The sequence below is a fragment of the Hyposmocoma kahamanoa genome, unplaced genomic scaffold, assembly GCF_003589595.1.
Source record: "Hyposmocoma kahamanoa isolate Upper Pololo Valley unplaced genomic scaffold, ASM358959v1 81, whole genome shotgun sequence".
Classification (NCBI taxonomy): Eukaryota; Metazoa; Arthropoda; class Insecta; order Lepidoptera; family Cosmopterigidae; genus Hyposmocoma; species Hyposmocoma kahamanoa.
Genome location: NW_020654080.1, coordinates 7,852,709 through 7,968,907, shown reverse-complemented (window position 1 = coordinate 7,968,907; position 116,199 = coordinate 7,852,709). Strand labels below are relative to the sequence as shown.

At 37.9% G+C, this 116,199-nt stretch overlaps 1 protein-coding gene across 1 annotated transcript; it reads left to right on the top strand.

Moving 5' to 3' along the window:
- The first annotated feature begins 13,961 nt into the window (after positions 1 to 13,961).
- Positions 13,962 to 79,426, top strand: LOC113234162 (GTP-binding protein Rhes). Its single transcript, XM_026469436.1, has 4 exons — positions 13,962 to 14,329; positions 44,047 to 44,240; positions 75,732 to 75,912; positions 78,618 to 79,426. The coding sequence occupies exons 1-4, from the start codon at positions 13,962 to 13,964 to the stop codon at positions 79,066 to 79,068; spliced, it is 1,194 nt and encodes a 397-aa protein (XP_026325221.1). The 3' UTR covers positions 79,069 to 79,426.
- Positions 79,427 to 116,199: the final 36,773 nt, after the last annotated feature.

The following is a 116,199-nucleotide window of genomic DNA, read 5'->3' as shown; positions in this document are numbered from 1 at the left end:
AACCTTTGCGATAGAAGTCTGGAGACCTGGACTCCACAGCTGTGTGAAGGGATTTTTGTACTGCTTCCTGGGAATTTTATTTCCATACAAAAAAAAATCAAATTGCGGGAAAAAATGGTAGTCGGTCGGGGCGAGGTCCGACGAATATGTAGGATGATGGATAATTTATATCTGCAGGGCTTGTAGTAGTAAAACTGTTTCTCAAGCAGTGTGAGGTGTTGCGTTATCATAGAGCAATAAAAGAAGAAGATGAAGATGAAGCTGTTTTGCTGCGAGTTCCGTCGTCATTATTCAAACGCCATATGTCATATTGTGGGTATGCTAACATTAAACCATGACGTTTCGTGGTAGTTTGATACGGATCGGCTTCCATCATTACCTTCAATTCAACGTTATTTACATTTGTGACTGGTCTTCCTCGTGGTTCTTTCTTCAAGTCGTAATTCGCCGTATTGCCGGCATTTGCCGTATTTGCGTATGCCGTATCCTCTCCAAATACAGCATTGACAGTTTCTGCAACGTTAACTCCATGTGGAAATTCGTATTCGAAAATTAGGTACTCAGATTTTCGCTGTATCTGTCTTCACGTTAAAAGCTGAATGTAAAAACAATTGAAAGTCGAACAATCAAATATCATGTTTTTTAAGTTAAGCATGTTTTACTTTTCGTGTGAGAAACGTTTCACTCTGAAATCGGACACCATACAGGTTTAATTTTAATTTAAAGTGGCCAGTAAAATAAATCGGCAATTTCATATTTAAACCCCTATTACATTACTTAATTTTACATAATTCTCATTTGCAATATTCACATTTTATAATAACATTTATAAAATGTGAATATTGCAATCTCTTTTTATATAACAATCATTTTATATATGGTCAATTCAGATTTTGGTGAAATTACCTGTGCCTTCATGGGACTGGTCAACTTATGTCTCAGGGTGATGGGCGCAGTGGCAGTGCCCCTCAGATCTTTGCGATTTAAAACTCGGAGTGGCACTGTAACTCTTACGGACAGGCGTCTCTTAATCAGGCGAATCTTAACATCAGGCGCAGGTCTTGTTCGTTCCGGCATTTAAATTTTAATAAAAAAAGCTGTTTTACGAGCTATTTACCTGCGAGCTATTTATTTCAGTTTAATAATCTATTTACTTATGTGAACTGAGGTTTATAACTTATCATTGTTCATCAAAACTAAAATTATAGAATCTAAATTTAAATTAAACGATCATTACATTACGTGCCGTTAAATTATTATTATTAAACGATCATTACAGTAAGTTATGGACTACAATCCTACAGTTTTCACCATTCAAAAGCTAACATTTGTAGGTGACAAAGCAAACACGGAATTGTTATTCCCACAGCTATCGAAAACCGATAATAATAACAGCAAGGTTTTCGTTTATAGATAGGTTACTGTCATTATGTCATCATGTTCGAAAATGGAAACTTAATTATGAGAAAACCTATGTATACACTTGATTACGAGAGGTATAGATTGGGGCACAACTTTTCTTTTAGAACTACACTTACTTTTTGTCTTCTAAAATTATCTTAATAAAAATACATTGAATCAAGAGACAAGGATGTTTAGTGGCATTTCTATACCTGAAAACATAAAAGTGAGTTGCGGTAGATGGATACCACTATTGGTTCTCACCTGCCTTTTTACCGAAGTACAGTCGATGCCCCAAATACCCGAATGTAATTAAAGTTCAAATTTACTTAAAAGTTTCGTAAAACGTCATTAAATAATGATGCACCGTAATTCATTTTGATATGACTTCCTTATTAGTCATATCATAATACATTTACGGCTCACAGGTTAAAGTTTCAGTTTGTTCTACATCTTTCTTCACACTGATCAACTCTGAACCAGTAGAGCTCGGTAGCAGTAGAGCTTCTTGTAAAGAGTTCGTCCAGGGAAGGGAAGTGCCACCTTACCTATTTTTGTCGCCAAGCAGTAATGTGAGCACTACTGCTTTCCAGTTTGGACGGGTAAGGGTGCTGGAGAAATTACAGGTATATGGGACTTGTCAACTTATATCTCAAGGTGACAGGCGCAGTGGTAGTGCCCCTAACATCTTTGTGATTTAAAGCTCTGAGTGGCACTGTAACTGTTATGGATAGGCGTGTCGCTTACCAACAGGCGCAGGATTTGTTCGACCCATAACTTGGTATTATAAAAAATATAAAATTAAAGTAAGAAAATAAATAAAAAAATAAAAACCAATTTGATTGTGTTAGGGGGACAGGTATTTTAGGGGCATCGACTGTACGAAATAAATGAAGAAGGAATTACGTAGGTACTAATGTATGTAATTATAAGGATATATTATGTTATTATTTAATTTTGTTTAAATTTTGTGACATTTTGCTACCGTTTTCTAATGCAGACACCTACTTATGTCTGTCATTGTATATGATTTTTTTTAACTAGTAGACTAAAGCCATGTCTGCAAGTATGCCGCTGTATTACAGCGTTGTATTAATTGCCCACTATAGGCTACAAGCTAACTGGCATGTGTAAAACTTTTAACTGAATCAACGATAAAGTACCTAGAACTACGAGGAGTCCCACTAGGCGAACGACAGTGCGACTATTTATAAAATGCTTTTACCAACTTATACGATCCGCTTGAGAAAGTTAGGTTTTCATGTCGGGACGCCCACTTTACAGTATAAAGTTTTTATATAAAGGCTTATAAATATATTAAGCGTTTTACTTTTGATTTTTAGCGAAATTATCATAAGTTTTTAGGTTTCTAAGCAAAAAAATGAACGAAATAAACATTCCTCATTTCACTTTCCAAAAATTACGTAACAACAGTAGCAATTTCCTCCAGCCAATCAGGTTACAGGTGATGAAATTACAGGCACATGAAACTTGTTAACTTATATCTCAAGGTGACGGGCGCAATGGCAGTGCTCCTCAGATCTTTGTGATTTAAAGGTCTGAGTGGCACTGCATCTGTTATGGACAGACGAGTCGCTTACCACAGAGTGCACGACTTGTTCGTCCCGTTACTTGCTACCGTAAAATAAAGAAAAAACCTTAGGGTACAAAATTAGAAGATGCAAAGCGGATACAACCAAGGAATATATATTTAACATCTACTTATACATATGCTTTTGGTGGAAAACTACAGGAACATAATAACACTATGAAATAAGGAAATAAATGAGTTATGCCATGTAGAGGGATGGTTTTTGCACTTTTATACGCCCTTGGGAGTATTGGAACTTGAAAGTATTTGAAATGACAAAAAATTAGATTTCAAACGCGTTACTTCGGTAACTTTAAAATAATCAAGTATAACATTGGAGTGGTTAATGGAACCCGTAGAAATCCGTTAGAGAACATCAACCTCACCTACGTTGCTCTGATCCCAAAGTAAGTAGCTAAAGCGCTTGTGATTTGGAAATCGGAAACAACGACGGTACCACAAACATCCAGACCCGAGACAATATAGAAAAGCTAGTTTTCTACTCTGACCCGGCCGGGGATCGAACCCAGGATCTCAGAGATGGCGACACTGTGAAAATCAGTGTGGAATCCACTCGACCACGGAGGCCGTCAAAATGCCAGCAATCTCTTGACAGGATTACAGGCATGTTTCATGATACCATAAAAGTACAATGGCCTGCGAAACATATCCCTTGGAGGAGAATATACTACTATGAGGTTTATCTATCTCTCTCTTGTCTTGTCGTGAAGTAATCGCCAATCATCTCTGTTCAGCGCTTTAACATTTGAGTTCCCGAAACGACACAGTATAAACTTTTTCCCTTACCTGATCTAAGTAAATAATCTTGTCTTTCTCTTCTTCTGCTCTCTTCTCTTCGGTCATAGAAGGGGTTCTATTTCAAAGGTCAAAAGGATTTTATGAAGGGATTCTATTCTACGTTCTAAGAAAACTATCATGACGTATCAGATGCCCAAACATCTTTCTCCTTTGGTTCTCTATTGTCTTTTATAAGCTTCTCTTTGCATTCATTATATTTAACACCTCCTCATTGGTTTTTCTTTCCGTCCAATTGATTTCCGCCATTCTTCTCCGGCACCACATCTCAAATGCTTCCATTCATTCTGTATCTCTCCGTGTCATTGTCCATATATCGATACCTTCAATGATCATCACGCCAACTTATTTTTTGGACCTGTTCTGTTTTTGTTTTTTTTTTCTACAAAATTCATCATATTGTTTTTTTTTTCGAATTTAATTTTTTGTTTCTTTATTTTCCATGACGAAATTCGTGGAGCAGAATATTAGTCAATAAATATGGCTTTTCACAAAAATAAAATAAAACGACCAAAAAATTAAGTTGGCTTAGTGTTCATTGGACGTATCGATATTGTATGGCATGACAATATGCCAAACAATGGTCAAAATTCTTCGCAGTTGACGTGGGGATCCAATTCGGGTTGGAGATTTTATAGTGGTATTAGTTGACCTAAATAAAGGGATCCGGGTCAGCAGCCTGTCAAGTACCTCCGACCAAAAGGGAACTAACTGGTAGACGATAGTTAGCTGTCTCTTTTAATAAGCGGTTAACCCATGCTATTAATACCATTTCGGTATCAGGTGGCGTAAATGCCGCCTTTATTACGCCTCTAATGGAAGTGGTATATATTTTTTTAATTCCGATTAATTAATTTCAGCTAGTTCAGACAAATTGATTTCAGCTTTGTGTTCTTTTCTTGAACATCAGCTGTAGGTTTTATCACGGTATGATGACGTGAATGTGGAGATGACGAAGTAACTGTCACTTTTCGGCTCGGTAAGTGTTTATAAATACTACTAACTTGTGAAGTGGCCACCTCAAATAAACAAAGTTAGAAATTTTCCCTAAACCAGTTTTCGTTATTTCACCGAAAAAGAGCAGAAATTTGATCAAATATTGTTCAGGAAAGTAGATTTTTTTTTTATTTTAACTTTCCTTTTTTTTATAAAAAAATTATTACGCGTTTGATCTCCATCTCAATTGATAGAAAGTGACGATGAGGTCGACCATGTGGTATACACACCTAATTATAATATCCACAACATAGGGGTGGAACTCTAAGCCTACGTCCAATTAAGTAAACCTTATTCAAATAAGAGAAACCTCTAAACCACCATTTTCACCATTTCACTAAATAAGAGCAGGAATTTCATCAAATAACTCAATAGTTTAGAGAAATACAAAATCTAGTTCTTTTAACATTTTCCGTGATCCATATTCGTATATGTTTCACTACTAGTCACGAGTTCCTTAGATCTTTGATAATTTCCTTGAAAAATTGTTTGTTTCGAATTTTTTTTATGATCACATGTGTGTGACCGGTGGTACGCGACACTCTATTCAGAGCTTTAAATCGCAAAGATCTGAGGAGTACTGCCATTGCTCCCGTCACCCTGAGACATAAGTTGACAGTGACAAGTACCTGCAATTCGACCACACTCTTGCCCTCCAAAACTGGAACGCAGTAATGCTGACATTCATGCTTGCCGGCAAAAATAGGCAGGGTGGCAATACTTCCTTAGATAAACTCTTTCACAAAGCTACGAAAACTTGAGTGAACGCACATAAGCCCGACTAATTAGTTTCAATGGAATGGAATAGAATAGAAAACGTTTATTTGCCAGAATACAGTAATTATACAGATTTAAAATAAAAATAAGTACAATGTATTCAACCTGCAAGCAGGTGTCCAAATATTAATTGATTTAAATATTTTTTCGTCCAAAATTGATTGCATTTCTAATTAATATAAATTAGTATTTGTAAATTCAAAATATTCTTTATCGCTATAGAAGCAATGTGTCATAAGCCATTTTGTCAATTGTGATTTAAGCGTAGGTCGGTCCAGTAATTTAAATTCATTTGGACTATTGAAGATCTTTATGCATATATTGAAGCTGTTATTCTTATAAATTAATTTATGGCAACGAGCGAACTTGTAAATGATTTTAGCTCTGATTTGCCTTTGTATCACTTCACCACATATTTTAAAATACTGAGGATGAGTGTTCACAAATACACAGATGTCACTTACATACATACACACGAAAGGCAAAGGCAGTATTTCAGTTTTTTGAACAACGGTTTGCAGCAATTATCGAATCGCGCACCACTGATGCACGAATACACTTCTTCTGAACCTTGAACACTTTCGTCTAAATCTACTGAGTTGCCCCATAGTATAAGATTGTAGCTGAGTACGAACGAAACGTAGCCGTGATAGGCCGTCAGCTCTGCTTCTCGACAGACAAACCTTATGTACACAGTGTGACGGTTATGGGTTAATACAGCTTGTTTATAGCGCATAAAACACATATACTATCATTTTATGGCACTATAAATTGTTATTGTCAGCACTGATCGACACTTTGGTCGCATCTAAGCTCACATGATTGCGTATCAAAAATTTGCGGTTTACTCTATAATAAACAGCTATTTTTTTAGTACAGCGAGAGTATACATATGTATATAACAACGCCGGCGGAGCAATGTAATGTGATAGTATAGTATATAAAGAAAGAAACATATTGTGTACCTGACACCAACAGTGTCCATCCAGAGATCGACTCATCTGAAGAACAGAGTCGGATGTGATTATACAGCAAGAAGAGGATAAAATATAATCTTGTTATTAAAAAGGCTTATCTAAAGGTGTTTCAGATTTTTTATGTATTTATTATTTCGTTTCGGAAATATAAATCGAACAACAGTCGATCTTGACTGTGGATATCCACAACAAACGAAATGTACAATGTCCGGAGAATAAGCAGCATCTTGCACATAGGTCTTTGTTCTACGGATGAGATGCAATAGATCTCTACCTCTGCTTTCCCAATTGCGGAAGTTCCGCACACTTCTTCACATCTATTTCGGTTTCGTTTCTGCAACTTTTGTAACGTAACTTTTTTTGACGCACGCATTCTTAGCCCTGCACTAGAGAAACCCTGTATCGCGGGTGCCATGGACACACATATAGACAGCCTAAAATGACATCCAAACTCACAAGAGAAACAAGACTCGCGAATCGAATCCAGGACCTCTGCGTAGCAGACCAGCATGGTAACCGTTCGGCCACCGAGGCAGTTAACTTTAATCGGACAATTGACAACGTTCGTAACTGGTGCGCGCGTGGATTGCTTGGTGCTGCGGCGTTCGATTTTTAACAGTTTTGTGTTGTGTTAAATGCAATTATGAAATCAATAACAAAAAACTGACCTCATAAGTTCGTGGAATTACGTTTATTTGCCAAGTTTTACTGACGTCGGTCACAGAAAGTACGCGAAACCGGATACATCCCCTAGTTTGCCACCTTAAGTGGTGGAATTCATCATTCAGCCATAAGAGGTGAAATATTTTCTTCAAATTTAAATGGGACCTATAAAATATACTGATGTTTCCTCTTTCCAACAAAAACAGAAACATCAAAATCGGTTTACAAATGCCGTAATGTAATCGCATACCATACACACAAAAAATAGATTCAAATTGAGAACCCTCTCTTTTTTTGAAGTCGACTACAAGGTGAACAAGTCGGAAAACAAGACCTATTTGGACCTATTTTGTTGAGATATTTATAGTATTTACACTTCCGCCTCCGCATCTGCTTCTGTTTCCGCTAAGATTTACTTTTGTATTTATATCAGTTTCCGTTATAACACTTCCATTGAATTACTAATACATAGGTAAAAGTACAATTTAACAGAATTATAACAGAGTTAATTCTAGCACTAAATGAATGTGTATTTCCCTGTCTATCTGTCTGAGTTGCCACCTTTATTACCTTGAATTGGCTTGAGCTGGTCAGAAAAGTCATCTGCCTGTCAGGTATAAAAAAAATAAAAAATAAAAAAGAACTTTATGTGCATGGACAAGTTTTTAATTTTTTTTAAGGGCGGAAAAGTCTCAAAATCTATGTCTTTCTTGCTCTTAGCATACACATGGACGTAACATTTTTTCTGACGGATTTAATGCTTTTCCGTGTCGAAGTGTGATTTTTTATTCCGTTTCTTCCTTCATGAGATTTCTCAACATTTTTATATGTACTGCTCATCCCTAACAAAACTTCGAATTGAAATATATTAATTAACACGGGTACCATTATGTCAATATTATTACAGCTGTAACTTACATTTCTGTTTTGTCATTGACGTATGGAAGCTAGTCGAGACATGTCATACAACTTTGCCTTAGACCGTAGCCAGTAGAATTCTTGTGGAATAGTTTGTCGAGGTAAGTACTGCCACCACACCTATGTTTGCCGCCAAGCAGTAATGTGAGCTTGACTGGGTTCCCGTTTTGAAGCGTAAACGTGGCGGTGAAATTACAGGGGATTTTGTGGCAGTGCCAAATTTTTGCGATTTAAAGCTCTGAGCGGCACTGCAACATTTCGTGTCGCTTACCACCAGCCGCACGACTTGTTCATCCTGTCACTTGTTATCATAATAAAATAAAAATTAAGGTATTCTCGTGCTATAAAACTGCCTTCGTGGCCGGACGGTTATCATTCTGGACTGCCACGCAGATGTTCCGGGTTTGATACCCGGGCCGGGAGAAATATTTGTATGGCCTACATTTATTTCTCTCGTGTGTCTTTGGGTGTAATTTGTAGTTGTCTTTGTGTGTGTGGCACCAGCGATACAGAGTTTCGTGTGCGGGGCTATGAGTCCGTGCGTTATCATTAATTAGTATATTGAAATTTATCCGTATGTAGTACTTACATATTGATATTTTTATGTATTTATCCTTTTTGATACCGAGCGATCGCTTTAATTCTATAATTAATGGCACATGTGACAACGCGCGCTATGCATGCGAGTGCATCGCGAGATTGTGCGAATGTGTGCGTCCGTACACGCCACGTGGTCGGCGTGCACATATGCAAGCCACGCTGCTCCGTTTGTATGAAGTTACCATACTTGTCTTATTATACTGGGATGACAGTCTAGGGAAGGCACTTATGTATATTCTACGTAATAAGGTTCGAGTTTGATTTGAGGCCAAGGTCACCGAGTTTTACAATTCTAGTGCACTTAAGATTAAGGAACATCTTTAGGAAAAACTGCATATTGGAGAAGGTTTACACAAATATCTTGGAATACCTAATTGTGACTCTAATCCGAAATAGGCAAGCGTGGAGATTATGGCTGAAACCATCTCGTTAGAGGACATCTATGCTGAGAAGTGGGTTGTCTAGGAACTCATATGTCGTACCCTATGTGATTATATGTCAAAAGTGCTTTTATCATATATGAAAGTCTGCTCTCCACAGTCTCCACACTCTGCACAGTCCACTACCTAGATTATACTCTACTTACAACCAAATTAACGTTCGAATAGACATTGACTTTTTCATTCTTACTGTAATGTTTAAAAAAAAACATTCTCGAATCGTTTCCCCAGTAATGCATAAGTTCTCCATAAATGCTGTGTACGTCTGTAGTAGGTAGACATATAAGTACAATCCTAATGTAAAGTTACACTGTCCTCTAAGAGTATATGTACTACTGTTGATGCACTTTGTCTATAAAATAAATAATAACAAATGAAACAAATTATGTTTATGTGAAATTTTATAACACTCCTGTCGCTCACGCGATACATGCAGCCGTAGACGCATACCACACCTAGAGGTGCCGGTGATGATTTTATACCGATTTATCGGATATCAAAGTTATAACAGGTAAAAGAATTAATATTAATTGCTATTTCGGTAACTACTCTAGCAAACCATAAAGTTTTTAATGCCTGGGTCTATCATTTAAAAAAATAAACAACTTACTTTACTTCAAAAATACGTCACGACTATCGTGTGTGTTATTGTTTGAGCTGGTGATTTCGGTGTTTATTTATTGAAAACATACCGTAAGTAGCGTTTTTTAAGTTTACCCTGAATATAAATGTTTATAAACTATACTTTAAGGAGTAATTTCATGGTAAACGTTAGAACCACTCAAACGGAATATTATCATATTTATCCAAGTACACCAACAATTTCATTAGTGCTTTTTAAGTGCAGGATTTGCGGTGTATTACTGCATTTTATTTGAGATGTTTTTGTTGGTAGTACGGAGGTATATATTTAGCAATGCAGTATAATAATTTTTATTTATAAAAACTTGTATTTAAACTGAATGCTTTTCTAATTTGCGAAACCAAATAGCCGCCATTTTGCGGTAGGAGGAGCGCATCGCGTGAGCGGCTAATAAGCATGAAAAAGTTGACTAATTTCGTCCGTAGAATCTTTAAGCCTCCTTCCTCAAAAGTTGTTGTCTTATTACACTAAGAGTGCGATGTTTGTTTGTTTTGTGACAGCTAGATAAGGTTTTTTGATATTCAGCCCCTGAGTTTTACATATATAATTTATCACTTTTAGCGCGGTAACGCTGCCAGTGTTATGAGGACGTTTGAACCAGCTAAGATTCAGAGCGGGCCTTTTTCATTCTCACATTTATCATTTGATCGCGCCATTATTTTGCTCATTTCTCTCCTTGCGCTACTTAGTATTTTTGTTTACATAACAATAGCTTATTATGATAATATGTTAATAACTCTTTTAATACTTAAAGAAATTGATTTAGAATTGTTTAGCTGCCAAAATGTAGATGATATAATCTCAGTACAGAGTATTAAAAAAACCGACCTCAAAAGTACGTGGAATTACGTCTATTTGCTAAGTTTTATTGAAATATTCCCTAGTTCGCCACTGTACAGGACTTGACACTGGAAATAATAATAATCGGTCCTCACTACTCAAAGTATATCGAGAGAAAAACGCTTTGAATTGGAGAAACAGCAAAATTAACCATTAAAATAATTGCTCCTAAATTAAAGTTAGCTATTTATAAAAATGAATTTCCATGCGTGAACAGCCACCCTTAAAGGTGAATGATTTTCTTCAAAATGAAATGGGACCACTATGGAAGTACCCCCTTTCCAACACAAATACCGGAGTTATCGCGTAACATACATACAAAAAAAAATTGAGAACCTCCTCCTTTTTTGAAGTTGGTTAAAAATATGAGGCGGTTGCACACTATGTCCGATTCGTATTAGTTCCGAATCGGAGAAATGACGATCCGAACTGCAATAGGGATAATTTTATCTCTAAGTGTACAAGCGATATTTGTATTTTCTCTATTTTCGAATATAAAACATATTATAAAAATTCGTAGTTTCGTATTTTCTTGGATCCGAATCGGACTTATAGTGCACAAACGATATCCGAAGTGGGTCCGAATTTTCTAGATTTGTAAAGTCTCGGAGCAAACGCGCTTATGTATTTTACCTTTTTATCCGACTTTAAAAAGGAAGGAGGTTATCAATTCGAGTGTTTTTTTGTTAATTCGATATTTGTAAACCGATTTCGATGATTCTTTTTTCACATTCAAATTATATATTTTGAAGAAAATATTTCATTTCTAAGGGCGGCAAATTAGGGGATGACTCCGGTTTATCGGATTTCACCCACTTTCCATTAACCGATTTCAATAAAACTTAGCAAATATATGTAATTCCAATAAAAATAAAATGTTATGGTTCTCTATAGCTGAGACAAATGACAAATGGAAATTGCGGACTCAAAGGAACAGCAGAAAGGCAGGAAATCCTCAACAATGTAGAGCAGTTACCTTGTTTTTGGGGTCAAATGATTAATTTTGACGAGGACTTCCATATGCGTTTCAATATAGTTAAAGAGACCGCGGTAACAAACACAGCGAAAGCGGATGTCGTGTTGCCGTGCACCCGACCCGACGCGGGCCCGACCCGCACCCGCTGTCAGTGTGTTTCACGCTGTAGCAAAATTTAGAGTTCGATTTTTTAAAGTATAATTAATCAAACCACATTTTAAGCAAATAAATATCATTAGTTCATTCATTCATTGCCTACTCACCATTGATTCTAAATCGGGTGACCCCAACGTGCCATAAACGTCAGAACTCCTGATTCTACAACCCAATTATTATAGGTATCAACCCGATACACGGGATGGATACCTAGCGGCAATGGGTTCCACGATGTTAATAATGTAAAGCAATCTAATAGCCTATAGGGATACATGGCCGTTTCGACATGATCGCCCGTGGACAGTGAATTCAGATAAGAGCCACTGGAGCGTGTCGTATCACAGGTGGCCAATTCAAAACCATTCGATAGCGGACGTTTATCATGTTTTTAATATTGTACAATCTTTGCTCTTGTATCCCATTTAGTAATTACAAATCATTCACCTCATCGACTTACCATGCATACCATAGAAGCATAGGCATTCGTTAGGATGCCACAGATGTGGGCATCCGCATCCGCATATTTTTTAATATCTGCATCCGACATTCCCATCTATCTATGTTTAAAAAGTATATTATAACAATTCTTTTTATAAGAAAAATTTGGAATTATTAAGTTCATTTATCACCGACGGCGACGTTTGAGTTAGCTCTTTGGGCCTTTCTTTCGAGGTTAGAATTTGAGTTTTTAATATTAACGAGAACCAGATTAAAGAAACCCTTAGGGCGTTAAGAACACCCAAACCAGAACCATATTAAAAAACTTTTGAGACTGCAATTTAATATTCGAAACCACTCATCACCTCTTTTCGAATTTAGCAGCTTTATCACACAATCCACTGAAAAAATTTGAACTGCTTTTTATTTGAAATTAATAACCATGTGGAATAAAAACGATGAAACGTATGTGAAACATTTGTACAAATTCAGCATAACTCAAAATGACGATATCCAGAAATCTCGTTTACTATCGACGTGCTATTGAAAACTGTCGCTCCAAGATTGAGTTTTGACGTGACAAGGGTCTAGACTCAGAAGACATGTGGTTAAGTGTGTAATAAAATGACGTGACGTCTTGTAATTTAAAGATTTGGGAACTCGCAGATGACGGAAGTGTAAGAATACGTTTACAGGTGTTGTTGCACGATGAGATACCTATTTGCTTGGTTTTTGACGATAGACACATTTATCAGACGAAATCGCATAAATGTTAAGCTGCAGACCATCGTCAACGTAATTTTTGTCTTTCGATAGTGTGGAATTTAAATCAGGCGTAGATTTGTTCGATTTTAACCTTGATATTTTTATCGATCGCGTTTAGGTAAACATATTCAATTACAAAAAAACAGTTAATGTGCAGTGGATACTACTGCATGGTGGTTGCCAATTACTAATAGACTTTGTTTATAGTTATGATGCTGTTGATACAACTGCACGCTCGCCGCACTACACTTAAACTGCTTTTCGACTGTATTCCAATGCTATTTTGCAGATGTGATGTCGTGCGAATGTAGCTCGAGTGCCAATGTAGTTGGGTCGAAATAATATTACAGCGTTGTACGGTTTTTGCACCGTACAATATTTTTGCTAACTTAACAACCTACTCATCGCACGTGTAAATGGTCATAAAAGACTGTTCATTACTCGCCTCCCTAGCGATCGACCACAGCAATTAAATTTACACCGTGCACGTTTACTTGATACATCTACTTGTTACGGAAATTGTGGTCATCTCCACGTCGTCGTCAACTCAACATCCTACTCTACTTAACTACTACTGCAAAGCTTAGACGTTCAAAGATCCAACCATTTGGTCCTTCGAGTCGGATGGTGGACCATACAAGCGTTATGTTCAAGTTGCTAGGATTAATAATAAAACTTTGTGACTAACACAATCAGGTGTTCTTTTATCTTTAACATATGATCGAAAGACAGGTGACGGTGAGTCAGTTGTTGTAAATGTGGTTACGATAATTGTGCAATTCAAGCATTAGGCTCTTGATACGACTTTTGAAGGCTCGTTTTTTCACATGTAATTTTACCAGCTTACACAATGAAACAAAATAAGCATTACAACACCTGAAAAGAACTCAAACTTATATAAAAAATAAATGAAAACAAAAAACGTACAAAGTATGAAAACTCATTGCGGTGGATTGGACCGAAAATGTTGAACGGGACAGCAGACCGTGTGTCGCTTCAGTCGTCGCCAGTTAAAGTGTCTACTTCCCCAATCAGGGCTTCACCTAGTCCCGTAAGGGCCTCACCAAGTCCTGTTCGAGCACCTACATCGCCTTTGAAATCTGCGCTATCGACTACGGGTCGTCAGCGTTCGCCGCGACGTTGCCAGTTCGCTGCCCCTACAGAAGATGCACGGGACAAGTGCGGAACTTCGTGGCTGTGTCGACGAGGAGCTGGTACTGAGGAACCGGAGTTGGAGCGGGCATCAACGCCGGGACCGAGCGCATCGCTGCCACAAGGATGTGAGGAGACCGCACCGCCGCCGAAGAACTGCTTTAGACTTGTTATGTTAGGGTGAGTATAAATTACTTAATGAACTCATCGATGATGTTTCAACAGAGAAATTTTAACATTAATCAGCAGTTATTAGTAGCAGTAGAGCTCCTTGTGAAAGAGTTCGTCCAGGGAAGTGCCACCTTACCTATTTCTGCCGCGAAGCAATAATGTGAACATTACTGTGTTCCGGTTTTGAAGATTAAGGGTGCTGGTAAAATTACAGGCACATTGGACTTGTCAACTTGTCTCAGACTGACGGGTGCAATGGCAGTACCCCTAAGATCTTTGCGATTTAAAGCTCTGGTGGCAATGCAACTGTTATGAACAGGCGTGTAGTTTACCATCAGGCGCATGACTTGTTCGCCCCGTCACTTGATATTATAAAAAAAAAGTTTTCCGGAAAATAAACTTAATAATTAGGTGATGAATCAGAAGTTATCCATTTAAGTAAAAGACGCCATGTTCAACAACAGGAGTTTATTTAGACAACGCGATCAAAGTAGTAAGATCACACCGGAACTTTTGGAATTAAGGACAAAACCATTGGTCAAACAACCGCCAATGAACGATTGTAATTTGCGGGTTGTCCACTCGCGTTAGCGTTTAACGCCGGGCTATAAATCAGGGAATCAAAGGGGCAAATTGTGACAATCTGCAACAGAGTCTAAATGCAAATTTTGCGCTTCTATGGCGTGGCGGAACCGGCGCCGAGGATTGACAGCATTAATAATATGTATACGTAATTTCCACACAATTAAAACTGCATTTTAGGAAAGGATTCTGAAAAACATTGATTTGCCTTCATATCGTGTCAATGCTTCTTCTATTTTAGGACTATACTGACTTTGAACAGTATGTTGCCACCTTGACTCCGCTATCCGCGGCCGCGTCGACATCTTCCCTCGTACATGTATTATTAGTACAGTAGAATAAGAACAAGTATGGCAACTCCGTAGGTACTAACGTCGCAGCGTGGCTAGCATGTTGCGCGTCCGCCGTGTACGTACGCACACATTTGCATATGTTAACGGTGGTGCTCTAACGTTGCACAACACTGGTCGTATCAATGCGCCTTTGCACGCGTGTGCGTCCGTACACTGCGCGCGACGGCTGCGCACACATACAAGCTGCGCTGTTAGTTTGCTTGGAGGCATCTAAAAGTAGGGCAACCTACTTCTTATATTCTAATATGTTGTTAGGGCACCAGGTGCACACGAGCAAGTGCTGCATAGACTGTGTTGGGGCACCGCAGTCACATTAGATTAGTGTAACACCCCTGGACCCCCATTCACACATCTTGTGACATGTCACACCTACGTGGGTTATTGTGGGGTATTTATTTTTAAACAAACCAACGTTTCGGGCTCATGAATGACTGATTTTAAATCTAAAAAAGTTTCATATCAAATGTGTAGCAATCGCAAAAATCTGAGAAATCTATTTTAATAGCAGCAGAGCTCCTCGAGAAAGAGTTCGCCCGTCACTCTGACACACATCATACATCCTTGCGATTTAAAGCTCTGCGTGGCACTGCAACTGCTATGGAGAGACGTCGCTTACTACCAAGCACACAATATGTTCGTCCCTTCACTTGGTATCATAAAAACATTAAAATTATGTTAGTTAATTAACATGAAAATCGAATTACAAATTGTCAACGTCTACACCGTGTTGATACATGTCGAAGTCACCCCGAATCGGAAAATAGATTAAGAAAAAAAATTATAGTTCTTTGTTAAATTATTTAATGTCCCAGCAACTATTGTACGCATTTACATGGGCACTGAGTTATTTGGATTTTGGTAATGTTGGCATTACTGTCTAAAGCGAAAAGATAAACAATGTTATGCTAAGAAGCATTTGCAGAGTTCAAGACACAAAACAAAAATTAGTACAACGTTAATCATTACAATTTTGAAATATCAATATTATCAATATAACTATACAAACCACGAGACTATAAATAAAATCTTTACAGTAGACATAGAAATGGACCATCAGTGACTGCTATAAATTATTAAAACATCTTTTCACTATAAATTCAAACAAAACAACACATTGACTTACAAATAAATGGACGACGGGTCTAATACAAAAACCACGAAAGAAATGTCCCAAGTCAACCTATTCGAAATTTAAATTGTAATGTCATCGCAATATCGCGCTGTCAGTCGAACAAATAAAGACTAAAGCGCAGTTTGGCGCTCTGTATACGATTTTAGCGCCTTACTAGTGCGGACACTTTTTAGCGCGGACCCGACGTCCATATAATTGTAAGTCAATGAAACAACATAATTTCCTATCTCGTCAAAGATGGTTTTTCGCAACGGCGGCCGCCCGTCAGCGTGCCGTTAACACCGTTTTTTTTATTTCTTATTTCGATAAAACATAATTCTTAATGAAACAAAGTGAACAAAATAAATATTTTATTAGACCACATCACTATGTTGCTTTGATCTCAAAGTAAGAGCCTAAAGCACTTGTGTTATGGAAAATGGAAACAACGACGATACCACAAACACCAAGATCCGAGAGAATAGAAAAGTAACTTTTTCAATATTGACGGGGATTGACGAGGATCGAACCCGGCACCTCAGAGAGGGCAACACCATGAAAACCGGTGTGCAACCCATTTTTTTTATTATATCAATATTAAATCGCAAAAATTTGAGGGGCATTTCTACTGCGCCCGTCACTCTGAGACATAAGTTGATAAGTCTCATTTGCCTGTACTTTCACCAGCACCCTTTTCCTTCAAAACCAGAGACAGTAATGCTGACATTACTGGACGAACTCTTAACTTGATCATGGAGGTCGTCGGATAAATAAAATATTTAAATTAATGTCGTGATTCGATAACAATATAGTGCATACGTTTCTACTTCCATACCTTCAATAAACATCATAAAAATGATAACACGCATTTTTATGTCATACTCTACTCAGTAGAATTATACGAAAAGTTTATTGAATGTAAGTTAAGCAAAAGAGATTTATCAGGATCGTGCAAAATGGGACGGATAGCCCCTGCGGGGTAAACAGATCCAAAGGCATGAGTATATGTAAGTAATTTACTGAAGGATAAACATTTAAACGCGCCTGGAACAAAACAAATTAGTTTTTCATAGTAAAGTATGCCTTAAATCCTTGAAACTCATCAAAGTTTTAAAACTCTGCTGTTAGTTTGAAACTGACATCCATAGTTTAGGCCGACGCTTCCCAAAGTGTTCATATTGGGTCCATTCCAACCTACAAAAATAAAAAAAGTAATTTTACACGGAGAGCCGGCAGCCTTTAAACTTTAACTTATTACTAGTTATTACCTAAATTAGATATAGCTGGTGTATACCCCGCACACTGGCTTAGTGCAGCAAGCTAGCTAACTATGGGTAAAGACTGAAAATCCGTGCTGATGTCGTTAAACTTTTTGTCCATATCGCTTAGTTGTATTTTCCCATCATTATCATATCAGCCGGAAGACGTCTACTGCTGAACAAAGACCTCCCTCGAAGATTTCCAGAGCAGCCGATCGGACGCGACATGCATCCATCGATTACCAGCCGCCCTTACCAGGACATCCATCCATCTAGTAGGCGGTGGTCTCACTGAACGCCTTTCGGTTCGTGGTCTCCATTCAAGAACCTCTCGTTCAGCAACTTCGAGCTTTTTTATGAGGCCCAACACTGCACACGGCTGGCAACACGCACTGCTCGAAGAATTTTGTCTTCAAGGACTGCGGTATTGTGGACGAGAAGACGTCCCGGAGCTTCCCGAAAGCTGCCCAATCGAACCCGGATTCGACGATTGACATCCTTCTCGAAATTGGCCCTGCCTAATTGGCTGGTTTGTCCGAGGTAGACATACTCGTCAACAACATCGAGAGTAGACTGTTATAGGGGTGGGTACGACATGGATATTCGACATAAGTTTCGTCTTGTCCATGTTCATTTTTAGACCTACCTGCTTGGAAACTGTATTGAGGTCACCGAGCATGGTGCCAAGCTCTTCCAACGATTCTGCCTTAACCACGATATAACGTCAGCAAATCGAATGCGAGTAATGTACTCGTCATTGATGTTGATGCCGAGTTCTTTCCAGTTCAGTAACTTGAAGACAGCTTCCAATGCAGTGGTGAATAATTTCTGAGAAATGACGTCTCCCTGTCGCACTTTTCTTTGCAATTGGATAGGCCTTGTGTATTGGTCCTGGAGTCGAACTGACATAGTGGCTTTTCTGTACAAACACTTCGATATATCGATAGTCAATGTGGCACCGTTGTAGAGACTGTAGTACTGCCCAAATCTCGATCGAATCAAAGGCTTTCTCATAGTCCACAAACGCTAAGCATAATGGCAGGTTGTATTTTCTATTACTTTTTAATTATTGTGATTACTATGTTATTATAATATTACTATGTATATATTTTAATTTACAAGGTGTCCATGTCAGCGAAAAAACAGGGGTGCAAGAGAGGTTAATGTGTTGTGATACATGAGAATCCCAATCAGGTAGGTGTTGACCAAAATTTTAGCTTTCCATAAATGGAATAACTCACACTATACAGGTAGTGCGTATGTACCTATATAATACTTTCTTATAATAGGCATATCAAACAAGTAAACATTTCACAACAAACACGTGGAGTGGAAATGTGGAGCTAGTTACACGGTCTTACCTACATAGAGACGGCTTGGTCAGCATTAAAACAGGTACGTTTAAAAGTCTATAGTAAGCATGTCCGTAGTTGATAACGTATTTAACTACAGGGTTATTGTATTGAAATAATACAATTAAAATTGAGTAATTTTCCCTCCGTTTTGACAAGCTATATTCGGTTAGAGAAATGTATTAAACCTAATATGTATTTTTTTAATAAAGCTTCTCGCTCTACAGATAAATTTATTAAGGCGAGTCATCGGAGTAGAAGCGGGAAAAACTGTTTTGCTATATCACAAAATGGTTTAGGTACTTACTATTATATAACGGTCTTGCAAAAAAATATTTGATACACGTAAGGATATTGTCTAAAGAATGTGATAATTTGTTACACGATACGATGGACTTTATCTGACTAAATAAAATCCTGAAAATTGGCTATAATAAAAGTCTAATACATATTATTTAAGACTAAAATATCTAACTTTGTACATAATTTCTATATGGAGATATTTGTCTTTTAGTACTATAGAGAACCTGCTAAATTTAAATTTTCAAGTTTTCAACTGAACATAGTTATTAAATCCAAATTTATCTCAAAATTACAAATTGCCTAGCGGTTTACCAACACGCCACGCCGGCCGTTGCCCCGTCAATCGCCATCGGGCGCTTGTCGACGTCGGATCTGTGTCAAATTTTCTCCGGTTGTTCTTATTTTATTCATATTAATTTACAGCGAGGAGCCACTCCCCACGGTTTACCTAAAATCTAGGCAACCTCGCCTTAAAGTGAATAGCACTATATTGGCTGTCAAAAACATGTTGGAAGTTGATGAATTTTAATAAAATCTATAATAAAAAGTTTGGACATCTCTGGTTAAGTCAAATCTTGAAGGGACTTAAAATATTTAGCTCCAGTGAGGGAAAACGGTAAGGCGTGAGAATCGAACTTCATGTTCAGACAAAGTCCCTGAAACTTTGTTTAATACTCGTAGGTTACCCCGTAGTATAAAAGGTAAGGAGAAAATATTAATATTGCCTTCTTAAGTTTGAGCCGGGCGGTTACTATGGATACCATTACAATTCGATTTTTAGGAAGATCGATTCAAGTTTATATGATCCAGCAATTTTTTGTATCGATTCATTTCAATGCGATTTTTAAGCAAATTGCAAATCATCAGACGAATCGAATCGATCGTGTTAATAATGTAATTTATTAATACGATTTGTAATAATTTTATATTGGCTTGCAAGAAAAGCAGTTTGGCAACATCCAAGTATAATAAGTCGACAATATTTGGCGATTATCGCTACTTCTAAACGTCGTCGTCTCTCTCTCACTGGCTAGTATCACTCTAAATGAAAGTCATAACCGACTGAAGCCAGTAAGGCTGTCAAAATAATTTTTTTAATCGAAATTATCTTGAAACAATTTTTATGAGATCGATTCAAGAGCATACGATCCGATCTGTGGAGCGATTCAGAGGCATATGATCCATTACGATTGAACGAAACAATCAATTCAAAGCAATAAATCGTGCATCCCCTAGCAGTTACCACTTGACTTACATGTCAAAACTCGTTGAAGTTTCTTGTTCTATTACCTGTTGATACCAGTAAATAGAAGATCATAGAAGTGTATAGTAATTTTAGTTTACTAATTGTGACTGCAAAACGACAGTGGCGCCGCAACTGCGCTTCTAAATATTGTTAATATAAATAAAGTTAATAGTGGCACCACTGCTGCGCTTTTTTAACCGACTTCAAAAAAGGAGGAGGTTCTCAATTCGACTGTATGTTCTTTTTTTTTTTCTTTTTTTTTTGTATGTATGTTACGCGATAACTCCGGTATTTGTGAACCGATTTTCATGATTCTTTTTTTTGTTGGACAGGGGGTATTTCCATAGTGGTCCCATTTCATTTTGAAGAAAATCATCCACCTCAAAGGATGGCTGTTCACGCATGAAGATGCATTATTATAAAGAGCGCCTAACTTTAATTTAGGAGCAATTACTTTTAGCAATTATTTAGTTGATTTTGCTATTTCTCCAATTCAAGGCGTTTTTCTCTCGATATACTTTGAGTAGTGTCGTAGTGAGAATCTATTTTTATTATCTCCTGTATAGTGGCGAACTAGGCGATATTTCAATGAAACTTAGCAAATAGACGTAATTCCACGTACTTTTGAGGTCGGTTTTTTTAGTACTCTGTACTGAGATTATATTATTAAGCGTCTAATTTGAACGTACCCTAAGCGACTTAAACAAATAGGACAGTAAGTAAGGAATCTTTTTTTATGATTCTAAGTGAGGGGACGAGCTAATCATGCGCTTAGTGGTAAGCGACATGCCTGTCCATAGCAAAAGATTTGAAGGGTATTGTCACTGCGCCCGTCACCCTGAGACATAAGTTAACAAGTCCCATGTGCCTGTAATTTCAGCAGAACCCCTCAAGCCGCACCCCCATATCTAAATATATGTATACTATAAAATATCTAATAGAATTTAATTCGATTGAATATTTTAAGAGTTCAAATTCCCTCAAGATATCTCGAAGAAGGTTTCTAGATAATTCAAAGTAAAAGTGGGCACAACTTTATTAGTAGATAGCACAAGAGAGCTTTGAGAAACTATCTGTAGGTAGGGTTAAGAGTGATTCTTATCTTTTTTCTCAAGTAACCCTTCTAGAATGCTACAAGACCATTTGTAGAATGTAGATAGTTTTTATTTAGTGATGGAGACAGTTTTAAGATAAGTTATAGTCTATGATAGTTTTCTTAGTAACGCTATTTTAAAACCAAAATACTAAAGCGTTACAAACGTAAGACGCAATTCTCTTAATACTAATAGATTTCAAGTTTAATGGCTTACAAAATATAAACTACCAAAATTGCAACATGGCGAAATTAGATACAATATTTCTGACTTTTTCCCGCAATGTTTAATCGGCTAGAAAGCGCGAATTGATGTGGTACTTTAAATACATTGTGAAAAGTGATGTAAAACCTGTCATAAAAGTAATGCGCTCGCTAAATTTTAAATATTTATGTATAAGATGTAAACTAGATAAGAATACAGTAAAAATACAATCGATTTTCGGTTTTAAATATTTATAGAAAGCCTAAATATACAAAATAACTCACAAAACAAACCATTTCCAAAAAGTTCTAGGCTTCTTCAAGCTAATTTCAACTTAGATTTACTTTTTTAAAAAAAGAAAAGAAAATTTTCTCGGCTTCTTCATAGTCATTCTTTAAAAATAAAATGGCGATAAGAATTTAAAGCTTTTTTCAAAACACTGTTGCATTTTGTCTATAGCTTTATCTATAGAAACACTTTAGAATACGAAAAGATTATTTTTACTTGCTTTATGTAGTTGATCTTGAAGAAGAATATTCACTCTTAAGAAGCTTTTGTGATTGTCTACAAAACGCGATGTTTCTAAGCGATTTTTTCTTTTGACAGTATTATAAAACCTTTATAAATGTTATAGAGAATAGTGAGCGTATTATGTAATAAAAATTTTTTCAAAACACTAGGTCAAAAAGAAAACAATCGAAAAAATCCAATTTGTCGCAAAAAAACCTTATTATGTATAATTATATGGAATGTGTTATACATGACTAGAAAGGTGGATAAATTCTCATGTCATTTAAATATAAGGAATATTTTAATGACATACCTAAATTATGTTGGAAGAAATAAAATTTTCATTACAAAATTGAGGTTATTTCTTCACGCCAACCACATTTCACACAACGATTTCACTGTATTCTATTGACGAACGGCACAATACACATACATAACATTGAAGTACAGTAGCTTACGCGCTCATTTCAATTGTTTTTATCACTTATTTGTCAACAAACAAATGCCGGCCATGACCGGCCTGAGCGCAAATTACGACTATTGTATCCAGTGTTGCCAATTTGTGGGGAATTCCCCAAATTGTGGGGAGTTTCAACTAGATTGGGGATTTTGTGAGGATATGTGAGGAAAATGTGGGGATTCTAACATTTTATCATTTTGTTTAATCTATCAATTACTAATCGCTAGTTTGCTAATCGTTACTGTTAGAAACACTGTGATGGACTATATCGACTTGTTTTTCAACATCGCACATCCCTCGTATTATTAACAAATAAAAAACAAATTGTGGGAGCTCGTATATCGGTCAGACTAAACGAACAATTGTCGATCGTATGAAGGAACACATCCGAGCAGTAAAAAACAATGATGCACAGAAGTCGGCTATAGCACAACATCTCACACAGACTGACACTGACCACTGGATCGAGTTGCATAGCCCCCAGGTACTCTCCGGTTATACCACGGTTGGTACGAGAAGCCATCGAGATCACGAAGTACAAAACATTTAACCGTGATGATGGTTTTAAACTGTCCAGTGCATGGAATCCGGTTCTTAGTGCGTGCAGTAATAAAAACAAAAACACCTCGAGTTCTGTTTCGCGTGTGGATACAGTGAGTGTGGTTTGTGTGAAAAAAGTGAGTGACAATGGTAACGCCACAACAAATCGCGATGAAGGTAGTCGTCGACAGCGCAAGAGGGTAGACAGATATGTCTGCTCATAAAGCTGTCATCTGCCGCCGTCCAGTCAACCCGTGACCATGGAGCGTGCAACCGTTCCGAAATATCGGGAAAATAAAAAGAAGTCATACCGTGGTAAGAAACCTGATACTAGTGATAATCATTTACAATAAACTTTAAAAGGTTTAACACAAAAGAACACATACCTGTTCAGACAAAAGATGTTTTTTATATTTACGTATCTTGTGCTTGCTGGACAAATTGTACCGTTATGTTACTGAATTCAGTAACGTGCGTCATGTTTTAAGTAAATAAATAAAATTCAGTGTTGATTGTAATGAACATTATGATGTTTTACTATCTTGAAATTCTGATTATGATTCCTTTTTTCGTGAAATGATTTCACTAGTTTGTTGTAATACAAAAGTCCAACACAAAGAAAAAGTCGCCCTGGTATGGCACAGACGCATCATCGACAGATCGATGGAATTTTTCTTTAAGTTCGATCTTTGTATTAATAATTAAAATAAAAATCTTTAGTATTCCATTATTTTTTAAACCATTCCATTATATTTTTTATTCCATTTGGTTGACGTGGAGAAAAGTTGTAGAAGTAGAGTTGCCGTACGTCCGGACTTTTCCGGACATGTCCGGTAATATAGGTCTTTGTCTGGAATGCGGAGGGAATCCTAAACTGTTCGCAATTTCTACAATCTAAGAGAATAAAATAAAAAACTAAATAAACCAAATATTTTTATTACTAATTAAAGTAACAATCAACTTCTGATATTTAATGCTCCCAGAAATATTGTACAATAATTCCGAATCTTTAATGATAGTTTTGTAGAACATTTAGCAAGTCATATTTTTTAAATTATACTGAGAATAGTCCCTACAACTTTTATAACATTTTAGGATGTCATTCAAGAACTCTTCGTTCATCTCTTCGTTACAATTGTTACAAATTAACTCTCTTACTTTAAGTGGAACGAATTTCCACAAGAAATATATTGTACTCGTTCTAAGTTAGAAGGAGTACAATGTATTGAAAAAAGAACCACATTGTACTCCTTCTAACTTAGAACGAGTACAACGTGGTTCTTTTTTCAATACCTTATTCTTTATAACATTTAGCAGCATTATACCCGTTTTATAAAAGCTCCCATCAGATACTATCCTTTGTCCCCTGTGTTGCCGGTCTTGTTTGAAACATTAGGGCTGGACCACACTTCTCAGCAAGCTTCAGCACTGTGTTCATACTAAGCGTGTTTTATATGGGTTACCATCAGCACGTTTCAGTTCTAAACGTGCTGATGTTTTTTTTATGTCTTAAGCGACACACCTGTCCGTAACCGCTGCAGGGCCCACGCTCAGCTTAGATCAGCAAAGATCTGAGGAACACTTCCAGTGCGCCTTACACTCTGAGACACGTTGACAAGTCTCATGTGCCTAAAATTTCACCGGCACCATTACCCTTCAAAACTGAAATGCAGTAATGCATACATTACTACTTGGTGGCAGAAATAGATAAGGTGGTTGTTCCCTGGACGAACTCACATGCTGAAGCAACTCGACTTATTTCGTTTGTCACCGGAGGCACTGATTTGTCCGTCTAAATACCAGAAAGGAAAAAAAAGTATGAATAGACTTGGTTGCCGGTAATAAAATATTCCAGTCCCAAGGCAACAGATTAAAACTTCGTTAACTTTGTCTCGTAAATTCTTCGATTAACTTTGGGTGTGAATAAAATTATTAATTTGTTAACGTTCCTCCCTGGTAATGAGTTTTGTGAACCGGAGACAGTACAAGGGTAGGCAGCGCACATCAGTACCACTTTCTTACCGGTGACATTTTTAGTAGCAGTAGGGCTCCCTTTTAAAAAGAGTTCGTCCAGGGAAGTACTGCCACCTTACCTATTTCTGTCGCCAAGCAGTAATTATATTATAGTACTACTGCGTTCCGGTTTTGACGGGTAAAGGTGCTGGTGAAATTAAAGACTCATGCGACTTGTCAACTTATGTCCCAGGGTGACAGGCGTAGTAGCAATGTCTCTCAAATCTTTGAGATTTAAAGCTCTAAGTGGCACTGCAACGGTTATGGAAAGGCGCTCACCACCAAGCTTGTTCGTCCCGTCACATATATCATAAAAAAGGAGTATATCCTAAAGTAATGTGAAGAAAGTGTATATAAATGGCGTAAAATAAATTATTACGAGGAAATTTTATCATATTTCTTGTTCATTCATGATACAGATTTCGAATGCCGTAGGCAATCACAGTGTAGTTTCCCCCTATATACACAACGGATGATGAAATATCGACTTGCACCAATTAGTGAGATAACGATCCAATAGGTTACTCGCATGGCTCTAGCTTCAATATTGAGTTCAATTTACCTATCTAGCGCTTAGTCGTTTATTTAATAAATTTACATGAGTGGTACAATCGTTTATTAGTACCGCCAATAAAATGGATTGCCCCGTTTTATGCTGAAAGCACTCGGTAAAATTATTTTAACTAAAAAGAAGCAATATATTTTTAGCTGCAGTAGAGCTCCTTGTGAAAGAGCTCGTCTAGGTAAGTACCCACCTTACCCGTTTCTTCCGCCAAGCAGTAGTGCGCTGGTGAAATGACAGCCACATAAGACTTATCAACTTATGTCAGAGACGGCCAGCCCCTCAGATCATCGTACTGTGTTTTAAAGCTCTTTGTGACACTGCAACTGTTACAGGCATGTTTAGAGGCGTTATAAATTATGACTAATAATAAAATATTATTTAAAAAAACATCTGAGAATTCAAACATTGAATGTAGCGTATCATCGATATAGAGTACTACCGATGCAGCGTACTTTCGACGTAGCGTACACGTCGATGTATAGACCTCGATATAGTGTCCTGTTGATGTGAAGTACCGTCAATTAAAAAAACTTTCACTGTAATAATAAATTGAGGTAACGTTTTCGATAGAAAAACCATCGATGTTGCGATATTTGATATTGTAAATCAGATCCACTGCGTAATGTAGACTGAAAATGACTGTATTTTAGGAGAAAATTAAAAATTCTCTATATGCAGCACAATAAAACGCAACAATGCAATCGTCAAATTCCGTAAAACTGCGAAGTTTGAATTTTATACAATAATAGCACACCAATGGGTGCGAAAAGGAGTTTTAATCCTATATATGATTTACAAAAATCTTTGTTTCGGTTTAATACTGTGCTAGGTTCATGAACTTTTCTATTAATATCTTTATACAAATATTATAATACAAATTGTCGTATAACAAGAATTGCATCGCATGTAGAACTTATACCTACTACTCGTATATTCATAGTGTCTGACATCATGAAACTGAGCGAATCGCTACCGCTCATGCAACTGGGGCTACGTATCAACATCGTAATAAGATCATCGTCACGTGCCTCCCGTGCATCGTCATGTGAGCGCCACGTCAGCAAATCCGCTGTCGTGCGCCTCACCCCTCTTGGATCCAGAGCTTCGCGTCTGCCCCTACACGAGACAGTCTAGTTCGAGAGATTCACTTTATAGTTCTTTAATTATGGGGTGATTCCTGAAATAAAATGTAACTGCTTGTTAAAAAAACAAATAGTAGTATTATAATATTATATATTAATTAATTATAATTATGCTATTATTTGTATTGTAAATTCAATTTAATTTAATTCAAAATTATTTAGTTCATAAGCAATAATAACTTTCCGTTAATAAAATTCAATTTAATTGTTATGTAATGTAACGTAATCTAATGTTAAGTAATGTAATGTTAAACATGAAATTTAATTAAATTAATATTAAATTTGCTAATGGGAGGATACCTAAATAAAGAAACATTTTATTTTATTTATTTTGTTTTATAATATGTACTCAAATGTGTGTGTTGCGTACGTGCATGCTATATTTCGTTTATTATAAACATTTTTAACTGCTAATACAAACACTCCACGCGACATCATATGTAGTAGGTAAGCAAAGAAACATTTGTTTACGTGTTGCCACTTGTACTTTCTCCGATGTTGTATTGGTACGTAAAATTCTCGCAAATGGTAAATAATATAATATGGATAACGCACATTCTCATAGCACTGCACTAGGGAAACCCTGAGTTGCGGGTGCCATGGATATACACACAGAAAAATTCAATTTATACTCAAATTTATGAGAGAAATAAATGTAGGCCGTACAAATATTTCCTCTGGCCCGGGGATCGAACGCAGGACCTCTGCGCTCGATCCCGACATCTGTCCGAAACAATTACTGCCAAATAAGCAATACTTGACCAAATGAAAAGACGCGTGCTGCGAATGAAGCTTCATACTTGATACTTGTCTTTTAATTTTGTCGAATATTACTTATTTGACAGTAATTGTTTCAGACGGATGTCGGACGGAGATCGAGAGTAGACCCCTAGGATGGCAACCGTTCGGCCGCGGAGCCCATGGAGGGTAGTTTGTTTACCTACAAATGACGTCATGCGTTCTGAGTTGACAACTAGCACCTTTTAAGTGGCAATATATTTTTAATTACATTTAAATATAGTTTTAGGGACTGCAAAGCTTTATATAAATACTATAATATTTTTCTTGGCAGCATAATGTATCAATTTCGGTTAATTTTAATTATTTTCTGAAAAATTGTCCGATTCCCTATTGTTTAGCTAATAAGTATTTTATTAAGCGCTTTAAGAAAGGTTCTCAAGTGAACAGTTTTCGGAAAGTGTTGTGGTCCCGTTCAAGAAAATATTACACTTTTGAGGGTGACAAATTACGGGATGATCCGATTTATTGGATTTCACACACTTTCTTTTAACCGGTTTCAAGAAAACTTGGTAAATAGATGTAATTCCGCAAACTTTTGAGGTGTTTTCTTTAAATAAAAAATTATAAGCATTTATGCCATCAAATACTATACTTAGTAGATGACATTCAGAACTTCAAATCGCACTGATCTTATGGGCACTGCCACTGCACCCGTAACCCTGAGACATAACTTGACAAGTCCCATGTACCTGTAATTTCACCAGAACCCTTACCTTTCTAAACCGGACCGCAGTAATGCTCACATTCTGCTTGACGGCAGAAATAGGTAAGATGGCATCACTTCTCTGAACAAACTCTTTCACAAAGAGTAGTAGAACTCTTTTAAATGCGGAATCAATTAGTAGTAGGCAACAAACCCCTTTTTAGCAGCAGTAGAGCGACTTGTGAAAGAATTCGTCCAGGAAAGTACGTTATATAAATTTATTTTAGTTACGTACAGCCTTTAAAATAAAACTCCTATTAAAAGTAAAATATTTAGAACACTTAAAAAGTTAAAACTTTCGCCTTTAATTTGTGCTGCTAACAGCTTATGAATAATTTAGTACACGGATCAGGTCGGCCCAGAATGGGCCTAAATAAACACAGGGCTACTACACCTCGGTCAAGCTACAAGCACTAAATTGAAGGGTTTGTTTGTATATCACCTTGTTGTTTGCGCCTACCTGTGTGTCGTGTGATGTATTATACAGGGTGGAAATTTAAGTAATGCCACCTGGAGGGAAAGTACTCTAAATACTGGAGATAGAAATTTTTACTTAAAGGAAACATTCCTTCATTTTTTAAAAGAAATAAAACTGCATTCATAGATTTTCGAAAATTTCTAGCAACACGCGGGAATCAAACCCGCTTTAATCTGAAAAAAATGCACCCTGCACTTATATTGCATCGATCGATAGGGTTAATTATAAAAATAAAATCTCTCTTCCGAAATTGGTTAATTAAATGTAAAAAAAACCATGAAATCTTAACGTATTTTAATAAAATGAAAAAAATGGTAATCTAACAAATTAGTTACTCGAAATGAGCTCCATTTTCTTGGATACACTAATTTAATCTTTTAACGAATTCATTTTGAGTAACTTTTAATAACGTTTTGTGATGAATTGTATCACAAATCGTATTCTGAACCTCAGCCTTCAATTCGTTTACACTCGCATAGGATTGAAACGGATGCAGATTTTACCATATATATATGTGCATAGTATACTTACATATCTCGACGTCCTCCCCGAATAGACGAGCAAAAGTATTTTTTAAATTATTTTTTATCAGGCGATAATGTTCTTTTATAAATCTCACGAAAAAATTAACTAACTAAAAAATTATTTCACGCAAAAAGATAAATAATAAGAAGTAAGAAAAACTTTCATACATTTTTCGCAGATGGCGCTACGGCAAAAGAAACAAAACAAATATCTTCAACAAGCACAAGAAAAAAATTCGTGAGGTCTGTTGATTCGTTCCGTGGCTTAGTTGGCATAGCATCTGCCACGGTTTGCTAGAAGACGCTTGTTCGAATCTAGTCGGATCGAAATGAATTGTTTGTGTGTTTTGATCTTTGTTTAACAATTATAAAAAACTAGTGGAGTAATTTTACAAAAAAAAAATGAATATCATATTGGTGAAACATCCTGGCATTCAATAGAACTTAATTAGGATTAGTAAACAAATTTAATGTTACAAAAAGTAAATAAATATAGTGTGTAAAAATGTAATTATTTGCGACGAAAGAAATTAAGTTATTTGTTATTAATTTTCGTTATATTTTTATAAATCAAAACATCTGTAGAGTTAGTAAATCTATTACTCTTTTTTAAACGACTTCAAAAAACGAGGAAGTTCTCAATTCGCTGTATGTTTTTTTGTATGTATGTTACGCGATAACTTAATTTGTGAACCGATTTTAATGATTCGCTTTTTGTTGGAAAGAGGGCACCTCAGAAGTGGTCACATTTAAATTTGAAGAAAATATTCCACCCCTAAGGGTAGCAAACTAGGGGGTGAATGACTTTTGAGTCATTTTTTTAGTGCTCAGTACTGAGGTTATATTTTTCCTGTAATGTTGGTGTGTCGATCTGCCAAAAAGCAAGAACTATTTTATAATTTAATTATTATATATTTGTGAAGTCCAGTATTGAGTAAACGAACTCGTACTACTACTATATCAGCCCTTCACATAAGCGTAAATCGCTATGCTATTGTTTTCCTATTTCAAAGCCTATCTTAAAAAAATGAAATAAATATTGTTTTTTTTAACGTGTGGGGTAAATATCGCGTAGACAAAGGTAAAAATGTGCACAGGAAGATCTAGTTATAAATTCACTTTAGGAAAGGTTAAGTTTCATAGTGACCCTAAACCAACAAAACTCTAAAAGATAATTTCAATTGCAAAGCAGGCAAGCACGCTCTTTGTATCGTACAAAAGAAAAATTACAATTTGTTATTTTTGGTGTATGTATCTTCCCAGATCATTTTTAGATCTTAACCATCTCCTCTACACCCCTAAAATCCCCCCTCCTTTTCCTTAAGAAAATATAAAAGTACTTTTTTTTAGCATTAGACACATTTAGAATTAGAGGAAACACTAAAAAAAAATTTACAATGTACTTGTTGTCGAATTGAAAACCTTCTATTTGGAAATCTGTTAAAAGAACCAACTGTCCCATCGAGTTTTAGCTACACGAGAATAGTTTTATGAAACTTTTTCAAAGCTGTTAAAACGGAAGTTGTATAGTCGTTATTGATTGGTAAGTTAAAGTGCTTGGAGTGCCCACTTTATTATTCAACAGGTCAGCTCAAAGTGTCACCAGTCATCTCACACACGTTGAAATTAACAATTTGTACAGTCTTGTTTACAAGCCTCACGTGAATTGTGTCTCTAATTATTGAGTCTTTGGGAGCTTTTGTGTACATTTAAAAGTTTATTTTGTGCAGAGTGCTAAAAAAACCTCAACAGATCTCAAAAGTTCCTGCAAGTACATCTATTTGCATAGTTTTATTGAAATCTATTACCGGAAAGTGCGTTAAACCGGATACATCTCCTAGTATTCCACCCTTAGAGCAATATTTTCTTCAAATTTAAATGGGACCACTATTTCCAACTAAAAAAAAGAATCAAAATTTTTTGTATGTTACGCGATAACTCCGACGTTTGTGAACCGATTTCGATGATTCTTTTTTTGTGGGAAAGGGGGCTCAGTAATAGTCTCATTTAAATTTGAAGAAAACATTTCAGCTCTAAGAGTGGCAAATTAAGGAATGAATCTATTTTATTGGATTTCACCCAGTTTCCATTAACTTGACAGATAAATGTAAGTACACAAGCGTTTGATGTCGGGATTTATATCAAAGATATAATTATGTTATGTTACGTACGTAATGAATTACTATTAGATCCATTTTTGCTATGATTTCCTTGTGTACTGCGAACTATCGCTATATTATTGCAAAATACTAGGGTTATAGGTACGATTAAACAGAAGCTGACATATTTGTTATTGAGTTGAAGTGCTTCGCATTATTAATGCTCTTAATGCGCACAAAAATATTCAGCCTGCATCTACTTATAGTGCCCTGCACTAACTAAAGCTCAGCTAACCGACAAATGGTCGAATATCCGTTTTAAAAATCATAAGATTGAGCTCAAAATTCCCTATTTAAAAACAGTAAAGCGGCATATGAACATTTACAAGCATGCGGCATATGATGGTTGCAAACTCGCCTCTGTGCGCCTCCGTGAATATACCCGAGGCGTTGCAGAAGCGCGGCAGCCCCAGTAACACCCGGAACGCGTTGTTGTATTGCACGCGCAGGCCGTTGTATGTCCTCTGCATATAGTCGACTCACAGAATGCACGTGCAAAAAGACTGACTCTTGTAAAAAATGTTGTTGTTGTCTGTGGTTCGTCAGTCCGGTCAATGCAGCTAATAGTAACTGCTAATATGTCTTCTATTTCATAACAAAAATACTACATGGTAACAGCGGTAATAAATATGGAGCCAAAAGGAATTGTGTTAAGAATGGAAGGCGATATGCAGTCTAATTAGCGGCTTTTTAGACGAAAATTACTAACCTACATCGATGCGTATTTCACCGACATAAGTGAAAAACGAAAAATCGGCATACTACTACACCACGCCGGGAATTATTGTCAAGACGTCTACGAAACATTTGAGTGCAAACCAGACGACGATCTCGAAAAAGTCTTGGAGAAGTTTGATAGACGTTTCATTCTAAAAACGAACATAACCTACGAGCGGTACCGTATTTTTAATAGAAAACAAGGAGCACAAGAATACTTTTGAGTAATATATGGCTGCACTGAAAAAGTTGAATCAGTCCTGTGCATTTGATAAATTAAAGGATGAGCTAGTTAGAGACTTAAAGAAAAAGAAGAAAGGATTAAGAAGGACCACGGAATGTGAACACTGTGGATATATCCATGACTATGGACGGTGTCCAGCGTATGCGAAAACATGTCTAAATTGTAAAAAAGAATAATTTTTCAAGTAAATGTAGAAATGGAAGGGTGGATTTGCTCTAGGACAGTGAGGATGACAGTGATGGTGGTTGGATAAGTTTTGTTTTAAACCATCCTGGTATTGTGTCAGATTAAAGATTAATAATTTGAATATTGAATTAAAAGTAAACTCCGGTCCACAATGCAATGTTCTCAGCAAAGGACATTTGGAGAAATTAGGAATTGATTTGAAAACATTGAAGTTAACCAATGTAAAAATCATTTCATTTACCAATGATAAAATACCAATAATTGGTAAATGTACTTTGCAATGTGACTACAAGTCGAAGAAATTTCTCATAGATTATGTATATATTTTGGGTTTGGAAACTTCGGAAATGTTAGGATTAATAAAGAGTAGATGAAATAAAGAAACCTTTGCTGTTCGTTACGCCGTCAGTGGTGCCAGAAGATTACCGAGATTTATTTGATGGAAACATTGGGAAGGAAGGGAAGTTTATGCGTACCTCAGGTGGTCAAACTGGAAGTTGATGAAAATGTGAAACCAGTTGTCTGCCTTATAGTTTAATGCCGAAAGTAAAAGAAGAGTTGGATCATTTGGTGGAGAAAGGCATAATTAAGCCATTTACAGAACCAACGGACTGGCTAAGTCAAATGGTAGTTGTTCAAAAGAAAGATGGCTCCATTAGGATACGTTTAGATCCACGACCATTAAATAAGGCGTTATGTCCGTGCGGTGACGGATTAGAATACAATTCACCGCCCCTCTCTTCCCGTGGGTGTCGTAAGAGGCGACTAAGGGATATTGAGCAACCAGCTGCTCCACTGGTGGTAGGGCTTGAAAACCCGCCTGGTTAGTGACCACCGTGCGCATGATGGAAAACCCGCCAAGTATTCGCTAGTCGGATGCGTTCCGGGATCAGTCAGCGTACAACCAGAGCCCGAGGGAACGCTGCCGCGACATTTGTGGTCTGTGGAGGCTTCCGCCGAACCAGTGCCAGGACAACTGCATTGACCCGCCGGCCAGGGAGACCCGTAGAAACGGTTGTTCCGCTGGCCGCCCGCGGTACAGTACAGGGGCCCAAGCGTGCTTAACCAGCTCGTGAGGCTGCCTCACCATGCCGCGCATAATCTCGGTGTGGTTCGTCGTGCCGGTTGGTGACCGGGAGGTGGGGTCCCGGCGGCCATTCCCGGGGGGGTTCGGGGGCCCTTCCGTCCGGCGGATCAGCGCAACTTGTCTGTAGGCAAGTCTCTGAGGAAGCAGGCCCCGCGATTTGACCGCTTGTGTCGCGGCACTGTTTTCTCGCTTCACGCCTCTTTTTCCCTCCAACATGTTAGCGCAAAGTACAAATTTCGGTCGTACAGCGGTGCACACCCCCACCACTAAAGCGCTCTTTAAGGTGGAGTTCACGAACATTCGAGGACTCCACAGTAACATCCACGCCGTCCATCAACATCTTGAGACGGCTCGACCAGAAATGCTGTTCCTTACGGAGACGCAAATACTCTGCCCGGCTGACAGCAGCTACTTGAATTACCCTGGCTATATGCTTGAAGAGTCCTTCAAAGCGAAAGCTGGGGTCTGCTTGTTTGTCCGGGCAGATGTTTGCTGTCGCCGTCTGCGTCATTTGGAGGACCCCTCCTTCTCCATCCTTGGGGTACATGTTGACCTGGGCAGTCATTGCCGTGTCTACATGTGCCTCTACAGATCCCACCACGGCGACATGGAGACAACTCGTCTCATGGACCACCTTACTCGGGCGGCAGATGACGCGCAGGCGCAGTTTCCTACAGCGGAATTGGTGTTTTTAGGGGACTTCAATGCTCACCACGAGTCGTGGTTAAGTTCCTCTAAAACTGACCATGCTGGAAGAACTGCCCACACATTCGCTCTCACACACGATTTAACCCAACTGGTGAATCAGCCCACCCGGATTCCAGATAGGGTTGGTGACGCGCCCTCTTTGTTGGACCTTCTGCTGACGTCTCGCCCGGCTGGATATCGGGTGGTGGTCCAAGCCCCTCTGGGCACTTCTGATCACTGCTTGATATCCACTAAAGTGGCAACGTTACTGCCACCACCACCTACTGTGGCTAAACGCCGCATTTGGCATTATGCGTCGGCAGATTGGGACGGTATGCGGGACTATTTTGCATCCGTTCCCTGGAGGCAGCGCTGTTTTAGTGAGGTGGATCCAACAGCTAGCGCGACTGCCGTTGCTGATGAGATCTTAATCGGGATGGAATACTACATCCCGCATTCGGATCTCGTCAGTAAAGGGAGGCGCAACCGCTGGTTCAACCGCGAGTGTGCTGTGGCTGTTGAGAACAAACAGACTGCATACCGCGCTTGGATCAGGGGTCTAGCTTCAGACGATCCCAATACGAACTCACTTAAAACAGCCTACAATAATGCCACCAGGTCTTGCAAAAGAGCGTACATCAGAGCGGATGCTCAGCGCGTCGCACGAGTTGGCCAAGAACTCTTGACGCATCCCACAGGTAGTCGTAGCTACTGGCGTCTGGCCAGAGCCGTTGCGTCGAACTTCTGCCAGCCCTCGCTGCCACCGCTGAGATATTCTGACGGCAATCTAGCCCACAAGCCGCAATATAAAGCCGACCTCTTGGCAAATCTGTTTGCGGCTAACTCCTGTCTCGACGACTGTAACGCACAGCCACCAACTCTACCTCACTGTGGCTACACGATGTCTGATATTCGTATCAGACAATGCGATGTGCGTACGCAGCTGCAGTCTCTCGACGTCCGGAAAGCTAGTGGTCCTGATGGTATCCCAGCGATTGTACTTAGGAATTGCGCAGCTGAGTTGACTCCCGTGCTAACGCGACTGTATCGTCTGTCGCTCTCTTCAGGTCGTGTGCCGGACTCTTGGAGAGAGGCTAATGTGCAACCAGTTCCCAAAAAAGGCGACCGATCAGACCCGCATAATTACCGTCCCATAGCCATTACTTCCATAATATGCAAGGTTTTAGAGCGGATCCTTAATAAACAACTGACCCAATACCTAGAAGATCACTCCATAATTAATGATCGGCAGTATGGGTTTCGTCCGAAACGATCAACGGGTGACCTTCTAGCGTACTTATCGCATATTTGGGGTGAGGCTATAGACAAACGTGGCGAATCGTTGGCTGTTAGCCTCGATATAGCCAAAGCGTTCGATCGGGTCTGGCACAAAGCTCTTCTCTCCAAGCTCCCGGCGTACGGTTTGCCAGCCCAGTTATGCAGCTGGATTGCCGATTTCCTTCGTGAGCGGAGAATTCACGTCGTTTCTGACGGCAGCATTTCGAGGTTCGTGAATGTGAACGCCGGCGTACCGCAGGGATCCGTCCTATCTCCCACGCTTTTCCTTCTGCATATCAATGATATGCTTCCACTTGGGAATATTCATTGTTATGCAGATGATAGCACTGTTCATGGGGGATATCATGGATTCCCCGCAGCTGGGCGCGCCGATACTGACAGAGAGCGATCTGATCTTGTCGTTGAGCTCAATAGGATATTGGACCTCATATCTGCATGGGGATCCAGTAATCTTGTTGAGTTCAACGCCAAGAAAACACAGGTTTGCGCGTTAACAACAAAATTGTCGCCGTTCCTTCCCATGCCTTCTCTGAAGAGCACAGCACTTTCACCTCAGAGCAGTTTCACCTTGCTCGGTATGGAAATCTGCTGTGATTTGAATCCAAGGAGCTACATCGAATCTGTGATCAAAACAGCCTCACGGAAACTCGGAGTCCTGAACAAGGTGCGACGTTTTTTCACGCCGGACCAGTTATGCCTGCTGTACAAAACACAGGTCCGGTCTTGCGTTGAGTATTGTTCGCACTTGTGGGACGGCTCCGCCAAGTACCTACTCGATGCCTTGGATAAATTACAGCGTCGTGCTACTCGAATTATAGGCGACGAAGAGGTCTCATCACGCCTTGAACCTCTGCAGCTGCGTAGAGATGTTGCATCGCTTAGCGCCTTTTACCGCATGTACCATGGTGAGTGCTCTGAGGAGCTGTTCAACCTCATCCCCCCTTCCCCGTTCCTGCTCAGAAGCACGCGTGCTGGCCTTCGTAGTCACCGTTTCACTACCTGCCGCATTCCATCGCGTACTAAAAGGTTCGGTGGCTCCTTTCTCTGCCGCACGGTTGACAAATGGAACTCCCTTCCGGCACATGTCTTCCCTCCCTCTTATGATATGGGGTCCTTCAAACGAGGCGTGAAGAGGCATATTGTAGGCAGGCAGGGTGGAGGCGGCTAGTGCAGTGCGGATTCCATCGCTGCACTAGGTTCCTTCGCGTTTGGATACCACTTTCCACTTAACATCAGGTGGAGTGGAGTCATTTGCCTGTCAGGTATAAAAAAAAAAAAAAAAAAAATAAAAAATAAAGAGAACACATTTTCCATTTCCCAAAATTGAAGACATAACAGCTCGCCTAACTGGTGCTAAGATTTATTGTAAACTGGATGCACAGTTTGCAATTTGGATGTGTCCTCTAGATGAAGATAGCTCACAACTGTGTACTTTTCAGACAGCTTGGGGAAGATTCAGGTTTCTGCGACTATCATTTGGTATTTCACCTGCGCCAGAAATATTTCATAAAGTAGTTTGTGATACTTTTCAGTACATTGATAATGTGGCAACCTTTCAAGATGATGTGCTGTACTGGGCAGAATGAGAAGAGGAGCTGCAGGAAAAGTACTTGAATAAGCTAAAGCAAATCAACTAAAGTTCAATCATCAGAAATGTTTGTTTTTTGTAAAAGAAGTTACATTCTTGGGTCATATAGTGAAAAGGGAATAAGTATTGACCAAGAAAAAGTAAAAGCAATAACAGAATAGAACCACCAAAAGATAAAAGAGCATTGCAGCGAATGTTTAACTATTTGTCAAAATTCATTCCAGGATATGCAGACATCACAGTTCCATTAAGAAATCTCTTGAAGCAGATGTTGATTATATATGGGAAAATAATCGTAACACAAGCTTTGAAGAACTAAAGAAACATGTTTAACATATCTTTGCATAAGTTACAATTACAAACTCATCTAGCAAGTACACAAGAGATTATTTATGTAACATAATTAGCATATTTTTGTGGACGCTGTAGTGCTCTACCTGATCTAGATAATTTTATCTCTGAGTGTGGAAGCTCTCTTGGCAATGTGGTATCTGAAACCTCTGAAGTTTCATTATGGTGTCCATCGGTATCCTGTTTTGGCTGTGGCTCCGTATTCCCAATAATTTCTTTTTATGTGTTTCTTTTAAAATTCATTATTACCTATCTCTCTAAGTCTCATTAATACATTCGCTTATTTGATTAGAGTTATGCATACAACTTGAAAAGGTAAGATGTAGTAAAAAATATTATTGTTGTCTGTGGTTCGTCAGTCCGGTCAATACAGTTAGATAGCAACGGCTAATATGTCTTTTGTTTCATAATAAAAATACTACACTGACAATTAGCTTTAAAAAGTGTAATCTGTACTTGTCTTGTACGGCGTCCAAATCTGCAGGCCAACATACTGCAACGAACAGCCGACGACCTGCGCTCCCTCTCGATGGCGATGTTGTCAGAAATGTCACCCTTAAGTACATTTAAAGTAAAATAATAAACAAACAAGTTTGTTACTTCATGTTATTTATAATGTCGAAAGATGTGAAGAGAATGATATAATGTTGAAACAAATAAATTTGTTACGTTTAGTTTGCCGACCCTACATTTTATTTTAAAAAAAATTAGTCATACTATATATAGTTAGGTGGGGTAAGACGAGCACCGGGGGAAGAGGGACTTGGAGCCTTAAATCATAGCTTATAGTCTAAAAAGTTTAGCACTATTGTCACGCAGTCGATAAAACAGGCACACAAATTAGTTTAAATGATTTTAAAGAGATGTCGCCACGATGCTCCAAATCCAAATGGCGGATTTGATTTACAAGAAATATGATGACTGTTCCTTTTACGCCATCTTTTGGGGGAAGAAAAACGTTAGCATAATGTACGCTTTTGACGAATACATCGTAAGTATTGAATTTAGCGTAATATTGTTAGCGAGTGCGGTGCGGTGCACGGTCGGATTCGACGTGCTCCACTACACAGCAAGAATTATAATAATTCGCGACCCGCGCGGCAATAGCCGCTGCGCGTAAATGACTATGGGTTCCCAGCAACTTATAGCCAATTAACTGCTGGCGTTCATCCAACACGCCGTCAACACTATGGACGAGATCAGAATCGTGCAGGTCTGCAAATCAAATTTGAAGGAAGAGGAGATTTGCAGTGGCAAGGCGCTGCTTTTCCGTGTGCTTGGCAAGGCTGAGCAAATGCCATTTCGCCGGAGCGAGGGAGGAGCGAAGAGTCTCCAGGACATCATCACATTGTTAAAGGAGACCGACCCAGAAAACGTGCCTGCTTTCGTGGCGAAGGAGCTGCACAAGCTGTCACGTTCGACCGCGTCGACGTCACCAGGCTGCTGAAGGACATCATGTCCCTAAAAGCGAGCCTTGCTGAAGTTCACTGTAAATTGGAGGCCTCGGACAATACCATCAGTGATTTGCGTGCCCAAGTTGAGTTACTGAGTAGTGCGGCTTCGGTAAGTAGGTCACCCGAGGCCAGTAACGTGAATACTTGTCGCGGGGCGCAAAACGCATCTATCGGCAGTTTTGACTCGGCCCATACGTCGCCAACCACTGTCACCACGTGCGTTTCCCCGTTCCCCGCCACTCGTTCTTCCGCCCCGGCGGAGAGGTCACGTGCAAGCATATTGACCCCTCAACGTGCCTACGCTGCTGTTGCCGCTGCTAACCGATCCAGTGCTTCACAACCACAACCCAGGCAGTTACCAACAAAGGGGAAGAAAATGAAACGGATACCCATCTCTGGAGATGTATCATCAGTACCACCGAGAAGAGTTTATATAGTTCACAGAGAGAAGAGAACAGTATATATAGTTCATAGAGAGAAGAGAACATTGCGACGAGGACGGTTTCAAAAAGGTGGAAAGGAAGAAGTACACCAGCTGTAAACTTGGTGTCACCGCCCCGTCTGGCCCTAATCATTTACTGCGTCCAACGATACCGACGACGTTGTTATACGTGTCACGGTTTCATTACTCCACAAAGTCTGCCGATGCTACCCTGAGGGTCGAGCAGTTGGTGTCCCGCCACTACACACTATGTAAATTTTAATTCATTTGTGGTGAGAGTACCAACTCAACATCTGTCGACCTTCATGAAAGATGAGTTTTGGCCGAAGGGGGTCATGTACCGACGTTTCCGACTATCCGAGACCCACGGTGCGTCACACGTCGCAGACAATACGTGTAAATAATAATAGTAAAGTAGTAGTAATAAGTGTAAATAATAGTCAGTAGTGTTTTTATTGTATTATTATGTACGTTAGTCTATAAGGTATGTATTTGCAGGTCTTTGTTACCTTAATGCAAATAAATAAATAAATAAAAAATAAATAAATAAAACATGCAATGCTAATAAATAAAGGCATGTTTAGTATACTTCAATTTTTGTAAGACTTTATGTGGGGGCCTACCATAATATTTTATATTATATATATAATAGACACACGCTTGGCCACAATCTCACCTGATGTTAAGCGACGATGTGACCGACGATGGGACGTGTTTGCCTAAAAAATGCCTATTCACTCTAGCCTTGAATAGCCCCAAATTGTACTTTTCGGGAAATACAGATGCCGGTAGAGCATTCCATTCCTTTGCCGTACGCATCAGAAAGGAGGAAGCAAAGCGCTTAGTGCGAATAGGTGGAATATCAACGACATAAGAATGGAGTGCTCCGGACCTTCTAGTCGACCGAAGGAGGAACGGTGAGGGCGGAACCAAATTGAAAAGTTCCTGCGCACACTCCCCGAAATGTATCCGATAGAAAACCGACAAGCAGGCTACTTTTCTGCGATGATCGAGATTTTGGAGCTTCGACTCCACAAGAGGATTATTGTTAATAAGTCTCTTTGCTTTACGCTCCACCGAGTCCAAGGCAGCTAACTGGTATTGGGCAGAGCCGTCCCAAAGGTGGCAGCAGTACTCCATACAGGATCGAACTTGTGCTTTATATAGATTTAAAAGCTGTTCAGGTGTGAAGTACCGCCTGACCTTGAAAAGTATGCCTAGTTTTCTGGCAGCAGTTTTTGCCAAGCACTCGATGTATCGCCCAAAGTTGAGGTTGGATGATAAGTCCAGACCAAGTAGCTCAAGGTGGTCCCTTATCGGCACGGATACACCTCGGAAAGTCGGAGTAAGGTGTAGGGGACTCCGTTTTGATGAGAAAAGACACGCCTGTGTTTTAACCGCATTAAACCTGACCCTGTTAGCATCTCCCCAGTCGGAAGCAGCTTTCAGACTCAGGTTCAACCGGGTGACCATCGCCTCTCGCTTACACCGGATCTCTTCACTGTTGTCTCGGGCGTCTGGCACATAACTCACCGCCACTGTGCTGTCGTCTGCGTACCCAAAGATACCGGGCATCAGCAGCAGGTCGTTGATATGCAGCAAGAATAGAGTGGCGGAGAGGACAGATCCCTGAGGTACACCGGCATTTATACCATGAGGAGCAGACGAGTAACCATCTACAACTACACGGATTGACCTATCCTTCAGAAAATCGCCTATCCATGTGCAAAAGCCAACAGGAATTCCGTAAGCTGGAAGCTCGTTTAACAGGCTATCATGCCAAACCCTATCAAAGGCCTTTGATATGTCGAGAGACACGGCAAGCAATTCACCGCGTTTCTCGACAACCTCGCTCCATAAATGTGTGGCGTACGCAAGAAGATCCCCAGTAGATCGTCCACGGCGAAAACCATATTGTCGATCACTGAGGAGATCGTTATCTTCGAGGTATCCAAGGAGACGGCTGTTCAATACGCGCTCCATAGTCTTACAGAGTATGGAGGTGATTGCGATAGGTCGATAATTAGATGGGTCGGCATGACTACCTTTCTTAGGTACAGGCTGTACATTTGCAAGCTTCCAGGATTTCGGGACTTGTCCAGAACTCATAGAGAGGCGATACAGGCGAGTCAACACCAACTCGGGTGCACAGTTCCGCAGGACAATCGCTGGGACTCCGTCAGGGCCACTGGCTTTGGTATCGCCACATCCTCCTAGTACTTCCCGTACTGAGATCGGGCGGGGAGTAGACAGATACAGATTTCACCATACAGTGATCGGATGTCCCTAGTGGGGATGAGACCGATACTTGGTAGCGGTCTGGATCGGATGTCAGCAGAAGATCCAGGCAATTGGCAGTGTGGTCGTCAACGTCCGGTACCCTGGTAGCGTAACTCACCAGCTGGGTGAGGTCTAGTGATAGAGCACATGCCCGCGCCTCTCTTCCAGCGTGGTCGGTTTTTTGGTATGGGAACAACCATTCCTGGTGATGGGCATTAAAGTCCCCCAAAAAGACAAGTTGTGCTTTAGGATACCGTTGTTGGACTGTTTCCGCCGAGCTGCAGAGATGGTTGAACAGCCTAGTCGTCTCCGGGTCTCCAGAATGCGACCGATACACACTGGCGTAGACAATTTGTTCCAGTCCAGTGTCTACCAGAACCCACATTACAGAGAGATCGGGGTCTTCAAGGTCACGGAGACGTTTAGAGCAGATGTCATCACGAGCGTAAACGCAGGTACCAGCGCGCTGCTTAAATTTGTGCTCCAGAATGTAACCTGGGTAATGCAGATACGCCGTGTCCGAAGGACATCTAATTTGGGTCTCCGTGAGGAAGAGCATGTGAGGCCTTTCAGTCTCAAGATGGTGGTGGACAGATGAGAGATTGGAGTGCAGACCTCGGATGTTCGAGAGGTGCACTTTAAGTGAAAGGACGTGCATCCGCTGTTTAGCCTTCCTCAATTTTCTTGACCTTTTCATATTAGGGTTAGAGTGAATGGGGAGAGCGAAGGCAGTTGTACGAGACACTACTACTGAAAGTCATGCGGCACATACCCTATATGGTACGCCGATGGGAAACTAGACTGGAGCGCGCGGGGACGCCCGAACCCCCCCGGGAGTGGCCATCGGGTCCTTTCATCCGGTCGCCAACCGGCACGATGGAGCACCCCGGGATTTTTCGCGAGTTGGCGGGGCAGCCTTTTACTGGAGGCTAATCAGCTAATTGGGCCCCCTACTACCTGCGGTCGGCCAGCGGAGCACCGTGCTTCGGATCCCGCTACCCTCCGCGTCCAGGTTCCCAGCGCAACAACAAGGGAGCCCCGAGATCGACCAAATCAGTGCAGTGCAACTGTACAGACCCTTCACTCTAGAGCGGCTACTCTGGGCGTCAAGCCGGAACACAGCTATAGCTGTTTGGCGGCTAGGCTTCGCCCAGAGGGTGGTCACCAGCCACGACCAAGGTCTACCACCGGAGTTTGTAGCTTATTTGGCACCACCCAGGGGTCACGTGTAGGGTCTCGAGGGTACACAGCCTACGGACGCGAGCTACTTAACCCCCAAAAACAATCTTATTTCAACGTAAGCTTAAAGTAAACTTATTGTAATATTACCATTGACTTACATAAGTCAATGAATATTACTCATAATCGTACCATGACGAACCTGTCAACTAAGTAATGTATAATTGCAAAAGTGATTGAAAGAACGAATGATTTCCCAATATTGTCTATTCCTTACTAAAAATAGGAAAGAGACAACGCTATGTGAACTATATAGTGCCATCTCTTTCTTTTTTGATGTTCCGAATCGTCTTATCGTAGTATAATGTTTCAGTACTTAATGTTATTTACATTCAGAGAATTTTGACTGTTAAGAAAATAATAGTATGTAATAACAAAATCTATTAAAATTACGTTGTTTTCAATAATTATTCCACATTTTCATGAAGAAAAATAAATAAAACAAGCTAGTCTTGATAGTCACGTTGTGAGTTCGGAACTATAGTCAAGTGTCAACTGTAAGTTTCATCAAGGAGCATATAGATGGCGCTGTTATAATTTTACGAAATAAATTATGTTATGGTACGAAAAGTCAAGCAAGTTTAAAGGTTAAAGTAATATTGTTTTAAGAGGTTATGGTAGGCGAAGAACAGGGGCTTCGTAGAACTCAAAATGTTTAACTCAAATATAAAGTATGGTCCTCTTACCCCACTTGACTATACAGGTAATTTTATATGGAAACTTTTCTATAGAAATAACTTGTTTTCTCCACAGGTCAGCGCGTGTAGGCAAGACTTCTCTCGTATCCCGGTTTCTTGGCACCAAGTTCGAGGACAGCTACACGCCCACCATTGAAGACTTCCACCGTAAGCTGTACCGGATCAGAGGAGAGGTGTACCAGCTGGATCTTCTTGATACTTCTGGAAATCATCCATTCCCGGCTATGAGAAGACTTTCCTTTTTGACTGGTAAGTGTAAATCAAGTCTATTAAATAATTTCCTGAAAACATCGTTGCCTTTATACATTACTGCAGTATTGTAGAATACTACGGTATACGACAAGCAGAGTAAGCGAAACTTTATTATGGAACCACCCGTCTTCTTAGGTCAAAAAAAGTTTCATTTGTTCTGCTCGTCGCTGTATGCGACGATTTTGAACTAATCAAAGTCATAGTATTGAAAACGTTGTAAACCCTAATGATTCGTGACCAAGTTCACGGCAATAAAATAAGAAAACTTCAGCTCCACAGAAATTTATTGTAAAGCTGATGGTAAAGAAAAGAAAAGGCCCAGAAGGGCAGAGTAATGCGGTATTACAAATTGGTATTAAAATAGGCACATTACGCAATACGCTGCCGCAATTGAGCAGGGAGTGGCAATGGAACGAAACAAAACCAGAATGGCGACGCAAAGGAATTAAAGAACGATTCAAAATTTAAAAAAAAGTGGCCAGGAACCGGAGAAAAGGCGACAAAAAGGTGGGATGACGATGTAAGGAGGTCACATCGTACCAATGCTACGTTATTGCATAAGGCGTGTATGCTTCTGTAGTATTACGACTAGGGAAGAAGCAGAAGTAAGCTAATCTTTTAATGAAAAGCGATTCCACTCTGACCTTTGCCGGTGCGTTGACTGCGCCACCGGAAAAAGGGCGAGCGGAAGGCTTATAACCTCGCGCACGGCATGGACCTCAGCTCAGGGAGCTACAGGAGATTTCCGCCAGAACGGGTGCTTTAGTAGAGAACAATGCGGTGTCACAACGTAACCCCACTTACTTATGCATCGCAGCACTCCTCTCCGCTTCTTCTGGTCCCTTGTCCGATGTATACGCGTTCCGACGCTGCCGATCCAACCAACGCACATGTGACATGTACTTGTATTATATATGTAATGTAGTACAACATAGTGGCATCAATCATAGATAGCGAGTTCTTAAGTTTTCGCGATTATTAAACATTACAAACGAAATTTTTTTTGGCTGATTTAATAAACATAGTTTGTTTGTATTACCTTTTATATTAAGTGCGTAGGGCAGCGAAGTATTATTCAACGGTCCAGTAAGTTGATATTATTAAATTGCACACGATGAAAAAAGTCAGACAGACGGTGTTCTAATTTGATTATGGATCTTATCGCAAGAAAGAACTGACATCTACCGGAAATTAAATAAAAACTTCGCAAATTAAACGTAACTCCAAATTTGTTTCTATACAGGCTGTTTAAAAGGCTGTATGACTTTAAAATGATTGTAAAAACGTACGACATATTTAAGTATGTAATAGATTAAATAAAATGAAACTTTTCTGATTAAAATTGTGATATGCTATTAACTATAATACATTTTGTTGTCCAATATGAGTAAGTGTCTGCAGTATGGCCGGTCTGGACGTGTAAAGTGACAAAGTAATTAACTTGTTTTTAACTTAATTTATGCGTGTAAACAATCACTTAACAGCTTTCTTTTTTTTTGTAATATCAAGTATCGGGACGGACTAATCGTGCGCCTGATGGTAAGCGACACGCTTGTCTGTAACAGTTGCAGTGCCACTCAGAGCTTTAAATCGCAAAGATCTGAGGGGCACTGCCACTCCGCCCGTCACCCTGATATATAACTTGACAAGACCCATGTGCCTGTAATAACACTTTTTTTTAAATTTTGGAGTGCAGTATTACTTACTTTTAAAAATAAACTAATGTCTCCATGAAACAAAATGTCCTTTCTACAATTATTTAAATAATTTCCCTCCGTGTCGCATAGTCTTGTTACACACTGTATATTTTGATTAATGGTAAATTTCAACTGTTTGTGTTTGGTCATACATTCATAATTTTCAGCACATAATATAAGGAGAAATTCAGAAATATACTGTCAAATGTTACGACAAGGTAATTTCGTTTGCAGTAGGAATATATTTATGAACGCGAGCAAAAACTTCTCTGTGAGATAATGGTGTACTTTACACATACTTTCCGGCAGTTTTGTGGTAATGGTTGCTATAAGTGTAAACCACATTGCAAGTTTTTTTTTAATTCATATTTTTCAATCAAATATTCGTTTGTCAAAAGTCCAACTGTCATTTGAGGCTATCAGAGCAAAAGGGAGAATTATTCTCCCTCTACGTGTGTAACATTTAATTATACATGAAAATAGCGTTCAGATATAAAATAATCGGGTACTTTAGTCTCATTTCAAATAATATTGTATTAAAAAAAATATGTGGGTTTTACACCACTTTTATATAAACCTCACCTCATTTCATTTATTAAATGTTCTTTTTTATTTGGCTTTTCGCGGTACGTTTACACCAATATTATTCAGTACGGACTTAGGGATGCGCTGTTTATAACCCACGCATCAATCACAAGGCTGAATGAAATGAGTATTTCATACGTACTTCTTCAAGTGCCTCCGTGGCCGAACGGTTACCATGCCGGACTGCCACTCAGAGGTTCCCGGGCCGGGAGAAATATTTGCATAGCCTACATTTATTTCTCTCGTGAGTTTGGGTGTAATTTGAGGTTGTCTATGTGTGTGTCCATGGCACCCGCGACACAGGGTTTCCCAAGTGCGGGGCTATGCTGAATGTGTGCGTTATTATTATAGTGTGTGCGTTACTCCTCCGGCTCTCCGACCCGAAATGGGTCTAAGCCTCCGATACGAGTTGGCGCTAGCGCGCTCTGTGTCGTGAGATCTCCTCCCAGTTCTCTACGTACAGGGCACGGAGGTCTTTCTCCGACCGCTTGTCGACTATTTTAGAAAGATTATTTACTCGCTGCAGACTCGGTCATAAATCATCGGAGCGGCAAATCGATATTGCGTTTTCTCTCTCACCTGCTTAATGACGTACACACGTGACGCGTGCTCTTGCCCGTTATCGATGAAAACAAATCGGTGCAGTACCTTTTGAGTAATTTCTTATCTGCTTTATTGACAATTTTTTTTATTTTCATCGTCATTTTATTTTAATACATTCACTGTTTGAACGTTGACTCTGTCACAATAGATAGTTCTTATAAAAATCATATTTCACCTGTCGGAATTAATATTGCGGCTGAAGCACGTATTGTTATCAATAATATGCTATCAATAATTAATTTTTATATCCATTCCCACTTTCGCTATTACAACAAAACTGAACATCATCTATATCGATTGCATTTATCAACTGCAGTAATGCACGGTTTTGCCCTTAAGCAAAAGGCCAGTACCTGCTCGTACCCTACTGGTAAGGGGAGACAAGCGCAATATCGCTGTCTCGCTCTGATAATTTATGGCCGAGTCTGCAGCGAGTAAATAATCTTACTATAGGACGTCGTATGTACATTTTTTTCACCGCCCTATGAGCTGGCAATCTTTTGAGATGTCTGAGTCAACGGAGTCTTACGGACTTGATTTCTTCGATAATATTGGGTTATTATGAAACGATTCTAATCGATTCAAATATGAAAAAGGAGAACGTATTGTTTTCTTTTATCGTATCGATGGCATACACTGTAATGCTTGCCATCGTGGTGAAAGGATTTGTCAATCGACGTAAGGTACTTGCCGATTGTTGCCCAGGTTGCGCTAGCATCCAGGAAAGCAATGCTACGTCATGCAGGGATGCTAGTTTCGTGCACCCCACGAGAAATATTATAAATAACGTATTATTAATGTACGAATATACAGGCTGTCCCAGAGCTATCCTTGTTGTGATCCTTTCGATTAGCATCATAAAAATACAGGATGTTTTAAAAAAACAGAATCGTTTATTTGTTTCTTAGTTCAGGTTTTAAAGTCTCCTAAACCATACGCACTTTTAAAGTGGTACGAATACTTTTTGGCGTTTTCCTTTGAAATAACAAATATCACATTTCCATGAACATAGAGTAATTTGTTATTTTATAACATTTGGTCGGTGCGATTCCCGGATGGGGCTAACGACTTTTTAAAAGTCTTTGAATGTAGAATTTCTTACTTTTAAAAATAAAACAATGTCTCCTTGCAGCAAAATATATTATCTAGAATGTCCCACAGCTGTGGGACATCCTATATAATTATATACAGTATATTAATACTTCATCGCAAATACCACACTTCTGCTCCAAAATAATTCTTTTATTCCAAAATGATCCTAATATATTATTTCGAACAAGGTCATGTCGTCCAACAAACTTGAACTTGGACCAAGCGACATACGAATATGACAAATTGTGGATTGTGATTGATCAGCAGTCCAAAAAGAGACAGATGCTAAGGGAAAAGATAAAGAAAAATGATTAGAAAATATATACAAAAAATAGATAGCTATTTTTGTGACGGAATCTCACGTTATTACGGGAAATTTTATTGTACAGTCGACGCCCTTAGATACCTGACCTAGACTTTACCCTTCTTTCGCATTCAACAGAAAAGTGTGAAGAAATGCCATCTTTTTGATTGAAATTTGTATTTATGTAATGTAATTAAAGATCAAATTGGCTTAAAAGACTTCTTTCATCTTTAATAGGATACCAAAATGAATTTTACGGCTCACGGGTTAAAGGTAACTCAGAACAAATTTGACGGTTAGACAGTCTCAGGGCATTGACTGTATTTGGGAAACAACATTATTATTGTATTTACAAAGAAGAAGGAAGTTTATGACGATCTTATATTAAATCAATTCAACAAATATGTTGTCAGTGCACTGGATGCAAAAAAGTATGATTGAAATGAAAAGACGCAATTCATCTTCATTAAAAAAAAATATGGTTCAACAACAATGATCAGCTGATTGGTTTATTGTACTAGGGTTAAAGTAGGCAATTGCAAATGAGTTTTTTCTTATGATGATACCAAGTGACAAGTCGTGCGGCTGGTGGTAAGTGACAAGCCTGTCCATAGCAGTTATAGTGCTTCTCAGAACTTTAAATCGCAAAAGGTCTGGGTCATCATGAGACAAAAGTTGACAAGTCCCATGTGTCTCTAATTTCACCAGCACCCTTATATTTCAAATTCGGAACGCAGTAATGCTCACATTACTGCTTGGTGGCAGAAATAGGTTAGGTGGTACCTTCTTGGATGAACTGTTTTACAAGGAGTCCTACTGCTTCTAAATATAAGTAGACTTTAAGCCCAAGTTGTAGACAAAGGTGTTAATCTGACGTTAAGGTTGTACCAACTCATGACGCTTAGACTACCATTATAATCTCAGTCCCGGTATTTGCGGGATTGAAAATTTCTGATTCCACGGGATACTGGTATTTACTGGATCCTGCAGGATGCAGAGCAAGCAGTAATTCCACACAATATCAACTTTTGCAAAGTCTTTATAACATAGACATAAAAGGAGCCTATGCACGTGGGTGTATTTTTTACGCAAATACCGCGGGATTCCGCTCAGTTCACGTGGGGGATCAATCCCGCAAAATTGGTGCGGGATCTCGGTATTTCGAGATCCCAGTATCGCATTCCCAATCTGCCATACTTAACCACGTGGAATTGGCGTGAACCCGTCAGGAAAAGCTTTATGTCCTTGCAATAAGAACGAAAAAGACTTTGCAACTTATTGACTTTACTCGGAAAGCCCACGCGAAAGGCATGCCGTTTTCGCTCTTATTACACGGATATAAAGCCTATTTTAACCGGCTTAATACGATTCGGTGTAAATAAATGTGATGAACACAGATTTTTTTTTTCAATGCATTTGTGAGAAACAGTTTATTTTCTTCTGTGTTATCCAATTTAAGGTATTTTCAGAGGTCATAAAATATTTGTGTTCACATTTCTGTTGTTGGAAAAGCTTTTATTGCAATTTTATACCTTAGGTACTAGTATAAATAAATAAACGCTTAGAAAGCATCTTTTACCAACTATCATTTGCTATCTTTTAATTCCATTATGTACCCCAATTGACTAAAAATACCTATATATACCATCAAACAAAGAAATAATGATGTTGAAATTACGTAACAATGTTACAAAAAGCAGTGCTTTAAGAACGTTCATGCCTTACGATTTTTTCAAGGCACTTAAGTGTATATAGATAATAGCTAGATTTAAAAATTTTGTGAACACAATTTACATTAATTTAGTGCATTATTTATTTACTATTCCTCATTTATTACTTTTTTAATGTAGTTTAAGTGTACGTAATTTGTTCAAAACATGAATTTAATAAACTTTTTAATTGGGAAATTTGAAAAGAAATTCTTTTCCGCACGAGAACCACTTTATGGGTTCTTCAACGCTATGAAAGGTGCCTACAGTCTTTCAAATGTTAAAAAATGTTTTCGTTAAAGTTCTATAACGGGGATAATCGTTAAATATATAATCCTCCTTATCGATTTTGATAACTTCGACCCTTTTAAAATTAGTTTCTATCGTGTGCTCATATTGAAATGTCATATTGAATTTTATTTTAAAGGCCCGAAGACAAACAGAGCAATATAGTTGACCTACAGAGTTGAAAGTATAGGGTGGTATAGATATAGGAGGGCCTAAGAGAGACCTAATCTTTGCGAATTTGGTGTTTTTCGTTTACTGTTTCGAGTCGCCTTTGTTCGAATGTTTATATATTTTTATAAGTGTAGATTACTATCTACATTTACGAGCGGGAGAGCTCCTTGTAAAAGAGTTCGTCCAGGGAACCCCTCAAATCTGTGTGATTAAATATAGGTTATTTATTTAGATAGGCGTGTCGCGTACCATCAGGCGCGCGCCTTGTTCGTCCCGTTACTTAATTATTATATAAAAAGAAATGTCACCACGACGACATATACGAAGCAAGCCTTCCCCAACCCGATGGATCAATATAGTTGCCTCTTAAGCACATCCTTATATCGAAGATGTTGACTGCTATCCTTCATCACCTAGACGACCTATGTATATGAAGCAAGCCTTTCTCAACCCAATGGATCAATATAGATGCCTCTTGAACACATCCTTATTTCGAAGATGGTGACCACCATCCTTCCATTTACCTTCCACCATCTCGGAATAGAACACAACTTTATTTCACTTTTGTAACACTCCGTAGCTGTGAGAGTGGCTTGCACACCGGTTTTCATGGCGTCGCCATCTCTGAGGTCCCAGGTTCGATCCCCGGCCGGGTCAATGTAGAAAAACTTTTCTATATTGTCTCGGGTTTGGGTGTTTGTGTCCGCGGTTGTATCCGATTTCCATAACACAAGTGCTTTAGTACTTACTTTGGAATCGGAGTAACGTATGTGATGTTGTCTAATATTTATTTATTTATTTATATAATTAAGTAAATAACACAGGATTCGTGATTGCAAGGAGCTTTATGTATACCACAGTGCCAGGTGGAACAGGGTTGGGAATCAAAAAGGGCGAGTTTAACGGGCCCTAAAGGTACCTTATCGTACAAGAAACAATAGCGTAATTAAGTCAATGAGCTTAATACTAATAATGGTGTGAACACTCTTTACAAAGCCAGGTAAAATATTACTAATGCCATCTAGCGGCATTCGTATCAAACTATATATAGGCCCAGTGGAAATGAAATGCTAGTGGACTGTATTAACTTATAATTATTCGAGAAAAAGAAATTTTAGCGATGTCTGCGACGGCGGCGACTGTTTTGTGAAGAGGATTTTGAATTATTGTTTTTTAATTTTACGGCTGCTGCCCTCTCGGAGCGCGGGCAGTGTTGCTATGTCTGTCCTAGACACATTAAACATAATTATGCAATCCGTACAATCATTCTAATTACATTGTACATATAGCATTAGAACATATAGCATTTATGGTGGTGGCAAGACACAAAATTTAGATGCGATTATTGTAACAGTATGGTATAGGTGGTAAAACTTTTTTACATTAGGCAACAACACAAGTAAGTAGCTAAAGCACCTGTGTTATGGAAATCCACGCCAGAGACAATATAGAAAAATTAGTTTTTCTACAATGACCCGGCTGGGATCGGACCTGAGACCTCAGAGATGGCGACACCATGTAAACCGATGCGCAAGCCACTCGACCACGGATGTCGTCATACTTAACACCTACTTCATTATATCTTAAGTTTATTAGTCGGGGTGTAAATGACCTTACCAAAAACTCTAATTAGGTCTCTTAATCCCACGGGTGACTAAGAATTTGTACGGAATGTGAATTATTTATTCAGGGTTGACGAGCTCTATTTTGTGATCCGCCTTTGAGTGCTTTAGTTTTAGATCACGTATAAGGTCTTACTCGATTTTTCTCCGTTTGTAGCTTCTTTAAAACGGGACTGGAACTGACGTTTACCGAGGTAGATATTGATTTATGACAAATTCCATAAGTACATTGATCTAAAAACTAAAATTACCGTACGCTATGTTATAGTATATTAGTGTATAGGTAATTGAAAATACATGAATAAAATAAAAATAAGATAACCCCCCAAATTAGTATAATTTGTTTACTACTTGTCACCCCTACCCTGTGTACCCCTACTTGTTAGTGGTCGACAAATATCAAGAATAAAATGGAACAAATTAGTAGGCACACATGCCTAATTTAAATACCACAGCGTCGATCGACATAAAATACGATGTCGACCTTCTGTTGATCAACATTTGCTCGATTTTGTCTGATCACTTTGCTCGATCGCTAAATAATACGATGTCGATCATCTGTTCCTCTCGCATTTACTCGATTTTGTTTGATCACTCGTGTAGATCGATAAAAAAATACGATGTCGACCATGTGTTGCTCTCACACATTTGCCCGAGTTTGTCTAATCACTCATATCGATCGACTAAAAATACGATGTCAATCATCTGTAGCTCACGCGTTTACTCGACTTTGTGTGATGACCGCGACGCTCGAGAATAAATACGACGTCGATCGTCTCTTGCTTACACATTTACCCGATTTGCCTTATCACACGTGTCGATCGACAAAAAAATCCACCAAATCTGTAGGTATTATTTATTAAGGTGGCCTATTATTATTAAGGTGGCTTCATTTAGGACCTATGCAGTTCCTCATCGCTGATCTATTGTGATCACCACTAATTGCAGTCCGGAGCCAAGATCAAGCATTAAAGAACTGAAGCACTTTTCTGGTTCCGATAATCTTAACATCCTCTAGTTGTGGCTTGTAGTGGGCACCTATAGAATATTGGATAACCGAAACTTTTTAAAATTGTTTCGGGATTTTGGGATTGATTTTCTGGAAGTTTCTAGTTATTGTTATGCTTTTTCTATTATCGCCGTTAAATTGACGGCGTAATAGGCGGTTTTTTATCACACCAAGTGACGAGACGAGCAAGTCATTCGCCTGGTGGTGGTAAGAGACACGCCTACCCATAACAGTTCCAGAGCAGAGTGCGCACAGAACGTTTTGATCGCAAAGATTTGAGGGGCACGGCACCTTGAGACACAAGTTGACAAGTCCCATGTGCTTGTATCTTCACCAATACCCTTACCCATTAAAACTGGAACACAGGTGCTCACACTACCGCTTTGCGGCAGAAGTCGGTAAGGTGGCAGTGGTTCCCGAACGAACTCTTTCACGAGCTCTACTGCTACTAATATAAGGACATAGGAGACAAGTGATTCCAACTATGAGCGCATATAGGCCTATCTTCTAGAAAAATGTAGGGTACGTTTTTCTAGAAGATAGGTTTTGATCACTTCGACTTGCGTCAAAAGTGTACGGCGCAATGGTAAAGGGACGACGAGGCAATAAATCTCGAGTAATGAATCACAATTAATTTCACGGCTCTATCTAGCTCGCTGCAAATTATTAATTTTGATTAATGCACCGGTCAACTAATTAAAATTGTACGATGGACCGTTATCTTGTTGGGGATTTTTCCTATCATTATTATGTTGGTTTAACGTAGCGAACAAAGGAGGTACGTGGGCCGTTACGTGTAGCTTTTAAGCATGGAAGAAAAAAAAACAATGGAGTATCCATTGTTTTTTTTCTTCCATGAGATCAGAACCGCTGTTGCCAAAACTCACACTATTAAGTACAGCAGCACTTGTTTTCTTAAAAACAAAACAAAAATACAAATTGGTTGTACTACAAGCAAACAATAATTAAACCATCATAAAACTATTGTAGGTTCTAGACCTGTGTTAACAGTGTTATGAAGATTCTCCGTTATAATCATGAAACATAACCAATCATTGGATTGCAATTAACTAGATGTAGTGTGGTGCCGTAAACGTGTGGTTAAGGCTCATAGTGTGGGCGTGTGTGTGTGTGTGTGTGTGTGTGTGTGTGTGTGTGTGTGTGAGCTTGTGGGTGAGTATATGTGTGAGAGTGATTGTATGTGTGGTGTTGAGTGCAATAAAAGGATAGTCAAGATAGGATAATATAAATTAAAATAAGTAATTTATGAGATTTTGACCAAAAGCTCTTCTGTCGTCTCGTAAGATAACGTCCGCAACCAATTTTTAAGTTTATTTCCGACTTCATACCTGTTTAATATATATATGTTTAAGGACTTGTTAATTCTATTGTAAAGTCTCGCACTTAGTGCAGGTAATTGTCCGCCAACAAAGGCAGTATGGCGTCGTTTGATCGCAAACAGGAAAACCTCGACGCCTGCTAAGAGTTATTGGGTCGAGTGGTAGATTTGAGTGCCGATGCAAGACACATTTCAATATAAATAATTGCCTCACCTATCATAATATAACACTATGAAATCTTGATAACGCTTGGTCGTAGCTTCTAATTTAAAAAGATGTAACAAATCCTGGACTGTTAATATAATTAAAACTTTACCCAGTTGGCATATCGTATAAAGTTCACCTTTTTATTTGATTATTTAGTACTTATTTGCAAGTTACAATGTTTTGTACTGCAATTTCATTCAATGTGCTGCCACTAGAAATTGGTTATGGATAAATGTCATTGAGAGAAATACTCAGGATAAATATCCATTTTTACTCGGTATTTATCCAAAAACATAGATAAATATTTTTAGTCGTGGTTTATTATTTATATTTAGTAAAACAAAGTATATTTTTAAAACGCTTTGTGTACCTACACAATTATAAACATTTGTTTTTTATATCATGTGTTTTAATTAATAAATTTTGTGTGTGAAATGTGAAAGAGAATTCTTATGCTATTTCAAGTCCAAACATGACTTTATTTAGTACGCAGTAGATCCCAAGATTATAAATTTGAGTCGCACTTTATTAACGCAGGATAGGTCAGTTCAAGGGTAACAGTTAAATTGGTAACTTTCTGTCAATCGAATTTTTTATACCACTCGACTCGAAAAACGTAGGTAGAACAGTATTGTTACATAAACGAATGGAAAAAACGTAATTATTTAATAAAAAAATAATTCTAATGAATTTTATTATAAAAAAATGTTTTAGGACAAATACTCAGTAAAAACGGATATTTATCGGATATTTATCCTTATCGGGTAAAAACCCATCTCTAGCTGCCACCTAACGGCAATAGCTGAAAGACGACGAACGAATTAACGGCCGTATTAATGTTCTCCAAAAAAAGTCGACTATATTGCAACGGTACTCGTATAAGGCTTACCTACTGTCGTTTCTTAAAATAAAAAATCTATTACGATAAACAGAAAATGGAAAATTTATTAAAATTAAATAAATTAAGACTTAATGATGATGTGAAGCACCACCATGAACAACATTACAGGTGCGACTATCCCTTTCGCAATTCAAATAAGGCATTTTTACATGATTTTCGAGGTTTTGCGCGAGATAAATGACATGACTATAACGTAAAAAGCGAAAATAGCAGCCGGAGCTTATGTATGTTGACCTCCACGTGCTGTTGGCACACGTAACCACTAAGCACTTCTATTGTATTTATTGTTCTGCGGTTTTAACAATGAAATAAAATCGTTTTATAAAAAGCAACAGCCTGTACATTTTCGAGACGTGTTGTACATTAACGCTCATAGCCCTGCACTAGGAAAACTCTATTTGGACACACATATAGACAACCACAAATTACACCCAAACTGACGAGAGAAATAAAAGTACAAATATTTGTCCCGGCCCGGGAATCAAACCCGGGATCTCTGCGTGGCAGTTCAGCATGGTAACCGTTCAGCCGTCTCTTTAAATAATACCTTTTAAGTTAATGTAATAATGCACTTAGTGTAGATTGTTTGTATACTACTACGTCCCGGAAAGCTGGAAGCGACTGCGTAGTCAAGAAACGGATATTATAATGTAGATAGTAAAAAAATGCGTACTGGACAAAGTCGTCAGCTATAGCTATTCCCAAAATTCCGCCCTTATAACCATTTTGATTGAGATGTTAAAAGTGACAACTATATCGTAGAGCCATGCGATAATGAATCCCAAGTTTGTTGTTACGCGAATAGCAGATTTGCACTAAGGTCGAGTGGTTGTCTTGTTCTTGTACTTGTTCGGTGTAGTCGCGTTCAAAATCTACTCGCGTGCTGGGCTAGAGAATATATAACTACCGGCCCTCGTAGTATGGCTACGCATGATAGTCGCGATCCGCGCGATAAAATTGAAATAAGCGCGCGCTATTGGCTGTCTCACAGATCTAATTTAGACCGACACCACACTAAGTGTCTCTATATCTAGTGTTCTTTTTATTACTTGTGCGAATAGTTAGAGTTTTAATTTAATCTAATTTGTATATACATTTCTTTCGCTTTGTTTATGTTTTTGTTTCAGTACATTATTTATTTATGTTTTACGTTGAATGTTTTGATTATGTTTTGTGTTTGTTCTGTTTTGTTTCGTTTCCTTTTTTTTCTTTTGTCATTGTGGTAAACAAGTAAATGTACATTCTTTCTTCCTTTCTAAATTTGTATTTATAATTGGATTGGGGATTTTGGCGATGGCGGCAGTCGACTTGGTGTAAATACGCCATATTTCTTTATACCGCGTATCACACGCGCGAAGAGTGCCCAGCTTGGGCGGAGCCTCGCGCCACGTTGTCCGCGATAGCAGGCGCAGACCTATCGCTACCAGCCTTGGCGAAAGCCATGGCGGAAAGCAAAGAGGTATGGAAGGCGGTTAGTACCTTCAGTGGAGCCGTCATGGCGCTGAAGGAAGCGGCGGAGAGGGAGCGGGAAGACGATGTCAACTCGCTTCCAATCCGCCGCAGGCGACGGGGCCGTAGGCGACTAACTCACCTTAATCGCATGCCGCCCTAAGGGGGCCAGCGGGTAACGGATCGGGGGTGTCTGTTAACCGCAACGAAGTGTCCCATGCTGGACGGTGCCCCTGGTGTTCCGGGGCACCCAAAGCGGAGAATGGAGTAGGTTCGCCGACTCCTGTGGAGGGTCCGCAAGGGCAATCGCAGACGGGGTTGCGGAAGTCGGCAACCGCGTTTCCCGTGATCCCGTGTCTGCGCCGTGAGGAACACCCCAGGGGTTTTAGTCGGTGGGAGTCCGACATAACCACTTGGTCCTTCCGGGCCGAGTGGTATCCATAATGGATTTCCCCTGGGTAAAAAAAGGGCTCCGTCACTCGCTCGAGGTTACGCGATAAGTGCCTACCGCTGAGTGTATCGCCGACAATGCTAGTTCTCTGACAAGTTTTTCATTTACATTACAATCCTTGTACAGCCCTAGCATTCGGTTCCGGGGCAACGTTATTTTCACCTCTCTGAGCGCGTGCTCAGGATTCTTTTCTCTCGTAGTGAGCGCTTCGTTACATTAGTCAGATTTAGTAGGCTATTATAGCGTAGGTATTTTCAATTTTGTATGAGAGTGATGCATCTGTTACTTAGTAACTATTAAGTAATATGTGGTTGTAGTGCCACTCAGAGCTTTAAATCGCAAAGATCTGAGGGGCACTGTCACTGCGCACATCGTCCTAAGACATATAATAAGTTGACAAGTCCTATGTGGCTATGATTTCACCAGCACCCTTACCCTTCAAAACCGGAATGCAGTAATGCTCACGTTATTGCTTGGCGGCAGAAATAGATAAGGTGCCAGTACATTCCTGGACGAACTCTTTCACAAGAAGCTGCTGCTACGACTAGTAATAATAATGTAAGCATTTAAGAATATAACGTAACCCAAAATGAGCTGAAATCCGTCTATTCAATCTGGAATTGCCAAGAATTTGAACGTTGTTTTTGTATCACTCGTAGCGAGCGAGAGTGAAAAGCAATCGTAACTACGAACTATTTAACCACGTCATATTGACTCAAGCAAATTGCTATGCACCGACTGAATCTCTTCGGTTAGTGAGAACAAGATTTAATAACGTCATTAATGTATTTTATATAAAGTCGATATTTATAAAAGCGAAAATAATTTTCATTTAAGAAAATATGTTATGCAAATAGTCAATATCGGCAAACGTACGTAATAGATTATCAAATAGAACTATTTCATAACGATTCTGTAACCATTTATTAAATTCTGTTTTAAATTTCGTTCAGTACATGGTGTAGTTCTTTTATAAATTTAGATAGGAAACTTGGTAACTACAGCAAGAGCAAATTAATCTAGATACTTTTGACTGCGAACCTTTGTTATCGTAAGCGTCATAGACAGAGTATATTTTACAAAAATGTTTGGGTCGTCCTTAGCAATACTAGGATATGTAAGGGGTGTGTGAATTATACTAAGATAAACATATTTAATTATGAGTAATACCTATTACACTCGAGGACAATCTTACCAATATGTGAGGCTGCCTCTGGTATTTCTTTAGCTTCTTTTAGATCTGTCGTTAAAACTTTTTAACCTTCTAAACCCAGTGACCTACAATGGGAAAAGCTCTGAACGCCCAATATACATTAAAATGTACTAAATATGATGCTTCAGACTCAAGCAAGGATGCCTTCAGTTTTGTATGAAAAACGTATTTTCCTAGGTACCATAAAAAGGTTATAAAGAAATTTTAATGTGATACAGCCTTTACCGCCGACTTGTATAAGCGACAAAAACAAATTATACAGTCTCCTGTCAAATTTGTTTTTTGTCGGGTGTTTTTTAATACTTCCACACGTAATTGTGATACTAAATTTAATTTTAATATATAATAATGAATTCCCTAACAGACTGTGTCACAGCTACATTTTTTTGAAACAGTGGATGCCTTTTTTAGAGCTTACAATATTTTTGCTATCTCTGTCTAAAGACTTTTGAGGCGTTTAAAGTAACACTTGCGAAATTTCGCTGATAAATTCCGAGAAACTCAGAGGTGCCAGTCCGGATTCGAACCCTGGGCGTCTGCTAAGTCAAACCATTAGATTACCACGGCTTTATTGTTATATTATTGTTACTTCATTCCGCAATTATACCCATCCATTTTATTTCAATTCAAAATATATGGTTATTTCACCGCGAAAGCATTCATAAAAAGAATATTTCACCGACGAAATCTCCATTGAAAGAGAGATTAATAACATTCCGAATCACGTTCCATAGTCATTGCTTCTCGCATTTTTGTGATGAACGTTACCAAGCCCTTCATCTGTGAAATAAATAAAAAACGCTGTGAGCAATTTAGGTATAACGATTATGTAACCCGATTATGTAAAAATGAATTAATGCACTGCGAGCGCTGGATAAGGAGGCTCCTGGTTCGTTTTTCGGTAGTATTAATTTGGGAAAACACTTTTCTAAATTGTATAGGGTTCTTAGGATTTCGCGATTGTTATACATAGAAAATGAAACTATTTTCGGATCTTAGACACGGATATTTGTTTTTGCAGGTCCATGGTCACGGTTGACTGAGGTGGTAAAGTCATCAACCAGTTATATCTAATATTAATGCAAACCATCTTATTTTTAACTATAGCTACAGAAGTAAATAATGAAATACCTTATTTTGAAATTTTCCAAAGAACATTTCAACTCACGCTACATTGCTTTTTACAAATAATTTTATTTTCGTTTTTTTATTAAATTAAATTTATTATACTGAATAAATTACAACTTTTCTTTCCAAATTTGGTTCTAATTTGGGTGTTCTGCGTAGTTCCTTGTAGTGGAATCCGTTGCTCTGGTAGGTACTCATAGTACAGGGAATTCAATAGTTTGAGACCATGGCCTCAATGACAAGAGAACCTGGTCTCCGACGACCGGTAATTTTCTTGATACTACTGGTCATTGTAATACCATTGAAATTACACATACATTATATTGCAATTATGAGAATATTTGTTATTCCGTTAAAACCTATTTGCAATGGCTGTTGAGTCTCAATAGAGAGCCATTCATTTAATCACTAACGATCGATGTTGCCTTACTAAAAATACAATGATTATACTACTTCGGTGGCGCAGTGACCCAAAGTGGACACCACACTCCGCCACGCCTGCCGGTTCTGAGCCTGCTCCTTCCAGCCACTAGCACCGAGGTCCTTGAGATCTTTCTGGACTTGTCGTTCCAGCGGCCTAGGTACCGCCGTTGTCCGACCGGTCGGCGTTCGTCGGGTTGTCCCAAATAAGCCCTCTTCGCGCCACGACCTACTCCCATTCTCTCCACGTGTCAGAGTCAGAGGAGTCTCGTATGTTTAGTTTCTCCCATAATATTGGGCCCGGACATTAGATATTCAATCTCAGAACCTTGAGATCCTTGCCCTCCAGCTCCTCTCCTCCCTTTGAGTCGGTCTCAGAATTTTTTGTAAGTTTTTTCTTTCCGCCACTAACAACTTATTTTATAAATTTTTATTGAATTGATATTCAATTATTGTTTTGTGAAATTATTCCATTAGTTTGTTGTAATTATTAAAGCAAAGACCGAACACTCAGAAAAAATTACTTCAATCCGGCCGGATTCAAACCGACGTCTTCTAGCTTACCGTGCCAGACGCTATACTAACTAAGCCACGGAACGAACCAACGGACCTCACGAATTTTTCTATGTGCTTGCGCCGTGTCTTTGTATTTGGTTTTTCAACGACTTTTTAGTCGTAGCGCCATCTATGAGAAATCTATGAAAAATTTATCACCCAATTAGTACCTTTACAGTTACCAGTCCTGGCGAGAAATATCGCTATTCACTGTATTTTAAATTTTTATTGAATTGATATTCAATTATTTATTGTGAAATTACTCCACTAGTTTGTTATAATTATTAACACAAAGATCGAAAACTCAGAAAAACTTCCTTCGACGGCACGGTAAGCTAGAAGACGTCGTTTCGAATCCGGCTGGATCGAAGGAATTTTTTCTGTGTATTCAATCTTTGTATTAATAATTATAACAAACTTATTTCATATTAATGGAAATTATTATGCGTATCTTAATTTTTATCTAGTCCAATCACTTCAGGCAGTTGAATACTAACTTGACGGCTAGCTACTGACAAGTCACTACTCTAAACTTTTAGCATAGTACCAAACGTATAAAATCTTGCTATGAATAGCATTCTAAGATTCAATTTAATCGCGTAACATACACACATAAAAACAAATAGATTCAGAACCTCCGCCTTTTTTGAAGGCGGATAAAAAAAAGAAATTGCCTCTTAGATTCTCAACATTGGGAAAAGCTGTCGTACATATAGTAAAGCTTCATTATCTGAAAACACAGGGGTAATTTTTGTAACAAAATTCCTTTTTATTCGTATACTCGTCTGAGGCTACGAAGAATACGATAAAACACCTCAGGTGCAGCGTAATTTTGTTTAGGGTACTCACTTCAGTGGTTATAAAAGGGCGACCCGTAAAGATATTTTATTCAAAATAGACCCAATTTGTTAGAAACAAAGGTAAAATTGGCGTAGGATCCATTTAACACTGCTCTATGACACTAGTATGAAAATCAGGTTTTTATTAGTAACCTTCAGAACGATGTTGTCGTTTGGAAATAGTTTTTTTATCTTCACACTGTTGGAACTTGATTATCTGCCCATGGATATTGTATTATCTTTGAATTTTGTTAGTATCTAATGGTGAAACTAGTTATGAAATTAAGTTAGTAAATCGGTCAATCAAAACACTATGTATACAGTCCAACTGCAGGATAATGATAATAAATGAGTCTCACTGTACCAAAGGTTATAAATTTACATTTGCCATGAGTATTCACCCTTATATAAAAACAATTAATTTTGTCAAGATTACTTAGGTGTGTATGCTTCGCACTAGGGAAACCCATGTATCGCGGTGCCATGGATACACACATAGAACACCACCCAAATTGACGAGAGAAATAAATGTAAACCATACAAATACTTCTCCCGGCCCGGAACTCGAACCTGGGACCTCTGTGTGGCAGACCAGCATGGTTCACCGTCCCCACATGGTCAACCGTTCAGCCACAGGGGCAGTGTACTACATATATTGTAATACCTAAGTAAAGAGTTACAAAAACAATCGGAATTTTAGTAGCAGTAGAACAACTTGTGAATGAATAGGTCCAGAGAAGTACTGTTACTTTACTTATTTCTGTAGAGTTTTTTTATGATACCAAGTGTCGGAACGAATAAGTTGTGTCGTGGTAAGCGACAGGCCCGTCTATGTATATAATTTATATATTATATTTATATAATAGTTTCAGTGCCACTCAGAGCTTTAAAAATGCAAAGATCTGAGGGAGAATAATAAGTCCCAGATGTCTGTAAATTCACCAGCACCCTATCCTTGCAAAACCAGAACGCAGTAATGCTCACACCACTGCTTGGCGGCAGAATTGGCTATCTTATAGTACTTGCTTTATAAAATTGTAACTCTTAAATAATCAAGTTACGACAATATTCTCAGATGGTTGTCAAAATTATTTTCTTACACCTTTTACGATTACTTTCCAAAATATCCAAAGCCATACGAAGAAATACATTTCAATAAATAAATAATGCCATTACTTGCAGGTCCGGCTCGAAGGACCAGATTATGGTATGGAATCAATAATACAACGATTTTAATTATTCTCTTCCACAGTGAAACTTATATCTAAGTACATAAAATACAGAGTAATATACAGTATACATATAGATTGTTGCGTCTGACGTACAGGTCAGGTTATTACTGAATTAGGATTACATTTTATGATTATTACCTAATTACGTATCTACAAAGATGCTGTTCTAGTATAATAGGCATTTTTATTTGAATTCGAATCTGAAATCAGCGCAAATTTATTATGCCATACCGTTGGATTTTTACATTCGTTTCTATACTCGACTCGATACAAACGAAGTTTGATTGTATGATTTTTGGATATCAAATCAAACTTAATGACATTCTGAAGACATGATCTAGATCAGAAGTGTCCAAACTTTTTATCTCGTAGGCCACCTGTCATGTTCTGTTTTGCCCCCTGATTTATTAATTTATAATCTATCATTGAGTTTTGTTACCAATTCTTCAACTTAGAATGTTCATTTGACAGCGGAGTCGGTGGTAGTGAGAAAAGATTTATACATGTAAATGTAATTTAACTGCCTTCGTGGCCGAACGGTTATCATGCCGGACTGCCACGCAGATTTCCCAGGTTCGATTCCCGGGCCGGGAGAAATGTTTGTATGGCTTACATTTATTTCTCTCGTGAGTTTGGGTGTAATTTGTGGTTGTCTATGTGTGTGTCCATGGCACCCGCGACACAGGGTTTCCCTAGTGCGGGGCTATGTTGAGTGTGTGCGTTATTTAAAAAATAATTATAAAAAATCCAGTCGAATGTCCCTTTTATTTTGAAATGTTTATTAAGTACTTCATAGGTTATTTATACGTTTATTGTAAGAAAGTGTTATGTATACGTACTAATCTGTGTAATGTGGATTATTGCATTTATTGAATGCTAAAATTTTGGTTATTACCTGCCCATTACTAACGTCTATTTTTATCTGGTCGATATAGGCCATATTGGGAACTATCGATCTAGATAGTGATATCGAAGATCGTGGCTTGTCAATTTCCCATTGGGACGGGTGAGAGGGCCTGCTATCTTAACAGTTATAGCTGCAGGAAAACGGTCCATGGACTTCAAAGGTATTTCGATTGGTATACATTAGATTTGGAAAAAATGGCACATATGCGTATTATATACATTCAGAGAAATAAAAAGTTACATTTACTAAAGTTTTCTTGTGCTATTCGATCTTGTTTCTGATAAGGGTCAAAAGTCTCTAAGAAACAAAGAGAGCTAACACTTCTAGAAGTCGTAAAAAACTTTTACCACACTTTTCGCAGGGACATTTGAAAATTTGCTGTTGAACTAATAAATTACGTTACAAACCAAAAATAAAATCAAGAAGAAAAATAACTACGATATTTCCGCTGTGACGAATGCATTTCCTACTTAGTTTCAAAAGGAGGCGTTGTTAAAATTTTGTAAACTAATATGAAATACTATTTTTTTAAACACAGAATATTTACTAGAAAAACAATGAATATACCCATATGATACACTAATTATAATAAAAAGTTATAACGAATTATACAATATTATTTGAATGAACATCAAAGTATGGAATGGGTATTACGGATACTCTTTAAGGACGTAATTCTAGAAAAGTCTAAAATTTCTTCCAGCCTTCTCATATAGAAACAGTGGACGAACCACAGAAGAAATAGTGTGTTGGACGAACCATAAGAGTGTGTCTGGACTGGGGCCTTGGATCGTCCATCCCCGGAATTCTTTGGTAGCTGGTAGACTAGGGTGGCAGTTATCATATACCCACATACATGAAAAATACGCGCTGGTAGAGTTGCGTCTCTACATATTCTTGGAAAAAAGTTCATATAGGCAAATCCGAATAAGCCATTCACTGTCAGCGCAGTTGGCACTTTTATTCAATTTCGTCTTATTGATTCCTTTTTGTTCATTTGACATGAATTGTAGAGGTTTATAAAAAAGAGTGTGATACAAGATTGACATGTTGATTTGTCCCGTCTTTTTCCGCGGGAATAAATTTGCAAATACGTTACATAAATACAATACATCAGTTTCACATACATGATAATTTGTTTCCGCCTGAACCAATCATGCACAATGATTGCTACAACAATCATAAGTAATGAATTTGAGTAATAATTGGAAATGAAACTATTTTTTATGATCTAAATAGCTGAGTGGTGACCACGGGACTTGTAAAGAGTTGTTAGGGCGCGTTCCCATTATGACGTAAGACTTTGTTCATCGTTAGACGACTGTCGCGTCTAGCCTGTTCACATATCACGATTGTCTGTCATGACTGTGTCGTGGATGTTTATTTTATTTTTGAACGACTGTCTTGTCTACCTGTTTCGACTAGATCATGACGACAATTTGTGGGTGCACGTGCAGACAACGATAAAAAAACGTGACGACGCGATCGTGAACGTGATCGTTAATCGTGTTGTACTGTATGTAAACAACTTCATTTAAATATACAAGCCACGACACTTTAAACTGCCCGACTACTTGTCGTCATGACATAATGGGAACGCGCTCTTAGCGGGAAAAAATAATAATTGCGTTTTACTTGCAACCGAATACATAAGTATGCGAATTTAATCATGTTGTGATTAATTCCATTAGGAATAAGCTAACTTGATTAAATTCATTCCTTATTGAGCTATAGGTTTAGTTGTTTTTTTTTAATCGAATAATTTAACGGATGTTACTTATTATTTACTAGCTCTTATATATTGAATAACGCCATCGAGTATACATAGGGCGCACTTCAAGTTTCCGGAACTGGCCACTTGCATAAACAATATTTAGAAAGTAATTACAACATTTGAAAATGGAACTCTTTTGCTGTAAAATACAGTTTGTTTCAACTGACTGTCACTTGTTTTTTACATTGTGGCGTAATTTTAGAAATTGATTGTCTACATCACTATGGATTTAACTCGTGAAAATGTTCGTAATATGATTTTCTACGACTTAAGTGTAAATTAACAGCTCAGCGGCGCTTTGCTCGGCTTCAAACTGCTTTTGGCGATGAAGCACCATGCAAGACGACTATTTATAGCGGGATTGTAGAATTTAAACGCGGTCGTGTGAGCCTCAGCGACGAATTTCGTGGTGGTCGCCCGTCCACTGCTGTGAACAACAAAAACAACGATGCTGTGCGCCGTGTGATCAAAGCAGACATACCAAGAGATTCGGGCATCTTTACAATACAATCAATACTACACAAACATTTGGGTGTGAAAAAGGTGTGCTCTCGGTGGATCCCACACAATTTGACTGAGGCCCAAAAACCGAATCGCGTCACTTGGTGCAATGCCATGCTTACCAAATTCAACGAAGGGGCGTCAAATTTGGTGTGGGACATAGTAACAGGTGACGAAACATGGGTTTATAGTTACGATCCCAAAACAAAGCAGCATCGTGCGTATGGGTTTTTCAAGATGAGCCGAAACCAACCAAAGTGGCGCGCGTGCAAAGTGAATAGTGATTGGTATACGACCATTTGTTTGCCGGAAGTTATTGACAAGCTCCGCATTATCTTGCACCACAGTAATGTCAATTCTCAGACGGCCAGACTGACAAATGAATTTTATAAGGTGAACAACGTTGACCTTGTGAGCCATCCCGCGTATTTTATTTATTTCCAAAAATTAAGAATCAGTTACGCGGTCAACGATTTTCATCAGAAGAGGCTGTCGAAGAATATGAAAAATATGTTTCAGAGATTGTCACGGAGGAGTGGCATAAATGTTTTCAAAATTGGCTCATTCGTATGAAAAAGTGCATTAACGCTAACGGGGAATATTTTGAGAACCAATAAATCCATTTGTGACCATTTATACTATTTTTTTCTTATTCATTCCAAAATGAGGTTAAATGCGATGAAACAATTTTATAGTTATTAACCTATTATCCCGAACTGCCACAACTTTTGCTATTAATAACCCCTTTATAACGGAAGGGGTTATTAAATGTGTTTTTGAATTCGCACCCATGTAATTATACGTCAAATGTATTTTTATCATACGAAAGCCACAAAAATAATGCAAACTACATGAAACAAATTATGTAGTGTGAAATATTATAACTCTCCTTGTTATCCATTGACTTACAATTATATGGACGTCGGGTCCGCGCTAAAAAGTGTCCGCACTTTTAAGGCGCTAAAATCGTATACAGAGCGCGACACTCCGCTTTAGTCTTCATTTGTTCTACTGACAGCGCGATACTGCGATGACATTACAATTTAAATTTCGAATAGGTTGACTTGGGACATTTTTTTCGTGGTTTTTGTATTAGACCCGTCGTCCATTTATTTGTAAGTCAATGTTGTTATCAACTAATTTCGTTCTTACAATCTTTAAAGCTCTGTCCTGAAAAGTTATTATTTTGCAGATGTGGCGTTATAACACTAATGGTGCAAATTATCGAAAATACAAAAAAAAAATGGAGATTCGAGATGTCTTATGTCTTTAGTAACAGTAGAGCTCTTTGTGAAAGAAGTTGTCCAGGGAAGCACTTCCACTATCCATATTTCTGCCGGCAAGCAGTAATGTGAGCATTACTGCGTTCCGGTTTTAAAGGGTAGGGGTAAATTACAAGCACGTTATGGGACTTGTCAAGTTATATCTCATGGTGACGGGTGCAGTGGCAGTACCTCTACGATCTTTGAGTTTAAAAGCTCTGCGTGGCACTGCAAGTATTATAGACAGGCGTGTCGCTTACCACCAGGCCCACAATTTGTTCGTCCGGTCACTTGGTATAAAAAAAATCTACTATCCTCATTTACAAACACACGATTGTCTGATACGTATCTCGGGATCGAAAACTAACCAATAAAGAATTTTGGACTATTTAGTGGTTGAACAAATAACAATCAAATTGTACAGATGTGACCTTATTACACAAGGGGTGCGAATTATATTAATATTATGAGGTGATCAAGACCGAAAATGAATGACATTCTGTGATCTGCACGACCGTGCATTGGTGCTGATCAATCAATCATGTTATACAACATTTTTGCTTGGTAGTCTGTCTGGTGGCTTCTTAAAAACAAGTAAACATAAACCTTGTTTTCTGAACTATTGGACTTGGGAATTATTGGACTTAATATTTCTTTATAAGGTTTTGCGTTTGTACGTAGACTGTCCACAACTGCTAGCTAAATTTAACTTCAAAATTCCCTCCAGATACTCTAGGTTTGCTATTGTTCCTTTAGTGCCACCATTCCGTAAGACCGTTCTGGGCTTTAATTCCTGTATTCCAAGGCTCTGTAGACTAAATAATAAGCACCGTCACGTTTGCGATATATTTTGGCAGTCGCTGCACAAATTTCGCATTAGTATTATGTTAAACCTTAATTAATTTTTGTTTTTTTTTTTCCGCCATCTAGTTTGATACTGTCCGAGACCCTTGTTCACTTGTATTTATTGGTTTTGTTTGTATTACTTTTTCTTTTTTTTTAATTTAAGTTGCTGTTTTTAACTTCTATATAATTAACATTTTACGTAGTTTTTGCAAGCTGTGTTCACTCATAAGTGGTTGTGCAATTTAGATAAGAACTTCACTAAATTGTATTAATAGTATGTTACATTGTAATACTGTAAGTGAATCAATAAACTGAAAAAAAAAAAACTATATAACTTGAATCTTTTCAAGGCGAGAGTGAACAGGTATTACTTAAGATGCACACTTAAATAATACCTATTCACTCTCGCCTTGTTCTATTGTCGACCTCATGGTCACTTTCCATCAAATGAGGTGGAAGTCAAATGCGCCCTTCTTTTTTAATAAAAAAAATGTATAAAAAGAATAAATCGTTACTAAGTCGAAAAAATTTGAGTTACATGACATCTAAGCTTTATGAACTCTTAACTTACAATAGTAAACTTTGAATACTATACAATACAATACAAGTGACATTTTATTTAAGAGTTTTTGACACATTGTGTTACTGCGAGTAGCTTTTGGTAGAAGAGATATATTTCTTGGTTCCTAGTTATTTGTTTTTGAACGGTTAGTGTAATAATGTAATTTTATGTGACCTCAGTATAGAACACTAAAAAACTGACCTCAAAACTTCGTGGATTTACATCTATTTGCCAAGTTTTATTGAAATCGGTTACCGGACAGTGCGCGAAACCGGATTCATCCCCTAGTTTGCCAACTTGGAGATGGAATATTTTTTTCAAATTTAAATGGGACTGTCGATACCTTCTTTCCAACAAAAAAGGAATCATCAAAATCGGTTCACAAGTTCACCGGCCGGAGTTACCGCGTAACATACATACAAAGAAAATACAATAGAATTGAGAACCTCTTCCTTTTTTAAAGTCATTTAAAAACCGACTGCTTTCGCTGTGTCGGCACAGCAAAAGCAGTCAATTGGCTCTTGGCGTAGGTGGAAATCCTCGTCAAAATGAATAATATATAATATTAAAATTTGGCCTAGTCACGTTTATAACCTGCCTACGTAAAAATCCATTTTAATACACTCCGTTTCGCTGTAATGTAGTGGGTTTAAAAAGAATATGAAAGAACATTTGAACCGCACTTTTTACATCGGTCTTGCAATTAAAACAAACTTTGCAAATCACAAAATCTCGTGATTAGCGAAACTACTATGGTGACAAAGCTGCGAGACCATGTGATATAAAATTTACATAAAGCTAATTACAATACGTCGGTTATCTAGGTAGGGTTGCCAGTAGAATATTTTAGACAATACTATATCGAATAATAATAATAGTTAGCCTGTATAATCTCACTTCTGGGTACAGAAACCCTCTCACAACAATTTTCTTCTCTTCCTTAGATGTTTTCCTTCAGCGAAAATCTTATGGTTAATTTCAAATTGAATTTCGCACATAATTTCCGACCTCAGAGGTGCAAGCCCCGATTCGAATCCATCACCTTCAGAGGCGGTAGGTCAAACCATTACCTCGGCATTTTTTACCAACTTTGAGTGGACGGTGTAGGGTTTATGACTAACTTTTAAAATACTTGTTTTTGATTTCGGGTTACGAATGATAAAAAAGTACAAAATAGTATATGAATGACCAGTGATCAGCACCCAATATTCCAAAATTGGCAACCTTTAGAAGAAAAAGAATCGTTTAAAAATTTCGTGAAACTATTGGAACTGCACTTATTATTAAATAATGTTCACAGTCCACAAATGAAAGTTTACATTTTGCTATCTTCTTTACCTCCTGAATTACATAAAAAAGTATACGAGATTTGTTCCCCTCTTTCCTCACGGTGCCATGACATTTGAACAATTAACAAGTGATGATTTCTCATTTTCCAAATGTATTATATTGAACTCTAAATAAATACACAACAATGGTTGTGTATTTATTTAGAATCCTAATGTTTAAAATTACTGTGATGTTGTTTTTGGCAATCCTGTCAGGGGCTTTGTTTAGAACGACACTTCAGCGGCGGCTTAACCAAAAGACTCGGCAATGTATGCGACCCAAAACGCTGCGTCAAGGCGAACGAAATTGAACATTGTTGAGTTAAGTTTGTAAGTTTGTTAAGTTTGTTAAGTATGTACTATTTTTAGTTTGAAAAATCAGCCCACTAAAAATTTCACGCAACGAATAGACGAATCGATGCCTTATTTTTCGAATTCTTATCAAAGTTAATTTGGCTGCATTACTTTAAGAATAGGTAAAAGCCAGTGCGTGAATATGAAGTAAATGTGATGGGAAATCGGCCTGCAAAATTTGTATGTACAATCCATTTTAGATGCGAACTGTCTAGACACTATGACCGCCTGTCATGACCACGTGCGAACCGCAAAGTGCCTTTGCACACCAATCTAAGCCCACGCCACAGCTATGTGCTTTTTGTGGTTGGCTTCTGGGAGCCAGTTAAAAGACGGGCATTTACCACAGCCAAAGAATAATAGTTTAGCCATTGAATGTTCCGTTTCCCGTTGCCAGCTTTCTAGGCAATATATCTTCTTATCGAGTTCTTAGGTTTTCGCGATTGTTACACATAGGAAATGAAACTATTTTTCCGGATTTAAATCTCGTATATTTGTTTTTTCAAACAAACCGACATTTCGAGCCTTTTACAGGTCCCATGGTCACGGTCAAAATAGTTTCATTTCCTAAGTATATCTCCTTGTGAAAGAGTACACTACAGGGTAGTACTGCCACCTTATCTATGTCTGCCGCCAAGCAGTAAGTGAGCATTACTGCGTTAAGGCCCTTTCAACTTATGTTTCAGGGTGACGGCAGCAGTGGCCTGAGATCTGATTTGTTATGTGATTTAAAGCTCTGAGTGTCACTGCCATTGCTACCCACTGGCGTCTCGCTTACCACCAGGCGACCTGTTCATCCCGCTACTTGATATCATATAAAATGCATATTTATCCTAGGATGCTGTCCTCGGTGCAATTTTCTACCATTAATGAAAAAATATATTTCCTTCTCTTTTCATCTTCATATCATGTCAAGCATACTTAGCATACGTGATTTAAAAAAAAGTTAAAATAAATAAAAATTCTTGTGTAATTGTGTTAAATCGTGCAAGTCCTACCTAATTTGCTCACATTAAAAATGACTATTCCAAAATTATTTAACATCAACCGCAGCTAGCCGACTTCAGTTATGAATAGCGAGTGCTATGCTTCACAAAAAAACGTTTCTCTCTATGCTCGTGGATTTAGAATTTAAAATAAAATTGAAACAAAATTTTTAATCGGGTTACGAGAAAAAGTACACCTTGCTACATAGGCTTCTATGGAAGTATAATTTGTAATAATACTTTCTATTTTCAAATGCTAACAAAAACGGAAAATTCACCCTTCGTGACGACGTGTGTGAGTAACGATGCACAAACGACCTCTTTGCATATAACTAGCACGCTTTCTATGTTTAAAATTTTAATTAAATCCACTGTGTGCTGTAGTTAACAATTGCACTATTAATAAAGTTTCCATTTTATACCTTTTATTTTAAAGAGAAGAATAAAAAATATAACACCACCACCGACTACATTGTTCGATAAAAGTTTTATTACTCTAAAATTATGAATATTAAAAGACTTAAACATAGTTGACAATTATATAGTGGAAACGTTTATGAATGTAATACGATAAAACTCTAATTTATAATACCAAGGTTAAAATGTACATTATGTCATAAGTGTATTTTGCTACGCCCTTACAGGGTATCGCATGTAGTTACTACCATAGTTCTAAGTTTGTGTACTATAACGCTTAAGACTATATGTAAAATGCAAATAAATAATTTTTTTTTTTTATATCAAGTCATGGGATGAGTAAGTCGTGCGCCTGGTGGTAAGCGACATGCCTGCCCATAACAGTTGCAGTGCCACTCAGAGGTGTAAATTGCAAAGATCTGACACTACACCCGTCACCCTGAAACCTAAGTTGACAAGTCCCATGTGCCTGTAACTTCATCAGTACCCTTACCCTTCAAAACCGGAACGCAACCTCAGATTGCTGCTTGGCGGCAGAAATAAGTAAGGTGGCAATACTTCCCTAGAGGAACTCATCAAGGACCTCTATTGCTACTAAATATTAAATAAATAATAATATTCGAAATATAGTTTACGCGTACTATGTTGCATTTGGAAATATCCCTTCCACGCTCTTGGCTGGTTTTTGTTGTTAAATATGTACATCCGGATATGGGTTCATTGCGGGTCAAAAGTATCCCCACTTCCCTATCCAATTTATTTTAATCCGCATATGTATTAATAGTTATTTGTTATGTTATTTTATTGTAATTGTTAAGTTGTTGTTTGATGCTAGTGCTTGGAAGAAATGAAAGAGACTAAGATTGAAAATAGAATCCTGATCGTAGCGAGGGTTTCAAGACAAGAGACCCAAAACAACATTGCTGCCGAGCGAAACACAGAACTTTTCACCTCACTACAGCTATCTTCTTCTTCTTTTAAATGTTATGGCTCCATCGAAATAATCAATGATTTTGCCAATGTCAAGTAAAAGTAACTATGCACGGTAGTTTAATATTATTATAAAAATTATACAAAAAAAATGGCGATTGAGTCAATGTCCTGTGATTTTTTTATTTTTTTTAAAATGGTACATGAAAGAAAAATAGTTGAATAGTTGTCGTTGTCAATTTTATGTCAACAATAATAAGAATAAAATATACCAACCGTAGAGGGAGCATAAAAAAGAATAGAGAAGCTTCTCTATTCTTTTTTCTCGCGTATACTGAAAAGGGATACCAACAGAGTACCTATAAATTCTGGGTTGTCTACTTTTAAAATTTTACCCCGTTAAAGAAATTGAAATGAAAATGAAGCCATGGTAGGCTAATGGTTTGACCTACTGCCTTTCAAGCAGAGAGTCGTGGGTTCGAATCCAGACTCGTACCTCTGAGTTTCTCGGAATTTGTGCGAAATTTAATTTGAAATTTATCATGAGCTTTTCGGTGAAGGATAACATCGTGATGAAACGTTGAAGAAGGTTCAAATTCCTCGGAAAACGTGTGCAGTTCCTAACCCTCATTGGGTCAGTGTGGTGGAATGTCGCCTAAGCACTCGCCTGAGAGGAGACCCGTGCCCAGCAGTGGGACGTATAAATGAGTTCATGATAATGATGAAATCTGCCGAGTCTATGGAGGGAAAATCCGCCAGATCACATTTAGCTTGGTTGAGTTTTAGTAACCAAATAAAACAATTATGACAAATCATTACTTTTATATTGGCGTCTGTACAAATCTTCATATTCGTGTAATAGCCAGGGTTTGAATGGCGGCACCATTACATCCGGGTTCATGGCTTCATTTTTGTTTGAAAAACTATTGCAGCAAATTTTTGATAATTCTTTTGTTCCGTTTTGTACTATAACTTGGTAAATAATCAAAAATTTGGTTTTAGTAAGTGGTAAATGGTTCAAAAATAAGACGAATAGATAGATGTGTTTGTTCCCGCGGTTGGGCGGGAAGTGATCGTGGTACGAAACAAAATGAGAAAACGGAGGAAGATGGAACAATTCAAATTTTTAAATTTAAATATGAGTTGAAGAAAAAAACGATACGTTACGAATGGAGAGAAGCGATACAAAAAGGTGGGATGACGATGTAAGGAGATCACAAGAAAATTCTTTGATTGTAATGAAAAATTAAAACTTACGTGTGAAAGGTTATGTTGGGAATTTTTCGTTCCGTACGGCTTTTACAGCCTAAAATATAACAATGCGCCATTATTGTGAGCTGCAATAATTGTCAATTACTACAAAGGAATGGTTAGTAACTTTGTAAAACACTTCTTAAAAGCACAAACACTTAAAATCGATGCACATCAAACACTCGGAAGGATTTGCTGGACTTAACGAGCGTTGAGTCATACAACCAAAACCGCATACGTAGAAAGGGACAAAAAATAATAATGTTTTCTCGTTTCCTCGGATATGTCTGTACATAAATCTATCTCGCTTATACGGTTTTTATTATTTATAAAGCCCCTCTACCCAATTCTCCCTCTACGATACCAAAGATTATATTACAAACATAATGTACATCAAATCACGTTGTTGAAAGTGTCATTATGTGTTTTTTTCATCGAAAGAAGAAGTTAGTTAGTTAGTTAGAAGTTAGCACCACAGTCCATCGACAAGTTCGAATTTCGAAAACCTTTTTCACGCTGGCGCAACGCTATTGCGCTCAGATTTGTAATGAGAAAAAAAGCCGAGCTAGTGAGGTGACAATTATATTTTTGATATAGTGAGATTACGTAACGCATACAAAATTCAGATAGACAGCACAGATATGTAGCTGATCCTCATTTGAGATATGAGGAAGCAATCTCAACTTAAGTGTCTGGTAATTGCAGCGTAACCATCTCCTGCCTCCTGTAGTCTATCTAGTATAGCCCTGTGGAACTGGCGGCAATTACTACGTCCCAGTTTCAGGTGAGATGCGGTTCATGTCCGAGTAAACTTAGAACTAGCTAACTCTCATTAAATGCAAGTTGAAAGTTGTTTTAAACATACGAAAATGTCGAGTTTACTTTTATTCAACTGAATAGAAAGAACTGAAATTAAAACGTTTGTATTTTAGTAGTTGTACCTTACCTATTTCTGCCGCCAAGCAGTTGTCAACTTATGTCTCAGGGTAACAGGCGCAATCGTAATGCCCTACATATCCTTGCAATTTAAAGCTCTTAGTGGCAATGCAACTGATTATGGACAGGCGTGTCGCTTATGACCAGGCGCACGACTTGTTAGTTCCGTTACTTAATATCATAAAAACAAAATCTCCAAATTTTAAATAAAGAACAAATATGTTCATGGTCGTACAAACATTTTCCCAATAGGAATCGGTAACGTAGGAATAGTAAAAACAGTTCGCAGTTTGTTCCCGTTTTTATTATTGTTGTATCAAACTTTGAAAAAAACTAGCCAATTTAATGTACAAATATTCCAATTGGTGAATGAATATTCATGTTTTAAAAGTAGAACGTTTTTATTCGTAGTTTATGCAAACACAGACGTTGAATCGAATGGAAGTTGAATACGGAATTGGGAGAGAAAAGTAAATTTTTCTAGAAATATTGAAATATGGATTGAGTTTCCACTTTCATGTTTTTTGGCACTTGAAAAGCAGAATATTGCAGTTTCCTCTTTTGTTGTAGCGAAAGTTTCAAAGGCCATAAATTTCTAATAAAAAAATTTTGTTCTCAGGTGATATTTTCGTACTGGTGTTTGCGATGGATAGTAGAGAATCTTTCGAAGAAGTGATGAGGCTACGGGAACAGATTCTGGAGACTAAGGCCAGCGCATCTAGTGGGACCAGCAGAGGGCGGCGACAAGCCCCTCGGGTGCCCATGGCCATCGCAGGGAATAAATGCGATAGAGAACTCAAGTAAGTAGGTACCAGACATACATACAACTTTTACATCGCCAATTGTTACATCGATTTGTAGAACAACTCAAAAACTAACAATAAAATATAAAAAAATAAGTATGTTAACGACCTTGTTTTCATAGTATCTTTGAAAAACTAGAAAAATTGCGAAAAAAATTTTCCTTTATTAAATCATCCTTTTCTTATTTACACAAAATGTTCTGGACTTATGTTACTTTCTTATGTTATATATGGACTTATGTTATTTTAGATAGTTAATGTTCTTAGCTTTCAAATGACACCAAAATGTAGGGCAACCAAGTCTGGGAAGCCATCTCGCAAGTGATTAAGTGAGCACGGGTAATTTGCTCAATTTAAAAATAAAAATGGCTGTATTTTGAAGAAGGTGATTCCTCACCTTCCTGCGACCCCCATACACAAAAACACCCGTTTTTGGCGATAAATTTGACCATAGTTTCGCCCTTAAAGTTTTTAATCTACATTCCCGAACACACTGTGTATATCACCACCGCCACACACTCTCTCACAGAGACTACGGCCTAAACCTTAATATCAAAAGTACAAATTCTGTAACTGACGATTTCTTAATATTTCCATCTTTTTCTTATACTTCTAGAACTCTCAATCACGTGATGTTTGTTTATTTTTTACGTGGTATATACTAAATCTATGGGCCCTATACTGGCTACGATCTTAATTCGTAGGTAAGCAAATTGCACTTCAAATTTTCACATTAATAAAATCATTGAAACTTCTCATTCGTAAGCCAGATTCCACTGAGAAGAATGAGTCAGAAGTTCTAGCGATTGTTTTTTGTAAATAAACATTCGTATACATTTATTATTTACAACAATTATTTTAAATATGATAGATGAAAACAACAACCTGTGAGAGCTAAACGGGTCATTACCATGGATTTTTGTCATCCAAGTATGCAGAAGCTGTATAATAAGTGTAAACTTTTTTGTTTTTTTTTTTTAACGATGCCAAGTAACGGGACGAACAAGCCGTGTCCCCGAGTGGTCAGCGACACGGCTGTCCATAACAATTGCAGTGACACTCAGAGCTTTAAATCACAAAGATTTCAGAGGCACTGCCATTGTGCCCGTCACCCCGAAACATAAGTTGATAAGTCCCGTGTGCGTGTATGTAATTTCACCAGCACCCTTACCCTTCAACAGTGATGCTCGCATTACTACTTGGCGGCAGAACTAGGTAAAGTGGCAGTACTTCTCTGGATGAGCTCTTTCACAAGGCGTTCTACTGCTACTAAACTGCCTGCTGGTTGTATCACTACAGTTTTAAATCTCGTAAATGGCAAATTTTGAATATCGACCGGAATCTTATTATAGAAGCGTATAAATTTTATTTGACTTCAGTGGTCGAATTGCTTGCACACCGGTTTTCATGGTGTCGCCATCGCTGAGGTCCCGGGTTTGATTCCCGGCCGGGTCAATTTAGAAACTAACTTTTTTATGTTATCTCGTGTCTGGATGTTTGTGGTACAGTACAATAAACACTCCCATGAACAGCCGCGATGTTTTCGGCAGATCTTGCGTTTTGTTGACATACAGGTGTTGGCTGATGGTTCACATAACCGGTCGTATCGAATTTTGCCACCAAACGTGTATATTGATAGTATAGCTTAAAGTTGTGACGGTGAGACCTCCTTACGCCGTCATCTCACCTTTTTGTATCGTATAATTTTTTCTTTTGCTTGTATTGTATTTTAAATTTGAATTGTTCCATCTTCCTTCACTTTCTCATTTTTGCTTCGTACCACGGTCACTCTCTGCTTGGCTTGTATAGTGGCGAACTAGGGGATGAATCCGGGTTTGCGCACTTTCAGGTAACCGATTTCAATAAGACTTGGCAAATAGATGTAATTCCACGTACTTTTGAGGTCGGTTTTTTAGTACTCTGTACTGAAATTATTGACTTTATTATGATAAAAGTACTTTTGACGCGTGATCACGTGTGGTTTATTATACCAAAGATACAAATTACGAATACGAAAACGCCAACCAACAAATTAATGACAAGCGTTTAATTTGCGATTTTTTTTCAACCGCGAAAAGACAGTAAAGAATTCAAATTGACAGTATAAGACATTAAATTTTTATGTAGATATAGTTTCATATACAAAGGTAGAATTCGCATACATTCAGTCGCTAACTGTAGCTCTGGAATGGATCACTTTGTCTTGAAATGCAATTGAAGTTGTGACTGGCCTCTGTCCCGCTGAGGGATGTTAAAGAAATCAACCAGCCATAAATTAAGGGAATAGATGAATGAGTTACTTATCTTTGAGCGCTTCAAGTTTCTCGGCAACAGAATTAGGATTGTAAATTCAGACGGATTAAGATAATGGTTGCGATCAGCCATACATACCTAATGAGGATTCAGTTTTAACATAGATTCCCATTTCTCGGAGTAATTCAGAACATTCGTGCACAAAATGAGAATCTCGGGAGTGTCTACATTTTGTGATGGTAATCGGTAATCAATTCTCCATTAATACAGACGTTCGAATATAAAATGGGATGGAAATGCTTTTAGGCGATAGCCTCGACAATTTGAAAACATTTGCAATATAATTGGAAACAAACTTCTGATTAAAATTCGATTATGTAAAGTGAAACATTTCAGATAATCCTAAGGATACGTAAGCTAACTTTCTAATATACTTTTTATGCTCACAGGACTGTACAACCAGAAGAAGCACAAGCTTACTGCGCTAGCCAGGATGGTTCGTGTGTCTTCGTCGAGACTTCGGCTAAGAAGAACTTTCACGTCGACGACCTTTTCTACGAATTGTTCGTTGTCGCTAACTTGCCTTTAGAAATGGCTCCTAATCACCATAAACGAGTGAGTACTGCATTTGGAAGCCCATGTACATTGCCGCCTACAAGTAGCCAGAGCAGTAGAAGTAAGAAATGTACTCTGTCAATAAAAAGAAGGTTATCTGACGCTTGTGGAGTGGTTGCTCCAAACGTCCGCCGGCCGAGCATTCGTACAGACCTGATGATTATGAGAGCTAAGACTTGTGCCAAAGGCGATAATGACAGCGCCACTAGTAGCCCTAAGATAAACTTGAACAGACTCGTCAGGACAACTGCACCGACGGACAAGCGAACCTGTGTCATTCAGTGATAGTAACAATCAATACATTAGGCTCAAAACAGTGCCGAAGATGCTCATTCCGGATAGTGGAACAGAAGAAGGTGCTATTGTAAAATCGGATGTTTGATCGCCTCGTTAGCAATTTAAAGAATACCACATCATTAGTGAATTAAGTACTTTGTATTGTAAATGAACCAATTTATACAATTTGCATTATTCCATGAATTTTCTCCGAACCGACTCTATTATGCCATTATTGACGGTACACTTAAATAAATAATGAAACTGACGTGGAGTTTTAAGTGTTATGCGTACAATTAAGCTGTTGTTAGAGAATAAAATTGTAAGTCGATGGAATGATTGCCTTGTCGTTTTAATGGATTGATGTTTATGTAAAGCAGTGTAAGAGAATAAGAATCGTTGCCGAGCTTCAAATATGTATATGGGTGAAATGTTTAAAGGATCATAAAGTTACAGACCGCGCCGGAAAGAGGTCCCCGGGGTCAGTAATTGGAACAGTAAAATCTTACGTAATATCATTCGCGCGGGAAATTCATTCTCACTTAAAAAATTCTAGATGCTCTTTTCATCACCGTGAATGTTTATTATCCAAGATATTCGTTTTATGCCTTTTGAAGATGTTTATAAAAACTCAGCATTTATTTAAGGGCGATATTAAAAAGATATCATTGTTGAAATGGGACCAAAACGTGGAAATTGCGCTCATTTCTTTGTTGATAAATGGAAGTGTAATATTAAAATTGTGTTGTCATGAAACTTTTCAAATTTTTACTATGCTCCAAACTTTTAAGACACACATTTGAAATTCATTACTTCAAAATTGTTAAGCGACATTAATGCTAATCCAAGATTACCAAAGTGTTAACATAATTGAACAATAAACATGTTTATTTCGATGCGTATAACATTATTTGTAAATTATATCATATTCATATATGTACCTGTCTGTCTATACTCATATCTTTTTGTATCTTACGTACTTACCTTTGACTTGTACCTTCTCCTGTCTATAATGCATAATAAATATTTGTTTGTAGAGCTATTTATTAATTACCCTTATTTATTTCGTTCTATAAACCTAATTAAAAAGTTTAGATTAGTCACGTCAGTTAAGCCGTTAAATAAGCACCTTGAAATTTTGATTTAAGGAAAGTACGTAACGCTATTATACTTTTTATGCCTAAACCCACGCCTGAAAGGAGACCCGTACCCGGCGGTGGGACGTATAAATGTATTTTTTAATGCAAACACTCATATCCCACACTAGGGTAACTCTGTATCGCGGGTGCCACGGACACACACATAGACAACAAACTAATTAAATACTGATGATGTTTTACCGACACGAATATCGTCGGTGTTTTGTAGAAAAGGCGAAAGTGCTATTGCGAAAATTTGTTTACATGAAACAAATTACGTATAGATTAGTATGAATTTGCAGAAGTGACCTTATTGCACCGTGGATGGGAATGGTAATGGTAACGTATAGATACAAAACACATCGTACAATGTCAAATCATTGAACGTATATAAATCAGAAACCCGATTATAAAAATAAATATAATTAAAGAATGAAAAAGTCGATAGACGTGTTTAACTCCCGGAATATTGTTTTTATTGAAATGATTTGCACTTTATAGTTCCATTACTATAGATAGAAAGAATACAAATTGCAAATTATATTTCGTCGCTTCATGCTCGATATAATATTTAACCAGGTAGTTTCCTTAACTTGGTAGGCAACACTGCACGGTTTTTAGAGAACAAAAAAGTTTTGACGTTGACTCTCCCTACCAGACATCAACCGCCATTCCTTTTTCGTGCGTGGCAACAAGCACACCTCTAAAGCTCCTTTATAATGTCAAAGCGAACAAACTTGGAAAAAATCGAATATTATAAAAGTAAACTAAAATACTTGGAAAATACAGATGCCAAACGTCGTCGGCGTTATAGGATCATAATATCATCGGATGAATTGAACATTGATCAAGGTAAGATTTTTTCTTACGCTCATAAATAATGAAAATAAACAATGAAAATATTAATTTTTATCATATACTGCGCGCACGGCTGAGGTGCCGATAGAGCTCATACGCAAGGTTGCGAGTTGGACCCCGACATCTCCATCCTTTACTAGATTTTATAATAGACTAAACCATTTCTTTACAACATAATAAAAGGGCAAATTATACTATTCTAAATTAATAATAATAAACTTTATTTATACAAATATTATATGATTGCGACGATTTAAAAATTGCTATGATTGTGATCTCAGGAGAAAAATCGTTCTATGTTCATATCTATATATATTTTTAATAAAAATAAGTGGTTTTTAATTTACATAAAATCAACTAGAAACAAAATTTAATACTCTAAAACTCTACTTGGTTAAATATGATATCGAGAATGAAGCGATGACATATAATAGATGATCAAACGAACTTCTTGAAGTGAAGTCCACTATTATGTGAGTCGCTAAAGTAAAGAAGTAAAGATTCTGAAACTCCCAAATAAGTTTTGCTTCCCTCTCTAAAAGGAATGAGTATAAAAAATGGCGGTTGATGCCTGGTAGGGTGTGTCAACGTCAAAACATTTTTTTTTTTCTGTAATAACCGTGCAGTGTTGCCTAGCAAGTTAAGGAAACTACCTGGTTAAATATTATATCTTCGAATGAAGCGAATCACATAATAGTGATTGAATTTCACTTCAAGAAGTTCGTTTGATCATCTATAATTTTCTAGTCCCATGACAATAAAAACTTATAACAAACGCCTATAGCCGTCTCTCAGAAAAACAAAGTTTTTTTTCTGAGTGTACTTGGCGTACATTTTTGTATGATCGAAACTTTTCTTACAAAAACGGTAAACAGACCAATTTAAACTTGTAAACAAAAAAAAAACATCCAATTAATAAACTTCACAATATTGAAGGTAGAGTGTTGTAGACATAAATAAATTTAATTTGTACAGGCAACAGCTGCCAATGCAGAGGAGACGGTAGTACCACGGTTATTGTCTGTGTAACGGCGAAACTTCTTCTCGATTATTAGACGCGATGTTTCGTGGCATTTTCGCAAAAAAAGGCTTTTAATTTCATTATATAGGGCCAAAATTGTTTTTAAACATGGAATATTGGATTGCGTATAGCATAAGCTACTTCAGTTGACACCGAAGTCATCATCACCAACCCATTTATATATCCCACTGCTGGGCACTGGTTTCCTGTCGAGCGACGGTTTAGACCATATTCCGCCACGCTGACCTAATGCGGGTCGGAGACTTCATTACGATGATCTCCTTCACCGAAAGGAGATCATGGTAAATTTTAAATTAAATTTCGTACATAAATTCCGAAAAACTCAGATGTGAGAGCCCGGATTTGAACCCACGGCCTCTGCTTGAGAGGCGGCAGGTCAAACTGTTAGGCTACCACGGCTTCTATTGTTCCATTAGGCTACACTTAAGTACGTCCCTGTAAAAGGACCCTAGAGTCGACCTTATAATGTCTAGTAATTCGAAACAATGTATAAATAATATATGATCACGGTGTACAGATAGCTTACTCAGGTTTTTGTTGCGCCGCCATGTTTTAATTTGTGTTTTCGTTTTTTTGAATAATGGAAGAATACGAAATAACCACTCAAATAGCACTGCTTGCATTAGAAATTTTCGTCGTGGCGATCTTTGTGAGAGGCCCGTGGCCAGCAGTGGACATCTTTTCGGTCAAATGATGGCAATGATAGCACACTAAAAAGCGAACTAGACAAAGCTCTCGCGAATTGGAGTACAATAAAAGCAACAGTAATGAAAATTGGAAAACTTATTACTACATATATTTAATTGAGTCCAGAGAAGAAAAGAAACACATTGTAACAATTACTATTTTCTTATTTAAGCTATCCGCACTCCCACTGAGTGTACAAGTATGGAATTGAGTTTGTTCAACTATTTCAATCAAACCAAAGCCTACGAGTACGTCGTCTGAGACTGCAAAGAGCTCTCAATTCATACTTCTACGTTAAAGTTCTTAAGCTCCTTTATTGAAATAGCTCTTTACTGCCCATTTATGTACGTACGCGTCGGGAGGTGAGCGTGTTTACAGCCACCAAAGAGGAGATTTGGTAGTGGACTTTAGAGTCAACGGCTTGGCGGTGGCTACCAGGTTATGCAAAAACCAAGTGATTTTGAAAACCCGTTTTTTCGGTTTTTAATTTTCGGTTAGCCAGTTACTCAGTTTTTTCGGATATTTTCTATTGTCACACATGTAATTCTTTAAAAGTGTCAGAAAACTAAAACAAAATATTAAATCAGTGTTTTGTCGATTATTTTTATTATTTATGGAATTTACAGTTTGAATAATCTCAGTACAGAGTACTAAAAAAACTGACCTCAAAAGTACGTGGAATTACGTCTATTTGCTAAGTTTTATTAAAATAGGGGATATTTCCCATTTTCCAGTTCGCCACTATACAGGACTTAACACTGGAGATAATAATAATCGGTTCTCACTTAATAAAAAAAAAACAAATCAACATATTTTTAACAAACGAAATTAAAGCCATTTCAAAAATGTACATCGTATTGTAACGGAACGTTACAACGTTGTTGGAATAAATCGTTATTCAAATTTAACAGTATTAAAAACTGAACACTAATATTATCTTCAACAAATATATCCTATTTTTAAATAATAATTGACTATAAAAACATTAAAACCATGATTTACCATAGACAAAATTAGTTAAATCTATGGCAGTTAACGTTGCATTTTCGAATGATGTCGGAGACGCAGAGCGGGGAACCGCGGTAAACCGAAACCGGCTCCGGCTCTGACAGACAGCGTGAGAACGTCTTCAGGGCTAGTCCACCCTCGGCTTGGCTATGCTCACGATATAAAAAACCCTTTGACGTATTTTTAAATGTGAATTTTTTTTATTGTCAAGGATTATTGCTTCTCAATCACATTAAACGTACTTAAATAGTTGTGAAAGTTCCCGCTTTAGGGTAAGTTGAATGATACACAAAACACTTCATCATCATCATTATCACGAGCCTATTGCAGTCCACTTCTGGACATAGACCTCCCCCAATGTGCGCCATTTCGTCAGTTCCTCAACTTGTCGCATCGATGTCCCGCCAGCAACCTTTCACAGGTCACTCCAGGTGGGTGCCCGAGGTAAGTGTATACGGAAACAACTTCAAGAAGGTGGCCATTTACGACTATGGGTCTCGGGTGAATGTGATCATTGATCATGATTTTGGTCTTGTCCAAGTTCACGTCGAGACTAATACGTCACGAGGCGGACGCTAGGCCGTCCAGCATCTGCTGTAGTTCCTCCAGCGACTCCGCCATTAGGCCTATGTCATCTGCAAATCGCAAGTCTCAGATGTACTGTATTCGCCGTTTATGTTAATGCCCATACTTTTCCAGTCCAGCGTCTTAAATATATCTTCCAATGCGGCTGTGAACAGTTTCGGGGATCTCACTCCTCTGCGTAATTGGATGGGTTTAGACTGCTAGTCCTGTGTCCTTAGACACTCATAGTGGCGGCGTTATACAGACATCTCAGCACTTTGATGTAACGATAGTCCACTTGGCATCGCTGCAAGGATTCCAAGACAGCGCAGGTTTCAACGGAATCAAAAGCCTTCTCATAGTCGACAAAGGCTAGACATAAGGGCCGATTATACTGTATCCCCGTCGAAAACCGGCCTGCTCCGGTGGCTGAAATTCGTCGAGTCCTCTGGCGAGACAATTCGTAATGACTCTAGAAAACAGCTTATATACGTGGCTCAGGAGTGAGATGGGTCTGTACTTTTTAAGTAAATATTTGTCTCCTTTTTGAAAAAGAGAACTATAGTACTCCTGTTCCACGTTTTAGGAGTTCTCACACTTTGAATGACGGAGTTAAACAGGTTATGTAGTTCCTTGATGACTGGAACTCCTCCAGCCTTCAGAAGTTCTGAAGTAACTCCGTCTTCACCAGGGGCTTTTCTATTTTTGATTTGTTTTAGAGCCAATACGATCTCGTCTAGGCTGATATCTGGTAGGTCGTCGGTATTGTGGCGCATCAGGGCGGCTTTGGAATCGTGGTTGTCGTGTAGAATGAATCATACCTATGCAACTGTTAACTTTTAATCGCCTTTTAATACGAATCCCTTTTAAATATCTTTACAGGACCAACGTGTACAACTCTACTACTTTTGACAACATTGATGGCCCAGTGGTAAACACCTTTTTTTTATAATACTAAGTGACGGGACGATCATGTCGTGGGTCTGGTGGTAAGCGACACGCCTGTTCATAGCAATTGCAGTGCCACTCAGAGCTTTAAATCGCGACCGGAGAGGCACTGCCAGTGGCCCGTCACCCAGAGACTTATGTTAACAAGGTCATTGCGCCTGTAGTTTCACCAGCACCCTTACCCTTTAATACAGTAACGCAGTAATGCTCACATTATTACTTGGCGGCAAAAATAGTTAAAGTGGCAGTACACCCTGGACGAACTCTTTCTGCTACTATATATCTTGCACACATACACACATATTGTGAGAAGAGGTCTGTGCCCAGTAGTGGGACTACATAATAGGAGAACTATTTTTGTTATTATAAGCATTCTTAAATTTCTTTTGCAAATATTAGCAACATTATGGCTTTTGTTTGTTTGTTCTTTACTTATTTTGATCTTGTGCGCATTAAAGAGTCTTTGTGAGTGTCTATTTTAGGCAAAGGCAAAGCGGAATGGTTAACCAAACACCTACCGCAAAATGTACGGTGGTTACACTTTGAATAAATTAACGTGACGAGCGTCTACAAAAACAAACGAGCTCCAAAAATTCCAATTCGCTCTTATTGTGTGTTCTGTAAAGGATACTTTATTTAATTTTATGTACTTTTATGCACATTTACAACAGAACCATTCGTAACAAAGGTACGCATAATTAGCATGTTAGTCTTCTCCATATTTTTGTATGGCTCGGGAGCCTGGACGCTTAAAACCGCTGACAGGCAAAAGAATTACGCATTTCAGATGTGGTGTTGGCGAACGCCTACGAAGGATTCCTTGGACTTCACATCACACGAAAGTATCCGTTCTTGAGAAATTACACCTGCACAAACAAAGATGGAAATCAAACTAATTTTCTACTCCACGAACCCAGTGAATGTTAAATTCTGTAAAATAGCTGCATATGTGTTAAATTACTTTTTCATGCAGTTAGTTTTCCCTCCCTCCCTGCATATAAAATAAATAGCACAAGCGCAATAATACGGTCACAAACACCACCACAAAAAATATAACTGATGTGTGTTTCGCCTCTCTATGCATCCTCAATAATTGTTGGTTGTTCAGAACGGTTGGTCATATTTATATCCCACTACCCCTACTATTACAGTCATTATAATTTGAAAATACCCACAATAAAGAGGATGATGCAACATTCAATTGTTCATTTATTATCTCATTTTGTTGTATCTAATTATTTCCGTCTATTCTAAAACACCCAGACGTAATCCTTTTTCGCAATAAATTATTTGAAATATAATGATTAAATATTTAAAATTACAAACGTTTGCCCTCCGTCTGTTTGCTCCGCATTCTACAATTCTTAGGCGTCACATCGCATCCATAAACGCTGACAATATTGAAAAATTAATTGTTGCGGGTCAAATATAGGGCAAAGGACCCAGAGGATGAATTTCGTAATGATGGTAAGACCAGGTGGCTAAACTACTGGCAGTACCGTACAGTGAAATACTAGGTACTTGAGACGAGGAGTTAGTGGAGTGAAATTACAGGCATATCCCAACTAGCACACAAGTTGCTTAAATTACCTCTGTGTAACCTAAAAGTTGTATATTAGCTGTTTAAGGGATTTACTATAGTACTTCAGTTCTTCAGTAGAAGATTCAAAAGAAATACACAGAAAATACATAAACAGCAAGTCGTACAATAGCCGTAAAATTGTGAAATTAATCCTAGAGATAGAAAGACTATTCATACAGCTATAGTATAGCCATTTGATGTAAAGCAGAGTTATAAATGTCTTTTATAACACCCTGGGGTCTTGTAGAGGGCTTTTGAAGTTAGAAGAGTTTGAATGGAGTTATTAGCTTCGTTTAAGACGCTTTAGCTGGTATATCGTATATATCTTAGGCCTTCAGCTGTTAAATAGGTTTTACTACAAACTTTGGAACGCTACATCTACAGCAGAGAAATATATTTATGAAGTAGCGCTTAGGCCGTTATATTTGAGAATTCTACAGCGAATTACGGTACCTAGCTTGATAAGATGAGACGAACACGCCTTATACAGCCAAAAGCGTAAAAAATCTGTTCCATATTCTAAGGCGTGGTTTAGCCATATAAGAGAATATCAATACTCTGCTTTACAACCAACAGTGAATACTAGCGGCTTGAATCGGTAGAACGGCGTTAGTAAACTCTGAAGACTGTTGTAACCGAGACGCCATTACAGTTTTTAATAAAAACCAATTTTTTAAGTTATTTATATATTGTTTAACATCTTAAAGATGTACAAAAACCGTATTCACTTCTCTCTTTCCCACACACCAGTCTCAATTAACTTCGAACTAAGCTAAAATATCTCATTTAAACTAAATGCAAACTTCACACACTCTAATTAAATATATATTTTATACAAAAAACTGTAGAAGGCGCGTAAACATTTTAGCTATAATATATGCATATATATTTACAATAAACTGTTAATAATAACTGTTAATAATAATAAAATAAACTGGTACTCCCACTTTTATTTTGCATGTATTAAAAAAGGAAAATTTGTTTTATCAAATTGTTGTCATTTTTTATTTGCAATCGTATCCTCCATCTCTTTCCTGTTAGCAAAGTCTTGGTCTATGAAAAATAAAATATGTTTCGTTTATTTTCCCAAAACATTGCTGCTGTATATCTAGTACAGCGCCGTGAACTCTAATTCAAAAATACAGTCTAAAGCGACTAGATAGGATGCGAGCGCTATAGCTGCGCTACAAGAACTTATTTTAGGCGCACATTACCGCTCGCATAGCACCTTGTATTACTCAGACGCACATTAATCGCGCACATAGCGCCATTGTATCTTCGTACTAACACACTTTTGCGATCATTGTAGGACCCATAGCGTATAAATCGGTGCCCATTTTGGAGCTACAGCGGTGCTGTAGAACTTATTAATGCAACCTATGCCGTTATTAAGAACTTCTAACTGGCTATTGTACGGCTTGTTATTAGATCTTTGGGATGGGACTTGTGAACTTACGTCTCAGGGTGACCAGGGCAGTAGCAGTGCCCCTCACGTCTTTGTGTTTAAAACCACTGAGTAGCACTGCAATTATTATGGACAGGTATGTTGCTTACCACCAGGTGCACGATATTGTCTTCCCGTCACTTGGTATCATAAAAAATAGTTCGAAACGATGGTGTGACTAAGTATTTTAAAACTGGGAATACCGGTGAAAGTCGCACCACACCTAGCCGAAGACAGATTGAAGTGGAGAAGATCTATTGATTTACAAAGTCACGATCCTCAGCAGTGAGGGACCGGCGGAGGAGGAGGAATTTTATGCACATTAAACCCGAACGTAATTACGTTGTCTGTCGACACGTTCCCCGGCGATCCGTTTCTCGGACGGTTAATCTAACGTTATTGCGTTTGCCTCGATAGTTCAAAGAGCAGGTGTACAAGTTGCACTGTTTGTTGAAGTAACACGGGCTCTAGAATAAAATGCTAGTTGTAAATTTTTCTCACCTGATAATGCCCTCATACTGCAGTATTGTAACTTGTGATAGTCTTCATAGTGCGCCGGCGAGAGAACATCAGAGGCGTCGTGCATCGCGCATCCGCCGTTCTGTAATAAAAGCTACGGGTGAGGCTGACGCGGAACTAAGACCCAGTGAGCCTGTAAAATACATCCACATATGGAATCTTCACGTTAGTACCACCGCGGAGAACGTCCTGTCGTATATGAGGAAGAAAATTGAAGGAAACACATTTACGGCGAATGCACCTCCACAGTCTCACGAATCGCATAAGTGTTTCATTGTTGGTGTTCCGGCGGAGCACTTTGCATATTTCATGTCACCAGCTAACTGGCCTAAGAATGTATCGCTACAAGAATGGTTTATGTACAGAAATAGACGAACCCATGCGAGCACCTCCTCCGGTAGAACATTTTTTCGCCAAAAAAGTAAAGAAACCATTCCATAAGGTAGAACTTTATTACCAAAACGTGAGGGGTCTCAACGGAAAGAAAGACAAAGTCAAAAATACATTAGCAACATTTCCAAGTGACTTACTGTCGTTAAGCGAGACTCGACTGAATGACTCAGTACACGACTCCGAAGTGTTTCCGCCTGGATGGAATGTCGTACGATGCGACCGCTGCTTGCGTGGAGGTGGAGGAGTCCTGCTTGCGGCGCGCACTCCCTATGTGCTCCGCCCCCTACAGTGTGATGCTGATCCCTATGATGAACATGAGATGGTTTGTGCGATGGTATCTAAGGGGTCAGTGCGTTTTGTCTGTTGTGTGGTGTATTTGCATCCTCGAGTGCCTGTATCTTCGTATTATGCTGTATTCAATTGTATTGAAAAATTGTTACAAAAATATTACGATCTACCTATGATCGTTGTTGGCGATTTCAATTTATATTCAACCACAGCTACAGTTCGTAATGACTTTGATTTGTTTTTATCATCTTGCAATTTGACACAAATGTGTAATGTTATGAATAGTTTAGGACATTTATTAGATTTAGTTTTGACAAATCAGGCGATGTCAGAGGTTTCAGTTGTCGAGGCAATGTGTGGTTTGGTGTCTGATGAAATGCACCATCTACCGCTTGATGTCTCTTTTGGCTTACCCAATTTGAACCGCAAATATTCAAATTCTGCAGGCTCCGTCGTTATGCCGAGGGTTAGGGATTTTCGCAAGGCAGACCTATATGAACTCTACATGAAGATGTCTCACATGGATTGGACGCCCTTGTATGACATCGGTGATGTAAATGAGGCTGTCAACTATCTATACTCAAATATCAACACTGTCATAGAAGAGGTTGTACCATATAAGAACTTTAACAAATGTACTAATTATCCGGTATGGTTTTCTTTCGACACAATATCATTAAATAAACTCAAAAACAGGTATCACAAGTTGTATAAAGAAACAAATAATCAACTATATTATGGTTTATTCGCCTATTACAGGAAAATGGTTGATAAAAACTCACAAAGTGATCTAATTAACTATTGTAAAAGAGTTCAAAATGGTATCAAACACAACCCCTCTTCATTCTGGTCGTTTGTGAAGAGACAACAACTATCCTATCAGCCTGCTACATTTGATTGCTTGGCTCCACAAGAGATTGCAGACTCGTTTGCTCAATTCTTCAAAAGTGTTTTTCTGCCAGATCTCCCTCATCTTAGCGTCGAGGATGCTCGTCTCAGGTCAGCTGGTTGCGCTCTACATGCCACCTCCCAGCAAGATGTCCAAGTCAATGAAATCAGTGAGAATGATGTACGAAAGGCTATCAGACGATTAGCACCTAAACTCACACAGGGCCCTGATGGAATCCCTCAGTTTGTAGTCAAGGACTGTTGCGATGTGTTTGTCGAGCCGCTCTGTTATATATATAACCTTTCCATCAGATCCAATACGTACCCTCAATATTGGAAGGCATCTAAGGTTATACCCATCCACAAGAGCGGCTCGAGAAGCGATGTTCGCAACTACAGACCTATTGCTATCCTTTCAGTGTTTGCAAAAACTTTCGAAACGGTACTCTGTAAGGCCATAACTTCACAACTTCGCGGATGGTTTTGCGAAGAACAGCACGGTTTTTTGCCGCAACGCTCTACCACTTCCAACCTATTGAATTTAACAACATTGATAGGGTCTAATATTGATCACAAAACCCAGGTAGATGTTGCCTATTTCGATTTCCGCAAGGCCTTCGATCGTGTCAACATTGACCAATTACTTGTAAAAATGGGCGTTGCAGGTTTTACGGCTCCTTTAATGATTTTTTTCAGGACGTATTTTAAAGATAGAACACAGTATGTTGACTATGGACACGTCAATTCGTCACCTTATGCTGTTACTTCTGGCATAGGTCAAGGTAGCAGTCTCGGTCCCCTCCTTTTCTTGCTGCTTATTAATGATCTCCCCATGTCTATAAAGTCATCCATATGCCTTATGTTTGCTGATGATGTTAAACTTGCTATGCCGGTGAAGGGCACTGAGGATGTCGATCTATTGCAAGCAGATATTAACAGCATTTTCGCATGGAGCCAAGTTAACGGTTTAGAGATGAATATCGATAAGTGCTCCGTAATGTCGTATTCTCGCAAAGATCCCATCCTAAATGAGTACACTATCGGTGGAATGTCCCTCGATCGAGTGCAGTCTGTACGAGATCTGGGAGTAAGATTTAATTCACAACTCAAATTCGGTGACCATATTATCGATATTTGCAATTCTGCATGGAAAAGTCTCGGCTTTATAAAACGACAATCCAAGCTTTTCGATCAACGCGAGGTAATTTGTAACCTATATAATGCCTTTGTTCGTAGTAGGTTGGAGAGTGGCTGTGCAGTCTGGAATCCCCACAATAAATTATACATCGCAATGATAGAACGAATCCAGAAGTCATTTCTGCGGTTTTTATACAAAAAAGTTCATGGGTATTATCCCTATATGTACCCCACATCATTTATCTTGGGAATGGTGTCTTATAGATCTTTGGAGGTAAGGCGAAAGCTTGCAGTGGTTAAATACATCTTTTGCTTAATAAGGGGATATCTCAGTAACCCCCCTCTATTGGCTCAGATATCTTTCTTTGTCCCGCCAACACCGCGATATGTTCTGCGCCAACGTAGACATCCCTTGTTCGCGCTACATCTAATCCGTACGGAGACACTAAGACGGACACCATTCTACGAGACTCTAGCCGTTATTGAATCTTTGAATCAAATTGAGGACACTGACGTGTTTAGTAACACTAGGACGAAGTTTCTGACATCGGCTGGTTACTACTTGGAGTCGGTCACCGCCCAAAGCTCTGTGATCGATATTCAGCAGCTTCGTTTTTGCAGTGATTGACTCCAACCAATATTGACTATGGCTTGCATGTTTGGTTTTTACTGTTAGTGTAAGTTGTATATTATAAATAAATAAATAAATAAATAAAAAAATAAAAAGTATTGAAATCTCTACAGAAACAGTGTTAGCATAACAGACAAGATCTGACTAGGAACAAAGGGAACAAATCGCAACCCTTGGTGTCATAAGGTTACGTCTGCAAAATTACAAGTTTTTGTATAGAAGCTTAAAAACTAGTGGATAACGATTTATGTTTATACAATTTTACATACTACTGTAAACACGATTTCTTTAACGTAGTTCGTATTATTTTTATGACTTCATGCTTACTACAACAAGTGCTTTTGACGTATGATAATTGTGACTTGGTAAGAAAATTGAGCACAAAAAACGCGATTAGTGCAAGTGCAATTGGACGTAGTTAAACAAAAAGGACATCCACATCCACTCACTTTTGAGATATGGCAGGTTGAAGTTTCAGTGTTTCTCACTCTCTTGTTTTTAACCGACTTCAAAAAAAGAGGAGATTCTCAATTCTACTGCATGTTTTTTTGTATGTATGTTACGTGATAACTCCGGTATTTGTGCACCGATTTTCATAATCCTTTTTTTTTGTTGGAAAGAGGGTATTTCAATAGTGACCCATTTCATTTTGAAGAAAATCATCCACCTCTAAGAGTGGCTGTTCACGCTTGAAAATTCATTTTTATAAATAGCGCCTAAATTTTATTATAAGGAGCAATTATTTTAATGGTTGATTTTGCTATTCTCTAATTCAAGGCGTTTTGCTCTCGATATACTTTGAGTAGTGAGAACCGATTTTTATTATCTCCTGTGTCAAGTTCCGTATAGTGGCGAACTAGGGGATGAATCCGGGTTTGCGCACTTTCCGGTAAACGATTTCAAAAAAACTTGGCAAATAGATGTTATTCCACGTACTTTTGAGGTCGGTTTTTTTAGTACTCTGTACTGAGATTATACTTTCAAAACTTATAATGTCGTATAAGTCCAGAGATATTTATTTATGTTTATATGTTGGACGTTTTCTGCTGAACTAAGAGGTTAGACTTCAGGAAATATATAACTCATTTTTTTATATTTTTGTAGATTGGAACCTTTTTGCTTATCTACGTCCAATTTTGTTCAATCGTGTGTCGTGAAAATGCGGAATTATGTCGCTTCCTGGCTAAATAGTGTAAAGTTTTACGAACGAGCGTAATTACTTGCGTGCAAATTTGCCCTTCGTCTTTGACTAAGCAGGTGAGTTGGTGGTAGATGTCAATCTGTAAATTATTATAGTACTTAAGGACACATTCTAATCCATCTAGATTTATACAAATTTCGTAAGTTTCTCGCAGTAGACGCTGACGGCAATAGAGCCGTTTAAACAAAATACATTTTTTTTTAAATAATATCGAGTGACGGAACAAACAAATCGTGTGCCTGGTGGTAAGCGACACGCCTCCATAACAGTTGCAGTGCCACTCAGAGCTATAAATCGCAAAGATCTTAGGGGCACTGTTACTGCGACCCACACCCTAAGTTGACAAGTCCGATGTGCCAGCAATTTCCCCAGTACTATGTGCGCATGACTGCTTGCCTGCAGAAATAAGGTAAGGTGGCAGTAGTTCCCTGGGCGAACTCTTTCACAAGGAGCATTACTGCTACTAAAATCATAGATAAATCTATAACAAACGCATAGAGAAATTTGTAAGATCTGCTGATTCGGTCCGTAGCTCTGTTGGTTAAAGCGGTAGCCCGGGTGTGGCAACAGACGCTGGTTTGATCGAAGAAATGTGTTCTTTGTATTGTTCGATATAGTTATATGATGACGGCACCCTAAAATTCGTTATGTCGCAAGATGGTGCAACAGTTGTAGGTACATGAATCGTAAAAACTGGAATGTTGCAAAAATTACGTCCGTTTAATTATGCACATATTACTTATTATATATTAGCCAGGCAGTAAAATCACACTACGACTCATTATGGTTATACTTTATAGCATTTTTACGACTTGTTATCGAAAATCCGAGAGCTAGGTTACAAAGTAACCACCGCCAACATTCCATTATTCGATTCCTTTAAGGACTGGAGCTGCGACTCCAGACTATTCGATTGCTAACATCCGATTACTGAACATCCAATTGCTCGACACCTTCCAGTCTGTTAGACCGTTGTCATATAAGCTATATAAATACAGTTTCATCTTAATTTGGTATTTAAATTCAGTGATTCCTTCACCAAAACCTTAAATCATCTCTACGAACTTTACACCCCATCATCTCCGTAAGAAGAGGAGAATAATCACACCAAGAATATAACTGGTAAATTAAATTAATTATATAACTATCTTTGTATCAATAATAATAACAAACTAGAGAAGTATTTGTACATACAAAAAATATGTGATTATTATGGTAGTGAAGCATGATGATATTCCAGAAATAAAATAGAATTTGGCCTTTAATTATATTCTACTACGTTCTTTAGTATGTATTGGTTATATTCGCGACTATGACGACACGAAACGAACCTAATAAGCTTGACCTGAGTTACTACAGTAAAGTTTCTTTCAATTGTTCCCTCAAATTAGTTAGAAAGAAGTAATAAAATTGACAGCAGTTTTACGATTAGAGTTCCTGATAAAATGAATTTAAGACTTGTTTAAGCGAGGAGCGAGGAAATGGGGCGTTTTCTTTTATTTTACTGTACTGGAACTTTATTGTTGTCAACGAGTAAAAGTCGGAGGGCAGGAGGGGAGAGGTGATAACGATGTGGTATAAAACCACATCTAGACTATAAAGTATAAAAAAATGAAATGTGGAATTATGTTGGCCCGTAGACTTGCGAGGCGTACTGACTACGTTAAAATTACGTAATTCAAAGCATACCGTTAGTCATTCATACACATTCAACCTATCGGTCAACTATACCCAGAAAGCTTTCAACGCCATACTACTTCTGTATACTCATTCGCTTCCGCAGTGCGTCGGGAATATTCGTCAATGTTCACGTTGTTGGTATCGAAACTATTATGCGAAAAAAGCGGTTTCCCTGACAAGCAAAATTGTTGGCAGCGATAACAGCCTCTTGAGTGTCATTTCATTCCGAGTCCAGGGTTTTTAGTATGAGCACTGGATCTGAATGCATATTTAAAGTATGTAAGAAAAACAATAACTGTGGTGTATAGAAGATAAAGGTGCGCTACGGCCTACTCGCTCCGCCATTACGCCACTATATCAGTGTGAACGGACGTATCTCACGCGCCGTTAACACCAAACTTGCGTTGTTTTAAGTGTTATTTTAGATGAATGTACGAGATCTTTTCTATTTGATTTGATTACCATGCTTAAAGTTATTTGGTCTAAATGGACAATGACATTCCCTGCATGCATCCAACTACATAATTTTCATTCGACCCGTAAGATATTATTTTTTAACCGACTTCAAAAAAAGGAGGAAGTTCTCAATTCTTTTGTATGCTTTTTTTTGTATGTATGTTACGTGATAACTCCGGTATTTGTGAACCGATTTTGATGATTCTTTTTCTGTTGGAAAGAGGGTACCTCCATTGTGGTCCCATTTCACTTTGAAGAATAACATTCACCTCTAAGGGTGGCTGTTCACGCATGAAGATTTATTTTTATAAACAGCGTCTAAATTTTATTATGAGGAGCAATTATTTTAATGGTTGATTTTGCTATTTTCCAATTCAAGGCGTTTTTCTTTCTCAATATACTTTGAATAGTGAGAACCGATTTTTATTATCTCCTGTGTCAAGTCCTGTATAGTGGCGAACTAGGGGATATTTCAATTAAACTCGGCAAACAGATTCCACGTACTAATTCCACGTACTTTTGAGGTCGGTTTTATAAGTACTCTGTACTGAGATTATGTTAAGTCTGTTGGCGTTTGACCGTAATCTTAATTAATGGAAAGTGATGATGTCGACGAAGATAGTACACGTTCGCCGAGTAGGTGCTTCGCTCTGACCTAAAAGGCATTTAGGTCGATATTTTGACGAGAGTATGCAATATGGCTATTTCACAAGCGTTTTTTTTTATTAAAAAATAAGTACGCATTTGAATTTCATCTCACCTGATGGACGATGGAGTATACACACCTATATAAGGCCTATTTACTCTCGCCTTGAATAAGATCTCGCCAAGATATAACGTTCAGAGAAGTCTGCAGGCAGGGAATTCCACTCCACAACCGTTCGCCATATAAATGTGGAAGCGAGACGCTTAATGCAAATCCTTGGATTGTCCACAATATAGGGGTGGAACCCCAGTCTACGTCTGGTCCCCCGATGATGGAAAGAGGAAGGCGGAATTAATTCGTGTAATTCCCTCGTAAACTCTTCGTGATTTTACGACAGTGTTCAAGGCTCTTCTGTTCAAGCTTCGCCTCTACTAATTCCGGGTCACCACCATAAGCCTCTTGGTATGCTTGTCGATTGAATCCAAGGTAGCCAGTTGATATGTAGCAGAGCCATCCCACAGGTGGCAGCAATACTCCATACACGACCGGACTTGTGCTTGGTACAGCTGAAGTAACTGTCCCGCTGTGAAGCAACGCCTGACCGGAAAGGATGCCAAGCTTTTTGGCTGCGTTTTTGGCCATGGATTCTATGTATCCGCCGAAGTTAAAATTGGACGACATGACCATTCTCGGAATACATGTTTCTTTTAATAAATTACCTTCGATATCTCCAATGAACACTACGCCTTTACTTTATTTTTGGGCATTTCTGTTATTTTCGTAAAGAGCCATATTTATTTACTAATATTATGTTCCTCGACTTTTGTGAAAAAAAATAAAGAAACGAAAAAGAAAATTAGAAAAAAAACAAAAAAGCAAATTTTGTGAAAAAAAAAGAAACAGAAAACAAAATAAAAACAGAACAGGTCCAAAAATTATGGCGTAGTGTTTATTGGAGGTATCGTATTATATTGTGCTGTTCTTGCATATTTTTATGCTCCGTAAAATTTTGCTTGATTAGAATGACAGATCGGTAAAATTAAGACGATGTAAACTTGTAGCAGCGTGCTACATATTGTGTTTTTAATAACATCACAAAACAATGAATGTTTTGTATACCTAGTTACGTTACCACCCATTATTTGAAACACATCACCACAAATTTGAAATACATCACTGTTAGAGTCAATTTACTAACAAATATTATTAATGTTCACAACTTAACCCGACGAAGTTACGTCTGACGGAAATAGTTTGTGTTGAGACACGTCAAAATTTCAGAGTCGATCATCTCATCCAGTCGAGAAATTGGTTTGCTGGTAATTTTTAAAATGTTATGTATTTTAAGCTATTACTTCTTTTCGTTTAGCTAACACTCAATCTCTAGGTATTGTTCACACAAAAGCAGCACAGTTATTTTCTACATAATAAAACGTCATAATATCAACTTTAAATGTACGTTTAAGTGAGTTAGCCTAAATAATGATTAACCTTATTATAATATTTCAAATTTAGTACAAGATTTTGTTTTGACATTTAAAATTCAAATTCACTGTTTCTTTACTTACTTTCGGCTAAATTATACATTTTTGGTAAAATTTTAATGCAACAGAAATCTGTAAAATGAGTAATAAAATGGTAGTAAAATAAAGCTGTATTAAAATTTATACTGATTTTTTTAGCGAAAAAGAGGGCGCTTTTGACCTCAATCTCACTTCATGGAAAGCGACAATGACGTCGATGATGGAGCATAGACAACTATAATGCCTATTCACTCTCACCTTCAAAAGGCTCAAGCTTTGTAAAATACCTTTCTATATTATAAACTTATATTAAATGAAATATTATTTATCCTACATTTATTATATTAAAAATCACTAAAAAAAGTTAATGTTATGTCGTATCAGGAACTTTGAGTAGTTCGTCTAAGGAAGTACTCCCACCTTACCTATTTCTGCCGCCAAGCAGTAATGTGATCATTACAGCGCTCCGATTTTGAATGGTAAATAAAAGTGCTGGTGAAATTAAAGGCACATGGGACTTATCAACTTATGTTTCAGGGTGACGGGCGCAATGGCAATGTTCCTCAGATCTTTGTGATTTAAACATCTGAGCGGCACTCCAAGTGTTTTCGTTAGGCGTGTCGCTTACCACCAGGCGCACGACTTGTCCGTCCCATCACTTGGTAATAATACCAAGTCATGGCATTAATAAAATATATGTATAGGTATACCTATGTTTCTACGGCACCTGAGTTAAGACATAATAGCGTACTCAAAAGAATCTATTACGTGGTAAAAGGGAATTTTTGCAACTATTATAAGTTCTATTATTGCAAAGCTTATTGTCATAAATCCATTATCGAAATGATGTGGTCACACGGAAATAATCAAATGTCCTCTGGAGGCGTTGTCACATTTTGAGTGGGGTCGGCATTCGAATATAGCGAATAGATTAGTTGCGCGTCACTCTGACACTATATAGGGAATTGGTGAAGGTCGACCTTCAAAAGGTCTAGGATATTCAACAATGGCAAAATCTAACCTTCAGGGTATGAGTACAGTTCCTTGTGAAAAATAGAATCATTCAATTATATTTACTCATTCAATAAAACGGAATTAGCAATCGTAATCTACTATTTTTAAAATAAAATTGTTGCTTTTCGGGCATGGAAATAAGTAATCTGATTGCAGCAGTATACGTGGTTAGTAACTCTAGCCGTGGTTAGAAGAGTTACGTCAAAAAGAGATTATATAATTAAATACTATACAAATATTTTAGTAGCCATAGAGCTCCGTTTGAAAGAGTTTTCCCAGGGATTACTGCGTTCCGGTTTTGAGCGCAAGGGTGCTGATGAAATCACAGGCACAGTGGCCGTGTTCCTCAGATCAGTACATTGTAAAGTTTTTGAGTGGCACTGCCACTGTTATGAACAGGCGTATCGCTTAACACCAGGCGCAGGACTTGTTCGTTCCGTCACGTGATATCATAAAAAAGTGATCGAGTGTCAACACCGGTTTTCATGGTGTCGCTATTGCTGAGGTCCCGGGTTCTAATCCCAGCCGGGTTAGTGTGGAAAACTAACTTTTCTATATTGTCTCGGGTCTGTTTGTTAAAGAGCTTTAGCTACTTACTCTGGGTTCAAAGAAACGTATGTGATGTTGTCTAATATTTATCTAATATATATTCTATTTACGAATAAAACACAAACATGTCTTTACTCCGTTGTGGTCAGAGAACAAGTACCTCTTGCCCTTGTGAAGCACGAAACAACAGGTAGTTATATATATCTAATGCCTGTCTATTTGTGTTTATTCATGTGTGAATACGATCCAATTAATTAATGTTACGGCTGTGCCTCATTCCTTACCAATGGGCGCAAATAAAATAATATTGTTTATTAAAACTATTATGATCTCCAAATATTGAATTTCAGTAGTTATTATAGCAAGTGGTTGTACGTAGTTGTTGAAACTAATTGATTGAACTGTGGACAAACCTAAACACAATATCAATACTTACATATAGGTAATGAAATCGTAAAGAAGCTGTAAGTCCACTTGTTTATGTACATAACTAAATGTAAAAAAAACTTGAGATGTCTATTTAATGAAATATACATTTATATAATCTCAGTAGAGAGTACTAAAAAAACCGACCTCAAAAGTACGTGGGAATTACGTCTATTTGCTAAGTTTTATTGAAATATCCCCTACTTCACCACTATACAGGACTTGATACTGGAGATAATAATAATCGGTTCTCACTTCTCAAAGTATATTGAGAGAAAATTGCCTTAAATCGGAGAAATAGCAAAATGAACCATTAAAATAATTGCTCCTAAATTAAAGTTAGGCACTATTTATAAAAATTAATTTTCATGCGTGAACAGCCACCCTTAAGGGTGGATGATTTTCTTCAAAATGAAATGGGACCGCTATGGAAGTACCCCCTTTCCAACAAAAAAAGAGTCATGAAAATCGGTTCAAATACCGGAGTTGTCGCGTAACATACATATCAAATCATTCACCTCTAAGAGTGGCTGTTCACGCATGAAAATTCATTTTTATAAATAGCGCCTAAATTTTATTATAAGGAGCAATTATTTTAATGGTTGATTTTGCTATTCTCTAATTCAAGGCGTTTTTCTCTCCATATACTTTGAGTAGTGAGAACCGATTTTTATTATCTCCTGTGTCAAGCGAACTAGGGGATAAATACGGGTTTGCGCACTTTCCGGTAAACGATTTCAAAAAAACTTGGCAAATAGATGTAATTCCACGTACTTTTGAGGTCGGTTTTTTTAGTATTCTGTACTGAGATTATTCAAATTATTATGCCTATATTTTAGTAAACTATATGTTTCAATAAAAAGATGTATCAAGATTGTTTACATTTAAGTACCTCAACAAATGGAATATAAGTATAACTTTTACGGAAGACAAACTACTAATTCAAAAATATTAGTTTTTAAAATTGTTGTGTTTCTCTGTGCATTTGTGCACGATAATCTCCATAACATTTGAACCAATTTGAATGTGGTTTTGGTGACATATTAAAATTAGCTTGGATTAACCTTTAGTTGAGGTATGGAACGAATTATGCTCGGAGTCTTTCTATACGATAAGATACGAAATGAAGCAATACGCTTGTGCACCACAGTCATCGACTTGGATGTACGGGTTGCCAAACAGCAGTGGCAATGGGCTGGATACGTGTGTCGCAGAGACGACGACCGAAAAGTTCTTTTTTGGAGACACAGTTTGGGAAGATGGTAAACGTGGGCAGATCACCTGCGAGATAGTCGGACGAAATTAAAAAGACGAATCGCCGTAAACCGAGGACTTTGAAAATCATACCAAGAGGGATATATAAATATAATACAAGAGTTCGTCCAGGGAAGTACTGCCACCTTATCTATTTCTGCCGCCAAGCAGTAATGTTAGCATTATTGAGTTCTGGTTTAGAAGGATGCTAGTGAAATTACAGGCACATGGGATTTGTCAACTTATGTCTCAGGGGGACGGGCGCAGTAGTAGTGCTTCTCAAATCTTTGCAATTTAAAGCTATGAGCGGCACTGTAACTGTTATGGACAGACGTGTAGCTTACCATTAGGCGCACGAATTGTTGGTCACGTACGAATTCGCGGGCACAGCTAGTCGTAAATAAAAAAAATTAAAAGATTAAAAGTAAGTGCGTAATCAGCGTTATTACAAATGGGAGTTCCCGACATCCCAAGACGAATGGTGGAAACACGGAGCCTATAAAGTAAATGTGATAAGACGATTACTGTTCTTTGCAGGAAGGATTTTAACGAGTATTATTTGAAATAGAATTCGTTTAACCCTCTTTTTAGCTTAGTTATTTTTTGAAGGATTACATCTCGCAAGGTAAAGGACAACTTACCTTAGGGAACTACAGTACCTGTCTCCATAAAAGTAATGAAATAACCCGACCCAGACCAGCTTTGGTTTGATGGGATGTTTACAAGCTTACCTAACTTAATTATATAACAAAACCTACGTAAATTCCTAAGTTGCACCAATTACGTTAGTATTTTACGGTGTCAATACTTCAGTTTGGCTGAAAGACATTAGAAAAAATAGCGTAATATTCAGTTTATTGGATATCACAATGTTTTACTAACATGATATTCAATTGTTTTTTTTTTTGTGAAATTACTCCACTAGTTTGTTATAATTATATTAGTACAAAGATTGAACATGATCTTTGTATTAATAATTCGAGATGATAGATTCTGAAGATGATAGCGGAGAGGATGGATGCAGCCGTATTTATTTATTATACTTTATTGACCACAACACATAATGGTACAAAATGTGGACTTAATGCTAAAATCATTCACTACCAGTCAACCTTGGAGGAAAACGAAATTCACGAACGCGGCAAATTAAACATAACATTGTAATAATAATGTAAATGTATTAGATATATAATCATATATGCAACAAACACACCTAGCGTACTGATATCTGTCCATATACGATACTACATATATGATAATGCTACATACAATATATATCGTTGTGACCACAGACCACATAAAGTGGTTGTGACAAACAATTTAAAAGATGGTCTTAGACATTCTTTTTCTAAGAAGATTTTCTAGGACACCTTCTGATGGAGTCCGGGAGAACATTCCATAGACGATAGAATGGAGTGTGAAGGAGTCAGAATGAGCAGAGGTATAGAGGGTAAAAGTAAGTTGGATCGGAGTTTCAGGAGAATCACTGAGTTGCACGTTCTATGTTTGAGGCAGTGGCCACGTGGGTAGCTGGGTTCATCCTGTTAGCTATAGTAGTTTTGTATACGCGCCTACTTGTAAAATCTGAGCAAATACGCGATGCGTGTAGCGCGGAGTGAAACCGGCTCCAGGCGGAAATGAACCTCGCTTGGCGACTTCACTTGTCACCTGATCTCGTTCGAGTGCATAACCCATTGTACCTTATAGAATTTTAATATATTTTATTTCGAAAAGTTACGAGTGGATTTAATTACAAGAATCCCCCTAAACAAGTGGCGACCGTGACAGGACTTAATTATTCACCTCAATCCGATACTCTGCAATTTTCAGCAGATTTAACTGTCGAGTCTAAAATTACGAAGAGGTCAGTATTATCGGTCACTAGCAAAATTTTTGATCCGTTAGGATTATTGTGTCCATGTGTAATTATTGCAAAAATTTTACTCCAGAACTTATGGAGTATTCAGTTAGGTTGGGACGACCCAGTGCCTGAAAGCTTTAGTAAAGATTGGGCCAAACTATTAAAAGATTTATCGGTATTATTTGAGATTAAGGTACCACGACGGAGTTTAAGTGAAATTCCGACAAATATACAGCTACACTGTTTCGTTGATGCATCACAGCATGCCTACGCAGCCTGTGCTTACTTGAGATCGGAAAATAAGAATAGTAAAGGTGCTTTGGTCAAGTTACTATGTGCTAAGGCCCGTGTAGCGCCATTAAAACCTATGACAATTCCTCGGTTAGAATTGTGTGCCGCGTTATTAGGTGCAAATTTGTGTGCAAAAATTTTACAAGCATTACGATGTGAAATTACTCGTAAAGTTTTATGGAGTGATTCAACTGTCGTACTTGGGTGGCTAAAAAACACCTCCAAAGGATTTGAAAGCATTTGTTTGTAATCGTGTAAGTGAGATTAATGATTTGGTTGGCAATTTTGAGCTTTTTCATGTACCTACTGATCAAAATCCGGCAGATCTAGCGTCTCGAGGAGTTGACCCAAAAAATTTACATGCTTCTTCTCTCTGGTGGGAAGGACCTGAATTCCTCAAGTTGGCTGATTCTAATTGGCCGAATCATTCACATAAACTAAAATCAACAATCTTACCTGAACTGAAGAAGTCCACAAATGTAGACACAATTAACTGTAATATTGAACATAATGGAGATAATAATACCGGGTTGATTACTAACAAACAAACATTGATACAATTTGAAAATTATTCAGACATCACTAGATTGAAAAGAAAATATGCATTAGTTTTAAGATTTATAAATAATTGCAGAAGCAAAAATAAGTCTTTAGGGTATTTAGATGCTACTGAATTGAATAATGCTTTGGAATTGCTAGTTAAGATTAGTCAGTCTCAGTCATTTCCAGATGAGATTAGTATCCTTAAAAAAGATCAACGGTCTCTTCCTCGTAATTCCAAGCTGTTGTCTTTAACACCTTTTTTGGATCCTAAGGGAGTGCTTAGAGTTGGGGGTCGCCTTGAAAACTCAAAATTTAATTATGACAAAAGACACCCTATGATTTTAAACGCTAATCACCATTTAACTAAGTTGATTATGGAACATGAGCATCGGAGATTATTTCATGCCGGTCCACAACTTCTTCTGGCCTCAATTAGAGAGCGGTTCTGGCCGATAGGAGGTAGAAATTTGGCACGCAGCACGACTAAACGGTGTATAATTTGTACGCGTTTCAATGGTAAAACGGTGCAACCAATGATGGGAAATTTGCCTGCTGAAAGGAGCACTCCAGTATTCGCTTTCTACTCGTGTGGAGTCGACATGGCCGGTCCTTTCCTAATTTCTAGTCGTAAAGGGAAAGGCAATCGCATTTCGAAATGTTATTTGTGCCTTTTTGTATGTTTAACGACAAAGGCTGTTCATTTAGAGTTGGTGAGCGATCTCAGCACGGAAGCATTCATTTTGGCATTTCGTAGGTTTGTTTCAAGAAGAGGCAAACCGTCAACCATATTTTGTGATAATGGCACTAATTTTAAGGGCGCCAGCAATGAGCTCAGTAGGCTATACAGATCCAGTCGTAAATCATTAACTAATTTTGGAAATGATGAAGGGATAAAATTCATGTTCAGTCCTGCGTATTCCCCGCATTTTGGTGGGATTTGGGAGGCTGCCGTTAAATCGGCCAAACATCATCTTAGACGAGTAGCTGGTAATGCTTCCCTAACCTTCGAGGAGCTGGCAACTTTATTTGCACAAATAGAAGCAATATTAAATTCCCGTCCACTTGCTCCTCTTTCCTCAGATCCTACTGATCCATCACCGTTAACTCCAGGTCACTTTCTCATTGGGCGGCCGCTGATGTCTGTGCCTTCTCTGCCTATCACCTGTAAGCATCCCAACAGATACCAGTTTATAGAGCAACTAAGGCAGCACTTTTGGGACCGATGGCGTCAAGAGTTTGTAGCAGAATTACAACAAAGAACCAAGTGGAAAACTAAGAAATACGAGGTCAAGGTTGGAGATCTCGTCATCCTCAAGGAAGAAAATTTGCCACCACTTCAATGGCGATTGGCCCGCATCACTCATCTGTACCCAGGACCAGATGGTATTAGTAGAGTAGCGGATGTCCTCACAAATAGAGGAACTCTGAGAAGGGCGGTGAACAAAATGTGCATTCTACCTCACGTAAACACACCAGATACGGAATCTGATTCTGAAGCTGCACCTAATGAAGAGTGATTGAAAGTCGAACTTTCAACGTGCCGGAGGATGTATACGCGCCTACTTGTAAAATCTGAGCAAATACGCGATGCGTGTAGCGCGGAGTGAAACCGGCTCCAGGCGGAAATGAACCTCGCTTGGCGACTTCACTTGTCACCTGATCTCGTTCGAGTGCATAACCCATTGTACCTTATAGAATTTTAATATATTTTATTTCGAAAAGTTACGAGTGGATTTAATTACAAGAATCCCCCTAAACAAGTTTATTATTTGTAATTTGATAGTCTGTAGAATTACTTGTAATAATACTAATACTAACATAGTTATAAGTTCTGTCATCTTACAAATTTGTCTGGACTTTATTGTCCGAGAATAAAGGATTTTTTAAATTAATATATTTTTAACAAAAGATCCTTCGACTGGGCTGCCTGAGTCACGGTATGCTGAAGGCGCTGGTTTTAATCCAGCCGGATTAAAGGATTTGTTCTTAGTGTTCGATCTTGGTATTCATAATTACAATAATAGCACAGTCATACGAAATAATTTAAAACCGTTATTGTTGACCTCAAAAATTATAATAGAATATGGCCAGGAAAGGAACCTATTTTATTGAGGTTATAAAGTCATTAACCAGTTATATCTAATATAATGCAAACTACCCTATTTTTCACTATAGCTACAAATGTTATTAATTTAAATACCTTCTTTTTAATCTATCAGTCGGCCGTGACCACCGAACCTGTAAAGCGAAACATTGGTTTGTTTGAATTTAGATACGAAAAAAATAAGTTTCATTTAGTGTTCTTCGATTAGTTTAATAATTGCGAAAACCCTAAGAATTCTGAATATGATGAAGTAATGCACCAAATAAGTTGCGTAGTAAATATTAGCATAGAATGGTATTACTCAAGTATATAGGTGTTAAAATTCTTTACTAACAACTGACCGGTCTGACATCTGTAGTGTTAAAATTCTTTATTGAAAATTGTACCTAACCACATTTACACAGAAAATCAGCGCTAAACATGTGGCTGAGTGTACGTTGTATTTGTTTGTCTACAGCAGTGTTAGGAGAACAAGTTCACGTAACGAGAAACAAAGTTAAACAATGTTATTAAGATCCCAGATTCTGATGCGCTGCTACGGTTTGAAACTGCACGTGTAACTAAAGTTCCTTCCTGCCAAGTTAAGAGTTGGTACAAAGTTATGTAGAATAGAATAATGAGTAAACATTTATGTATAAATATATTTAATATAGTTCTTTTGTAGCAATCCCTATATATATTTAGTAGCAGTAAAGGTCCTTGTGAAACAGTTCGTCCAGGGAAGTAGGTTACTTATTTCTGCCGCCAAGAAATAATGTGAGCATTACAGCGTTCCGGTTTTGAAGGGTTAAGGGTGCTGGTGAAATTACAGACCTATGGGTCTTGTCAACGTATGTCTCAGGGTGACAGGCGCACTAGCAGTGCTCTGAGGATCTACTATCACATTTTTTTTATAATATAAAGCGATGGAACGAACAGGTCGTGCGCCTGATGACACATAAGTTGACAAGTCTCATGTGCCTGTAATTTCACCGGCACCCTTACCCTTCAAAACCGGAACGCAGGAATGCTTACATTATTGTTTGGCGGCAGAAATGAGTACTTCCCTGCACGAACTCTTTCACAGCTCTACTGCTACGATTCTTCGTCCCGTTACTTGGAATCGTAAAAAAAAGAAAACATATTTTATACCTACTTGGCGCCTGGCGGTAAGTGACACGCCTATCCATAACAGTTGCAGCGCCACTCATAGCTTTAAATCGCAAAGATCTGATGGTCACTGTCACTGCTTCCGTCAACCTGACTCATAAGCTGACAAGTCCCATTGTGCTTGTAATTTCATCAGCACCTTTACCCTTCCAAACCGGAACGCAGTAATGCTCACATTACAGCTTGGCGGCAGAAATAAGTAAGGTCTTTCTTTGCGTTGTTCGATTTTTGTAACAGAAATTAATTGCATTTTCCCTGTTAAATTAAACTTGATTTTAAGTACAGGCTGCACCGGATGGCTCTTAGACCTCTCCGTTATATTTTCCGACCTCTCTAATGACTACCTCGGTGTCTAGTCGTTAGCTGTCTGCATTTATGTTGAAAGCGACATACGGAAATCCAAACACCTTCAGTTATTAGCGAGGCTTTCTGGAATTACCCGTTTGCGGAGTAAACAGTTTCACCGGAGGCCAGACGCCACACGTCGGTGATCTCATGCGCCAGATTGAGATGCTTCCGACGTTTCTCGGTTTCGGTTTTCACGGAACCCTCATCACGTAGGATGATTATTATTATTACTCTACCAGGCCTTATTTTTTAATCCTTCATCTACTTTTTACTTGATATTTCTTCAATACGAAATTTTAGTAGCAGTAGAGCTCCTTTTGAAAAAGATCGTCCAAGGAAGTACTGCCACCTTACTTCTGCCACCAAGCAGTAACGTGAGCATTACTGCTTTCCGATTTGGAAGTGTAAGGATGTCGCAGGGTGACGGGCGCAGTGACAGTGTTCCTAAGATCATTGCGATTTAAATATCTGAATAGGACTGCAACTGTTATGGATAGGCGTGTCGCTTACCACCAGGCCCACAACATGTTCGTCCCGTTACTTGGTAAAATATGAAAAGAAATTAGGTTTGCTTGAAGCACATTTTGTATGTTTTTACACAGTGCCTAAAAGCTGCGCATGCCACCAGTTTTAAAATTATGTTTACGACCTGTAGGTACAATTACGTGCTTTTACGACTATAGGTCATTTTGCGAATAGGTCTTATGTCGACTAAGCCAATTAATATACGTTACACACCATATATATATATAATGTAAGTTATTGACGCGCCAAACAAGCGGGAGTTGCCCTACTTGTCTTATTATATACTATGCTGATGCGCTACAAGAGCGTGGGAGTCCCAATAACATCCTAAAACTATTATTGTATTGAACACGATAATAGCTACAAATCATTGTTCAAAAACTCAACATACTGCCTTAGCCATGCATGTATGTTAGGGACGTCAGAGTATTTGTTACCACTCATCCTCTATATTTTTAAAACACGTGGTAAAGTGATGCAAAGGCAAACCGGAGCTAAAATCATTAATCTTTTATACCAAAGTCGTTGCCATAAATTAATTTATAAGAATAACTGCTTCAATATGTACATAAAAATCTTCAATAGTTTACCAAATGAATTTAAATTACTACACGGGCCTACGTTTAAGTCACAATAGACAAAATGGCTTATGACACATTGCTTCTATAGTAATAAAGAATATTTAAAATGTACAAATACCGATTTATATTAATTTCAAATGCAAGTAATTTTGGTGATACAAATATTTAATTCAATTAATATTTGCACACTTGCTTGCAGGTTGAATACATTGTACATAATTTTATTTAAGATCTGTATTCTGGCAAATAAAAGTTTCCTACACCAAACTTTCCTATTTATTAATTGTTGCTTGAGATTTTCCGATATTTCTCTCCCTGTCGATTAACCGAAAACGCATTGGCGTAGCCCGTAGCATTAACGTTGTGCCAAAATCTCTTCATGCAAAGCTGCGAATGTGTTATCGACGATGTGAAATAAACGAGGTCATATACGTCTGTGCGCAGTGTTACGACTACGATGGAGCACGACACGTTGTTGATTACTATTTGATAGGATTTTGATGTTTGTTGATTGATATTGTGTACTTTTGTTAGTTACTGGGTATTTATCAATAGGTATATAATAACTGATTTTTAAATATCTGTACCTTGTCATTCCACAACACAGTTGGCAAAAATATTCTGAATCGTTCACAGTGAATGGTGCTCATATGTGGGGTTCCTTCCAGTCTTTCCTTCGGGCTTTCAGGTGTGCCATTTTGAAATCATGGGACTATTCAGACTCCTCATTTTAAAGCTTATAAAATATTTGTTTAAAATTCACGAAGTTGTTTATACTCTTATTTTATACATTCAATTTACTTATATATTTTATATAGTATTCGTATGTACATTTGATATTATAAATTAAAACTTGTAATTATTTAGTATGTAGCAATTATTTGATAATTTTTATTTTTTTCGATTTTATTGCCAACTTTCCTTTCAATTATTCAAAGGTTAGCTGGAAAGAAATACCTTTATGGGATGAGCTCGCTTTTGTACAACAACGTTTTATTTCTTTGTTAAAAATTTGTTTTGTTGTACAATAAAGTGTTTACATACACACAAACATACAATTTTGGCCAAAACAGACTACTTATTTGTTCCATATCAAAGTGTTTCTCATAGCAGAGTCTCTTAAAATTAAAACGTTCATATTCAACGTGTTTATAAATGTTTGTAATACGCATTTACAAACATTTATAAACACGTTGTACAATACGCATTTACGCATTAAAATGTGTTTTGTATGATTTTTTATTTGTGATATTTAAAAAAAACTTACATTATCGATTGACGAAAATATAAATGATAAATTCTAGGTTCGGCGGACTAAATCATATAAGTCAAAATTCAACATCATTCATTTAAATTAATACATCTACCAGCAAAAGCACATAAGTGAAATTCATTTATTACTTCACAAATTTGTAACTTTATTCTAGAGGTTGTTGTTTATAACACAAAAAATATATAATATAAAGAAAAAGTACTTTTTCGACTTATGTGGTTTAGTCCGCCGAAACTGGAATTGATAATATATGTTTTTTATTTTTCGCCGATAAATATTTTAATATACTATATAATATTCTAAATAGTAAATATAAGTATCATATTTATTTAGCCAATTTATTTAAGAATGCTTCCAAATTTTTTTGTTTCTACTCTTTCACTACACGGAAATTACTAATCATTGGAAATTGTGAATGCCATAGGACACTTTTCAAAAGCTTCAAAATTATTTTATATTTTATAATACCACGAAACTCAACAAACGAGGGCTCAGGACAGGTTTACAGACATTTTCTTTTTCATTTTATTCCATTGCAAACTTACTTGACCATCTAGCTTGTGTAATATTTATGAGTAGGTACTAAGTAAAAATTTTATTTATTTTGTCATACCAAGTGACAGGGTTGCAGTGCCACTCAGAGCTAAAATCGTAAGGATTGGATGTATAAGGTGGCAAGTTCCACGTGCCTGTAATTCCACCAGCACCCTTATTACCCTTCAAAACCGGAATGCAGTAATGCTCACATTATCGCTTGGCGGCAGAAATAGATAAGGTGGCAGTACTTCCTAACGAACTTTTACACGAGGAGCTCTACTGCTACTAAATGACTACTATTGTATGTATTATAAATTTAAAATATATTTAAAAGAGATAAATTATTCATTTATGTTACGTCGCTATTGCATGTGTGCATCTATTAATAACATTCTTTCTGAAAACAAAGCGTTTTAAAAAAGCAGATCCGTAATTTATTAACCTCAAAACGAAAGATCGCAAAATTATTGCAGCAGTCTAAAGAATTTTAAAGTTCAACTGAAGTATCTGGGGCGAGACGGAGGGTCCTCTAACGTGTACTGAAGCGGTCTCAGTCCGCAATTATAAATGTTTTCGAATTTCATAGTTCCACAGTTAATGAGGAAGACTAACAAAGGAAGAGCTTCAACAACGTTCCTATAAACCGATCTAGGACTCATTTATATATAGAAATGACGTGACGAAATGCAAGTCTTTCTATTTTCAAAGTTGAATTGTTTTCTTAATTAAAAAAGGAGTTTTTAGAATTACGTTAATGTTGATAAATAAAGCTCTTTATGGCAGTTTTTTCGTTTTTTCTTCACAGCATTTTTTAGTAGCAGTAGATCTCCTTGCGAACGAGTTCGTTAAGGGAAGTACTGCATCTTTATTTATTTCTACCGCCAAACAGTAATGTGAGTACTGCGTTCCGGTTTCGAAGGGTAATTGTGCTGGTGAAATTGCAGGCACATGGGACTTGTCAACTTATGTCTCAGGGTGACAGGCGCAGTGGCAGTGGCCCTCATATCTTTGCGATTTAAAGCTCTGAATGGCATTGCAACTGGTACGGACAGGCGCGTAGCTTACCATTAGGCGCACGACTAGTTTGTCCCGTCATTTGATATTCTAAAACTTGATACTTGACACTTGATATTATAAAAAAAAAACTGTTCGCTGATTTTAACGCATTTAGTAGGATCATCTCCATTATTACAAAAATTTATTAATTATAAAAAATATTGCTTCGTCGTCGTCTTTAATTAATTAAAAAACAATGTTGGTTTTTAATTGATCCAACTTAAAAATAAAAAAATTACACATTAAAAACGAAACCTCCACCCTAAACTTTCGCTTTTTCAGATTTAGACTCAATTTCAGAAACTTTAATGGTCATTTTCGAATAAAACGACTGTTACGTTTTGTGATGGTGTTGATTTCAACGTGCAAATTATTGTTGTCCCTTTTTAAACTAATAGAGATAGAAAAGGTTGACAGCACTTTTCGTTGAGAAGTCATATATGACGAGATTATTATTATATATATTATAATTATTATTATATATATTATTATTGACTGGTATATGGTAAAAAAATAGTAACTATATTTTAACTATTACCTAATACTTATGATAACAGGCAACTTTACTCCATAACAAACAAACTTATATCAATATAACAAACAATCTTACACTAATATAACAAACAATCTTAAATTGTGAATTAGATTAGATTAGATTAGATTACTTTTGATCCCCGACACAATGTTTTTCCATGGTCCTTCTGTAACCGTAAAGTTATAACAATAATCTCAGTACAGAGTACTAAAAAACCAACCTCAAAAGTACGTGGAATTACATATAATTACCAAGTTTTATTGAAATCGGTTACCAGAAAGTGCGAAACCCGGATTCATCCTCTAGTTCGCCACAATACGGGACTTGACACAGAAGATAATAAAAATCGGTTCTCACTACCCAAAGTATATTGAGAGAAAAACGCCTTGAATTAAAGAATAGCAAAATCAACTATTAAAATAATTGCTCATAATACTAAAATTTAGGCGCTATTTATAAAAATGAATCTTCATGCGTGAACAGCCACCCTTAAAGGGTAGATGATTGTCTTCAAAATTAAATGGGACCACTATGGAGGTACCCTCTTTCCAGCAAAAAAGAATCATGAAAATTGGTTCACAAATACCGGACTTATCGCGTAACATACATACAAAAAAAACATACAGTCGAATTAAGAACCTCCTCCTTTTTTTCAAGTCGGTTAAAACAAATTTTATACATTTCGCAATATGGTGGTTTCAATTTTCAAGTACACACAGAGGTGGAGAGCTCTTGAAATGCATCTGAATGCGCCGAGTTCAAATACTGGCGGTATGGACTGCATAATAAAAAACAACTGCGAACGGTAAACCAAACTTTACGTATCTATAAGGAGTTCACAAATATTTTTAACCGACGACGCAAAATATAAATTATATTATAAGTTTGAAACCTAAGTCCGTGTATTTGTGTGACTATCTCTCTGTGGAATATTATACGAAAGTCCTCGTCAAGTCGTTTTGACGAGTCGTCATATGAGCCCAAACACAAGGTAACATTTTATTTTCATTAAAATTACATCTACGTGCCAAGTTTTTTTTATGGTATCAAATGACAAGACGAACAAGTCGTGCGATTAATGTTAAGCGACACGCCTGTCCATAGCAGTTGCAGAGCTTTAAATCGCAAAGACTTGCTGGACACTGCCACTGCGCCAGTCACCCTGACATATAAGTTGGCAAGTCCCATATGCCTGTAATATCATCAGCACACTTATCATTTAGAACTGAAGAACAGTAATGCTTACATTACTGCTTGGCGGCAGAAATAAGTAAGTTTTACTGAGATCAATGAACCTTATTCGTTCCCAAATTTACCACCCTTAGGGCGCGTTTATTTGAAATGAATTTCATCGCGCTCACGCCGCGCGGCGACCGCGTGGCCGCTGCCCAGCGACCGCGTGCACGTGTTCAGAGGCCGAACTGTCATGGCAAAATATGCTCTATTTATTTAGATTTTACGTTTTCACTTAAATGGGGGTTGCGGGCGCGCGGGAGAGGCTCGCTTGTCTTTTGGTCTACGCAACGGCCGCGCGGTGTCGCGTCCGCGCTGTCGCTGCGTAGTATTCCGAGGAATTTAAATGTTCTTGCCTACTAAATAGAATTGAGATTCGCCATTAATGTACGTGAATTTTAATGGGAGCACTACTTTACTTTTTTATTGGAGGTACTCTTATCCAATAAAACAAATCATTGAAATCAGTTCACAAATGTCGGGTAATCGCGTAACATGCACATCAAGAGTAAAAAACTGGTGGTACTGGTTTATTCCCTACACATCATTATTCTAAGTACGCTAAACTTGGAACAGAATAATACCTTCAATATTTTATGAGCAAACGTTACATTACGTGTTTACTAACGCGATTACGACGCCCCCCAGCACGCAAACATTAATTAATTTAGTATTATATCCAATAAATCAATAATAATATTGATTGTATAATAATTCCACTTAAGATTAAATTTCTACGAAACGCAGACCGCAATTACCGCACTTTGAGGTTAGTTCATTGAATCATATTTACACTTCTGTTTTTCTATAATAGCTGTTTCTGTAATATCGAACGCACTGAACCCAAGTCGAGTCACACACTTTTTCTTTGTCTTTCTCTTTGTTTCTTTGTCTTAGTAATAATTTAAATTGTATTGTACCTACACAATCTCATTGTAAATAAATTATTTTTGTATACTCTCTATTTTATTTTTTAGTAACAGTAGAGCCCTTTGTGAAAGGTTCTATTCGTCTAGGGAAGTATTGCTACCTTATCTATTTCTGCCGCCACACAGTTATTAGTATAACTACGTTCCGGTTTTGAAGTGTGCTGGTCAATTACAGGCACATGGGACTTGTCAATTTATTTCTCAGCGTGACCGGCGCTGTAGTAGTGACCCTCAGATCTGTGTGATTTAAACTTCTGAGTGGCACTGCAACTGTTATGGACAGGCGTGTTCCTTATTACCAAGCGCACGACTGTTCGTCCTGTCACTGAGTATTATAAAAAAAAATCGCGTTGTGGCTCAAAAACCTTAAAAAATGTGGCCTTTGGCCGCTGATTGCCTTTACTGCGCTACCCACAAAATGGTGAGTTGAAGAGCTTAACCCGTGTTATAAATTCATTAATGGAAATTTGTTAATGGCATTTGAATACTCATCTTTATGTATAACTAGGTTATTCCAGCGTTCAATGAGTTGCAATACTAAAGAAGAATCTGTTTTTTTTGAAGTGCACCTTCAAAAGTTTTTGATTTTGATTGTGTTTGTTTTTGTGTTTGCATTTGTTGAAACAACTGGTTTACCTGATATTTTAAAACAATAATAATAATAATGTGCCAGACAACTACACCAATTGTCTGATCTCAAACTAGGGAATGAACTGTCGTAAGTATGACTATGACTGTCTGAGCAAGGGAATTCATTCTGGGGCACTACCCATGTCACGCGGGTCTTGCGTAATAACGATAGAAACACTCAGTCCACCTGAATTTATTGTAGAAGGTATAATAGTAGGGAAATAGTGAAGAAAAAGAAAGAAGAAAAGAACAGGCTGTAACAAAAAATCACGGAAGAAATGTTCGGTGTAAAAAACAATGATGTAAAAACAGGTACTATAATGTAAAAACAGCAAATCAAATTTTAAAATGGATTTTTTTATAACGCACACACTAATAGCCCCGCACTAGGGAAACCCTGTATCGCGAGTGCCATGGCCGCACACATAGACAGACAACCACAACTTACACCCAAACTCACGAGAGAAATAAATGTAGGCCATACAAATATTTTTCCCGGCCCGGGAATCGAACCCGGGGACCTCTGGTGACGCCGAATCTCAATTCATTAGGAAAAAAAATGCAAGTTCGCGCCACATCTATAAGTTTTTAGATTTATAATTAATATTGCAAGGAGTAGCTGATTAAAAACTTTTAATAAGTCGAAAATAAAAATTACCTAATATATCTTCAATTTGAAACTGCTTTGTTTCGCATTGAGCTTTGACTCGAGTTTGCCGGAGATAGAAGTTGTGCTGACCAGCGATCCCATAAGTGACGATCGTAATAGATTTCATTTAAAAAAAATTCGAATTTCAAACATAAAATGCCGAGTTGTGTCGTAAAATTATACATTCCATAAACTTTACTGCACGTCAGTATTGACTACAATGTACAGCAATTAGCTCCTTCAACGTAGTTAAAAATTAATACGAAACTTGATGAGCGGGCAAACGTCGAAACGGCCGTCATAGCGTGCCGGTACTATAGGATTAAATTATATAAATAAAATTGGGTCCCCGCGATAAGGTGCCCAAGATGCTAGCAGCGTTCCCCCTTTGTATAGGTATTTTAATTGTTGTGCAAGGTCCGTCAAGGCCGGCCAGAATCAATTTAAAAAAGTTCATTTCTCAAATTAGTCCTGCTCTGAATCGAGTCGGGACCTTCTCAACCAGCGCTCACAGTGCAAACCGCTATGCTACCGAGGTCGTCAAATGTCTCTAATATATCAAAAACTTATACGGTCTTGGGTACAATAAGTTACGTAAAATTTTACCGTTTTATCACAATCGGATGAATAATAACGGTACGCATATGAGACAAATGTACAAACAAACATTCGATTATATGAATATAGAGGGTTATTTGTGAAATACTATCATGATAAACAACAACTTTCATTTCACAACTTTTTACAAAACAATAATTTATCAAAACTAAACTTTTAAGTTTTTGTCGCCCTAGCTGTCACTTTTTAGATCTGTAACAACACATATTGCGTGCAGTCATTCATAAAAAAAAGTCCTTTATTAATACCGCACCAAGTAAACACACACACACACGCACGCACGCACGCACGCACGCACGCACGCACCCACACACGCACGCACGCACGCACGCACGCACGCACGCTCGCACGCACGCACGCACGCACGCACGCACGCACGCACACACACACACACACACACA

Excerpts from the sequence above, each read along its gene's own strand:
- LOC113234162 (XM_026469436.1), top strand. The coding sequence starts at position 13,962 with ATGTTGAACGGGACAGCAGACCGTGTGTCGCTTCAGTCGTCGCCAGTT. Across the intron at positions 14,330-44,046 it reads TTTAGACTTGTTATGTTAGG|GTCAGCGCGTGTAGGCAAGA; the intron begins GTGAGTATAAAT and ends TTTTCTCCACAG. Across the intron at positions 44,241-75,731 it reads AAGACTTTCCTTTTTGACTG|GTGATATTTTCGTACTGGTG; the intron begins GTAAGTGTAAAT and ends TTTTGTTCTCAG.